General features: G+C 43.3%; 1 protein-coding gene across 1 annotated transcript; it reads left to right on the top strand.

Annotated features, from left to right (window-relative positions):
- The first annotated feature begins 26261 nt into the window (after positions 1-26261).
- Positions 26262-143329, top strand: mei1 (meiotic double-stranded break formation protein 1). The gene is made up of 19 exons (XM_080217361.1): positions 26262-26566; positions 34150-34327; positions 44009-44132; positions 44772-44822; positions 46426-46499; positions 50123-50228; positions 75253-75354; positions 78585-78616; positions 84189-84303; positions 86909-87025; positions 96771-96870; positions 99967-100101; positions 109148-109280; positions 111134-111225; positions 116303-116444; positions 127789-127900; positions 128092-128152; positions 128347-128441; positions 143271-143329. The coding sequence occupies exons 1-19, from the start codon at positions 26262-26264 to the stop codon at positions 143327-143329; spliced, it is 2133 nt and encodes a 710-aa protein (XP_080073487.1).
- Positions 143330-144179: the final 850 nt, after the last annotated feature.

Below are 144179 nucleotides of genomic sequence, written 5' to 3'. Positions count from 1 at the left end.
TTGACCAAAAACTGAACTGCACCTGTGGCAGATCAGATGTTGGGAATTCTTGAGTGAGAAACAACTCCCCAAAGCCTGTCCATTATCTATGAGGCACAAGTGTGATGGAATACATTCCTCTTACTTGGATGAATGCAGTTCCAACAACAATCAAGAACTTCACACCATTCAGAAAAAGCAGCCAACAAACACCAACCCAGTGCCCAGCACTAACACGAACCCAGCGCCCAGCACTAACACCAACCCAGCGCCCAGCACTAACACCAACCCAGCGCACATTTATTGATAACACATAACTATGCGCATATATATAGCCCAAGCTATCTCCATGCTTGTCTTTACACAGGCCTCTGTGGACTTCAGAACTCCCTCTCGTCTAAGGCCATGCATCATCACGCAGCTGTTTTCCAGTCCCACATTAACCCTTGCTGTGCCAGATATGCCACCCTTAGAAATATTAGCATACAGGAGGATCTAGGTGTGCAGATCCATTGTTCCCTGAAGGTGGCAACTCAGGTGGACGAGGTGGTCAAGAAGGCATATGGCATGCTGGCCTTCATCGTTCGGGGCGCTGAATATAGGAACTGGAAAATCATATTGCAGCTGTATAAGACTTTAGTTAGGCCGCATTTGGAGTATTGTGTACAATCCTGGTCTCCACACTACCAGGAAGATGTTGATGGATTGGAAAGGGTGCAGAAGAGATTTAGCAGGATGTTGTCTGGTTTGGAGGATATGGACTATGAAGAAAGATTGAACAAACTTGGATTGTTTCATGGGAGCGTCGGAGGATGAGAGGGGGAACCTGATAGAGGTTTACAAGATTATGACAGGGTTGGATAGAGTGGATAATCAGAGTCTTTTTCCCAGGGTTGAAGGGTCAATTGCTCGGGGCATAGGTTGAAAGTGAAAGTGGAAAGGTTTTAAAGAGATGTAAGGGGCAAAGTTTTTCACATAGAGGGTGGTGAATGCCTGGAACGCGCTGCCAGAGGAGGTGTGGAAGCAGATTCGATAGCAACATTCGAAAGGGATTTGGATAGATAACTGAATAGGCAGGGAACAGAGAGATATGCACGCCATTAAAGGAAGGACCCCAACTTCCCAAACTAGCATGATTCAGTTTGGAAGCTTGATAGTTTGGGTTGAAGTTGCAATGGTCAGCTGACCTACTTGGCAGCCATCTTAATAGTTAATCGGTGTCCATTTTTAAATAAATAAAGGCAGTTCCAGGAGCTTCTATGTGATCACAGTCCATGTTTAAAGCTATGATTATGTATTTCCTGGCATAACACAATGGTTGAGGTGAACAACATGTTCAAGGGGAAGCCAAATAAAAGTGTATGAGGGAGAAAAAAGTAGAAGGTTACGTTGAAAAGGCGAAGTCATGAAGAGGAGTGGGAGGATGTTTTCTTTGGCATTCACAGGATGTGGACTTAGCTGGCCAGCTTTCATTGCCCATCTCTAATTGTCCCTAAGGAAATGTTGAGTGCTAAGCTGCTTGGAGTGAATGCATCAAAGGTTATGGGGTAAAAAGCAGGATTAAGCTATTGAGTTGGATGATCAGCCATGATCGTAATGAATGGCGGAGCAGGCTCGAAGAGCCGAATGGCCTCCTCCTGCTCCTATCTTCTATGTTTTTATCCTGCTTTTAGGAGTTCGTTGTGTAGTGAAGGTTCAATGGTGAACTTGCCTGCCTATGTAAACATGCAGAGAGTGGTGTCTTTACCCCAAATACAAGATTAAAGCGCAAGTGATTAGGGGAAGCGTATTGAGATGCATAGAAAACTGGTCGGAAGAGAGGAAGCAAAGAGTGGGAATTAATAGTTGCTTTTCAAATTGGCAGGCAGTAACTAGTGGGGTGCCACAAGGATCGGCGCTGGGACCCCAGCTATTCACAATATATATTAATGATTTGGTTGAGGGAACAACATTTAATGTCTCGAAGTTTGCAGATGATACCAAGTTGGGTGGGAGGGTGAACTGTGATGAGGACGCAGAGATCCTTCAGCATGATCTGGACAGATTGGGTAAATGAGCTAATCAATGGCAGATTCAGTATAATTTGGGTAAATGTAAGGTTATTCACTTTGGAAGCAAAAACAAGGTGGCAGATTACTGCCTGGATGGCTGTAAATTGGGAGAGAGGAGTGTGCAGAGGGATCTGGGTGTCCTTGTGCATGCAGGTGCAGCAGGCGATAAAGAAGGTAAATGGTATGTTGGCCTTCGTTGCGAGAGGTTTCGAGTACAGGAACAGGAATACGTTGTTGCAATTAGACAGGGCCTTGGTGAGGCCATACCTAGAGTATTGTGTGCAGTTTTGGTCTCCTTTTCTGAGGAAGGATGTTCTTGCTCTCGAGGGAGTGCAGTGAAGGTTTACCAGCCTGATTCTGGGGACGGCGGGACTGATGGATGAGGAGAGATTGACTAAGTTAGGATTGTTTTTGCTGGAGTTCAGACAAATGAGGGGGGATCTCATAGAGACTTATAAAATTAGACAGGGTAGATGCAGGGAGGCTGTTCCCGATGATGGGGGGGTCACAGTCTGAGGATTCGGGGTAGACCATTTAGGACGGAGGTGAGGAGACGTTTCTTCACCCGGTGAGCCTGTGGAATTCATCACCACAGGAAGTAGTTGATGTCAAAACATTGAATGTATTCAAGAGGCGGCTGGATACGGCACTTGGGGTGAATGGGATCAAAGGTGATGGGAAAAAAGCACAATTAGACTATTGGGTTGGATGATCAGCCATGATTGTAATGAATGGTGGAGCAGGCTTGAAGGGCCAAATGGCCTCCTCCTGCTCCTATGTTTCTGTGTTTCTGTGCATGAATATTGGTTATAATTCCTTTTAATAAATTCATATTAGTTTCATTAGTTCCTTTTATGAATGTATTTAATGCATTCACATTAATTTAATTATTTTTTAATTCCAAAACTAATAACATTCTTTCAGCACAGAAACTATTTTGGTTCAAGAAAAAAACCTACCGCTATTTAAAAAATGTATTTATTAGTGTCACAAGTAGGCTACATTAACACTGCAGTGAAGTTACTGTGAAAATCCCCTAGTTGCCACACTCCGGTGCCTGTTTGGGTACACTGAGGGAGAATTTAGCATGGCCAATGCACCGACCCAACACGTCTTTTGGTCTGTGGGAGGAAACTGGAGCACCTAGAGGAAACCCACGTAGACACGGGGAGAATGTGCAGATTCTGCACAGACAGTGATCCGAGCCGGGAATCGAATCAGGGTCTCTGGCACTGTGAGGCAGCAGTGCTAACCACTGTGCCATCTATGTATCTTTCCTGAGGTATAATGTCTGGAACTGAACATAATGCTCCAGATGAGGTCTAAGATTCTAAGCAATTGAATCATAACTCCCCATCATTTGTATTCTTGCTGATTCAAGGTAAAGGCCAACATTCCATTTGCCTTTGTGGTTGCTTTTTGTATATGTCATTAGCTTTTAGTGATTTGTGCATCTCTGTAATATCTGGCCTCTCACCATTAAGAAAATATTCCAATCTGTGTCTCTTGCATCCAAACTGGTTTCATGCTTCCTCATAGACTGAACATGCAGATGCTACAATAAGGGATGAATGGACACACTCAACAATCGCCAGGCAGGAGTGTTCCCTTTCTGTCAGGGAACAATTCAGCAGTCACGGGCATTCAGTCTCTGACCTCCGGGTTCACCAAGGCGCCCTTCACGACACACGACAACACAGAATCACTGAGCAGAAACTGATAGCCAAGTTTCACATACATCAGGACGGCCTCAGCCGGGATCTTGGGTTTGTGTCACATGTAACCCCCACCATTTGGCCTGGGCTTGCAAAATCTCACTAACTGTCCTGGCTTGAGACAATTCACATCTCTTTAATCTGTGATTATCCCTCTCTCCACTCACATTGTCTACACCTGTAAAGACTTGATTACTTGTAAAGACTCACATTCCAACCAATATCTTGCAATTGTGTCTCTGTCTATATATGCCCTGTGTGTGAAACCCACCTCTCCACTCACCTGATGAAGGGGCAGTGCTCCAAAAGCTCAAGCTACCAAATAAACCTGTTGGACTTTAACCCGGTGGGTGAGACTTCTTACTGAACTCCACCCACCAACGTTTTGCCTACAAAGTTAGGCTGCCTACATTTCTTTGTCACTTCTTGTGCCCATCTTCTGTGCCTAGTGCATGAGGAAAATCATTCTGGTGTTTGATGCAAGGTAATTAGTAAGAAACTTAAAGTTTACTTCAAGTACTGGTAAGCCAATTTGCTGAAAACTGTTCTACACATCCACTTAGAAAAATGATCGATTCTCATCTCATTCGTGCCAGATATCTGATGAGATTATTTGAGAAAAATGTCTTGTTTACAGATAAGCAGGATGTTACATTTACTGCAAAAAATATTTCAGTAACCACGAGGCATTTCAGAGTTTCCACAGAATTGCAGTTATTTATAAAAATTCCTGCATTTAAAAATAAATCCCTTATGGGGATTCAGTTGAGCTCACCATATCTTTACAGACATCCTTGGATATAATCTTGAAGGCAGCAAAGTTCTGTCCCTTCATTGGCGCTGGCTTGGGACACAGGCAATTTTGAAACTTCGTCTTTATTAGCATGGTACATACTAATAATCCTGGCAGGAAGTGTTGTACAAGCCGGAGATAACATTTTAGCAGCACTCCTGCTCTTCCTGGATCCACCCAGAAGAAAACTAAATGTTTCCTGGAGTGTTTTTGAGTGTTGTTCAGTAGTCTCTGGTCAGGCCACTCACTGTCTGGTACAAATGGGTAGAAGAGTGCGTGTGGTGCATGATCTGCCTGTTGGTCTCTGTACACTGCAATCTGGCTTCTACATCTGAAGAAGGAGCCAGACTCTGAAAGCTTGTGCTACCAATTAAACCTGTTGGACTTCAACCTGCTGTTGTGAGACTTCTTACTGTGCTTATCCCAGTCCAATGCCGGCATCTCCACATCATTCTAACACAGGATCCTAATTTAGGGCTTTATACTGCCCCCTCATACCTGTTTTGAGCTGGTTTGCTGCATCAAGCCCACCTTGGATATCAGCATGAGTTCTGAGCTCTGCAAACTACCACCTCACCAACTCTGATTTCTAGTCTCTGCCCAATCATTCTACAGCTGAGAAGCAGTTGGCTGGCAGTTGAAACTCTCCCCCTATCCTTCGCTCCCAGTTCCTCTGATACAATGGTTTTTCTGCATCAACTGATGCCATAATACGACGCCACCCCACTCTTGTATCTCCCACTCAGATTTCGTTATCTGTGCAATGGGAGGCACCAATTATAACAAATTGTAATTAATAAGCCAAACCAATTGCAATGATGTTTGCAGGTAAAGTAAAATAAAATTTATTTATTAGTCACAAGTAGGCTTACATTAACACTGTAATGAAGTTACTGTGAAAATCCCCTAGTCGCCACACTCGGGTGCCTGTTTCGAGAATTTAGCATGGCTAGTGCACCTAAGCAGCATATTTTTCAGATATGGGAAGAAACCAGAGCCACTGGAGAAAACCCACACAGTCACAGGGAGAACGTGCAGACTCTGCACAGACAGTGACCCGAGCCAGGATTTGAACCCAGGTCCCTGGTGCTGTAGGCAGCAGTGCTAACCACTGTGCCACCGTGCCGTGTCCCATTCTGTATTTCATGTGGAAATGATGTGTGCCGTTCTGGATTTTGGGAGTTTGTTGCGTTATTTGGTAAAAATCACCAATAAAAACAGCAGCATCTTTCATGAAGGGCAGGTCAGGTTTAACTAATTTACTGGAATTCTTTGAGAACATTACACGCGCAGTGGACAATGGGGAACCTGTGGATGTGGTGTATTTGGCTTTCCAGAAGGCATTCCACAATGTGCTGCACAAAAGGCTGCTGCGTAAGATAAAGGTGCACAGTGTTAAGGATAATGTATTAGCATGGATAGAGAATTGGTTAACTAACAGAAAGCAAAGAGTTGGGGGGGGTAAATAAGTATTTTTCTGGTTGACGATCAGTGACTAATGGTGTGCCTTAGGGATCAGTGTTGAGACCACAATTGTTTACAATTTACATAGATGATTTAGAGTTGGGGACCAAGTGTAGTGTGTCAAAGTTTGCAGATGACACTAAGATGGGTGGTAGAGCAAAGTGTGCAGAGAATACTGAAAGTCTGTAAAGGGATATAGATAATCTAAGTGAGTGGGTGAGGATCTGGCAGATGGAAAACAATGTTGGTAAATGTGAGGTCATCCATTTTGATAGGAATAACAGCAAAATGGACCATTATTTAAATGGTAAAATATTGCAGCATGCTGCTGTGCAAAGGGACCTGGATGTCCTTGTGCATGAATCACAAGGAGTTGGTTTGCAGGTGCAGCAGGTAATTAAGAAGGCAAATAGAATTTTGTCCTTCATTGCTAGAGGGATGGAGTTTAAAAACAGTGAAATTATGTTGCAGCTGTGATTATGGTGCTGGTGAAGCCACATCTGGAAAACTGTGTACAGTTTTAGTCTCCTTAGTTGAGAAAGAATATACTGACACTGGAGGGGATGAAGAGGAGATTCACTAGGTTGATTTCAGAGTTGAGAGGGTTGGCTTATGAGAAGAAACTGAGTAGACTGGGGCCATACTCATTGGAATTCAGAAGAATGAGGGGAGATCATATAGAGAGAATCTTATAAAGGGAATAGACAAGACAGAAGTAGGGAAGTTGTTTCCACTGGCAGGTGAAACTGGAACTAGGGGGCATAGTCTTAAAATGAGGGGGAGCAGATTTAGGACTGAGTTGAGTAGAAACTTCTTCACACAAAGGGTTGTGAATCTGTGGAATTCCCTGCCCAGTGAAGGAGTTGAGGCTACCTCATTGAATATTTTTAAGGCAAGGATAGATAAATTAAGGGTTATGGTGAGCGGGCAGGCAAGTGGAGCAGAGTCCACAAAAAAACAGCCATGATCTTATTGAATGGCGGAGCAAGCTCGAGGGGCCAGATGGTCTACTCCTGCTCCTAGTTCTTATGTTCTTAAGTTATGTTCTTTTTCAAATTTTTTTAAAAAATGAAATGAGATACAAAGCTGCATAATGAGCTATTATCTCAGATAACCAAAAGCTTGGACAATGAACTAGGTTTTGAGAAGTGTGTTAGAGGAGGAAACTGAAGCAGTGAGCAGTAGAGGATGAATTCCAGAAGTTGGGGCCCAGGGAACTGAAGACTCAGCCATCCACAGTGGAATGATTAAACCTACAGAAGCACAAGAGGTCAGATTTAGATGAGTGCAGATATCACAGGGGTTTTCTGCCCAATAGCATGAGGAAAACCTCAGAGGGTTGTGGGGCTGGAGGGATGGAGGAAGGAATGAGCAGATACCTCAGAGGGATTTGAAATCAAAGATAAGAATTTTAGAACCAAGATGTTGCTTGAACCGGAAGCCACGTAGGTCAGCAAGGAGCTGAAGGAGGTTAAAGAGAGAGACAACCTCTTCAAACTATTCATAAGCAAATACAGGGTGCCTTTCTTTCCACTTGTTCTTTCCCCTTCCTTGTTATTCTTTCATTGAAGGCACTAACTCTTGGGGTTCCACAGCCGTTGGTGCTTTTCCCAAGCAGTTAGTCTTCATGAAGGAACATTGACAGTGAGTTTTGACACAAAAAGACCAGCACGTGAGCACTGAATGTGACGTCAGTGGAGTGTAAGAGTTTGGTAGGTTGAGGGAGGTTGTTGAGAAGAGAAGGGAAGTAATTTTTCCAACATTTTTGCTCTGTAGGGAATGGTTCTTTCTCTACTAAAGGGGAAGAAGGTGAGTATCCGGTGAGTAGCCAGTAAGTAGTTAAGTCTATCCTATTCCTAAGGTTTAAAATAGCACAGGAATTTGTGGTAAGCTTGTTAAACTACACAAAATAAAATAAATAATTGAATACTATATTACATAATTAACTAAAACACATAAATAAAGCAGGACAGATGATGTGTCGTGGCTGCAGCATGTGGGAGCTCCTGGATATCAGTGCAATCCAGGGTAAACACTCTCTGCTGCTTGAAGAGCTTTGGCTCAGACTCACTGAACTGGAAGCTGAGCTGCAGACACTATGACGCATTAGGAAGTGGGAGGGGTACCCGGATGCTTTATACCAGGAGGTGGTCACACCCCTTAGGATAGGGTCTTCTGATTTAAAAGCAGGTCACAGACGGAAGAGTTTGACTGCAGATGAAATAGGTAAAGGGATCCAGAGGATAGGCTTGCAGGAGTGACAGTCCCTGCAATTGTCCACCAGGTTTGAGCTTCTTTCAGTCTGTTTGGAATAGAATGAATGGCCATTGCTTTGTGGTACAGGAAGCCATTCAAACCGGGGGAGCAAATGAAATGTAGTGGCAGTAAATGAGATGTAGGAGACAGTACAGTGAGGGGGAATGACATTGTTCTCTGTACAAAGGGCAAGAATCCAGACAAACCATGTTGCTTTCCAGGCACCAGGGTTAAAGTTTATTTATTTGCCACAAGTAGGCTTACATTAACACTGCAATTAAGTTACTGTGAAAAACCCCACACCAGGGGCGGCACGGTAGCACAGTGGTTAGCACTGCTGCTTCACAGCTCCAGGGACCTGCGTTCGATTTCCAGCTTGAGTCACTATCTGTGTGGAGTGGGCACATTCTCCACGGTCTGCGTGGGTTTCCTCCGGGTGCTTCAGTTTCCTCCCACAGTCCAAAGATGTGCGGGCTATGTTGATTGGCCATGCTAAAAATTGCCCTTAGTGGCCTGAGATGTGTAGGTTAGAGGGATTAGTGGGTAAATGTGAAGGGATATGGGGGTAGGGCCTGGGTGGAATTGTGGTTGGTGCAGACTCGATGGGCCAAATGGCGTCTTTCTGTTTCTATGATTCCTATAACTCCGGTGCCTGTTCAGGTACACTGAGGGAGAATTTACCATGATCAATGCACCTAACCAGCATGTCTTTCAGACTGTGGGAGGAAACCAGAGCACCCAGAGGAAACCCATGCAGACACGGGGAGAACGTGCAGACTCTGCACAGTTAGTGACCCAAGCCAGGAATCGAACCTGAGCCCCTGGCGCTGTGAGGAAGCAATGCTAACCACTGTACCACCGTTCTGCCCATGCCTCCTGGGTTGGGAACACTTGCTCAGGATTGGTGAGAAACTCAGAATGGGAGGGGGAGGATCCAGTTCTTGTGGTCCACGTAGGTATCAACAACATAGAGAGGATGAGTCATAGAGTTGTACAGCACTGAAAAGCCCTTTTATCGGCCCATTCAGTCTGCACCGACAATGATTACCGCTGAAGTCACGCAAGAGGAAGGAGATTCTGTATAGTCAGTATAAACTGTTAGGCACCAAAGAGCAGAACCTGAAATGTTATAATCTCTGGGTTATTACCTGAACAGCATGCAATTTGGCATAGAGCAAATAAGCTTAGAGAAATTAATGTGTGCTGTGCTGAGAAACTGCTGTGCGAGATGAGTGTTCCAGTTGGTGGGACACCAATACTGGGAAAAGTGGCGGTTGTACCATTGGGACAGTCTACACCTAAATGGCGATGGAGCTGGTGTTCCACAACTATGGAAGTAGAAAGGATTTTAAACTAAATACTGAGGAAAAGGATCAAATTTGGCAAGGTGTGGTAGACTAAAGATTAGAGACAAGGCAAGTGAGAAAGATTCTAATGTGGGAAAGAATAAACAGACCGTAACAAGAAGGGACAGAGTACAAATCTAATAGTAAATCAGTAGATAAAGCTAGATGTTACAAAAATAATAAAAGAACAAAACTGAAGGCTCTGTATCTAAACACATGCAGCATTCAAAACAGATGAACTAATGGTACAAATGGAAATAAATACCATCTGATAGCTATAATAGAGACATGACTACAGGGGGACACAGACTGGGACCAGAATATTGAAGGGTACCTGACATTTAGGAAGGACAGCAAGTTAGGAAAAGGAAGAGGGGGTGGCTAGGTTAATTATTGATGGTATTGGCACATTATGGAGAGGTGATCTTAGTTCAGGAAACCATGAACTGAGTTTGGGTTGAGGTGAGAAATGTTGAAGGCAAAAAGACCCACTTGTGGGCAGATGGTACAGAGCCCCTAACTGTAACTACATGGTAGGACAGAGTATAAAGGAAGAGATAATGGAAGCTTGTTAGAAAGGTAGGGGAGATAATCTTGAGAGATTTTAATCTGCATAATGGCTGGAATGATCAAATGGGCAAAGGCAGCATAGGTAAAGAGTTTGTACAATGTTTTCAGGATAGTTTCTTAGAACAGCACATTCCGTAGCTAACCAGAGGCTGTACTAGACCTGACATTGTGCAACAAGATAGGATTAATATAATCTCATAGTGAAGGCACTTGTAGGTAGCAGCAATCATAAAATGATTGAATTTTATATTCAGTTTGAGGGAGAGAAGAGTGGGTCCAAAACTAGTATCTTAAACTTAAATATTGGGTCATGAAAGCAGAGCTCACTAACGTGAACTGGCAAATGAGATGAAGGATTAGGTCAATGTAGATGCAATGGCAGCCCCTAAAAGGGATATTTCACATTAAACTGAATAGATACATTCCAACGAGGAAGAAAAATTCCAAGGGGGGACCCACCATCTGTGGTTAACTAAAAGAATAAAAGACAGTATCCAACTTAATCACATATAACCTCGCAAAGGTGGATGGTAGATCAGAAGATTGAACAGAATATTAAGAACAGAAAAAAATGATTACGAGATTAATAAGGGTGAAACATTAGTGTACAAGAAAAAACTAGCTAGAAATATAAAGTCGGGTAGTAACAGTTTCTAAATATTTAAATATGAGAAGTTCTAACAAAGTGAATGTTACTCTGACAGAAAGTGAATCTGGGAAATTAATAAGGGAAAGTAAGAAGATAGTGAGTGAATTGAACAGTTATTTTGTATCACTCTTTACTGTCGGGGATAAAAATAACATCCCAGAATTAGCTGTCATCAAGAAATGGAAGGGAGGTAGGAACTCAGGAAAACTACAATCACCAGGAAAGTGGTATTGAGTAAATTGTAAGAACTGGGGGCTGACAAATCCCTCAGTCCTCAGAATGTTGAAAGAATGGCTAGTAATTTAATTGGTATTAATTTTCCAAAGTTCCCTTGATTTGGGGAAGGTTCCATTAGATTAGGAAATAGCAAATGTAACTGCTTTATTGAAAAAGGGAGGGAGACAGAAAGCAGCAAGTAAGCTTAACATCTATCATAGGGAAAATGTTTGGAGCTTTTATTAAATATGTTTTAGCAAGGCACTTGAACAAATTCAGGCACAGTCAACATGGTTTTGTGAAAGGGAAATTATGTCTAATCAATCTAATGGTGTTCTTTGAAGGACTCACTTTTGCTGTGGATAAAAAGGACCTGGTGAATGTACTTTACTTATATTTTCAGAAGGCATTTGATAAGGTGTCACATCAAAGGCTGTGGTAAAAAATAAAAGTTCAGAGTGTAGGGAGTAACATAGAAGCATGCATAGAAGATTTGCTAACTCACAGGAAACAGAGTTGGCACAAGTTTTTTTTCTAGTTGGGCCTCAACTTTTTACAATTTATAGAAATGATTTGGATGAAAAAACAGAGATATTGTTAAATGTGCTGACAACACAAAGGTAGGTAAGAAGGCAAATTATGAAGAGGACACATGGAGGCTACAAAAGGACACAGATAGGTTAAGTGAGTGGACAAAGAACTGGTAAATGGAATATCATGTGGGAAAGTGTGAGATTGTCCATTTTGGCAGGAAGAATCTAAAAAAAAGCTTATTACCTAAATGGTGAGAGATTAATGAGCTCTGAAGTACAGAGGAATCAGGGTGTCCGAACATATGAATCACGAAAGGCTAGTATATAAGTAATTAGGAAAGCTAATAGAATGTCACTATTTGTGAGGGGAATTGAATACAAAAGCAGGGATGTTATATTTCAGCTTTACAGTGTGTCTGGAGTATTGTGTACAGTATTGGTCTCCTCATTTAAGGAAATGCATTAGGAGCTGTTCAGAGAAGGTTACTAAACTAATACAAGCAATGACTGGAATGTATTCTGAGAAAAGGGTGGACAATTAAAAAGTAAAATAAAGTTTATGATTCACAAGTAGGCTTACGTTAACACTGCAATGAAGTTACTGTGAAAATCCCCTAGTCGCCACACTATGGCGCCTGTTCAGGTACACCCAGGGAGAACTTATCATGACCAATCCCCCTAACCAGCACATCTTTCAGACTGTGGGAGGAAACCCATGCAGATAGCGGAGAACGTGCAAACTCCACACAGACAGTGACCCAAGCCGGGAATTGAACCTGGGTCCCTGGCGCTGTGAGACAGAAGTGCTAACCACAGTGCCACCCCATTAAGACTTGTATTCACAAGAGTGTAGAAGAGTAAGAGGCAACTTGATCGAAACCTTTAAGATCCTAAGAGGCCTGGACAGGGTGGGTGAGAATGTTTCCTCTTGTGGAAGTGTCCAGAACTTGGAGTCACTGCTTAGAAATAAGGGATCACTCATTTAAGACAGAGATGAGGAGAAATATTTTCTCTCAAAGGGTTATGAGTCTTTGTAACGCTTCCCAAAAGGCAGCAGGAGCAGAGTCTTTGAATATTTTTAAGACAGAGCGAGATAGATTATTGATTAACAAGGTGGTGAAAGGTTATTGAGTATAGATAGGATAGGGTTGAGGTTACTATTATATCAGCTTATTGAATGGCAGAACTTGAGGGGCCAAATGGCCTAATCTTGGTCCTAATTTGTATCTATATATGATCCTACATTTATAAACTACATCAGAAGCTACAACTGGGGTTGATTTGTCCTTCCCTATCTTGAGAGTACTCCTCTTTCTTTTTGTTAATGTTCTAATTATTGGGGCACTTCTGCAGGGGTATATTTTTATTTATTCATTCGTGGGACATGGGCATCTCTAGCTGACCAGCATTTATTGCCCATTCCTAGTTGCCCTTGTTTAGAGGACAGTTGAAAACCAATCACATTGCTGCGGCCCTGGAGTCACAAGTAAACCAGACCAGATAAGGACATTAGGGAACCAGATAGGTTTTTTCAACAATCGACAATGGTTCCATGGTCACCAGTAGATTCTTAATTCTAATATTAATTCTAATATTTTTTATTGAATTCAAATTCCACCATCTGCTGTGACAGGATTCGAACCCGGGTCCCCAGAACACTAGCTGAGTTTCTGGATTAATTGTCTAATGATAATGCCATGAGGCCATCGCCTCTCTATTGTGTATCATTATGTGGTTCAGCATCTTACTTAATTACAATATTCCATTTCAGACTTGTGCATTGCTAGACCATTGCTTGATGGGCCAAATGTCCTCCTTCTTTGCCGCAATTTTTCTATATTCTTATGCAACTTAACATTTATCAAGGTGGAGCTGTTAAACAGGTGCCCTGCGAAAATTCACGCTCTGCATCTACTATCATTTACCAACTCTAGATGGTTTTGTCTATTTTAAAGTCAACTTTTAAAACAAACGTTACACAGCTCCTGTTCCGTATTAAACTCACTGACCTTGGCCAAGATAACATATTAGTGACACAGTTTCATGCAGGACACATGAGAAAGGGGATAGATGAACATCTTAGATTAATAGATAGCCTATATTACCTAGATGTGGCTTGAGGTGAGTTTTGGGCGCACACTGCAGCTCCCTTTCAGCCCGTTTTACACCCCAAATCGGGTAGCAATAAATGTCCGACTCTACGTGTGGATTAGATAAAAATATGGATTGCGCTTTCTTTGCAATCCAGTTGCCAAACTGTACAGTCAATCATTTTTGCTCACATTTATCAGGTGGTGCAAACACATACCTGTACCTTCAGGAATGAGATATAAAAAGAGAAATTTATAAATACCATAATTACAATTGTTGCATCTTGAGCTTTCTGCCTGTTCTTCTATCATGGTCCCGAACAATAAAGCAGTTTCCATCAGCAGACTAAGCCTCCGTTGAACTAAAACCTGTGCCCTTATAGGCACTGTGAATGGAACAATGCGCCACAGAACTAATAATTACCCTTTAATTACAGTATAACACTTTGGAGACCACTTAAGATGCCCATCTCACTCTCCCATATTGAAAGGCAGCAAATACCATGCTGTCAGAGTGTGCTGCTCAGATTAAAACTAATAATCAAGTTTATTTATAAGTAAGATAATTGCACAGCAGCAATAAAACACAGCAAGTTAATCATGATGCACATTCTTAGAAAATAGTAAAGATAAAACCAGTAATCACGAATACAACAAAACTGATGGTCTGCTGGGATATGCTACAGGCGTGTTGATAAGAGACACTCCATTGGAATCAGAGGATCAAAGAAGATCATTACAGAGGAGGAGGCCATTTGGCCCAATATGCCAGCCAAAAACGTCACTTCTTAAAGACTTATTTCTTACTAAAATTATTCTGTTTGATCTCACTTTCTAACTCTTGCTCTACACAGGGTAGCACAGTAGTTAGTACTGCTGCTTCATGGCGCCAGGGACCCAGATTCGATTTCCAACTTGAGTCACTGTCTGTGCGGAGTCTGCACGTTCTCCCCGAGTCTGCGTGGGTTTCCTCTGGGTGCTCCGGTATCCCCTCCCCAGTCTGAAAGACGTGCTGGTTAGGTGGATTGACCTGGGTTGTGACGACTAGGGGAATTTCACAGTAACATCATTGCAGTGTTAATGTAAGCCTACTTGTGACTAATAAACTTTAATTTACATCCATATAGGTTCTGGCACTTCAGGTGTATAGTCAAGAAATTTTTAAATGCGATAAAGGTTTCTGCCTCATCACCCTTTCAGGCAGTGAGCCCCTGCTGGGGCAGTATGGTGGCACAGTGGTTAGCTGCCTCACAGCTCCAGTGACCCAGGATTGATTTCCGGCTTGGGTCACTGTCTGTGTGGAGTCTGCACATTCTCCCCATGTCTGTTGGGGTATTCTCTCAGAGTCTGAAAGATGCGCTGGTTAGGATTGGCCGTGCTAAATTCTCCCTCAGTGTACCCGAACAGATGCCAGAGTGTGGCATCTCAGGGATCTTCACAGTAACTCTGTTGCAGTGCTAATGTAAGTCTATTTGTGACATTAATAAATAAACCTAAAAACAGATCCCCACCAGCCCTCGCATTTAGTTGATCTTTCGCTACACACTAGGTATGACTGTAACACTACATTCTGCACTCTCTCCTTTCCTTCTCTATATACGGTATGCTTTGTCTGTGAAGCGCACAAGAAACAATACTTTTCACTGTATGTTAATACATATGACAATAATAAATCAAAATCAAATTTACATCTTGCCTTAAATAAAATGACCAATACAGTGCACAGTACTCCTGATGTGGTCTCACCATGCCCTGTAGAACGGAAGCATCACTTCTGTACTTTTGTAATCAATTCCTCTCTGTACACAATAACATTCTATTAACTATTCTAATTATTTGCTGTTACTGCATATTAGCCTTTTGCGATTCATGTACTAGGACACCTAGATCCCTCCCCATCTAAGAGCTCATTAATCTCTCACCATTTAGCTTCTTTTTTGTTTTTCCTGTCAAAATGAACAATTTCACATTTACCCACATTCAGCTCCATTTTGCCAGAGTTTTGCCCATTCACTTAGGCTACCTTTGTCCCTTTGTGGTCTCCTTATGACCCCTTCACAATCTACTTTCCTATCTACATTTGTGTCATCAACAAATTTAGCAACCATACCTTCAGCCCCTTCACCCAAGTCATTTGTGTAATTGCTAAAAGGTTGAGGCCCCAGCATAGATCACTATGACACACCATGTCACCTCCTGCTAACTCGCAATAGACCCATTTATGCCTATTGTCTGTTTCCTGTTAACTAGCCAATCTTCTATGCGTGCTAATATGTTACCCCATACACCATGCGCTTTTATTTTCCTCAATAACTTTTGATGTGGCACCTTATCAAATGCCTCTGGAAATCCATGTACAGGACATCCACCAGTTCCCCTTTATCCAAACAATATGTGACTCATTCCAATAAATCCATTGTAAGGAGTCTCACAAAATCAGGTAAAAGTCCAACAGGTTTATTTGGTTGCACAAGGCTTCGGAGCACTGTTCCTTCCTCAGGTGAGTCAATAAATTCATTGAACATGATTTCCCTGACACAAGACCATGTTGACTTTGCCCGATGGCCTTGAATGTTTCCTGGTGCCCTCTATAACATCTTTCAACAATAGCATTTTCCCTAGGATCACATTTTTCCTAGGACAGGCATTAGGTTTACTGGCGTGTAGTTTCCCGCTTTCCGAGTCCCTCCTTTTTCGAAAAAAGGAATTACATTTGCTATCTTCGAATCTAATGGAAACTTCCCAGATCTAGGGAATTTGGGAAAATTAAACCAATGCATCAACTATCCCACCTATGAAGACTGATGCAAAATACCTGCTTAATTCATCTGTATTGTCCTACTTTCCATTGCCAATTCCCCAGACACACTTTCTATAGCACCAGCTATTAACTGTTTTCTTACTTAAATGTCTACAGAAACTTTTGCTATCCATCTTTATATTACTAGCTAGCTTTTCCTTTTTTTTTAATTTTTTTGACCAGTATGCCATGTGGGACCATAAGCTTTGCTAAAGTCGATGCAAGCTACATCAAAAGTGCTACATTCATTAACCCTCCTTGGGTTTATAAATTGATGAGGGGTACGGATAGGATGAACAGTGGAAGCTTTTTCCCAGGGCAGAAATGACAACTGCAAGGGGGCACAAGTTCAAGGCGAGGGGGGAAAGATTCAGTGGAAATGTTTCTAGTTCTAGAATCCCTACAGTACAGAAAGAGGCCATTCGGCCCATCAAGTCTGCACCAACCACAATCCCACCCTGGCCCTACTCCTATATCCCTACATATTTTCTCACTCATTCCTCATACCCTTCTCCCTTTTATACACAACAGACAATGTTCGCAGTAGCCAGGGAATTGAAAAATGATGGCCAGAGCCTCTAATATTCCCTTCCTTGCTTCTGTCAACAGGCTGGGGCCACAGGATCAGAGAATTACAGGAGGCCATTTGGCCCATCACGTCTGCACATGTTCTCCAAAGCAGCAACACCTAGTATCAGGGGAGGCGATGGCCTAGTGGTATTATCGCTAGACTATTAATCCAGAAACTCAGCTAATGTTCTGGGGACACGGCTTTGAATCCCACCACAACAGATGGTGGAATTTGAATTCAATAAAAAATATCTGGAATTAAAAATCTATTGATGATCATGAAGCCATTGTCGATTGTCGGAAAAACCCTTCTGGTTCACCAGTGTCCTTTAGGGAAGGAAATCTGCCGTCCTTACCCAGACTGGCGTACATGTGACCAGAGCCACAGCAATGCAGTTGACTCTCAACTGTCCTCTACAATGGCTGAGCAAGCCATTCAGTTGTATCAGTTGCTACAAAAACTCAAGAAATCAGCTCACCACTACCTTCTCAAGGACTGGGCAATAAATGCTGGCCAGCCAGCGACACCTACGTCCCATGAATAAATAACATAAAAGCCTTTTTGCCATAATCCTGCATAATCTTCTTGTCAGATAATAATCCAACTCCTTCTTAAATGATACAACTGAATCTGTCATCTAACCCACTCTTTGGGAAGTGCCTTCCAGATCCCAATCACTTGCTGCGTGAAAAAGTTTCTCATGTTGCTTTTGCCAACTATCTTAAATCAGTGCCTGCTTGTTCTCAATCTCTCTACCAATGGGAGTAACTTTTCCACATCTACTCTGTCTAGACTTATCGTGATTGTGAATACTTCTATCAAACCTCCTCTCAACCTTCTCTTCTCCAAGGAAAACATGCTAAATCTAGCTGTTTAACTCAAGTTCCTCATCCCTGGGACCATTCTCATTAATCCTTTTTACACTCTGTCTAATAACTTCACATATTTCCTGAAGTGTTGCACCCACTGGATATAATTCAGCTGGGCCTGACAGTTTAGCTACTTTCAAAGGTGCGAAGCCTGTTAATATTTCCTCCCTTTACTGTGTTTATCATATCCAATAATTTATTTTCCTCCTCCTAAACAGCAATGTTTACATTGTCCCCCTTTTTCTGTGAAGCAAGACACAAAGGATTCATTAAGGAACATGTGCTCGTTTGCAGTCTCCAGACATGGTTTATACTTTAATCAGTAATACGCCCCGCCTTTCTCTTAGCTATTCGCAAATACTTGTACATTTCTCCTTAATGTATACTGAGAGGGTGTTTTCGCTTTAAGGATAATCTAGAACTAGTTTTAAAAAAAAGAGATCTTCCCAACTTTTATATTCTATTCCATTAACAAGGAATGCCAAAATTCCATTTGCCTTCCTTAGGATCTGCTGCATTTGCATACTAACCTCTACGATTCATTCACGAGGACACCCAGATCCCTCTGCACCAAAGCAATTCAAAGTTTCTCTCTATTTAGATAACAAGTTGCCTTTTTATTCTTGCACTTACCCATGTTAAATTTCTTCTGCCAAATTTTGACCCACTCACCTAACCTGTCCATATCATAGAATCCCTACAGTACAGAAGGAAGCCATTCGACCCATTGAGTCTGTACTGACCACAATCCCACCCAGGCCCTATTCCCACAGCTTTCATTTATCTTAGCTAACTTTCCTGACACTAGGGTCAATTTAGCATGGCCAATCAACCCAACCCGCACATCTTTGGACTGTGGAAAGAAACCAGAGCACCTGGGGGAAACCCACACAGACATGGGGAGAAAGTGCCACTGTGCCATCATTTGTAAATTTCTTATTTCCTCATTGCAACTTGCTTTAACGTAAGAACATAAGAACTAGGAGCAGGAGTAGGCCATCTGGCCCCTCAAGCCTGCTCCACTATTCAATAATATCATGGCTGATCTTTTTGAGGACTCATCTCCACTTACCCATCACATCAATGTTGAAGATGAGGAGTAATTCCTTCTCTCAGAGTCCTTAGTACATAAGAACTAGGAGCAGGAGTAGGCAATACAACCCTTCATGTCTGCCCATCATTCAAAATGATCATGGCTAATCTCATTTCGGCCACATCTCCTCCTCCCTGTCCACTCCCCATCCTACATCCCACCACCGATTAAAAGCCTAACCATCTCCTCCTTAAATTTGTTTAGTGTTCCGACATTCAGTGAAGTAATTCCTCCTCATTTCTGTTTTAAATCTGTCACCCCCCCCCCACCTTACCTTTAACTATGGCATCTCTTTCTAGAAACACTAGCAAGCACTCTAGTTCTACCCTGTCAATCCCCCTTTAACATCTTATATACCTCAATTCAATCTCCTCTCATCCTTCTAAACTCCAGAGAATATAGGCCTAATCTACTCAATCTCTTTTCATAAGACAAATCCTTCATCCCTGGAATCAACCTAGTGAACCTTCGCTGAACCACCCCAAATGCATTTACATCCTTGCTTAAATAAGGGACCAAAACTATGCACAGTTCCCCAGATGCAGTCTCACCAATGCCCTATATAGTTGCCAACAGCACCACCCGAGTTTTATATTCTATTCCATTAAGAAGGAATGCCAAAATTCTGTTTGCCTTCCTTATGACCTGCTGCACTTGCATACTAACCTTTATGATTCATTCAGGAAGACACCCAGATCCCTCTGCACCAAAACAACTTGAAGTTTCCCTCTTCGTGTGTTGAACTTTCTCTCTATTTAGATAAAGTTGCCTTTTCATTCGTGCAACAAAAATGGATAAGCTTACACTTATCCATGTTAAATTCCATCCGCCAAATTTTGACCCACTCACCTAAACTATCCATTTCCATTTGTAAATGTCTTATTGCCTCATTGTAACTTGCTTTCCCATCTGTTTTAGTGTTGTCTACTAATTTGGCTGTTGTACATTCTATTCCTGCGTTAATATAGATTGTACATTGTTGGGGCCCTGTGGCACACCACAGTTTACCAACCAGAAAAAGACCCATTTATCCCGACTCTGTTTTCTGTTGATTAGCTAGTCTTCTTTCCAGGTTAATATATTGCCCCCAACATGTAGGAATTCTTTTCCACAGAGAGCAGTGGCGGCTAGGTCATTGCATATATATTGAAGGCTGAGTTGAACCGATTTTTGATCGACCAGAGAGCCAAGCAAGCAGGAAAGTGGAGTTAAGACCACAATCAGATCAGTCGTGATCTTATCAAACGGTGATGCATGCTCACGGGGCTTCTGCTGCTCCTATTTCTTATGTTTTTAAGATAACAACATAATAGGCAGAGAATAGTTTTAAAGAACCAGAACTTCTTGGGTTGTCACGGTGGAAGCAAGTCATCATTGATCCCTAAGGGACTGCTTCAATGGAAGCAGTGTTCAGCTTCATTCACAGTTCCTCAGATAGTAAGAGGTCTCAAGTACTAACAGCTGGACATCCTGGTTTGGGCTAAGAAGTGGAAAGTATCACTCGATACACACAAGATCCAGGCAATGAGCAGGACCCACAAGAGGGAGTCAAACCACCTCCCCTTGACATTCAGTTGCCTCACCATCCTGGGAGTTACCATTGACCAGAACCCCTCTGACTATGAAAACAGTTCGGAGGCTGGGCGTTCTGTGACAAATAGCTCATCTCCTCATCTCTAAAGGAATCCATCTACCGGGCACATGTCAGGAGGGTGATGACATATTCTCCTCTTGTATAGACGGAAATAACTGCAGTACCAGTCAAGAAGCTCAACACCACCCAAGGCAAAAGTAGTCCATTTGATCAGCAGCCTTTCCATCCCCTTAAATGAAAGGCAAACAGCAATGGTTGAGGCAGAGACACCTATATCCCAAAAATTAACGACATAACAACAAAATGTGGGATTATTGTCTGCAATTGTTGAATTCCACCTAGTCAGCTATATGTTTGGTATAATTATTCTAAAGACAGCTAGATATCATTATTCAGTGTGGGGGAGTAACAGTGCTGGTTCCCATATCATCACGTTGTGTGACATTTTCACTGGAGGATGGCAACATCTGCGGATTTAATAGGAAGCTCATTATATAAATCTATAAATTACATATTTGACAGATCAATGTAGGCTGTGCCAGTTCTGTAATTCTACAAAAATAAATCGGTGGGTAGGTCTCATAAAACTGTGTTGGATAAGGTAAGGGTTACATGTGTAGGAGGGTTACACAGTAACCCGTGTCTCTTTGCCAGTGAATAAGAAATGAGTCCCAGGCAATGCGCAGATGGCTCATAATGTGCCTGAATATATGAATAGAGGATAATGAAATAGTCTGCATTTAGAAGAGAAAACCATTGGACTCTTACCTGTGGAACAAATTAAAAGTTGGCGGTTATATATAAGTGGGAAAAAGCCCACCTTTGTGAAATTCCCATAGAGACTGAATTAGTTTTTGATGCATAAATTTGCATTCAATTTGTATGCGTTCATTTACCAACTTGGGCTTGTGGCCTGTTTTAAAATGGAGATAAGGTGAAATGTTTTCTCTCAGAGGGTTCTGATTTGTGGATCGATTCTTGGTAAGCAAGGGGAGGGTAGGCGAGATGCAGGTTTGAGGTTACTATCAGATCAGCCATGATCTTATTATATGGTGGAACAGGCATGAGAGGCCGAATGGCCTACCCCTGTTCCTTGTTTAAAGTTTTGTAATTTATTTATTAGTGTCACAAGTAGACTTACATTAACACTGCAATGAAGTTATGTAAAAATCCCCCTGGTTGCCACATTCTAGCTAGGTATGGCTCCTGCTCCGCCCAAGACCACAAGGAACGATAAAAGGTCATGCATCACGCAAACCAACCTCCCATCCATTGACTCTGACTCCACTTCCCGCTGCCTCGGAAAAGCAGCCAGCATAATTAAGGACCCCACACACCCCGGACATTCTCTCTTCCACCATCTTAATTCGGGAAAAGGATACAAAAGTCTGAGGTCACGTACCAATCGACTCAAGAAGAGCTTCTTCCCTGCTGCTGTCAGACTTTTGAATGGACCTACCTTGCATTAAGTTGATCTTTCTCTATACCCTAGCTATGACTGTACATTCTGCACTCTCTCATTTCCGAACAGTATGTTTTGTCTGTATAGCATGCAAGAAACAATACTTTTCACGATATGTTAATACACGTGACAATAATAAATCAAATCAAAGAATTTTAGAATGTCCAATGCACCTAATTGGCGCATCTTTGGACTGTGGGAGGAAATTGGACCAGCCAGTGGAAACCTACGCAGACAGGGGGAGAACATGCAAACTCCACACAGACAGCGATCCAAGCCAGGAATTGTACCCGGATCGCTGGTGCTATGAAGCAGCAGTGCTGACCACTGTGCCACCGTGTTCATTGCTTTGTATGTTTCTGCACTGTACAACCTGTAAAACAAGCTCCCAGTCTGCCAAGTTGGTTCATTAGCCCGTCTGCTTTACTATGGAGGTCTCTGTGACTCTTCTTGGACCTGTTAACATGTAGCACAATGTTTGAAGCCTGAATATAAATCACTACCAGTCTTGTCAGAGTGCTTAAAAAAAAATCAAATGACTGTGCATAGAAATGTGTAGGGGATATATTAGCATTGTGCATAGGCTACTGGACAAGTAATCCTGATCTCATATGACTTCATGACTCACGTGACATGGGGCGGCACGGTGGCACAGAGGTTAGTGCTGCTGCCTCACAGCGCCAGCGAGCTGTGTTTGATTCCTGGCTTGGGTCATGTCTGTGCGGAGTCTGCATGTTCTCACTGTGTCTGCATGGGTTTCCTCCGGGTACTCCAGTTTCCTCCCACAGTCCAAAAGACGTGCTGGTTAGGGTGCATTGGCCGCGCTAAATTTTCCCTGTGTACCCGAACAGGCGCTGGAGTGTGGCGACTAGAGGATTTTCACAGTGACTTCATTGCAGTAGGAATGCAAGCCTACTTGTGACACTAATAGATAAAACATAAAAAAACCTTTAACTTCAAATCCCATCATAGCTGCTGGGGAATTTAAATTTTGTTAATTAAGTAAATCTGGAATAAATCAAATCGTGAAACTAATGGATTCTTGTAATAAAAGCCCATCTGATTCATTTATATCCTTTCAGGAAGGAAAACTTGGTCTCTTTGTCTGGTCTATCTTTTTGGATGACTCCAGGATCGTATTAACGTGGTCGACTCTTAAATGTCCTCTGAAAAGGCTTAGCAAGCACTGTCTGTTACATTCAAGAATAAACAAAAGCTTAGTAGCTTAGTCATTTGAATACACGGGATCAAGGTAGAAGATCAGCTATGATCTAGCTCAACAGCATGGTGGACAATGGTTGGTACTGATGCCTCACAGCGCCAGGGATCTGCGTTCAATTCCAGCCTTAGGTGACTGTCTGTGTGGAGTTTGTATGTTCTCCCCATGTCTGCGTGGGTTTCCTCTGGATGCTCTGGGTACCTCCCAAGCTCCAAAGATGAGCAGGTTAGGTGAATTGGCTATGCTAAAGCACCCCATAGTGTCCAGAGATGTATAGATTAGGCAATTAGCTATGCTAAACGGGGATAGGGTGGAGGGGAAGCTGTGATGCTCTTTCTGAGGGTCAGTGCAGACTCGATGGGACAGATGGCTCTTTCTGCATGGTAGGGATGCAATGAATGGCAGAGCAGATTTGAGACGCCTGCTCCTATTTTCTACAATCTTGAGGTGACTCATCACCACCTTCTCAAGGGCAAATGGGGATATGCAGTGAATATTGGCTTCATCAATGATGCCCATATCCTGTGACTGAATTTGAGAAAAGTGTCTTGGGAAGGTGGGGTGGGGTGTGATTTCTAAATGCAGGCAGCTCAGGGATGAGGTAATCTGTGTAATTGGACTACAAGGTGGGGTGGAATGGCACACTGTGGTTGCCACCATTGCCTCACAGCACCAGGGTTTGATTCCTGACTTGATTCACTGTGTGGAGTTTGCACACTCTCCCCATGTCTTCGTGGGTTTCCGTTGGGTGCTCTGGTTTCCTCCCACAGTCCAAAAGACGTGCTGGTTAGGTGCATTGGCCATGCCAAATTCTCCCTCAGTGTACCCAAACAGGTGCTGGAGAGGCGACTAGGAGATTTTTACGGTAATTTCATTGCTGTATTAATGCAAGCCTACTTGTGACTAACAAATGATAAAACAATTTCTCAATTTCTCTAGTCAATATCTTTTTCCAGAGGCAGGGGAGTCTAAAGCTAGAGGGGACAGGTTTAAGGTGAGAGATACAAAAGGGTCCAGGGGGCAATTTTTTCCACACAGAAGGTGGTGAATATCTGGAACAAGCTGCCAGAGGCAGTAGTAGAGGTGGGTGCAATTTTGCCTTTTAAAAAGCATTTAGACAGTTACCTGGGTAAGGTGGATATAGAGGGACCTGGGCCAAACATGGGCAACTCTGATTAGCTTAAAAAATAGGGGTGGCGTGAACAGGTTGGGCTGAAGGGTCTGTTTCCAAGCTGTAAACCTCCATGACTTTAATTGTGATCAATGTTCACAGTTCTGGGTTATACTGATTCTTTTGCTAAGTTTCAATGTGCAATGAAAGCCCCTGGGAAAATGACTATTAAAAATTAAGATTAAGTCATTTATTCCAGGGTTTCTTCCTGAACATGTTCCTGGGAGCCTGAGGGTGACACTGCTTCCTCTCCCCCACAACCCCCTCCCCCTGCATCCCCACTTCACCCTCCCCACCAACCCCTCCCTCTTCCCCCACATCCCTCAAAACCCTCCCCCAACATACCCTCCCCCAACATCCCCACCTCCCCCTACAGTTCCCCTCCCCCTACCCCTACCCCTACACACACCCTCCCCATCTCCAAGACAAAAGGGACTTTCTGTTCAAACTGGGTTGTTTACCAGACAAAGCGGAGTTTTAACCCCATATTTGGGGGGGAAGGTAAGTGACCTATGTGCCTCCAGCACCTACAGGCATAGCCTTTGGGTACACACCCAGAGATCGGTGTGGCAGCATCTGATTGGAGTCTTATCGATCAGGGTGATCAAGCCCTGATCAATTGATTGACAAGAATCAGGAGATTGCCCAAAAAGACATGACACCAAGGAGAGATAAAAGGTGCTGCACTCCAGAAGAAGCTCTCTCTCTTTCTCTCTCTGACCCCACAAATGAGCTACAATAACAGTGACCGGAGGACTGGAGGGTGGGGGGGAGGGTTGGGAGTTTGGATGCGGTGGAGCGGGGGGGAAGGGCTGGGAGGTCAGGGAGATCGGTGGGGAAGGGGGGGGGTGAGGTCGGGGGGTGGTGGTGAGGGAAGGGTTGGGAAGTTGGGGGAGTGAGGGAAGGGATGGGAGGTTGGGGGAATGGGAGGTTGGGGGAATGGGAGGTTGGGGGAATGGGAGGTTGGGGGAATGGGAGGTTGGGGGAATGGGAGGTTGGGGGATGGGCTCTCTCTCTTTCTCTCTCTGATCCCACAAATGAGCTACAACAACAGTGACTGTTGTCAGCAACGACCAGCACAAGGGGAGCCACTGCACCCAAGAAAGAAGAGAGACCAGAGTCAGATGAGACCAAAGAGTCAGACTATGCAGAGGAGTACAGAGCGCACAGATAAAGGCCAATGTCTGCTTGGGTACTTGCCAGTCACGCAAAGTTAAGTCAAGGTTTCGTATTGGACGTGAACTTTCGTATTTTCTGTAAGATAACTTATCATTGGTGATTATTGAATGTGTGTTTTAAATAAATATTGGTTGTGCTAACAAGACGTCTACTCACAATTCTTTGTCCATCATATAAGGGTTAAAATTGACTGTGCGACAGCAGGCATGCAACTGTATGTAGATGGGAAATGGTTAGAGGGACATGGGCCAAATGCAGGCAAATGGGGCAAATTCAGTTCAGGAAACCTGGTTGGCATGGATGAGTTGGGCCGAAGGGCCTGTTTCCATGCTGTATACTTCTCTATCACCCTCCCTCTCTTTCCCCCAACATCCCCCACCCCCCATATTCCCCCCCACATGTTCCCCCTCTTCCCACATGTTCCCCCTTCCCCTGCACATTCCCCCCAAATTCTCCATTCCCCCCACATTCCTCCCTCCCTCCATATTCCTCCCTCCCTCAACATTCCTACACCCCCCACGTTTCCCATCCCCCCACATTCCCCCTCTCCCCACATTCCCCCTCTCCCCACATTCCCTCACCCCCCTTCCCCAAATTCCCTCTCCCCCCACCTACCTCACAGAGCGCCAGCCAACGTGCTAATGCCGGCCTGCCGGCGGAACAATCTCATTGGACAATCCCATCGAGCGGGAAGCCGGCTCCGGAGCTGCGCATGCGCCGACCTCGAAGGCCGCAAGGTCTGCCGGGAGCGGCTTGAAGAGGCGCGCTATGATTGGTCGGGTGGCTGGCTCGACATCACGTGTTCGGGTTGGGTGCGCTCGAGAGCTTCTCGTGGCGGCGGGAAGGAGGGAGAGTCCGTTGCAGGGGGTAGCCAACACCCTGTCACAACAATCGGTGTAGGTGGCTGGGATCCCTCACACTCCGAGAGTTTGGAGAACATGCCTGGGTGGGTTGTGGGTTGTGGGTTGTAGTGAGGGGAGGGTTGTGGAGGGGTGGGGGGGGGGGGGGGGGAGGTGGAGGGGTGGGGGGGGGAGGTGGGGGGGGGAGGTGGAGGGGGGTGGGGGGGGAGATGGAGGGGGGAGGTGGAGGGGGGTGGGGGGGGGAGGTGGAGGGGTGGGGGGGGGAGGTGGAGGGGGGTGGGGGGAGGGAGGGAGGGGGGAGGGAGGGAGGGAGGGAGGGGGAGGGAGGGAGGGAGGGGGGGGGTGGGGAGGGAGGGGGGGTGGGGAGGGAGGGGGGGGAGGGGGAGGTGGGGGGAGGGGGAGGTGGTGGGGGGGGGGGGAGGGGGAGGTGGTGGGGGGGGAGGGAGGGGGGAGGTGGTGGGGGGGAGGGAGGGGGAGGTGGTGGGGGGGGAGGGAGGGGAGGTGGTGGGGGGGGAGGGAGGGGGAGGTGGTGGGGGGGGAGGGAGGGGGAGGTGGTGGGGGGGGGAGGGAGGGGGAGGTGGTGGGGGGGGGAGGGAGGGGGAGGTGGTGGGGGGGGAGGGAGGGGGGAGGTGGTGGGGGGGGAGGGAGGGGGAGGTGGTGGGGGGGGGGAGGGAGGGGGAGGTGGTAGGGAGGGGGAGGTGGTGGGGAGGGGGAGGTGGTGGGGGGGGGAGGGAGGGGGAGGTGGTGGGGGGGGAGGGAGGGGGAGGTGGTGGGGGGGGGGGGAGAGGGGGAGGTGGTGGGGGGGGGGGAGAGGGGGAGGTGGTGGGGGGGGGGGAGAGGGGAGGTGGTGGGGGGAGGGAGGGGGGAGGTGGTGGGGGGGAGGGAGGGGGGGGGGTGGGGAGGTGGTGGGGGGGAGGGAGGGGGGGAGGTGGTGGGGGGAGGGAGGGGGGGAGGTGGTGGGGGGGAGGGAGGGGGGGGTGGGGGTGGTGGGGGGGAGGGAGGGGGGGGAGGTGGTGGGGGGGAGGAGGGGGGGGTGGAGGTGGTGGGGGGGGAGGGAGGGGGGGAGGTGGTGGGGGGGGGGGTGGGGGAGGTGGTGGGGGGGGAGGGAGGGGGGGGTGGGGGAGGGGGGGGGGTGGGGGGAGGGAGGGGGAGGTGGTGGTGGGGGGGGGGGGGGAGGGGGAGGGGTGGGGGGGGGAGGGAGGGGGAGGTGGTGGTGGGGGGGTGGGGGAGGGGTGGGGGGGGGGGAGGGAGGGGGAGGTGGTGGGGGGGGGAGGGGGGAGGTGGTGGGGGGGAGGGAGGGGGAGGTGGTGGGGGGGGAGGGGAGGGGGAGGTGGTGGTGAGGGGGGAGGGGGTGGTGGGGGGAGGGGGTGGTGGGAGGAGGGGGTGGTGGGGGGAGGGGGTGGTGGGAGGAGGGGGAGGTGGGGGGAGGGGGTGGTGGGGGGGGAGGGGGGGGAGGTGGGGAGGGAGGGGGAGGTGGTGGGGGGTGTGGGGAGGGAGGTGGGGAGGTGGTGGGGGGGTGGGGAGGGAGGGGGGGGTGGGGAGGTGTGGGGGGGGTGGGGAGGGAGGGGGGGGTGGGGAGGGAGGGGGAGGTGGTGGGGAGGGAGGGGGTGGGGGCGGTGGTGAGGGAGGGGGGTGGGGAGGGAGGGGGAGGTGGGGTGGGGTGGTGAGGGGTGGGGTGGTGGGGGGGGGGAGGGGGGGGTGGGGGTGGTGAGGTGGTGGGGGGGGAGGGGGGGGGTGGGGAGGGGGGGGTGGGGGTGGTGAGGGGGGGTGAGGGGGGGAGGGGTGGTGAGGGGAGGGGGGGGTGGGGGGGGTGGGGTGGTGAGGGGGGGGGTGAGGGGAGGGGGAGGGGTGGTGAGGGGAGGGGGGGAGGGGGTGGGGGGGGGTGGAGGGGGGTGGTGAGGGGGGGGGTGGTGAGGGGGGGGTGGTGTGAGGGGGTGGGGGGGGTGGTGAGGGGGGGGAGGGGTGGTGAGGGGAGGGGTGGGGGTGGTGAGGGGGGGTGGGGGGAGGGGGTGGGGGGGGGGGGGAGGGGGTGGTGAGGGGAGGGAGGGGGGTGGTGAGGGGAGGGGTGGGGGTGGTGAGGGGGGGGTGGGGGGTGGGGAGGGGGTGGGGGTGGGGAGGGGGGGTGGGGGTGGGGAGGGGGGGTGGGGGAGGGGGTGGTGAGGGGGGTGGGGGGAGGGGGGTGGTGAGTTGGGGGGGAGGGGGGTGGTGAGTGGGGTAAGGGGGGGTGGGGGGAGGGGGGGTGGGGGGAGGGGGGTGGAGAGGGGGGGTGGGGGAGGGGGGTGGAGAGGGGGGGGTGGAGAGGGGGGGGTGGGGTGAGGGGGGAGGGGGGTGGGGGGTGGGGAGGGGGGGGTGGGGTGAGGGGGTGGAGGGGGGGTGGGGGGGGTGGGGGGAGGGGGTGGGGGGGGTGGGGTGGGGAGGGGGGGGAGGGGGAGGGTGGTGGGGGTTGGTGGGGAGAGGTGGCGGGGGGGTGGGTGGTGGGGGTTGGTGGGGAGAGGTGGCGGGGGGGAGGGTGGTGGGGGTTGGTGGGGAGGGTTGGCGGGGGTGGGGGCTGGGGGGAGAGGTGGAGGGAGGTGGCGGGGGGGCGGAGGGTTGGAAGGTTGCGGGGGCGGAGGGGGTGGGAAGGTTGGGGGGGTGGCGGGGGGGCGGAGGGTTGGAAGGTTGCGGGGGCGGAGGGGGTGGGAAGGTTGGGGGGGTGGCGGTGGTGGAGGGTGGCAGGCGGGGGGGTGGTGGAGGGGAGTGGGGGGTGGGGTGGGGGCAGGAGGGGAGTGCAGGCGGGGAGTGCAGGGTTGGGGGGGGCGGAGTGGGTGGGGGGTGGAGGGTGGGGGAAGGGTTGGGAGGTCGGGGGGTGAAGGATTGGGAGGTCAGGAGGGTGGGGGGAGTTTTGGGGGGGTTGAAAGGTGGGGATGGAACGGGTGGCGGGGCAAGGTTAGGAGGTGGGGTGTTGGGGTTCGGGTTGGGAGGTGATGGTGGAGGGGGTTGTCCATTTTTACACTCTCCCATTCCCAGTAAGTCATTCCTCATTAACTTCTTGCTGAAATGTGTTGCAGCTTCATTAGCAAGTTGTTACCATTCTGAATGATTGGTAGCAAACTCCAAATCATTTGGGTAAGTTCCACTGCTTTGAGGAGGCTTAAGCGTACCTTTTTTTTGTCCTTGCTGGAACACTGGTCGTTTGCGAGCCGAGAAAGCAGGGCTTGGCCCGGAAGACTGTTTTTGATCATGTGCCCAGTGTCCAGTTCATTGAAGTTGATTTTTTTTTTAAGGTGTTTTTCCTGAATAATTGTGGGGTTGAGGTGTTTGTTTGAAGTCCCTCTCATTGAATCTGTAGGCTGCAGTGGAGACATTGCTAATGGAATGTTTTTAGTGTCTCTTGTATCTGATACACAGTCCAAGTCCCACTGTTGCTGACACCTGCTGTGTACACTAGGACTCCTGTTGATTTGCAATGGTCTTTGTTAGCAAACACTTGCTGACGTTCGTAGAAAGCTGAGTTGGCACAGCTGATCTGGTGTTGGATGTATGTCCTCGTTAGTGTGGGCCTTCAGTGAGGGGTGACTGCCAAGGCTTGGGAACTGCTTAACGTATTCCAGAGTCTTTCCTTCAATATTTGACCAGTTGTGGATTGATAAATGAAATTTGTTATTGGAGCATTCAAGGCAGGCTGTTTTTTATGCAAGCGTGAGTGGCTTTCAGATCTGGTGCAGAGCAGGAAACAATGCTGCAGTCATCTGCAAACTAGGTCATGTAGGTGGTCAGTTTGGTTTTGGCACAGATGTGGCAGATTAAAGTTTTTAGTCTAGATGGTATTTAAATACTGATACCAGAGGGCAGTTAATGTTTGAGATGAATAGCCAGTGTCAGGTATATTGTAGATATTTTTGATTTGATTGTTGTCATGTGTTAACATATAGTGAAAAGTATTGTTTCTTGCACGCTATACAGACAAAGCATACCGTTAATAGAGAAGGAAACAGGAGTGCAGAATGTAGTGTTACAGTCATAGCTAGGGTGTAGAGAAAGATCAACTTTAATGCAAAGTAGGTCCTTTCAAAAATCTGACAGCAGCAGGGAAGAAGCTTTTTTTGTTTTTACTTCCAATTCAATCAAATCAAGTCCAATTCAGACTCTCAACAAGTTGAGACATTCCCGATCCAAGCTGACAAGATGGGGCTCTCACCACCTGTCTTGGGCTTGATCTACATGATCCAAGCTGATTGGAGTAGGCATAGTTGTTTATCTATCATCATCAATGAGGGCCTCGACACCATTAGTCATTTTGAGGCTGGATATGGTGTGTCCAAAGATGACTGATCAGACCAATTTGGGCACGGAATGTCCTGGCACATGACAGACTTGTGTAGACACTGTAGTTGTTGCGCTGGTGGCTCTGGACTTGCGCAGTTCGTACTTAAGTTGGGCTTCCGCAATACACCTTACTTCGTAAGCTTGACGGCCTTTGTGGATGAGGCTGCGCCAGGTAGGGCAGTTTTGTGCCAGCATTTCCCAGGTGGTCGTGTCTATGTCAAGCGACTTCAGGGAGGCCTTGGATGTGTCTTTGAAACGTTTCTTCTGCCCTCCATGTGAACGCCTTCCAGCAGAGTTCCCCAAAAAGGAGCTGCTTGGGTATGCACTTGTCTGACATATGGATGAAATGACCTGCCCACTGGAGAGAACGTCAGTGTCTGGTACTTTGTCTTGCCATCTGATGTGAAGACAAGTCACATGGAAATGAGGAGTAGGCATAGCTCCTCCTCCAAGGCTTGATCTTATTTGCATCTTAGTCAAAAGGCCGAGATGCCGCTTTTAAAAATTGCTTCAAATGAAGCTAAAATGTAACCTAATGACTTCAACCAAGCGCAGCACGTCGATACTACACTTGATCTTGTTGGTTCGTGACCTCACTTTTGTAACCTCAGTTTTGAGACTTTTATATCTTTTTCCTGAAGAAGGTATCATTGTAACCATTGGTAGTATGTATAGATAGAATGGTTGGTGTCTCTCAGCTTGTCTTGACCCAGTCCAGATTTTGAAGGCACGTTTCAGACCTCTCGAGACAGTTTCAGTCATATCGTCCTGAAACATACAGGATTGTGATGAAGTTTCTTCGGCTTGCAAATTGTTATTGCACAATTCACAAAACCTCATGTTTTATTGGGTCAAATGCTTTGGCCAGTTTGAATGGTGTTGCTTTCAATATTTTTATCAAATTTGTCTGACAGCAAAGATCACTTTGGAGATTCCTGTGGAAGACCTAAAGTCACCCTCTGTCTCTGGGAGAATTCCATCAGCCACTGGAAGTAAACAATTCAGAAGAATATGTGACAGGATTTTCCCTGTTATGGGCAGGAGGGAAATACTGTGATAGTTTCCTCAGAATGGTTTGTCAGCCTTCTTGCAACTAGTTGCAATTGCTGCATTTCTGAAGTTGGTGGGAATTCTATTTCCTCCCAAATCTGCAGGGGAGTGCACAGAATCTTCACGTGAACAAAGGGCTAGCAGCTTTGAAGAGTTCAGCTGGAATACCATTGGAACTACAGTTTTGTTGTTTTTCATCAGTTTGATTGTTCACCTATGGATTCTACTACAGAGTACTGGGGGATAGCCTTGAGGGTGTAAGCTGGCACTTCGGATTCATGGTTGAGTTGTGCTAAATGGTCTTTCTAACATTGATGGATGGCATTATCGACCTTAAGCAGAGAAACAATATCATTGAAGGAAGGATATCTCATCCCTTTGACTTTGGTATTTAGATGGTGGCTTCAAAAAAGCTTCTGGTCATAATGGTCAGCGTATTATTGGATCTCTGAAGTGCCCCCTTCCCACCATTTGCTCATTATCTTTCTGATTTAGTTGGGATTAAAGTAAATTCAATTGGAATTAGACTGCTGTCTGAAAAGGAAGAATGTGCAGGATTATGGGAGAATGGCATTTAGTGGGTTCATGAGAGAGCCAGTGCAGGTGCATGGCCCTCTTTTTGCTCTTTGATTCTATGAAGTGTCTTTGGAAATTAGCCTTGAACAGTTTGAATACTGCCTTCTTGATTTGCAACCTTGAGTTGTTCTACCAGGTCATGAAGGCTATTTGTTTTTGTTCCAGGAGTTCCTTTATTTAAGCATCTTTCTTGTTAAACCAGTCCTCAAGGAGACGATGCTTGACCCCAATGGTCTGTCACAGGACTTTGGTATAGCTGACTTTCTTTGAACCCACTGTTGTAGAATTTAGTTGGATTTATAAGCATTCTTATCAGGAAAAAGATATAAAAGTCTGAGGTCACATACCAGCTGACTGAAGAATAGCTTCTTCCCTGCTGCTGTCAGACTTTTGAATGGACCAACCTTGCACTAAGTTGATATTTCTCTCTACCCTAGCTATGATTGTAACACCATGTTCTGCACTCTCTCCTTTTCTATGAACGGTATGCCTTGTCTATGCAGTGCTCAAGAAACAATACTTTTCACTGTATACTTATACATGCGACAATAAATCAAATCGGTCATGAGCTGGATTTCATTGGGCTGCTTCCTCTTGGTTTTTTGGGCCTTGTGATGTCTTAATACTAAATTGATCATCACCAGTTGAACAAGTTGATCTGTTTAGCAGGCATCAATGAACACCCCACCCCACCCCATGATGATTTGTTCAGCTGACCTCATTGCCATCCCTGGCATTGTTTGAGTCACCTGATGAAGGAGCAGCACTCTGAAAGCTAGTGGCTTTTGCTACCAAATAAACCTGTTGGACTTTAACCTGGTGTTGTGAGACTTTGTGTTTACCCCAGTCCAATGCTGGCATTTCCACATCATGGTTTGAGTGGCACAACCATCACTTTGATCTTTGACCCAGCAGTAACACCATCTAGGAAGTGTCAATACTCTGATCTAGGACGTCTCTCTGGTTTTGTGTTTGACCTTCTGGCAGAAGAAGGTGTTTGTCATAATGAGGCAATGCTGAACACTTTCAGTGGAAAGATACCATTTGCAATAGCTTTTCCCATGATTTTTTTCCTAATGGTTCCTCTGTAAAAACAGGAATCATGACTGTGCCTGGCATTAATGTCTTCCAGGAGGGTTTTTTTTGGGATGGTAGTGAGGACTTCAAGGTCAGAATAGAACTTTTCTTTCTCCTCATCAGAGTAAAGGTTGGGCTTCAAAAGCTGACGGCACTGGCATATTAGTTATGGCTGAACTTCAGATAAAGTGTCATGAGCCTTTTGTCTACACAAAGCAGGGCATGCAAGATCCTACTCTGGCAAGCAAAAACATGTCTGGGTACAAGCAGGGATGTGAGAACAGGATTATTGGAAATATGGGAGCACTGGATCAGGGATGTGAAAACAGGATCTTTGGGAACGGAAGGAGAGTAGGTCAGAGATGTGAGATTCAGTTTACTGAATTTGGGTCCTGGAGATTAGGAACATGAGGCTGGATTATTAGGAGTGTATTGGAGATAATACCAGAAGAGTTAAATTTGGATTTGTGGGCGCAGTTTATTGGAACTGAGAGCCCTTTAATCAGCAGTGAGAGACCCACGTGATCAGGAGTTTTCGGACAGGGCTATTAGGATTGTAAAACAGTCCTACAAAAATTTAAAAATTTTTTCAGTTAACATTGCGAGTTTAAGAGCCTTTCAAGTCACCTTTTTTGATTAAATCATTATTGGATTTATGAAGGAAACCATTGTGCCAAATGGAGGAATCCATATCTGACAACTGGAATGTGGTGTATGAGCGAATTCATTCTCGCCACGATGGGCATTGGACGCTGCGGTTCAGTGAGGACTTGCAGGATAGAGAGCAGCTGCTGTGTGTTGCTTGTGTAATAGAGATGGTGGAAGGAAGCCAGATATCGGTAAGAAAGAGTACATTACCTTAATCAGAGCATTGTAACTTTATGAATTAGAAGCAGTTGTAGATCATTCAGCACTTTGAACCTGCTTCACCATTCAGTTAGATCACGGCTTCAACTTCACATTCCATATAGCCCTGATAACCCTTGACTCCCTTGTTAGTCAAGAATCTATTTTACCTTTGCCTTAAAAATATTAATTAACTGAGTCCACCACTCTCTGGAAAAGAGATTTCCAAACATTAGTGATCCTCCAATTTCTGCTCATTTGTTTTAAATAAGAGATCCCTTATTTGTAACCTCATCAATCAACCACTCCCATAAGTGACTTCTAATCTTTACTGATTCTCATTCTACCCTAGAATTAGTGCTTTTGGCTTAAAGAAGGGGGGAAATAATCGGGGTTGTTAGTGAGAAAGGTCCATTGTGTGGATGTTGGGTAGGTAGAAAAACAGAATCAGGCACAGCTGTTGTGGTTGGATAGATCAAGTACATTCATGTCTAGTTCAAATGCAGTCTGAATGTATGATGCCAATTCTGGCAGAAATGTCTTCCTATTTTTGGATGGGTGCATTGTGAATGAGGCAGTATAGAACTGTAGTATCCCTTCAGTGCAGAAAGAGGTCAATCAGCCCCTCAATTCTGCACCAACTTCTTACGCTTCTCCCTGTAACCCTGTGCATTTACCATGTTTAATCCCACCTAACTCGCACATCTTTGTACTATGGGAGGAAACTGGATCATCTGGAGGAAACCCACGCAGACGCAGGAAAAACATGCAAAGTCCTCAGTCATACAATGTCAGAATTGAATCAGGTCCCTGGTGCTGTGAGGCAGCAGTGCTAACCATTATGCCACTGTGAATATGGGCAACTTAATGTCATGCACATAATTTCCTGTCATTTCTGTTCCTTGTTGACTAAGCATCCATTGCATCATTATAAAGCTGGTATCTGGAGTGCCTAGGGTTACTCTAAAGATGGAAATAAATTTAAATGGACAAGTTTTTTCAGTTGCTCTCTCTATTTATTACTTTATTGTTGCTGATTCCACCATCTGCTGTTGTCCCATTTGCCAAGGGAATGACATTTAAACTCTTTACAGATGAGGCACAATGAGATTCCCATCTGTCTTTGCTTGTTGGAAGAGCAAATGAGGAAGCCTGTATTGGTGAGGCTGCATTGCTGCCACATGGCACCAGTCACTGAATTGGAGCGGCAACATGCAGCTGGTCCCACTCTACACCAGCTAACAGAAACTTGGTAGGGTGAGCTGAAGTTGGGTGGGAGGAGGCTTTTGTTGAGCATAAACACTATCGCCAGTTGTTCTGAATGGCCAGCTTGTGCTGTAAATTCTATGAAATTCTCTCTAAGTCCTATGAGGTTGAATGCACAAAGAGCAGTCAACCATTGTCTGTGCACAATTAACAAATGTTTTAATGGTGCCAAAAATCAGAAGGTTGTTGATTTATTCTATTCTCTTGTATAGCTATGAATGTAATAAATACAACAGAAAGTCTTCTAATCGTATTGCATGAGTGCTGTCCCTGAAGACAATTCTTTGACTCATTTTGTGCTGGTGCTTCATCCTGAGCTGGTTTGTCAGGGTTGATTTGCTATTGCCTTCCAGTTCTGACAGGCAGCTCCCAAGTCTACTTAGCTGGAATGGGAATCCTATCCATGTGTTAGCATTACTCTGGTGTTATGATCCAGGTCAGAAACTCCAAGGTGTTTTGTAAAGTTAGCCTAGATCATAAGTTTTACGCTTTGAATTTGGCACAAGTGAGTGTAAGATGTTTCACTCCTGATATGATTGAAGTGACCCACAAGGGAGTTTTTCTCAAAGTTTATTTATGAGTACAATCAGGACTAGAGGGCACAGCCTCAAGATAAAGGGGGGGTAGTTTAGAACAGAGTTGAGGAGGAACTTCTTCACTCAAAGGGTGGTGAATCTCTGGAATTCTCTGCCTGTTGAAGTGGTGGAGGCTACCTCGCTAAATATATTTAAGACGCGGGTAGATAGGTTTTTGGTAGGCAAGAGGGTTATGGGGAGAAAGCGGGAAAGTGGAACTGAGCCACTTCAGATCAGCCATGATCTTATTGAATGGCGGGGCAGGCTCGAAGGGCTAGATGGCCTACTTCTGCTCCTATTTCTTATGTTCTTATGTTCAATTAGCATATAACAAAACAATTAGCAATAACTTTTACCAATTACAAACAAGAGAAAAAGCACCTTAGCTTAAAAATACCTTTCATAAAGGCACAGTAAATGCCACAGTAGTGATATGCCAGCCATCCGGTCAACTAGCTAATTGGGCCCCTGCATTTCTAAAGCACCTTTCATGAACTCTGATCAACCATTCTAAAGCACTTTACAGCTAGTAAAAAAACTTCTGAAACATCGTCACCGTGATAATATAGGGAAACACAGCCATCAGTTTATGCATTATAAGGTTCCATCAAGAGCAATTTTAAACATTTCTCAACCCAGACTCAAGAAGATTCGCTGGTTCCCCCACATTATCTTGACCTTAAAGGTCCACTTTCAGATTCTCCTCTTTCGCTCCCTTGATGGTTCTTTCACCAAATCCTGAACCTGAATTCCATTCTCCAAACAAGAGTTATGGAGAATGCATAAGTATAATAACTTCAGGAGCCAACTGTAAAGAAACAGTGCTTTACTTTGTGCAATAAAGTCGAGCAAAAACCACAAGTCTGTGGCAAACACAACGGGGGGAATTTTTGCCATCCTGCCTGCCACGGGAATCATGGTGAGCAGGGGTGTTGAACAGGAGAGACGTGCAAAGGGCTGTTGACAGGGGTGAGGGGGGGGTATTTTCTGGTTTTGGGTGAGCACAGCTTGAAAATTCCACCCAACAGGACTTTATAAAGGACTTGGTGTAAGAGCCCCATCTGGTGAGTTAATTATCAATCCCCAGTGGTCTCATATTCAATGAGTCCTTCAGGGATGTTAATCAGTGATTCCCCATGCAAGTCAAGGGGTTTATCACAATAAGTTATACTTCACAGGACACATACTGTATATTGAAGAGCAGAAACAGTCTTGTCCAGCCCCTGGAATCTAGGTTTAACATTCTAAAAGCACATTCCATTGTAGTCTAGCTCATCAGTGTTACTGTATTCTTCTCAGTTAAGTCATCTGCGTATCTTTATAAGAAGTGCTAAAATTGAGGATTGCCTTATGATGAAAGTATAGTGGCAATTGCTAGAAGACCAAACCAGTTGTACATCGAGTGGAATCACTTCATGTCAGACTGTGCAAATGGTGCCATCAGCTGGCATTATGATGACAATATGAGAGTAAATCCAACATGAATACTATTGTGACCTTCAGACTGTTATAGCATTCCTAGAGGCCAGCCTCATGTCACATTTGACTCTCAACAGAAGTTGCAAAATTAATCTTTGATGGAACAGGATTTTATCATGTGTTGTTGCTTTGATACATCCAGGAAAGAGCTTCTTCCTTTGAGTAATTCCTCAACATCCTCAGTTTCCTCTCATGCAACCTTTTCTGGCCCAGTCTCTTCTCTCTATCTACATCAAAGAATGCCAAATATAATGGCATGTTTACAAGGAATGTTCTGTGGCAGTTTGCATGGCCTCTCAACATCCCAAAGCACTTTCATAACCAAACATAGCCACTGCTATGAGTGAACAGGCTGCAGGATTTCATATATTGCAACAAAGTCATAAACAGCAATGTGATAATGACTTTGCACCCTCTGATACCTTGACCTCATCTACAACTCTGCCAGGTTTAGTTTATCTATCATCTCTGTGTATGCTCATCTACAATGGCTCTCAATCCAGCAACTCCCCTATTTTAAGCTTTTAAATCCTCGAAGACCTTGTCCCCTTCCCCTGTTTTCTGGAATCTCTTCCAGCCCTGCAACCATGAGAGATCACTGTTCTTGTCCAATCCTGACCTCCTGTGCATCTTTGGGTTTCGTGGCTTCATCTTTGATGACCTCTGCAGTTCTCTTCATAACCCTCTCTTCCTTTTATCTCTGTTTTGCTTTAATATTCTTTCACGTGGATCAGTGTCAGATTTTGTCTGTTAACACTCCTCAGAAATGCCTTTTAACTTCTGAATACAATAAATGTGTTTTATAACTACGACCTGTAATCTCATGTAAATTGCAGCACTCCCTCAGTATCAGTCTGGATTTTGTGGTCAAGTCTCTGATGTGGGACTTGAAGCATTACCTGAATCCAGGGAGAGTGCTACCCACTGAGCCATGGGTTGGCATGCAGGATTGGATTTCCATCTTGGAGGCAGGTAGCTGGAGCCCTTTAGCCTTCACCTATCACAACCTTGCACTTACCCCCAAATGCCCCTCAGACCATGCTGATCTATGCTCCCTGTCATTCCCATGGCCCTTGTAGCCCCATGTCTCCACCCACATCTATGGCCCCTTATAGACCAAATCATGATCCCCTCCAACCGCCACCCTTTGCACTTAAATCCTCCATGTCAGTTCATCCAACATCCACCATGAGCAGACTTCAGTAGCTGTGCTGAGATTAAATAAAACAAAATTCTGAGTATCTGTTGTAGATTTCATGATATAACAAAGTCCCATTCATAGAAGCCAATTCAATACACTCAAATCCCCCTGAGATTTGATTAAAAACAAAGATTTATGTTCATAACTCCATGGTAAAGACAGCTAATCCTTTAATAACTTTTTGGAGCTGATCAAATCAAATTTTTAGCGATCCATAGGACAGGTTATTGAAGTAGTTAAGCAGTAATAATACAATAATTTTAGCACTTGCAGGTATGTCATAGAATCATAGAAGCCCTACAGTGCAGAAGGAGGCCATTTGGCCCATTAAGTCTGCACCAACCACAATCCCACCCAGACCCTATTTCTGTAACCCCACATGTTTGCCCAATTAATCCTCTAACACTAGAGTCAATTTAAAATGGCCAATCAACCGAACGCACACATCTTTGGACTCTGGAAGGAAACCAGAGGAATCCCATGCAGACACAGGGAGAGTGTGCAAACTCCACACAAACTGTGACCTGAGGCTGGGAATTGGACCTGGGTCCCTGGCGCTATGAGGCAGCAGTGGGTAACCACTGTGCCAACATGCTCCTCCAACAAACATCTATTGAAACTGCCAGAAGACTTCATTCACTCCGACACAGGCTGGTGTTTTTTTTTAAACATAAAGGGCAGCGGATTTACTTGACAGCTCAGCCGTTCTACCCAGCTCACTTGTCATTCATGGGCATTTACGTCTGCACCGTAATGTGGAACAGCCCGCAGGCTGAGGCTGCTCTTGGAATGAAATTTGGATCTGCTTTTCCTGTGCACTGAGATTAAATGGCCCGGCTAATTCATGTGTGCTTCACACCTCTTCCCCTTTCCCCAACTGGCAAAAATGGAACCTGCCTGCCAGAAATGGGGGATGGGAGGGGGACTGTACTGAATCCAAGTCCCATCCTCCATTTTTAGATGTCCCCAGAGTCTCCCTGAATCAGCGCAAATCCAGCTCATAGTGTCATTTAGTCTGTTGTCACAACCTTCATAGTCTGCTTGCCAGTGTAAGGTGTGAAAGCTCATCTCAAAATGTGTATGTGAAAGTGTTGAAGAATGCGCATGCAGTTGAGGCCCCAACACACGTCTCAAGGAAACTACTAGCTACATTCTGTCAATTACAATATCCTCCCATTATTCCTACTCTCTCTGTCCTGCCAGTTTGCCATTTTCCTAACTTGCCTTCAAGTTCTGTGAATGTGGCTAACAGCCTTTTGTGAGTGTCATTATCAAAAGCCTTCTGGACACCTCATTAAATAACATACATAGAATCACAGAATCCCTACAATGCACAGGAGGCTATTTGGCCTATTGAGTCTGCACCGACTCTCCGAGAGAGCATCTTACCCAGGAACCCATCCCTGCGCATTTACCCCACTAATCCATCCAATCTACACACCTTTGGACATCAAATCCACCAAGTGGCCAATCCACCAATCCTTTGGCGTGGGAGAGGAAACCGGGGCACCCACAGGAAACCCACACAAACTCAACAGACAGTCACCAAGACTGAAATTGAACTCCGATCCTTGGTGCTGTGAGGCAGCACTGCTAACCATTGTGTCATGTGTATAGACATTTAAATAATTACCGCTTCAGAAATTCAATTAGGATCATCAGATGTGACCTGCCTTTATAATCCATGCTAATTCTTTCTGATAATCTGAAAATATTTAAGGTATTTTGTCACTTTATCCATAATTATAAACTAGTAATTTCCTGACAACAGACGTTAGGCTAACTGGTGTATAATTCTCTGGTTTTCTGATACCTCACTTATATAGAGTCATAGAGGTTTACAGCATGGAAACAGGCCCTTTAGCCCAACTTGTCCATGCCGCCCTTTTTTTTTTAAAACCCCTAAGCTAATCCCAATTGCCCACATTTGGCCCATATCCCTCTATACCCATAGTACCCATGTAACTATCTAAATGCTTTGTAAAAGATAAAATTGTACCCGCCTCTACTACTACCTCTGGCAGCTTGTTCCAGACACTCACCACACTTTGTGTGAAAAAATTGCCCCTGTGGACACTTGTATCTCTCCCCTCTCACCTTAAACCTATACCCTCTAGTTTTAGACTCCCCTACCTTTGGGAAAAGATATTGACTATTTATCTTGTCTATGCCCCTCATTATTTTATAGACCTCTATAAGGTCACCCCTCAGCCTCCTACGCTCCAGAGAAAAAAGTCCCAGTCTATCCAGCCTCTCCTTATAACTCAATCCATCAAGTCCCGGCAGCATCCTGGTAAATCTTTTCAGTACTCTTTCTAGTTTAATAATATCTTTTCTAAAACAGGTGACCAGAATTGCCCACAGTATTCCAAGTGTGGCCTTACCAATGACTTGTACAACTTCAACAAGGCGTCCCAACTTCTGTATTCAATATTCTGACAGATGAAACCAAGCACGCCAAATGCCGCCTTCACCACTCTGTCCACCTGTGACTCCACTTTCAAGGAGCTGTGAACGTGTACCTCTAGATCTCTTTGTTCTGTAATTCTGACCAATTTTTACAGATACACTATAGAAAGAATTCTTTCTGGTTGTATCACAGCTTGGTATGGCTCCTGCTCTGACCAAGACCACAAGAAACTACAAAGAGTTGTAAACATAGCTCAGTCCATCACACAAACCAACCTTCCATCCATCGACTCCTTTTACACTTCCTACTGCCTTGATAAGGCAGCCAACGTAATCAAGGATCCCACGCATCCCAAACATTCTCTCTTCCACCTTCTTTCGTTGCGAAAAGATACAAAAGTCTGAGATCACTTACCAGCCGACTCAAGAACAGCTTCTTCTCTGCTGCCATCAGACTTTTGAATGGATCTACAATATATTAAGCTCATCTTTCTCTTCGCCCTAGCTGCAACTGCAACATTATATTCTGCATCCTCTCCTTCCCTTCTCCCCTTAATTGATTTTCAGTGCCCTTTTTGTAGATATCTAACACTTGATAATGCTCCCCCATTTCTCTGCACTGTGTGTGTATGTGTGTGTGTGTGTGTGTGCGCGCGCGGTGTGACTGTGTGGGTATGTGGTACGTGTGTGGGCAATGGATGTGTTATATGTGTCTGTCGGGGGAATAGATAAGAAGCTGAATGCAGTTTCATGCAGAGAGATGGAGGATTTGGGGAAATGCAACACAAATAAATATTACATCATCAGGCAATTTTAGACAAGGAAGAGTTTCAGCAGAAATGTGTTTGGTATGGAATGATAGGTGTAATTTTCAAATCTAAAGGAACATTCCCTGATTCCCCCTGCAGGGCTACCTACCTGGCCAGCTGCTGTATAGAGATTGAATGGATTCCTACTGTTATGGTTGGTAGAAAATTCAATGCGTACCCAACTTTGGATGGGTTCTTCAGCTATTTCAGTCTTATTCACCCTCTCTGCCTCTCTGAAGTTATCAGGGCCAGAGATATACTTCTAAAACAAGTGGCTCAATCTAACCAAATCTGAGCACTAAACTGACATTCAGTTCAACTGTCAGTTTTACGTGGCACTCAATTTTACTTAAAACTATATTAATCACAAGTAGGCTTGCATTGTAATTAAGTTACTGTGAAAATCCACTAGCTGCTACACTCTGGTGCCTGTTCAGTACACTGAGGAAGAATTTAGCATGGTGAATCCATCCAACCACGTCTTTGGATTGCGGGAGGAAACTGGAGCAACCAGAGGAAACCCACGCAGACATGGGATGAATGTGCAAACTCCGCATAGACAGTGACCCAAGCTGGAATCGAACCCGGTTTGAATTGAATCAATTGAGGGTTGTGAATCTATGGAATTCCCTGTCCAGTGAAGCAGTTGAGGCTACCCCATTTTTGAACAGTAAAGGAATTAAAGGTTATGGTGAGCAGGCGGGTAAGTAGAGCTGAGTCCACGAAAAGATCAACCTTGATCTTGTTGAATGGCAGAGCAGGCTCGAGGGGCCAGATGGCCTACTCCTGCTCCTAGTTCTTATGTCCCTGCTGCTCTGAGGCAGCAGTGCTAACCACTGTGCCATGGTGTAAATCAGGATATCATCCTGACCCTGTCAGGTTTCTGCCGGGTGTGTTTGGCTAAAGTCACATCCAACCAAATCCTAGAGATTTTCAAACCAGACTTGCAGATCAGCTTTCGAGAGGTTGGCTCTATCCTCCCTCCACAGATGCTGTCGGATTTACTGAGATTTTCAACATTTTCTGTTTTTGTCTTGGATCTGCATTGCCTCCTGAAGCACAATAAGGCCCATGCCCTGCCCCCACTGTTAACAGCATCAGCCACCCAGAACCCTATACTCCACTTCTGTACTTCTGCCAAATCCAGGGTTCTTCCTCCATGATAACACCTGACCTGAGATAATGTTAGCAGCTCCACCACTGCAGCTAAACTTCACAATCACCATCTAGGTTCTGTCAAACTCAGACGCATGCCCCAGGGCTACCAATGCCTAAGAACATGTCCAGTGTAGCAAGCCTCATTCTCCTGCCAATCACTGTTAATTATCAGATATCTAACTCCCGCTGTTATATCTTGGCCACCATTTTGTTGTGTATTCGCGTTCATAAAACTAATACTGGTTAAAAAGTATGTATGTCAAATACAAAGCACATTTGTGTTTTTTGTGGAATGATGGATAGGTGTGAAATTTAATCCTGAAGCACCAGAGAGCTCCCTGTACTATTGAGTTAAAACGGAATTTTACTTTCCTAGCCTGGTGCAGACATCATGGGCTGAATGACCACCTCCTGTGCTGTAATAATTCTGTGAATCTGATCAATGCAAATCTGTGCCTGTGATAAATGCCACTGTTTCTACAAAACAAAGTATCTTCTGACTCACTGAACAACATTGGTAAACAAAGCTATAATTTATTTCAAGAGCAAAATACTGTGGAAGATTGAAATTTGAAATAAAAACAATGCAGCATTTATGTTGCAGGTCAGGCTGTCTCTGTTGAGAATAAAATAGTTGCTGGCATTGTTGAAGGATCAAAAGCCTAATTAAACATTTGGGTTGCCATGAGAAATTTTGAGAGCACCCCAATGGTGACAAGGCCAGCAAATTTTCTCAGTGTTTTTTAATACAGGATCTAACTGTTGCTTACTTTCCAGATTGTTCGCAAAAAGTTTACACTGGCCTGCTTCCGGAATATTTTGGTAAGATTCCCGCAAGCTGTACTCGAAGTGCTATCAGTGGATGCTCGAGTGTGCATTCACTTCATAGTTACTCTGTTGGGTAAGGCTCAAGTGTTTTCGGGATCATAATATCAACTCGTAATTTTTATATGCTCGTATTTTCACATTGAGTTGTTGCTAGCAGGGAACAGAACTCTTCAGTCATGTGTCACCCATTCGCATGTAGCATGGTTTGATACAGATTAGTACCCCTTCTCTTCTGTCCAGTAATATTTATTAGTCTCGCAAGTAGGCTTACATTAACACCAATGAAGTTACTGTCAAAATCCTTTAGTCTCTACACTTGGGTTAAATTAGGGAAATTTAGGATGGCCAGTGCACCTAACCAGCACGTCTTTCGGACTGTGGGAGGAAACCAGAGCACTTGGAGGAAACCCACACAGACATGGGGAGAATGTGCAGACTCCACACAGACAGTAACCCAACCCGGGTCCTTGGCACTGAGGCAGCAGTGCTAACCAATGGCCATCGTACTCCCAGCCTCAAAAGAACATCCTTGAACCACACTGAGATTTCTTTCAGTATAATTTTGAACATTTTTTTAGAATGGGATAACAATTTAACTGATTCCACAGTCTAATATTTTTAAGTGATTTGCTGTTCTAATTTATTCAGATTTTTTGTGGTCATTTTGTATTTAAATTTTTATCAGCTATTCTTAGTTTTGTCTGAATTATAGATCTGCTACGGAATGTTGAAGACAGTACCACATTGGACTTGGTGATTGAAGGTAATGCTGATTGTTATACTCTGATTCATGCTGCAGTATTTTGTGCCATATGATTCATGTTGCAGTGCTAGAAATTTTGTTTCGTTGGCTTTTCACAGCGAGTAATATGTATGCCAGTTCTGAGATTTTACAGATAGAATTTCATCCATTGCCATCTCTTTTTGCATAGTACCATCTTTCATCTTAACCTTTCCTGTTTCCCATCCTGTTAGATCTTTCTTTTTGCTCTTTTCTCCCCTTACTCCTTTCCTTTGATGCTTAAAACCTGTTAAATCTCTAGAACTTTCCAGTTCTGGTGAAAGATCAACGCTGAAATATAACTGTTTCTCTCTCCATAGGTGCTGCTTGACCAGCTGAGTACTTCCAGCATTTTCTGTTTTTATTTGCTTATTTAGAAATGCTTTAAAGATGTATAGTTATGTAAGCACAAGTAAAAATACTTCCTAATTTAGGCTCAACTACAAATCAGAGTATTTGTCCAGATTTTCCCTGGGAGTTGCATTGTGGTGCTTCCCATGGAGTTGTGGGGAGTAAGCGCTCTCGATACTCCCCCTCAAACCCCCTCACCCCCACGACTTCCCAGTGTGCAGTCTTTCCTTTCAATCCAGGGCCTGAGTGCCTTTGATTGAGGGGCCCTTCCTGCCAGAGGTGACGAGTTGGTTACAAGCTAGCAGCTGTCGTGTGCACTACATGGCCAGGAATCTTTGGCATTGTGGTATTGTCACTAAGCTGGTAACCCAGAGACCCAGGGAAATGCTCTGGGGATCTGGGTTCAAATCCCACTATGGTAGTTGGTGAAATTTGAATTCAATAAAAATCTGAAATTAAAAGTCTAATAGTGACTATGAAACTATTGTCGATTGTTGTAAAAATCCATCTGTTCACTTATGTCCTTTAGGAAAGGAAATTTGCCTTGCTTACCTGGCGTACATGCGACTCCAGACCCGCAACAATGTGTCTAACTCTTAGCTGTCCTGTCAAATGGACTGCGAGTCATTGGTTCAAGAGGATGGACACTAATTTCTGGCCCAGCCAGTGAAATCCACTTCACTTCAATGAATAAAATAAATTGAGAAAGGCGAGCCTGCAGCTAAGTTAACACAGTGGAAGTGGGATGAGGCCCTTAACTGGTCCTAAATTTGGCAACATAAAGGCCTCAATTTGCAGTGGGACGTTTGAACCACTCAGAACTCAGAGGCGGGATAGCAGTGGGGTTCAGGTATGCCACCATCCCGCCCAATTATGCCCTTTGTGCCTCCAAGCTCACCACCAGCAAGAGCAGAAAATTCTGCCCATGTTTGTTTTCTTACAGAACCCATTTACCAATGGGAACTATCTGCACACTGCTATATAAAATAATGCATTGTACAATATGCAATTATATGTAGTTTGGATTTTGTTTTCAGTCAGTGCAGGTGGATTTCTTGTGCAAGTGTCGAATATGGAACACTATGATGAAGTACATTTTAAGTACTTCTTATACTAGGAAGTAATTCTTATATAGCCTCACAATCATGCATTGATACAGGGGAATAGTAGTGATTCATTGAGCATGCCTTTTACAGTTTAACTAATATGGCTAATGCATTTGCATTTCTTTTAGTTCTTGCACTTCTTACTGCTGAATTGAAGTCAGAGCAGTTTGTGTGCTGTGTGCTGGATGAATGCCAAAAACAGGTCAGCAACTGCATAGATGAAAGATATGTCACAATATTTTCACAGTGATAGTTAGCTGAAATAGTATGCAGCACATTCTTTGTTAAAAAGTTTACCATTATAGAATTAAGTTTAAACACTTATTGCGTATTGCTCATAACTGTACTGTTCTCATAATGAAACCCTATTTTTTTCAAATCTTTAAATACTTCCTTTGATGAGGAGCCCAAAACTGTACAGAGTAGTCTCATAATTACCATTTGCTTTTATATTGTACATCTTTTGTGATGTTAGCCTCCTTTTCACAGCCTTACCAACCAGAGTTACTGCCTTTAATATCAAATGAACTTCTAATCCAAATTACTCTGCTCTCCTACCAAGCCTGCTTCCATTCAGAGTATAATTGCTGCTCAAAATGTATCCTTTCCTATCATTCAACACAACCTCCACTGTTTAGTCCATTTCCCCAGTTTAGCAATCATTCTGTTGCAGCTTCCTTTTGTTTTCCAGCCATTTAACTTTAACTCCTGTCTTGGTAGTATGCAATTTTCCAAACTATTCCCTCTAGGCACATGTCCAACTCAGTTGTAGAGCTGAGCCCAGTGAAAGAACACTACCTTAATTTCTACTCTTTGGATTTAAAAAATGGAGAAGAAATTTGCTATTAATTCTGGAATTCCATAATCTTTTGTAGACTTTCTGAAATTCCACGTACACTACCTTTACTTTCTCCAGCTGCCATATCTGTATCTCTTTAAAGAATTCTAAGATTTGTCAAGTACAACTTTCCCTTCGAAAACCATGCTGGCATCTAGATTTGTGATAATTTCATCCTTATTTAAGGATAATTTCATCTTTATTTAAAGACTTAAAATTCTGTCTTCCTTTGCAGATGTTAAACTAACTGGTCTGTAATTTCACATGTTTCTCTACCTTCTGAAAATGAGACTGCTCTGGCCGGTTTTCAGTCTTCACACTGAATAAAACCCTAAAGTATAATTTCTAGAGCTTCAGTAAGTTCCTTCTGCATCTCCCTTGAAATCCTAGGCTGTATCTTGTTGAACCCTGGTGTTTAATGTTATGACATAGAGGTTAATCCCCTTTTACCTTGCGTTGTAATCTGCTACAATTATTTGGGAAGGTGTTATCTGTTCTTAATTAATGGTTAGAGATTCATTAATATAAAGACCTCACACTTGCTTTAAGTGAAAAATTAACAAAGTATTTTAGAATCATAGAACCCTACTGTGCAGAAAGAGGCCCTTCAGCCCATCAAGGCTGCACTGACCACAATCCCACCCCCACATCCTTACATATTTTACCCACTAATCCCTCTAACCTCAGCATCTCAGGACACTAAGGGGCAATTTTAGCATGGCCAATCAAACAGGAACTTTAACTAAACAAATAACACATTAATTAAGGCACATTTTGGCTGAAATGCTGTTCAAAATAAAGACAAGGGCCATTCAGTATTAAAACATTAATGACAGAATCTTAGTCACTCTCAAAGAAATGATACAATCAGAATTGATTGAATTCAGAAGCTTCAGGGAGTTCTTCTGTAGTTGTCCACTGCCTGTAATTTCTGACTCAGTATCCTTTGGTTAGATAGCTGGATAATTCTCTTGAGATATTTAAACTGGCAGAGTGGAGTGATGCTCGAGAGAGGAATGTTGGCTGTTTCACTGGGTGCTCTGCCTTCTGGAAATGTTCCTCCAAGATGTTCTCTCTCAAAATAGCTGTTGCTTTTGCCTTTCATACCTCTGATGGCCTTGCAGTTTTCTTACACCACAATTGGTTTGATATTGTCAGCACTACCAAATTCAAATCTGATAGGCTGTTAGTAGTGGAGTGTTTTCTTTAAACTCAAGATGTTAGCTGAGTGTCTTCTTTAAACCCATAGGCTAACACAAATGTAAAAATCCGCAGAGTTGGTTACCAAGGCAACCCTGATGCTTTTGGGTCTGAAACAAATGTTGCAATTTGTGTACTCTGTATACCTGCATTTTAAACATTCCAGCATTGAACCCAAACGGCTTTTTAAAGGGATCACACGTTGTTTTTCCCCTCTAACAGTTTTTACAATTCTTTTACATCTTTATAAACATTCTTTATACCTTTACAAATGCAACTTCACAGCATTAGATTTCCTTCGGCATTACTAACTTAAATTAAAATTTTCCTGTTGTCCACAGTAGTATTGCACATGCCAGCCTTGAACACTTCAGGTGTCATTTCCTCTCTGATGTATTTCTCTAGAAGCCCAAGATGAATCATGTGTAAAGTACCTCTGTCTACTGGTTTCTGATCATCATTTATAAATTGAAAATCCATTCCTGGGATCCTCCATTATTTCAAAAATGTGGCAAATTGATTTAAGTGTAGGCATATGTGAGGCTATCCATGTTGGACTTAAAAAGAAAATAATAGGGTACTTTGCAAATGGTAAAAACCTAAAAACAATGGAGGTCCAAAAGAGACTTGGTGGTGCATGCACATAGGTCACCGACAGATACAGAAAATAATCAAAGAGGAATGCTGGAATAATGGAATTCTGGTTCTCATATAAAGAACTAGAAAACAAGGGGATAGAAAATATGCTTCAACTATTCAAAGCCTCAGTTGTACCACATCTGCAGTACTGAGAGCAGTTCTGGGCACAGAATGATCTTGACAGGAGTGTATTTACCAGTAGGCACTGGTACAAGTGTGTAAAGATTGGCTCGAGTTCCATCCTCCATCAAATGGCTTTCTGGAATTGATGATGTAGGGCTTTAGAGCATGGTCTAAGTATCAGAGCTGGTGTTTTCAGAAATGAAGTCAGGAACATTTCTACCCACAAAGGATAGTAGAAGTTTGGAACTGTTTTTCACAAGGGCCATAGAAACATAGAAGATAGGAGAAGACCATTTGGTCCTTCGAGCCTGCTCTGCCATTCATTACGATCGTGGCTGGTCATCCAACTCAATAGCCTAATCGTGCTTTTTCCCCATAACCTTTGATGCCATTCGCCCCAAGTGCTATATCCCGCCGCCTCTTGAATACATTCAATGTTTTGGCATCAACAGTTTCCTGTGGTAATAAATGCCACAGGCTCACCACTCCTTGGGTGAAGAAATGTCTCCTCACTTCTGGCCTAAATGGTCTACCCTGAATCCTCAGACTGTGACCCCCTGGTTCTGGACTCCCCCCTACCATCGGGAACATCCTCCCTGCATCTACCCTGTCTAGTCCTGTTAGAATTTTATAGGTCTCCATGAGATTCCCCCCTTCATTTGTCTGAACTCCAGCGAAAGCAATCTTAACCTAATCAATCTCTCCTCATACATCAACAATAGATGCTAAGTCAGTTGTTAACTTTAAATCTGAGATTGCTAAATTTTTTGTTAACCAAAGGAACATGGAGCAGAGGAGTTAGGTTGCAGATCAGTCAGGATTTCACTGAATGTTGGAACAGCTCTGACAGGTTAAATAACCTTGTTCCTGTGTCCTACAGGAAAAGTGGAAAGGCTGATCTTGAGCTGTTAGTGCAGACAAATGTGTCATAAATTAGCTCAATTATCTTTGTAGTTGGAGTTGAAAAATTGGACTCAGACTTAGCTTTTAAAAATTGTTGATATTCTGTTTATTCTTTTATCCAGTTGTCAGAAAAAAACAGCATGAGGAAGAGTTTACCAGTGTTTAAACTGTTGGCTAAACTGTTATTCACCATCCCGTTCCTCGCAGAGAAGTTGATCCAGGAGTATAGTGAGTATTCAGAGAAAGATGTAATGCCATGTAAGAAAAATCACAATGAGGTGGCAGGTTGGAGTAAAGGAACAGTCTTCCAAACTATGATGCACTGACATATTTCCCATATCAATTAGACCACTGGATTGTTTCACTGCTGCCTTCTGCTATACGAAAAACTCACTACAACAGTGAGACATTTTTTAGACTTTAGTCTTTTAGTCAGACAGCGAATCAATACTAAATTATGAAAACTGTTGACTCTGATGCCTATTGGGAACTGGGTTACCATAGAAACCATAAAATCCCTGCAACACAGGACCATCCAGCCAATCGAGTATACAGCGATTCCCCGAAAACAGCATCTTATTCAGGCCCACTCCTGTTACCCCATGCACTTACCATGGCTAATCTACCTTACCTACACATCTTTGGATAATAAGAGGCAATTTAGGATTGCTAATCCCCCTAACCCACTCATCCTTGGACACTTGGGGGCAATTTAGAATGGTTAATCCCCCTCTCCTGATACTTTTGGATGGTGGGAGGAAATCGGAGCACCCGGAGGAAACCCACGCAGTCATGGGGAGAGCTCCACACTGACAGTCACCCATGACAGGAATCAAACCCAGGTGCCTGGTGCTGTGAGGCAGCAATTCTAACCACTCTGCCACCCTACTGCTCGTAAAAACTGAACAAACTTCATTTTAACTTTGACTGCAGGTAAGTGGATGAAGACACTTCAGGCAAAATTAAATTCGTTTGCTATCCTTGATGAGCTTCTGCTGGGAGCTAGGAGTTACTAGTTTGCAGCATAGTAGTTAGCACTGCTGCTTCACAGCTCCAGGGTTCTGGGTTTGATTCCTGTCTTGGGTCAGTGTCTGTGTGGAGTTTGCACATTCTCCTTGTGTCTACGTGGGTTTCCTCCAGGTACTCTGCTTTCCTCCCACAGTCTAAAGATGTGCAGGTTAGGTTGATTGGCCATGCTAAAATTGCCCCTGCTAAAATTGCCCCTTAGTGTCCAGGGATGCGTAGTATAGAGGGATTAGTGAGTATAATATGTAGGGATATGGAGGTAGGGCCTGGGTGGGATTGTGTTTGTTGCAGACTCGATGGGCTGAAGGGCCTCTTTCTGCACTGAAGGGTTCTATGATTCCACCTTTAATATAGCTCATACAGTGGAGTTCTATGGTTCTTACCCAATTGCCATTTTAGCAATCAAGCGCTTCACTCCCCTATGTCTGTAATCATTCTCTGCCCTCCCTTCTCCTTTCTGGTCCTGCCATTTTGCCAGCTGGTCAACCTCTGCACCATTTAATATTGGCTGATCGGCATCCACATTTTGCTAGCAGTATGTTAGTAACTGATGACTTTCAGAATGGTCTGACAGATGAAATAGCCAGCCAGCATACTTCTCCAGAGCAGCCACCCCATAAGTAAAACCCATCCCATGTGGATTCAGATGCAGGCTCCAATTGTGGAAGGACATTCATGATTGTTGTTTATCTGTTGCATTTTAAAATTTTATATTCACAATCACGTTTTAACATTTTATTTTCCAAAGTGATTTTAATCTCCACTCATTACCCTTTCCGGGTGGAGTTCCCTATTTAGAGTGATCCCTATTTGGTGTGACATTGAATGCATGAATTGGATATTGAAGACCACTGTGAAAGGTTTTGCAAATATATTAAGAGAATGGATGATTGAGAGTAACATGGCCCGTTAGTGACAAGTGCTGGATGTATTGTCATTGGATTCAGAAAATGGACTTACTAATTAACTACTTTGTGTTGGCCTTCACAGCAGAGGATGAGGATAAAATACTAGGGGTACAAAGAAAAATAATGACTAATCCAGTGGCAAATTAAGTAGATTCAATAGAAGTCATACTAAAAGAGTGCTGGAGAGGCTAATGAGATTAAAGATAGACAAATCAGGACCAAAAGTCTCTACCCCAGGACATTAAAAGCTGAGGAAATTGTTGATGTGTTAGTCATGATATTCCAAAAACCCCTTGATTTGGGGAATGTTCCCTTAGGTTGAAAATATTCATTGTGTTGTTGCTATTTAAGAAAGGCAACTAAAGAAATCAAAACTCTTATTCGTCTGTCATCAAGAAGATACTAGAATCTTAATTTGGCAGGCAGGAAATGGGGTACACGTTTCATAGAAACACAGAAACTAGAAGCAGAAGTAGGCCATTTGATCCTTGAGCCTGTCCCGCCATTGATTATGATCGTGGCTGATCATCAAATGCAATATCCTGATCTCAACTTCCCCCCTCATCCCTTGATCCCTTTAGCCCCAAGAGCTATGTCTGATTTCTTCTTGAAATCACATGTTTTGACCGCAACTACTTTCTGCGGGAGTGAATTCCACACATTCACCACCCTCTGGGTGAAGAAATTTTTCCTCACCTCAGTTCTAAAAGGTTTACCCCTTATCCTCAAATTTATAACCTGTAGTTCTGGATTCTCCCACCATTGGGAACATACTTTTTGAATATACCCTTGTTAAGTTCATTTTTCGCGAGACTCTTCCATCCTTGATACAAAGGCAAAGACCAAGCATTGTCAGAATCGAAGTTCTTTATTTGTCCTACATGTATAGGCTGGAGAACCTTTACTACTTAATCTCCACTCAGTGCTGGAAGTCAGCTAGTAAAAAGCACCCGAAGCAACAAGGCTGATCTCTTTTATACAGTTTACAATCCCACCAGGTAGATGGGATTTCAAACAAGACTTAAATACACATCATTCGATTCAATCAAAAACGAGTAATTACAGGAATTGCTGCATAAGAAAGAACATCCCATTAAAGTATGCAGTTACTACTTACAACCTCACCCATCAGAACATAAGCATAATGTCTTTAGGAGACGCCATTTGTTAGCGCAAAAGAGAACATTATCACGTATTCGGCTAGACTCGCACCCCAGCCGGGCTCAGCAAGCTGATATGTGAGCCTGTTTTGTCAGTTTGCTCCCATAAGCTGTTTCTCTGCCGTCCTTGCAAGCCCGCTAGTTCACCTTGTCCTCTACAATGGACATTAACTCTTTAATATCTCACCCAGTCTAACCATGTTACAATTTTATAATTTTTGATAAGATCCCCTCTCACTCTCTTCTAAACTCCAGTGAACATAATCCTAACTATTTTAGTCTCTCCTCATATGACAGTCCTGCCATCCCAGGAATCAGCCTGATTAACCTGTGCTGCGCTCCCTCTATAGCAAGGACATCCTTCTTCAGTTAAGGACACCAAACTGCACGCAATACTCCATGTGTGCCCTCACCAACACCTTATACAATTGCAACAAAACATCTCTATTTCTTACACAAATCCACTTGCCAAGAAAGCCGCCTTTACTGCCTGCTGTACCTACACACTTACTTTCAGCAACTTATGCACAAGGACACCAAAGTCATGCTGAGTATCCATCTCTCTCAATTTATACCTGTTCAAGTAATAACCTACCTTCCTATTATTGCTACCAAAGTGGATAACCTCACACTTACCCACATTATACTGCACCTGCCATTCATAGGCCCACTCACTGACCTGCAAACATGGAGACAACGTGCAAATTCCATACAGACAGTGACCTGAGGTTGGAATTGAACCCGGAACCCTGGCGCTGTGAGGTAGCTGTGCTAATCCTCTCTGTCTAACCTATCAAACCCTTTCACAGCCTGAAAGGTTATCCTTAGCATTTTCTTGTACAAAGAGCCTTTTCAATTTTTCCTGATATGTTTAACACCTAAGTTCTGACATCTTTCTTGTCAATCACTTTCTCCAGTCTCTGTATTCTGTTTGTAATATGGAGACAAGAAACAATTCGTAGGAGTCCAATTATAGCCTAACCAAGCTTCTATACAAGTATAACAACTTCCCTGCATTTTAATTCTGTCCCTCTGGAAATAAATCCCAGTGCTTTGTTTGTCTTTTTATGGTCTTAGGAACCTGCATCGCTACTTTCGATGTCTGCTCCTTAATCCCATTTAAAATTTGGTTGCATAATGTGCCAGCAGTCATCTTGGGGAGGGTGTTAGCGTGGGCTTAGAGTGTGCACTTGAAGTAAATGAATTGTTACATCATTCAGCATGTAACATTGATCTGAAGCCATTTTGAAACTTAGTGCTGCAGCATTGCTTTATTGTAACTTTGCATAACTGAACAGGAGCTCAGCAGCAGGACTGACCCTCCACCAGCACTACTTAATTGATCAGCAGGCAGCTTTATTTAGGTTAGTTGCTGAGTGAATTCTGGCTGTCATTGAGCTTGTGAAAGTGTTTAGTGGTTTGTGCCATTGTTTAAAGTTGTTGAGGTCTATGAGAAGTGACGTGGTAGGTGCTAAAGTCATGACTTCAAGGACTTTGTCCAAAAATCGTTTGCTTCCAGATGAGTGGTTTGTATCTCTCTTGGCTTGTAGCAAGATGAGGAGAATGAGCAAAGATGACATAGAGGAGGGCAATCTGCTGGAAGGTGGTGGAGGAGGAAGGGGATAATGGCTTTCAGCAGGAGACTATGTTCATCCAAGGTCTGTAGGAAGCAATTTTGTTTAGAACTCAGCACAGGTTAATGTATCAGGTGAATATACATCTACCAAATTAGACAGTAGAAGATATTCTAATGGTTCCCAACTGCTTTAATATGTCACTTATAGTTCAGTACAAACACTGGGTTCCGTCCTACCCTTCTGGATCCTCTCCCTGTCCAGAAACAGCCTCTGGCCTAAAACCACAGCTTTTGAGTACAAGCTTCAATGAGAATCACCTGCTCTCAATTCACTCTGAAGCTCGTCCTGAAAGGAATCTGCATTTCTAACATTGTCATCAAAAGTCTCTGCTTCATTAAGGCCATGATGTGGAGATGCTGGCGTTGGACTGGGGTAAACACAGTACGAAGTCTGACAACACCAGGTTTAAGTCCAGCAGGTTTAGTTGATAGTAAACTTGCAAGGTTTTGAGGTTAAACTCTTTGTCAGGTTCACTAGTATAAAAGTAATAGTTCAGTTTAGTAAGTACTATTGAAGTGCTTTTTTGGAAAATGGCTTTTCGTGATGGCTTTTATTTCTGATTTTGATCAAGTGAATATTACAGTTCAGTAACAGAGGGGTGGAATGGGGGGAATTATGTCACATGTTAAACAGTTGTATACTACAAATATCACCTGTTTGAGCCTGGCATATAAAAGTTCATGACCACTAAAATAGCCAATGGAAATGCTGTCCTCATCCTGCTCTCAGACTGCACTGAATGCAACAGGTGGCACCTCCTTAATGACAGAACGAAGTCTGACAACACCAGGTTTAAGTCCAACAGGTTTATTTGATAGTGAACTCACAAGCTTTCGAGGTTAAACTCTTCGTCAGGTAACCTAACACTTCAATAGTACTTAGTAAACTGAATTATTACTTTTATCAAGTGGCATGGTTGGTGAAATGCTGCTGATGCTTTAAAGCAGCTCTGGGCCTTGAGGGATAGCACCACCTCAAAATCGGCAGCACAGTGGTTAACACTGTTGCCTCTCAGCGCCAGGGTCCCAGGTTCAGTTCTTAGCTTGGGTCACTGTCTGTGTGGAGTTTGTAAGTTCTCGCGGTTGCGTGGGTTTATTCCGGGTGCTCCAATTCCCTCCTACAGTCCAAAGATGCACAGGCTAGGGTGATTGGCCATGGTAAATTGATCCTAGTATCAGTGAGATTAGCAGATTAAACGCGTGGGGTTGCAGGAATAGGGCCTGGGTGAGATTATGGTTGATACAGATTAAATGGACCGAATGACCACCTCCTGTACTGTTGGGAGTCTATGGTGACACCACACACAGCTGGCTGAAGGGGCAACATAGTGGCACAGTGGTTCGATTCCAGGCTTGGACCACTGTGTGGAATTTGCACATTCTGGATTCTGTGAGGTGGATTAGCCATAATAAATTGCACCTTAGCATCGGGGACAAATGAGGGTAAATGCATGGGGCTATGGTGATAGGGCCTGGGTGCAATTGGTCAGTGCAGTCTCAGTGGGCTCTTCTGCGCTGTAGTGTTCTGAAAGAACTGAGAGAGGACAACAAGTTCATGCTTCATGGGCAGCAGGTCAGCTGCTTGAGAAGCTTCGACTCATTCATTGAGCAAGAAGGTGAGCTGCAGACACAGTGACATACAAGAAAGAGAGAAAGTTACCTGGTTGCTTTGCACCAGGACGCAGTCATATCACTTAGGATAGAGTCTTCTGTTTTGGTTTGCGATCAGGGACAGGAGGCTGTGATTGTGAATGAGATTGGTAAGGGGACCCTGAGTGCAGGGGTATAAGCCACTGCAATTGGCCAATCAGTTTGAGGTTCTGTCTGTGGATAAGAGTGGATGAGCAAAGTGACCATGGCTCTCTGGTGTAGGAAGCCATTCGGGTGGGGGAAGTAAAAAGCAATATAACGATAGTTGAAGACAGTATAGTGAGGAGGATTGATAACATTCTCTGCAGCAAAGACTGAGAGTCCAGATGGTGGTTGTCAGTGTTTGGGACATCTGTCCAAGGCTTGAGAGGAACATACTGTGGGAGAGGGAGGATCAAACTGTGGCGGTCCATATAGATACCAGTGACATAGGAAAACTAAGGAGGAGCTTCTACACAGCCAATATGAGGAGCTATAGGCACTAAACCAAAAAGCAGAACCTCAAAGGTTATAATCTCTGGATTTATTGCACCATATACAAATTGGCATAGGCTACATAAAATTAGAGAATGAATACATGGCTCAAAGGCTGGTGTGCAAGAAGTGGGCACTGGTTAATGGGGCACAGGAACTAATCCTAGGATAAGTGAGGGCTATACCGTTGGGATGGTCTACACCTGAACCGTGCTGGGACCAGAGTCCTTGCGAACTGCATAATTAGGGACGTAGAGAGGGTTTGAAACTAAATAGTAGGGGCAAGGAATCAAATGTGTGAAGCTGTGGTAAATTGGAGTAGAGACATGGAAACGTAATAATATGGAAAAGGATAAACAAACTGATATGAAGAGCCAGAGTACAAGTCTGAGTAAATCAACAGATAAAGCTGGAGGTTACAAAAGGACAAAACTTAAGGCTGTTAACTGAATGCACATTGCATTTGAAGGCAATAATGCAGAGATTAATAGGTATGATCTAATAGCCATTAGAAAGACAGGCTGCAGAATGGCATATATTGGAACGTGAATATTGAAAGTTATATGACTTTTAGGAAATTAGGAAAAACTAATAAGGTTGGGATTCTGTTAATTAGAGACAACATGAGCACACTAAGTTCAGGACATAGAAACAGTTTGGATAGAGATTGGAATGGTAAAGGCATGAAGTTGCTTGGAGTGGTGTACAAACTCCCTAATAATATTCACACAGTAGGACAGATTATTAAATGAGACATAGTGGGAATTTGTCAAGAAAGGTACGGTGAGGAGATTTTCGTTTTTTTGATGGGCATCGCTGGCGAGGCCAGCATTTATTGTCCATCTCTTGTTGCCTTTGAGAAGGTGGTGGTGTGCTGCCTTCTTGAGTGGTTAATACAACTGAGTGGCTTATGAGGCCATTCCAGAGGGCATTTAAGAATCAACCACATTGCTATGGCCCTGGAGTCAGACCAGGTCAGGACAGCAGATTTCCTTCCCTAAAGGACATTAGTGGATGAGATTTGTTTTTCCTACGATCCATAATGGTTTCACGGTCATCAGTAGATTTTTAATACCAGATTTTTTTTTATTAAATTCAAATTCCACCATATGCCATGGCAGGATTTGAACCCAGGTCCCCAGAGCACTAGCTGAGTTTTTGGATTAATAGTCTAGCAATAATGCCACTAGGCCATGGCCTCCTCTACACAACATAAACTGGAATATTCAGATAGGAAAAGATAGCGTTGCTTTTAATTTTCCAAAATTCACTAGGTTTGGGGAAGGTTCCATTAAGTTGGAAAATAATAAATACAACCCTTTTAATCAAAAATGGAGGCAGATAGAAAGCAAGAAACTACAGGCCAGTTTGCTTAATATCTGTCTTAGGGAACATCTTAGACACTATTATGAAAGACTTTAACAAGGACTTAAAGAAGTTCAAGGCAATCAGGCAGAGTCAACATGGTTTGTGAAAAGAAAACCATGGCTGACCAGTTAATTGAAGTTCTTTGAAGGAGTCACTTGGGCTGTGGATAAAGTGGAACTGGTGGATGAACTGTACGTAGGTTGCCAGAAGGCAGTTGATAAAGGACCTTATTGAAGCTAATTGTGGAAAATAAAACCTTATTGTTTAGGTAGTAATATACTGGCATGGATATAAGATTGGCTAGCTAACAGGAAACACAGGCATAAATGGGTGAATTTTCTGATCGGCAGGATGTGACAAGTGGTATGCTATAGGGATTAGTGCTCTTAGGATGAGATTTAATGGCCTTGCTCGTCCCAAAACTAAAGTCCTGCCCGAGGTCAACAGATTTTTCCTGTGGCAGGTGGGATGGTAAAACTCCAGCCTTACAATTTATACGAATGATTTGGATGAAGGGACTGATAGTATGTCTGCTAAATTTTCTGATGATGCAAACGTAGGAAACTGAATTGTGAAGAGGACGTAACGTTACAAAAGTATATAGATAAGTTAGGTGAGTAGACAAAGATCTGGCAAATGGAGAATAATGTGGGAAAATGTGAGGTTACCTATTTTGTCAGGACAAATAAAAAAGAAGCATGTTATCTAAATGGTGAGAGATTGCAGATTTCGGAGATGCAGAGGGATCTGCCAACTTGATTTTCAAGTTTGCTGATGACACCACCATAGTGGGTCGGATCTCAAACAATGACAAAATGAAGTACAGGAATGAGATAGAGAGCCTGGTGAATGGGTGCAACAACAATAATCTCTCCCTCAGTGTTAACAAATGGAAGGAGATAGTCATTGACCTCAAGAAGTGTAGTGAAGAACGTGCCCTGTCTACACTAGTGGGGACCCACCAATGCCTTCACTTTCTCAGAAGACTAAGAAAATTTGGCATGTTAGCAATGATTCTCACCAGCTTTTACAGATGCACCATAGAAAGCATTCTTTCTGGTTGTATCACACTTGATATGGCTCCTGCTCTGGCCAAGACAGCAAGAAACTACAAAGGGTTGTGAATGAAGCCCAGTCCATCTCTCAAACCAGCCTCCCATCCATTGACTCCGTCTACGCTTCCCGCTGCCTCAGAAAAGCAGTCAGCATAATTAAGGACCCCTCACACACCGGGCATACTCTCTTCCACCTTCCGTTGGGAAAAAGATAAAAAGTGTGAGGTCACGTACTAACCGACACAAGAACAGCTTCTTCCCTGCTGCTATCAGACGTTTGAATGGATCTACCTTGCATTAGTTAATCTTTCTCTGCACTCGAGCTATGACTATAACACTACATTCTGCACTCTCCCCTTTCCTTTTCTATAAATGGTACGCTTTAACTGTGTAGCGTGCAAGAAACAATACTTTTTGTCGCATGTATTAGCATGTATGCTAATACATGCGACAATTAATCAAATGAAAATAGTGCAAGAGTAGCTTGTAGCAGCAGTGATTTGCTATGGTAATAGAATGTTAGTTTTTATTGCAAGGGAAATTGAATACAAAAGTATGCATCAGTTATATAGAGCATTAGTGAAACTATACTGTATACGGTATTGATCTTATTTAAGGAAAGACGTGAATGTGTTGGAAGCAGTTCAGAGAAAGTTTACTAGGTTAATACAAGGAGTGGGTGGGTTGTCTTAATGAAGAAAGGCTGGAGAGGCTAGGCTTGTTTTTAGCTCCTTCCACACAATTTTTTTTATTGAAGCCATCTACCTGATTTGATTTGATTTATTATTGTCACCTGTATTAACACACAGTGAAAAGCATTGTTTCTTGCGCTCTATACAGCCAAAGCTTATCGTTCATAGAGAAGGAAATGAGACAGTGCAGAATGTAGTGTTACAATCATAGAACGAGAGTAAAAGATAGTATTAGAAGGTATGCTGGGCACAGCTTGCAAGATCTGCCTCGCTCTGGCACCATCTTGGAAAAAAAACTCCCGGGGTGGAATTTGAGCCAGGGAACCGGTTTATGGTTTACAGATTCATTGACCACTAGGCCACAGGGGTAACCCCTCTGCTGGAGTTGAGAAAAGTAAGAGGTGATTTAATTGCAACATATAAAATTTGAGGGGACTTAACAAGGTGGATGTGGAGAGGAAGTTTAATAATAAAGGTTTGTCCAATTAAGACAGACGTGGAAAACAAACTGAGGGTAGAGACTTGGGAATTCTCTTCCTCAAAAGATGGTTGAAGTACAGTCTTTTGATTTCTTTGAGGCAGATGTAGATTGAATCTTGATAAGCATGGGGGTCAAAGATTGTCAGGAATAGGCAGAAACATGAATTTGTGACTGTGATGCTTATTGGAAATAAATGCTGGTTTTGCCAACGTTGCCCACTTCCCATGAAGACCAGCTGCTGCGGCCTGAGTGTACCTCCCTTTAAGAGAGCAGGCTGTTTAAAAGGTGAAGGCTTGCTGTACATTGTGCCAACCATGCATGCATCTAGGTCACTGCTGATCATGCAGCCAATCAGCAGCATGTTTTGTCCTGGGATGCCTGCTGGGATCATTTTTCTAAGCATTCAGCATGCAATTTGTGTGCTGCCAGGCTCAGCCTGACCAGGTGCATGTGAACCATGGTCTAACAGGTCTTATCAGGTTCTTGACGCACAATGTATTTGTAATACAACTTTGATTAAGGATTCCATTATCTTTTCTACCATTCAAGTTAAACTAATTGGTCTGTGGTTCCCTGGACTTGTTCTTTCTCCCTCCTTAAATATACCAATCACATTAGTTGCCTGCCAGCCCTCTGGCCCTATTTTCATTTCTAATGAGCTTTCATATACAAGTAGTTTGTTGCTGCTCTCTCTTCCCTAACTTATTTTAATATGCAAGGTTGCAATGCTGTTCAGTTTGATTTGTTTATCAATTATCTCTCCCCTTTCTATGTCTTTATATCATCTTTGATCTTCCTCTAATGTCATGCTCACCATCTTAGTCTCCCTATTGAATACCAAGACATAATTTAAAGCTGTTTATCTGTGAATTTATTGTTTACAATACTTAGTGATTCTAATCCCTGGCCTGACTTTTCTTATGTTATTAATGTATCTGCAAAATATTTTACTAACTTTCTTTTTATTCCTTGATACTTTAATTTCATAATCCTAGTTGTCGTCTTAATTTTTATGGACTTCTTTCCTAAACTTTGTGCTTCCCCTTTTGTCCTCTTCCCTTTTGTTATTTATGTATGCATTTTCTTTAATTTCAATATTATCCGCATTTCTTTATTCATCATGGTATGCTATTACTGCTTAATTTGTTTTTGCCTTTTGCTGGGTGGTATTTCTTCTGAACTCTGATCATAGTTTTAAAATTTTCCACAGTTGTTCTATTTTATTGATAAATTGGTAAACTTCTTCAGCTTGTGTTTCCTAGTTCCACTCTCATCATCCTTAATCAGCTTTTTTCAGTTCATCACTTTGTCTTACTTATGTCCTTCTCAATCTTTATCTTATACTTTATAATGTTGTGATTGCTAAGGCCTAGATGATTCCCTATGGTTAGATCTGCTGGGCAGGATTCGTGTTATCTTCTGGGTACTGTTATTTTCATCAAATCCCACCCCCTCTCCTTGCTTGTTTAAAGTCCTATCAATGACCCTATTAATCGTTTCCAGTAGGAAACGGTGACACAGTGGTTAGCGCTGCTGCCTGACAGCACCAGAGACCCAGGTTCAGTTCTAGCCTCGGGTGATTATCTGTGTGGAGTCTGCATATTCTCCCCGTGTCTGCATGGGTTTCCTCCAGGTGCTCCTGTTTTCTCCCACAGTCCACCGATGTGTAGGTTAGGTTGATTGGCCATGCTAAATTGCCCCTTAGTGTCAGGGGGATTAGCAAGGTAAATATGTAGGGTTATGGGGTAGAGCCCAGGTAGTCAGTGTAGGACCCAGATGGTCTGTAGTCAGTGCAGGCTCAATGGGCTGAATGACCTCCTGCACTGTAGAGATTCTATGAAACTGGTCCCACTCCAGTGTAGATAGACTCTGTCCTAGCAGTACAGATCCTTCCTGTCCCAGTCCTGGTGCCCATGTCCTGTGAGACAGAACCTTCTTTTCCGCTCCAATCTTTCAGCCACACAGCTCGGATAATAATCATGAAGCCCTGCTATTTAATTTGATCCCTAACTTTTGATATTCTGTGTGCAGGACCTTCTGCCTTTTATCCCCTAAGTCATTGATCCTAATGCGAATCACAGTAACTGGCTCTACTCCTTCCTTAGCACATTCCTCCCCTGTTGCATTGAGATATCATTTACCTATGTACCTGGTAGGTAACTTTTTAGAACCCCCCTGGTGTCGGATGCAACAGTATCCCAAAACCCAGAATGGTAACTTGGAATGCCGATTCTTAAGTGTTTATTTAGCAATTTTGTATAATGTAGGAAAGATATGTAACCCAGTGAGGAAAGACTGAGTCTTGTAATCATTCAATAAAAAGTATAGTTATTAAACTGAGACACAGAACAAGAAACTACATGCACATATTGTAAACCTGAATTAATCCCGTCCCATATCCATCTATGTTCTCAAACTCTGAGAATGCTCCTTTTCTCAAAACAACACCTCATAAGGTTTAACTTTATGAGCCAAATCCAGCTGGTAGTTATCACACACGATTTGTACCTTTATTTTAGGAAACTTCTTGTGGTTCAGCACAGAAGCTGAGATTTTTGAAGCTGCAGATTCTCAGCCTAGAAGCCTGCTTTTGAGAGAGCTTCTGTTTCCAGCTGGACGTGGCTATGATCTTAGTTGCTCATCAACTGTGCTTTTCTCTCCAGTACAGAACTATCAAGCTGTTGATAAATGTTGATCTTAACTAATTAAATAACTCCTTTCAGAAATGATACTTTTCGCATGTAAGTGTGGCATGCATTCTTATATCTCCACTTTGAACTCCCACCTTCTGTAGTTTTAATACCTATCATTCTATACTCTTATTGTTCTTCACAATATTTACATAAGAACATAAGAAATAGGAGCAGGAGTAGGCCATCTAGCCCTTCGAGCCTGCCCCGCCATTCAATAAGATCATGGCTGATCTGTCGTGGCTCAGTTCCACTTTCCCGCCCTCTCCCCATAACCCTTAATCCCCTCTCTTATCAAGAACCCATCAACCCGCTTCTTAAAAATATTTAGCGAGGCAGCCTCCACCACTTCAACGGGCAGAGAATTCCAGAGATTCACCACCCTTTGAGTGAAGAAGTTCCTCCTCAACTTTGTTCTAAACCGTCTCCCCTTTATCTTGAGGCTGTGCCCCCTAGTCCTACTGTCTTTTTTGAGCGGGAAGAGTCTCTCCACCTCTATCCTATCCATCCCATTCATCATCTTATACGTCTCAATGAGATCTCCCCTCATTCTTCTAAACTCTAACGAGTACAAGCCTAGTTTATTCAGCCTCTCCTCATAGCTCAATCCCTTCAACTCCGGCATCAGCCTAGTAAACCTCCTCTGCACTCCCTCCAAGGCCAAAATATCCTTGCGCAGGTGCGGCACCCAAAACTGCACACAGTACTCCAGCTGCGGCCTCACCAATGCCCTATACAGCTGCAGCAAGACCTCCCTACTTTTATATTCAATCCCCCTCGCTATGAAGGCCAGCATCCCATTCGCCTTCCTGACCACCTGCTGCACCTGCAAGCTGGGTTTTTGCGACTCATGCACAAGGACCCCGAGGTCCCTCTGCACCGTCGCCTGCTGCAGTTTTTCGCCACGTAAGTAATAGTCCTTCCTACCATTCTTCCTACCAAAGTGGACCACCTCACACTTGCCAACATTAAATTCCATTTGCCATTTCCTGGCCCATTCGCCCAGCCTATCTAGATCCTTCTGCAGACTCTCCACACCCTCCGCACAATTTGCCTTTCCCCCAATCTTGGTATTTACTGTTGTTCAGCTAATCTGCACATCAGAACTCCTCAGAGCAACTGAACCCTTATCAATTTCCTTTTATCCCATTTTTAAAATCTTTATTTTATCCTAGCTTCTTGACAGCGACACATACTTCTGAACTCTTGATTTTGATATGATTTGATTTATTTTCACATGTATTAACATTCAGTGAAAAGTATTGTTTCTTGCACACTCTGCAGACAAAGCATACCGTTCATAGAGAAGGAAACGAGAGAGTGCAGAATGTAGTGTTACAGTCATAGCTTGGGTGTCAGAAAGATCAACTTGCTTCAAGGTAGGTCCATTCAAAAGTCTGATGGCAGCAGGGAAGAAACTGTTCTTGAATTGGTTGGTCTGTGACCTCAGACTTTTGTATATTTCTGCCATCGGAAGAGAGAATGTCTAGGGTGAGTGAGGTCCTTGATTGTGCTGGCTGCTTTGCCAAGACAACGGGAAGTGTAGACAGAGTCAGTGGATGGGAGGCTGGTTTATGTGATGGATTGGGCTACATTCACAATCTTTTGTAGTTTCTTGCAGTCTTGGGCAGAGCAGGAGCCGTACCAAGCTGTGATACAACCAGAAAGAATGCTTTCTGTGGTGCATCTGTAACAGTTGGTGAGAGTCGTCATTAACATGCCAAATTTTCTTAGTCTTCTGAGAAGAGCAGAATTAGAGAGGAAACGAGAAATGTTTTCACCCAGAGGTTGATAGTGGTCTGGAACTCATTCTCTGACGGGGTGGGAGATGCAGAAATCTTTATTGCATTTAAAAAGTACATGGCAATGTGCTGAAGTGTTGTAACCTATAAGGCTATGAACCAAGACCTGGAAAATGGTATTAAGCTAGACAGCTGTTTTTCAGAAGTGATTGGTTGAATGGCCTCCTTCTATATTGTAGATTTTTACGATTATATGGCCCCTTCCATCCCCTCTCAGGGCAGTTGTAGATTTCTTGTGTCAGGTTGCTGATGAATTTGTGGATCATTTTTTGTCTACAGAAGATATTCATTTTGTCTAAGCAGAGCAATGATTTGTTGGATTTGCACATATTTTGGTTTTGACACAATTAGTTTGGCTGCATCCATGGCTGGTAGGACTTCAGTAATGGAAAGTAAGCTGGCACCATCTGCCTGACAACATGCTCAGTCCACATTGTTCTAAGGGCTAGTTGGCCTACTCCTCCTATTTCTTATGTTCTTATGTTCTAACCCTTCTTTCCCACTGCTGCTATATCTTCTCAATTGAATTTAAACATCTTCTTTCCTCACCCAAGACTGGATCTCTCAGAATTTTTTCTTTTAGCTCAATTGCATCACAACCATAAAGGAGGGGGATTGAAGAGTGAAGGTTTGACATGATGGGGCTGAAGAGGCTGGTGGAGTGACATTTGACATGCTCCTGAAGCAAGAACGAGAGAGGTAGAGATATGCCCGTAGCCAGTTTTGGATGTTGTGTTTGCAAGAGTCCAGTCGTGTGAAGCTGCATCACAAGGATTGTTAAAGGTGAGCCAAGGTGACAGTATTGTCAGTTACTGTCACCTTGACTCTCCTTTGCACATGTGAAAAATTCAAGAGTGTTGAAAACTGGAGTAATTCACGCTGTTTATGTTTTCAGTGGGAGCTCACGCTAGAATCTCCACACTCTGCACTGCATCGGTGTGACAATCGTTAGATTTCAGGGGGTGGGGCCTATTCCTGCAGAGGAGGCTGAAACCAGTGGGCCTCTGCGCGTATGTAAGTAGCTCTGAACTGGCAGCTTCCCGTTTCCCGACCAGCTCGTTCGCTGGCCAGCCCTCTGACCATTCCCAGGCTCAGCCCCAAACCTCCACCTCTTTCCCACTGATCAATGACCTCTTTCCTGCCCCTATCGATCCTCATGCAGAGTAGCAGTGGGATCCCCCCATTCCCACTGGTTGCTTCGCCTGCCATATGTCTGGTGGGCAGTGCCAAGATGCTGCCTGGGAATGGGGACTTCTCCCTTGGGCATTGCAGGGGCACAGACTGGTACTGCCGGGGGCACCACTCCTGTGCCATCTGACCTCCTGGCAGTACCAGTCTGTGCCCCTGCAATGCCCAGTTCCCTGAAAGTGGGGATCTATTGTAATTCCCACTGGAGTGAAACACTCTGGTGGGGTGGAAAAGGCTTGTAGAATTCAGCCTCAGATCAGCTAATCACATTAAAATGACATTAAACTTAGAAAGAAATAACTTACCTGTGCTGCTGCCAGTTTCCAGCGTGGATCTGACAGCGCTGGAAATCCAGCACTGGGAGATGAGCGTGTGGCAGGAATGTATGTGTGAATCCCGTGCATACCCGGATATGAGATTCTCCCACCATGCTGCGCTAGAAAACTATTGCCTGCACTAGGTGTTCCCAGGCATAATCTGAGAACCTTGGTGTGTTCTCCGTACTTATTTCAGCTATACATCTCCTTCCAAAGATGGCTCCCTGGTACCTACAACCAGAATTCTTCCCCCTCCCCTGCCCCCTTAATGAAGCTGGCTGCTTTTAAATGGTATCATAGATGCCCTATATTCAGTTTCCTTGCAGCTGATGAGTAGCATGGTATGCTAGTTGCATATCTGATATAATAAGGCAGCATGGATATTACGAATTGAATCGGTTATCTGAGTCAATGTGTACAGTGCCTCACCCTTTCATGTCTGATTTGAATGCAATTGGATTTCTATAAGCACATGTAAAATTCCAGAAGTTTGGTGCCCAAAGGTAAAACTATTTTGAGTGATATCTTTTTTAAAAAATTCTGCTGGGGTACCCAGAACGAATAAGCTAAAAATATGCATGCTTCATTTTTGCTAGTGTTAAGAATTAGGGAAAATTAAGATTAAAAACAAAGTGGATAAAACTTTGTTTTATCCAGACAGTGGATAAAAGTACAAAAAACTGGGAGTTGATTAGAGGCAGACGTCTGGAGAAGTGATGAAATGTCAATCCATTGCTGGAAACACGAGTGTTTACGTGTATGACTAGAGAAAACGATGAGGCTATACAAGGAATAACTTCAAAGTGGACATATGAGGAAACTAACACATAGTTGCCAAAAGCCAACTCCACAGGGTGGAAAACATCAAAGACGAAGAAATGGTATAACTATAGAAAACTAAGGGAACACTGCTAACAGCAGTTGCAGGCCAGAATCTTACAGCTGTTCATGCCAGCTGCAGTGAACAGGGATTTGGCTAGGTGCAAGGCTCTGTAACCTTGTGGTGTGGTATGAATGGTCGGTAAGATCACACCCGTGGTCTCCCAAAACAAGGAGCCATTTTCAGCCTTCGCTGAACCAGAAGACTGTTTGCTAGATGTGAGCACCTTGCATACGCGCGTGTCTGTCTGTGCGTGTGCACGTGAATGATTCTGCTGGATTTAGCTCATAGTGTTACTTGGGAAAGGGGGTATCTCAGAGTTTAGATAATGTAAAGCTTTACAACGAACCTTTGTTGTTAGCTGACTTGACGTTAGAGGTTACCTTGGGCGGCCTGTGAGATGTGAAACCTGCTTGTTTGCTTCTGCAGCAGTTGACAATTATACCCCTGCTCTCTTTGGTTCTGCTCACTGTACATTGGGCCATCTGTCCCCCTCACATTCCTGGCTCTCAAAAATTATCTGTCATCTTAGTGAACTGCTTCCTGATGATAGGGCCATTTACATCTGATCTTATCTAGCTATCTGTTAATCTTGTTATTGGGGAAAAGGATGCATTTTATCAGTCCCTTTGAATGCAGACAGCTGCTGTCGTCAGGCAGATTCTCCTTGTTGCTAGGTAGATTACATCCCATCATTCCCTTTTGTTAATTCTGGGTCTGGCACATCCGTGATAGTAGTTGGGATCACGGGTTAGTTTCTTGAAAAATTATGCATGTATAGTCTTCAGTGTACTTCCTCTTTTTGTAGGTTTTATTTTTCTTTCAAGTTAATATTCTTTATTTGCAAAAGTTTATTTATTGTCACAAGTAGGCTTTAAGTGGATGGCTCAGTGGCAGTGGTTAGCATTGCTGTCTCACAGCACCAGAGACCCAGGTTCAATTCCGGTCTCAGGTCATTATCTGTGTGGAGTCTGCATATTTGTGTGGTGTCTGCATGTCTGTGTGGGTTTCCTCCGGGTGCTCCGGTTTCCTCCCACAGTCTAAGGTGTGTGGGTTAGGTTGATTGGCCATGCTAAATTGCCCCTTGTGTCATAGGGATTGACAGGGTAAATATGTGGGGTTACAGGAATAGGGCCTGAGGGATTGTGGTTGGTGCAGACTCAGTGGTCCAAGTGGCCTCCTCCTGTGCTATTGAAATTCTATGATGAGCAACACTGCAATGAAGTTACTGTGAAAATCCCCTAGTTGCAATACTGTGGTGCCTGTTCGTGGAATTTAGCACATCTTTCAGATTGTGGGAGGAAACTGGAGGAAACCCACGCAGACATGGAGAGAACATGTAGACTCCGTACAGACAGTGACCCAAGCCGGGAGTCAAACCTGGGTCCCTGGCACTAAGGAAGCAGTGCCTACCACTGTGCCACAGTGTTGCCCACCTGGACGATGACTCTTTTTCTTGTACATCATTCCTCACATAGCAAAAAAAAGGCTGATGTTCCAAGTTACCCTTTTAAGTTTTGGGGGCACCCTCATATGCAAGATGGACGAGGTTCTTAACAGTGAGTTTGCAGTAATCCAGTTACCATTCTAAGTTAAGCATTTAGTAAACTGTAACCTACCATTGATACATTTTAGGGGAAGCTCAATAATAACATGACAGATAGCAGGATATGATGGTAAAGTTAGATCAAGTAACTTGAAGGAGGCTTGTGTAGTGCAGTAAAACCAGCATTGACCAATTAGACAATGTTTTGTGTCTGTGTTATACATTCTATGAAAACAGGAAAATTTACCTTAAGTTAGTTCCAAATGAAAAGTTGGTTTTGGTCTGAAGCATTTATTATCAATACATGATTGTAATTTATTTTATTTAAGCGATGCTCCTGGAACATATGCGAGTAGGACTGGCCTACCCTGATGAAACAGTAAAGGCGACAGTATGCTATATTTTCTGTACGCTCTACAATTACCCATCTGTTGCTGAAAAGCTATCCATGCACTTCAATGAGAGACTATGCAAACTTTTCGTATCAATCATGGAGGCAGCACAGACAAAAGAACTGCAAGTAAACTCCCTTGGTAAGTGTGCAATGTTTTGCAGCGTATAACATTCCCTGTGTCACAGTTTAGTTTTGGTTATTTGTTTGCTTGCCATGTTTGTTTATTTGGGAAATGGTTTTGTTTTTAGTTAAATGATTTTTCTTGTTCACATTTTTATGCAGATAATTATGGATTATGAACCTCTAATGTAATATAGTGAGATGATGGCATAGTGATAATATCACTGGAGTAAACCAAAGACCTAGCCTAAGGATGTGGGGAAGTGGGTTCAAATCCCATCATGGCAGCTGGTAGAATTAACCAATTAATAAATGTGAAATTGAAAGGTAGTCTCAGTGGAAGAAGCCAGAGAATGGTTGTGGAGGATTGCTTCTCTGAGTGGAGGCCTGTGACTAGTGGTGTGCACAGTAAAAAGTCTGACTTTACGCCAGTCCAACGCCGGCATACCCACATCATGACTAGTGGTGTGCCACAGGGATCGGTGTTGGGTCCATTGTTGTTTGTCATCCAGATCATTGATATACATGACAATGTGGTAAACTGGATCAGCAAATTTGCTGATACAAATATTGGAGGTGTAGTGGACAGTGAAGAAGGTTTTCTAAGCTTGCAGAGGGATTTGGACCAACTAGAAAAATGGGCTGAAAAATGGCAAATGGAATTTAACGCAGACAAGTGTGAGGTATTGCACTTTGGAAGGACAAACCAAATTAGAACATACAGGGTAAATGGCAGGACTCTGAAGAGTGCAGTTGAACAGAGGGATCTGGGAATACAGGTACAGAATTTCTTAAAAGTGATGTCACAGGTGGATAGGGTTGTAAAGTGTGTTTTTGGTACATTGGCCTTTATAAATCGGAGTATCAAGTATAAAAGTTGGAGTGTTATGGTACGATTATATAAGGCATTGGTGAGGCCGAATTTAGAGTATTGTGTATAATTTTGGTCTAGTTACCGGAAGGATGTAAATAAGGTTGAAAGAGTGCCGAGAAGGTTCACAAGGATGTTGCCAGGACTTAAGCTGAGTTACAGAGAGAGATTGAATAGGTTAGTACTTTATACCCTGGAGCATAGAAGAATGAGGGGAGATTTGATAGAGGTGTATAAGATTTTGATGGGTGTAGATAGAGTGAATGTAAGCATGCTTTTTCCACTGAGGCTAGGGGAGAAAAAAACCAGAGGGCATGGGTTAAGGGTGAAAGGAGAAAAGTTTAAAGGGAATATTAGGGAGGGCTTCTTCACGCAGAGAGTGATGGGAGTGTGGAATGAGCTGCAGGATAAAGTGGTAAATGCGGGATCACTTTTAGCATTTAAGAAAAACTTGGACAGGTTCATGGATGAGAGGGGTGTGGAGGGATATGCTCCAAGTGCAGGTCAGTTGGAATAGGCAAAAAATGGTTTGGCACAGACAAGAAGGGCCAAAAGGCCTGTTTCTGAGCTGTAATTTTCTGTGGTTCTAATGGTGACCATGACAACTATCTTCAATTGCTGTAAAGACCATTTATTTCACTAAGGTGGTCTGCTCCAGCCTAAAAGTGGCGCCAGACCCAGAGTGGTGGTGATGACCCTTATCTGCTCTGTTCTCTGACATGAAAAAAAAGTTTAAAGTTTATTTATTAGTCCCAAGTAGGCTTACATCAATAATGAAGGTACTGTGAAAATCCCCTAGTCGCCACACTCCGCCGCCTATTCGGGTACACAGAGGAGGAATTTAGCATGGCCAATGCAACTAACCAGCACGTCTTCTGGAGTGTGGGAGGAAACCGGAGCACCTGGAGGAAACCTATGCAGACATGGGGAGAAATGCAGTTTCCACACCTTGCCAGTGACACCCACATCCCATGAAAGAATAAAGTAAAATATATGATGGTAACCTCTGACATTTTGTTTTGTCATCAGTTTTCTTTTTACTTTATGGTTAGCACTGCTGCCTCACAACGCCAGGGACCCGGGTTCGATTCCAGCTTGAGTCACTGTCTGTGTGGAGTCCGCACGTTCTCCCTGTGTCTGTGTGGGTTTCCTCTGGTTCCCCCTAAATTCTCCCTCAGTGTACCCGAAAAAGCGCTGGAGCATGGCAACTAGGGGATTTTCACAGTAATTTCATTGCACTGTTAATGTAAGCCTGCTTGTGACTAATAAATAAACTTTAAGATGAGTAAGATGAATCCAAAAGGTTATTGCTTTTACAACATTGTGTTTGGGCCAGGAGAAGCAGGATTTATGAATGCCCAACAAGAAAATCTCTACAGATCCTCTAATTAGCTGACACTACATCCCCATCTCCACCACAATTCCCATGTTTCCTCTTTTCTGACCTCCATGATCATAGAATCCCTACAATGCAGAAGGAGGCCATTTGGACCATCAAGCTTGCACCAACAACAATTCCATCCATGCTTATCCCCCTGACACTAAGGGGCAATTTAGCATGGCCAATTAACCGCACATCTTTGGAGTGTGGGAGGAAACTGGAGCACCCAGAGGAAACCACGCAGTCGCGGGTTGAACTCCACACAGTCACCCAAGGTCAGAATTGATCCCAGGTCCCTGGTGCTATGAGACAGCAGTGCCAACCACTGTGCCACCGTGTGGCCCTCTCTACCCTAGACCTCCACGTACTCGCAGAATGGTTACAACATAGTGGAGACCATTTGGCCCGTTATGTCCCTGTTATCTGTCTGCAAGATCAAGTCACCTACTCTCACTTCCCCACCCTTCTTTCCCCATGGTTCTGCAATTTGTTATCTTTTCAGTTAATTATTTAATTCTCTCTTGAAGGCATTGTTTGTACCTGTCTCTATCACATTCTCGGGTAGTGCATTCCAGATCCTAGTCAGTTGATGCGTAAAAGTTTTTCCTCGTGTCGCCATTGGTTCTTTTGCCAATTATCTTAAATCAGTGTCATCTGGTTTGCGACCCTTCCTCAATGAGAGCAGTTTCTGCATATATACTCTGTCCAGACAGCTCATGATTTTAAATACCTCTATCAAATCTTTTAATCATCTATTCTCCAAGGAGAAAAACCCCTGCTTTTCCAGTCTATCCTAGACATTTGTAATTTAAGCTACATGGAACCGATTTCATAAGAATTGTGAGAATTAGAAGCAGAAGCACGCAATTTGGTCCCGCACGCTTGCTCTACCATTTAATACGATCATGGCTGATCTCATGCCCATTCACCAGAACTCTTCAAACCCTTACTAATTAAAAATCTGTCCACCTCTTCTGTAAATTTACTCAAAGTCCCATCACCCACCACGCTCTGGGTTAGTGAATTCCACAGACTCGTGACCCTTTGAGAGAAGTAGTTTCTCCTCATCTATTTTAAATCTGCTACCCCTTATCCTAAAATTATGACCACTTATTCTAGATTGCCCTACACAAGGAAACATACTTTCCATGTCTATTTTGTCAATCCCACTTATCATTAATACCTTGTGAATATTTTCTGCACTCTCCCCAAGGCCTTCACATCCTTAGTGTGGCGCCCAGAACTGGATATACCACTCCAGTTGAAACTAAAAGTTTTATCATAGCTTCCTTGCTTATGTACCCATATTTATAAAGTCCAGGATCCTCTTTATTAACTGCATTGTAAACTGCCCTGACACTTTTAATGGTTTGTGCACATCTACCCCCAAGGTTTCTGTGCTCCTGCACCTCCCTTTAGAATTGTACACTTTTTTACTGGCTGTTCTCCTTTGTTCGACCAAATGAATCACTTTGATTTTTGGCCCCTAAACTCCATGATCATGATGCTTCTGATCTCTGTGAACTCTGTGATTTCCCCCTCTCCCTGTACCTACTTTCTGCACTCCAACTGCAGCCTTTTGCTACATGCTTTCCTGATCGTTAGGTCATTTGTCAATCAGGCTGGCTGATAAGCAAGAAATCTAGTGAAATTACAAAACGTCTTGTTATTAACATCAGCTAGACATCCAGGAAACCCATGTGGCTTTCCCCTCTAGATAACCACCCACCTTCCTCTAACCACCTCCACTTGTAAAGTAGGGACTTTGATATGTCTACAGATTACTGAAATGAATCCAGTCATAAAGATTGAGAATTCTTTCCTTCTCTACTTCTGCTACACAAACAAATGTAACATGGCTAGAAAATGTCAGCTGATTCATCAGGCCAATTGCCTATTCAATTGGAAAGGATGGGAAGTTGGCAACTTTCTTGCAGCTAAATTACCCAGGGCAGTTTAACTACCCATCTGTCTGGCAGATAGGATTAAATCCCCTCCATGATCTCAGCAGGTGTCAGCACCAAGATGAAGTTTCTACTTCTGTTTCACAGTGTTACTGCAGACCTCCCAATGGCTGACTCAGAACTTGCATTGAAACCTTAGAATATATTTACTCTTCAGCTTGGCCACTTACATAAAGAATGGTGTAAAAGACAGATGGATGGGAAGGGTTAAGAGCAGTGAAACACTGTTTTTAAAATAGTGAGAGAAAAGTAAGTAAAACAGCTTAGAATGTTTAGGTGACAAAATAGTGATTAAAAAAAATGTAGCTTAAATAAATGTTGGTCCCTTAGAGGCAGACGTTATGAGAAATGGTCATATTTTTGTGCTTGTCTTCTCAGTGGAAGGAATAAATTACATAGCAGAAATAGAGGGGGCAATGAAAGGAACATAAGGTCATTAATATTGGCTGAGAAAAACTATTGGAGAAACTTAAACCTAATGGCCTTCATCCTAATGGGGTCCTAGAACAAGTAGCCACAGAGACTTCTGAAATCTGTAGATGCTAATGCAGTCCTTCAAGGGGAGGTGATGGTGTAGTGGTATTGTCAGTGGAATTAATCCAGAACTCAAGGTAACTGGGGCGTTTTTAAGTTGGCAGGTCAGTACTACTGAAATGCAGTAAGAACCAGTGCTGAGCTTTCAGCTATTTACAACCTGGCTGGAGAGACAGAAAGTAATGCAGAAAATAAGTTTGCTAAAGATGCAGAGGTAGGTGGGAGGAGGACACATTGGCTGGAAAAAGGTAGGTTAAATGAGTGGGCAACAAGGTGACAGAGTATAAGCGTGGCAGTGTGAAGTTATTCATATTGATTGCAAAAATAGAAAAACAATATTTTTAAAAGGCTTAATTTTAGCTTAGTTTAGAGGGACTTGGGTGTACTTAAAGAAGGAACACAGAAAATTTGCATTCAGATTAGGCCAGCAGTTAGGAAGACAAACTGCACCTTAGCCTTTATTGTGAAGGGATTGAAGTATAAGAATAAGATTGAATTACTACAATTATACAATTTGGTGAGACCATACATGGAGTAGTGTGTGCAGTTTCAGTCTCCAGGTAAGGATGTACTTTGGAGATGGCCCAGTGAAAGTTAATTGATTGGACCATGTGATGAGAGGGTTGTCTTATGAGGAGAGGGTTAAACTGAGCTTTTGCTCTCTGGAGTTTGGAAGAACAAGAGGTGATTTTACTGAAGCACACAAGATTCTGAAAGGGCTTAACAAAGAGTTTGATTTGTTCTGGTGGTTGAATCTAGAACATGGGAACACAATCTCAGGATCTGGGGTTGATCATTTAGGACTGAGATGAGGAAAATTTTTCTTGTTCAGAGGACTGCGAATCTCTGCAATTCTCCAGCCCAGAAGAATGCTGATACCCCATTGTTGAGTATATCTAAGGCTGACACAGACAAATGTTTGGTGTCTTGGAATCGAGGCATACGTGAAAATCATAGAAAAATGAAATTGAAGCAGAAGATCAGGAATGATTGAATTGAATGGCGGAGCAGGCTCAAGGAGTTGGAAGCCTTCTCTTCCTATTTGTTATTATGTTCTTACTAAAAACAAACAAATATCTTTTAACATATAACTTTGTTCTTTCATGTGAATGTAGGGTTTCTGAAACATCTCCTGCAGTTTAGACAGCTTGTGACTGTTATGATGGGTTCATATGAGACTGAAGAAGTATCGCCTGAGGATGAAGTAATTTCTCAAGGTATGGTGCCACAAAGCCTTTACATGGTGACGGGGGGAAATAAAATGAATAATGATGGACAAAAAAAAACTTCTGTTCTTTTTTAGCCTGTCCTATAGAAGTATGGTGTCTTCTGCATCACTCCCATAAGATCATATGGTTTTCAAGCAAGGTGGGAAGTGGCAAAATCTGAGGCCAATTTATAGACTCTTTGTAGTTGCCTTAGTTGATAGAAACTAGCCCGATAGGTCACACTGATTTCATGTCATGCTGTACTGACCTTTTTAAAAAAGTGAAATGCACCCCATTCAGAAACAGGCCCAGCTCTCTGTGTTTGCTGCAGGAGCCAGCAGCTTGTTCCATATTCTATGGGAAAAGCACCTCCTGAAATGCAGCCTAGCTGTGGCCTTTTATAACTTGAAATTATAACACCTATGGTGATCCTCAACTTTTAAGTGACAAAAGATGTCTATGCGAATAAAGTATATTCCCTTATCATCCAGTAAATTTGGTCAAATCATCTCTTAAGTCTATGCTTCTCTAAAGTGTAGGCTCCCATTTTGAGCCAACTTGATAAATGAGCTACTTTAAACTGGAAATTAATCTAGTGGCTGTATTTAGCACTTTTTTCCAAGATTCAATGTCACCCACCATGAAGGACACAGTCATCAAACTTAATTATTGCCTTTTACAAGTACAATATAGCATTCCTATTGAAATTCTTATGGCGGAGTGGGCAAACAGATCTAGTTTCCCCAAGAGTGTAATCCAGTTGCACAAGCTGTTCGGGTATAATCTATGGTGATCTTTGTGTGAAGAAAGATCACAGAAGTAGCTTAAGACGAGGATTTTAAGTTCTAATAAATTCGAGGACAGTGAGTGAGATGATAAATCTGCAAGGACAGGAGTGATTGTAGGGATCAGTGAGAGATTAGCGATAGGTGTGGAACCAAAAGAAAACACTGGAAAATCTCAGCAGGTCTGGCAGCATCTGTAAGGAGTGAAAAGAGCTGATGTTTTGAGTTCAGATGACCTGTCATCTGGATTCGAAACATCAAAACCCCTCAACTCTCCCCTCCACTAATAAAATAAGACGCCTTGTTAATGGCACTATTCCTGTCACTTGGCTGCCAGCTATAGGCTAATTGATGTCCTTCAGTGGTCAATTAAAGGCTACTTAAGGACTTGGTCCTACCCGCACAAATGTTTTTCTATAACTGGGGAGCATCATGCCAAATATCCAGGCTGTTAGGTGAAACCTGGTGGCCTTGAGACTAGGCCAGTGGTGGTGGGAGTGGTGGGTGACTCCTGTTCGGGCCCCAAGGTATTCTTCCCCACTTCACTACATTTTTTCCTATCCCCTCCTATGTGTAACTTTGCCCAGGATTTTTGTTTCTCCATAGGGGTCATGTTTACAGTGCATTTTGTGAGCCACAGTGGAGTGCATGAGGAGTGTGTGTGCAGAGATAGGCCAAGTTAGAGGGCCTGCCTTGGTTCTCCAGCACATCCAATTTGCAAGGTAAATGCCCCCTAACCTCACACCCTCTCCCCTCCACCCCCCACCCATCTGTTATGCTACCCCATGCCCTTTCACATCTTCTGTGCTACTTTCTGCCACCTCAGATCACCCATATCACTTTCATGCCCCCCTCACCCCATCGACCCCATGCCCTCTCACATTGCCATGTCAGCTTCATATCCCCTCACTCACCATCATACCCCAATCAGATCCTCATGCCTTTTAATACCCTGCCACCCCATGGGGCCAGTTTTCCCGTTCTGCCCACCACGGGAATCATAGCGGGTGAGGGGTGGACCATTGGAAAGGTCCATTGACCTAAGGTAGGATTTTCTGGAGTTGGGGCATGCACAGATGGAAAATCCAGCCTTGATCTCTCATGTATCTTCCATAGGCTCTTACCCAGTATGAGCCTGTACAGTTCACAGGAGCCACGAGATTAACCATGGGAATTTTAAAATTAAAGAAGAAATTAAACTTATAATAATCCAATAAAACTTTGATTTGAAACACTATTATAGATACTGGAATAAACTACTCAAATGCAAAACATTTGTAATCCTTTAATTACCTATTCTGCTTGTCAACATATAAAAAATACACATCAAAGGCATATTCTGTTACTACAGCCTTTTAAAGGTTTAAATTGTTCTTGGGTTAACAGGTTACGGTGCTGATCTGAAACCTTGATAAGCTTTGGATACCCAATCAAGCATCCATAATGGCTACAGTTGTCATAACAAGAGCATACCGTTACATTGCCTGAAACTCTTGGAACAGAATGATGTCCCACTTCCATTTTGAAGCATTTTGTGCCTAATAATCAATGGAGGGGAGCAGGTGCTGGGATTTTTTTCAACTTGCAAATGTGTGTTTTTTTAACATGGCCTGAGCTGTCTGTTGATTTAAATCACAGCACAAGACATGACAGCAGAGTTTGATGGGCCATATTTTATACTTTTTAATGCATTATGGCACTTCTGACAATTGGAACACTACTGTAACACATGATAGCAATTACGCATTATTGGTCAATGTAAGAGTTGATTTAACTATGATGAATCACTGTATTAAAACGCATCCACATTATAGTACAGCACCTAATAGCAACATTTAAATGTTTGCAAACTCATTACGCACTTTTCAGAATGTTCTTGATTCTTCAGCATGCTCCTCCAGTGGTTAGAGTTTACAAAACTCACTCAGTGCAGGAAAATAGTGTGTGGGTGGAAATACAATTTTTCTCTGGCCCCTTCAGTGGGAACCCAACCTTGGAAGGTGTGTGTGTGTGCGCACGTGCATGCGCCTTGCACCCAAAACCTTCCTGACCTGTCAAAAGGCCGCACAAAATTGGCATGGGGAAGGCACAGGAAAATTGTTTCTCAAGCAGCCAACTTGAGTGTTTCGCGGTTTACACCCCCACTAGAAGACTAGTATTAACTCATAAAGTAGATTAACACATTTCATGTAGGAGATTTTTGAATAGTTAGAAGGTGATTTTATGTGGTTTAATCTGGTTTAGACTTTAAATCTCAGAAGTTAAAGGACAGGTCACCACCGAGTTTGTTGCTTAATGCCTAAATATAAAATTAGAGCAGCAACGCTCTAGTCATCACAATTGTAGTAAAGTATTTAAAGTCACAATCTCATTAGATCTGAGTGAGTAAGCCTTTGGTATAAACAAAACCAATTTATTGAGGAAGTCATCATTAAAGATGTGTCTGTTTTATAGGTGGAAATTCACTACTGTTACTGTTGAAAAAGGTAAGAGTGGTGAATAGTGTGATCCACATTTTCCATATGTACGTATATATATTTCTGTATTCCAGATCTGGGTTTTGCCTGAACAATTCTTCGATGAGATGCAAATGACTTGCTTCCAAACAAAAATAGTGAGGTCAAAGTTGTTCGTCCTTTTGTGTGAACCTAATTACAGAGGTGTGAAGTGAACTAAAATCTGGACTACGGCCCCCCTAGAGTACAAGATTTGACTGGAAACAAATAGCCCGTGCCCCTCACCCTCAAAGACAAAAATAAATCCATGAGTTGCATAGTTTCCTTGGATTTAATTTTATAATTACTTCCATTTATCCAGTACGTCATGTGAATTGTTTGAAGTTCTCGATTAACATATGATCTCATGGATCAATGTAATTCTATATTTAAATGCATTTTTAAATATAATTTTATATTAAATGTATTTTTCCAGGAGATCTGAGGGGTGGGTTTGGTTGAATAATTTAAATGCTAATATGTTTCCATGGTGATCAAGATGAGGTCTTTAGCTGCAATGTCAATTTTAGTCTGTGTTTAGTGTCAGACGCCATCTTGGTAAATGAGTTGAAGCATGTGACTGGAACAGCCATCTGGCAGATCTTTAAGGGGTCAATTCAAAATTAAATTGTCTGATAGTCTTCATCAGGTGCACAACACTTTAACAACCTCCTAATAGTTACCAGCTGTTGGGATTTAGAAGGCATTGCAAAGTTAAAACTATATTCAGTTGGCAGCGTTCACTTTTTGATTGAGATTGACCGTTCTGGATTTGAAGAGGACTTTTGTGTCCCCACTTTCTTCAACACTTTTGTCAGTTGGGCTTCACCAGCATTCTATCAGCATTTTTCCATGGATGATCCTCAGAGTTTCACCAGAAAATGAATGCTGTGCTACTTTACCTCATTTCCCATCTTGAAAGTCACCAGGAGAAAGAGTGCTTGGTTTTGTTCATCTTGCTAGCCATCCTCATGCTTTGCATATGGAAGTGGAGATGGGGCCAATTAGAGCAGCCTTAAGGTACTGTAGAAAATTGTGAGAAGAGTTTTCAGTAGGAAGCACTGTCCACCCAGGTGGTGTAACTGCCACCCTTCTGTTTACAATCTTAAAGCTGTCTTTGGCCAAGATTTTTGTCTCCAGCTTGGCTGCACAGAGACAGAAGAATTCTTAGCTCTGAGACCAACCTTTAAAAATGGCCGTCCAAAGTTCTGAGTGGTGGGTGGTTTAACCAAAATGTAGTGAGGTGTCTAGGCAGGCCTGGCACCAGTTAGGATATTCTGGCAGAGATAGAAAGTGGCTCTTCAAAAAGATCCATTTGAGAAGTAGGGTCAATAATAGTGAAATCCCTGTGCCTGATGGGAGATATCATTGCCTTCACAGATGATTGTTAGAGCTGTAAATGTTGTGCAACTGTTAGCTGACCCTGAAACAGATGGCTCATCATGGGCTTTCCCTCTGGGCAAATTGTCATTGTTGCTATCTAAGTATTCTCTGCTCACCCACTGAAAGGATGGAATGGATTCTCATGACACAGTCATGGAGATGGCATTGCATTGCCTTGCCACCGCTACCTTGTATAGATATTATGCAGTCACGGGTTAACTGCCAAGACTCCAGTTGGACGAATGATGAACTTACCCCCTTGCTACCCATCTTGCACCCACACCATGCATAAGTGTGCCTAAGAGGAAAGAAACCACTAGGACTGTAGTTGCGGAGCACAGCATGTTACCTTGGACTCAGCTATGGCATTAAATCATTTTCTCCACTAAACCTTTTTTGTGGTAAAAATGTAAGGAAACAAAAGTGAATCAGAACATTGTAATCTGAATGGCTCACAATTCTTTTTGTTTTAGATTTTTATTCGTAGAACGTTACACAGAGGAGACACATGGAGCGGGATGGGTCCAGTGCCCCATCCCTTTCTGACCAAGACTTTCAAGTTTTGATTAAAGAGATCCAGAAACAAGGACCAGTCTTTTACTGGTCACCAGATAATGTCCCTGCAGCAACCAGGACACCCTGAATTCAAATTATAGCTGCAATGAGTGCATTAGTTACAGCCCCTAATCCAGCTGTGTATTGCTGACTAGTTTGAGTTGCTGCTGGACCATGCAGCATATGATGTCACCAGTTAATGCTTAGCCTTTGGTACTGGTTTTCCATCATATTGAGGTAGGATGCCCGAGGGTGTTACCTGGTTGTCTGGTCTCTCCTCTTCCTCCTTCCTGGTGCATCTCCTGAGCTTCTACCTCCCTCTGGTATGAGTGGCTTTTATGGACTCCAATGTGTGAGGATGCTTTGTCCATCTTATATGTTCCTTCGCACAAAGTGCTATGTGTCCCTATCCAGCGTTAAAATTCTTCCTCTCATCTGGGTGCCTGAGTCAGAAGAGGGCAAAAATAATTGCCCTGTGATACCAGGGGTCCCAGCCTTTTCTTGTCATGGTTAAGTTAAGATTGTTGGAATTTGCTTTGTGCCACTTCTGGGGCTGAGAACTAAGTTCAGCAAGGGTACTCTCCCTCTCCAAAGGACTATCCAACAAAATATGTCAAGTTCACACCTGTTTTTACCAGGTGTACATAGCCAGATTCCGCACTCCTGGCCTACCAAAATGTGACCAGAAGGAAGTAGCTGATGATTTAAATGGCTAGCTGCTTTCATAAAGGACACAAGCCTGTAAAGGAGTTTGAGTGGGCAAGGGTCTGGCAGATGGAGTATAATGTTGATAAATGTGAGGTCATCCATTTTGGTAGGAATAACAGCAAAATGGACTATTATTTAAATGGTAAAAAATTGCAGCATGCTGCTGCGCAGAGGGACCTGGGTGTCCTTGTACATGGATCACAAGGAGTTGGTTTGCAGATGCAGCAGGTAATTAAGAATGCAAATGGAATTTTATCCTTCATTGCTAGAGGGATGGAGTTTAAAAACAGGGAGGTTATGTTGCAGCTGTATAAGGTGCTGGTGAGGCCACACCTGGAGAACTGTATACAGTTTTGGTCCCTTTACTTGAGAAAAGATATACTGGCACTGGAGGGGAGATTCACTAGGTTGATCCTGGAGTTGAGAGAGTTGGCTTATGAGGAGAGACTGAGTAGACTGGGGCTATACTCATTGGAATTCAGAAGAATGAGGGGAGATCTTAAAGAAACAAATAAGATTACGAAGGGAATAGATAAGGTGGAAGCAGGGAGGTTGTTTCCATTGGCGGGTGAAACTAGAACTAAGGGGCATGACCTCAAAATAAGGGGGAGCAGATTTAGGGCTGAGTTGAGGAGGAACTTCTTAACCCAAGGGCTGTGAATTTCTGGAATTCCCTGCCCAGTGAAGCAGTTGAGGCTACCTCATTGAATGTTTTTAAGGCAAGGATAGATGCATTTTTGAACAATAAAGAATTAAGGGCTATGGTGAGGGGATGGGTGAGTGGAGCTGAGTCCACGAAAAGATCAGCTGTGATCTTATTGAATGGCGGAGCAGGCTCGAGGGGCCAGGTGGCCTACTCCTGCTCCGAGTTCTTACATTCTTACGTACAATGTGCCCCCACCTCCATTCATGCCCCTGTGAAAGTGGGAAGTGCTGAATTTCGCTAATTTAATCATCATGATGAGGTGTTCTGTTGTGAAAATTTGGATCTTTATCTGCCATGAATGGGTAAGACTAAATGATAAAACCCAAAAGCAATAAAAATATGTTGGATCCTGGATTAATAGGACACTGGACCCCAACCTATTTTGCCATAAAGACAGCTCCCCAGATAATTATAGTTTAATCTCACCTCAGAGAAAATTTTTAAAAACTGGAATAAATCAACATCGATATGATTTGTCAGTGCACATTGCTGGTAGCAAGCCAAAAAACTTAAAATATAACCAAGATCCATGGAACGTGAGGAAAATTCACACAATGTAACCTGCATTTTATTTATATGCATTGCTTTTCGGACAGTGCAGAATATCAATATTATATTGAGAGATGAAGAACACATCCTGCAATTCTGAATTTACAGGTTAGGGTACCTACACATTTAAAATCCTCCAACTATGTGCTTGTTGTCAGTGTTTATCATTAAAAATTCTTACATCCATGTATGTGGAAGTGAGGTTTGAGTAAGGTCCAAAACTAAGTCATTAATAATGAGATACTAATAAACCCAATATAGAATTCAGAAGAAACTTCTTTACCCAGAAAGTGGTTTGAATTGTAGGTCTTAATACCACAGGAAGTAGTTAAGGTGAATAGCATAGATGCGTTTAGAGAAAAGCTAGATTTCAGAGAAAGGAATAGGAGGTATATTGATGGGATAATATGAAGTAGGATGGGAAAGAGGGTCTTGTGGAACGTAAACACCAGCAAACCTGTTGGGTGGTGAGGCCTGTTTCTGTGTGTAATTTCTCCCTAATTCTATAAATGCAGTTTAAATTGCCCATGAAAACTTGTCACTGTTGGTATTACACCATTGGTGGTAATGTAGCCCCAGTTAGGGGTCTCACAGTTCACCAGCCTGTGCTGGAGAAATCAGTAGACTCCAAATTTTTCTTCCATCCAAATTGTCAAATGTTTTGTGATCTGACTATAAACAATACGAAAACAATATATAAATATGATTTTAGATTAACAAGTTAACGATGCCTGTGCACCCAGTTTGATAAATCTCACTCATTAATCCCACTTTAGCTGAAGACCATAATTGATTTTGAAGCTTGACAAAAAAAAATCTCCCCATTAACTATCCTTATGCTCAAATGAGTAAAGCATTTTCTATCTTTCAGAATTGTTGGTATATTTTATAAATAGTACTTCCAATCATGTCTTATAAAAGCCTTATTTCAAAAGTGAAGATTACTGGCAGAACCATATTTTTGAAAAATAGACAGCACCCTTTTCACAATCCATGTCACCAAGTTTTAATACCTTTGAATCAACATTTATCACTTGTATGGATTGATGGGGCTTCTGTCAGATTTCTATTAAGGCCTAAGAAGGAAAGTTACTTCAACTGTGCTTTTGCTGCACATAGAACATTGGTAACCAGTCCATCATTCCTGAATAATCTTCACCACTGCATGCTAATTTCAGACTCCAGCTTGAGACCTGGCCATATCACTGAAACCTATCTGTTCAGGGTTTTTAGTAGCATCACATAGCTGCAGTTTTAGTTATTTAAGCAAACTTGATTAGCATTGTTCCCAAAAGATACAACTTTGCTAATTGTCTTTCTGTCTAATGATTGGAGATGGTTGCAAGGCACCAGTTCTGAAGTACAAATACTTTGGAGTCTCTTAAATATGTTCAAATGTTATATTCACAGATGACTGTGAGGAAATGTACAACATTTCCTGCTGTTGGCTGATTTGACTGTATCACACTTTGCTATTTTCTTCTTTGGTCTTCATTTTCTCCTAGCCTGTCTGTCTCTGTAGCATGTCCAAAGCCAATCCTGCAGCAACTGCAATACAAAGTATCATGAACTATATATCATTGGTAATTCAGCATAACAAGGATAGCAACATTGGCAAGTTAAGCAGCAGTTAAAATCAGATTTTACTCTGTTTTCTTTCAGTTGCTTCTCAGCAGAGATGAAATACTACAGATTGCAAGTGTGCAATGTATGACTTCCATACTCGTCCACTCTCCAGTGCAATACGCTCCTGCATTTGTCTATGCAGATATTCCAGGTTACTTTTGTTTTGCTCAGATATATTTCTTGTCTCTTTCCATGTGAAAAAAGTTAAAATTTAAGAACTTTAACTCATTCAAAATCCATTCATTTAGACAAAGTTACAGTTGGAGTCCTTGTCCTTACCTTTGATTTGCTGCATTAAACCCGCCTCCCACTGTACTCCCATAATAAATTCCTTTGTCTGTTATGAAAATAGAGAAATTAATCTATTTTTCAGTCCTAAATAGCACAAAAAGGAAAATTTCAGATATAGCTGATTTTAACCCTTCCTGTTCTATTGAGACTGGGTGTTGTGGGACATGGATAGTTAAAATCGGCCAGTTCACTTAGCTGTCCTGAAGTTGCTGAGAACTAACCTGCCAGACTTTTCACTTGCTCAAAGACAATCAATAAAAGTTGTCAGGAGCCTTTCTAAATATATGCAAGTGGGGTTTCATTTTTTTATTCTCCTTGTGGGCCCTGGAATGCTCCTGTAAGTAAAATCTAGGCTTCCCCTGTTGGGATGTCACTAGGTTTCCTGGGCACATGTTTGTTCGAAGGATGCAAAGAGGTTACAAGGATATTTAGAAAGGATAAATGAGTGAGCAAGGACACAGCAGATGACATATAATGTGGAAAATGTGAAGTTATCCACTTGGGTAGGGAAAATAGAAATGCAAAGTATTTCTTAAATAGTGAGAGATTGGGTGGTGTTGATATCCAAAGAGACCTGAAACTTCTATTGCAAGAGGATTTGAGAACAGGAATAAAGAAATCTTTCTGCAAATGTATTGAGCCTTAGTGTTGTGTAGAGTTTTGGTCTACTTACCAAAGGAAGGACTTATTTGCCAGAGAGGGAGTGCAGCAAAAGTCCACCTGATTGATCTCTGGGATGTCAGCAGTGTCTTATGTGGAGAAATCGAAGAGACTGAGCCTGTATAGTCTAGAGTTTAGAAGAATAAGAAGTGATCTCATTGAAATATACAAAATTCTTACAGGGCTTGACAAGCTAGATACAGAAAGGATGTTTCCACTAGCTGGGGTGTCTAGAACCAGGGGACACAGTCTCAGAATAAAAGTAAACAATTTAAGGCTGAGATGGGGAGGGATTTGTTCACTCAGAGGAAAGTATATCTTTGAAATTTTCTACCCCAGAGGGCTCTGGAGACTCAGTCACTGAATATGTTCAAGTTAGAGATCAATGGATTTCTAGATATTAAAATATATCAAGGGATATTGGGAATAGTGCACGAAAATGACTTTGAGGTAGATCAACCATAATCTAGTTGAATGGCAGAACAGGCTCAAGGAGACAACTGGCCTACTCCATTTTTATACATTCCAACCCAACTGTGACCCTGTACTGCTGATTTTGGTGGGAACCTTGCTTGAAAGTTTTAAAAGGCATCTTGCTTCTAATTTCTACGTGACATCGTGGAAACCCTTGTATCCCAGCTTTTAAGTTCAGAAATCTAATCCACCCTTTTAGGATGGCACAGTGGTAAGCACTTGCTGCCTCACAGCACCAGGAACCTGGCTTTTTAAAAGTTTATTCATGTCACAAATCGGCTTACATCAACAACGAAGTTACTGTGAAAATCCCCTAGTCGCCACATTCCGGCACCTGTTTGGGTACACCTGAGGGAGAATTTAGCATGGTCAATGCACCTAACCAGCACATCTTTTGGACTGTGGGAGGAAACCGGAGCACCCGGAGGAGATCCACGCTACATGGGAGAACGCGCAAACTCCACACAGACAGTGACCCAAGCCAAGAATCAAACCCAGGGCATGGTGGCACAGTGGTTAGCACTGCTGCCTCACAGTGCCAGGGACCTGGGTTTGATTCCCGTCTTGGATCACTGTCTGTGCAGAGTCTGCATGTTTTCTCCATGTCTGCGTGGGTTTCCTCCCACAATCCGAAAGACCTGCTGGTTAGGTGAATTGTCAATGCTACGTTCTTTGTGTACCTGAACAGGTGCCAGAGTGCAGCGTCTAGGGGATTTTCACAGTAACTTCGTTGCAATTTCAACATAAGCCTATTTGTGACTAATAAACTTAATGCCCTGGATAATTATGGGGACGGAAAACTTATTGCTGAAAACTGGTTCTCCATTAAAATAGCTAGGGACCATTTTTCACTAATGTTTGAAATGTCCACTGGTTAATATTAATTGGTGTATAATAGTAAAACATGTTCAGTGACAGCGTAACCGAGAACTACAAAAGCTGAAGTTAGTGGATTCAGGTGACAGGGCACTAACTGAAATGTCTGAATGCCTAAATGTGGGTCGTTAATAGAATTTTTGGTTCTTTGCAATGAAGTTTTGAACTGCCCAAAACTGTTCAAAACACTTTGCCTAACGCTAGGATATTGAAGCTCATCATTAGCCTCAAATTAACTTTCCTCTGGATTGAAGATCAGACCTTGCAGTAAGCTTAAATACAGGCCAGCTAGTGGACTGAGAAAGGAAACTGATTTTTTGTTTCTCTCTTCAGAAATGATGTCTGATCTACTGAGTACTTAACGAATTTTCTGCTTTTAATTGCAGATTTCCAGCATCTGCAGCATGTTGTACTTTGTTGAAAGATTTGTTTTCTGATTCTGCTGTCTCCTCTAGAATTCCTGTTTGAGCGACTCTCCAGTACGGATGAAATCTTGGTATGGTCGGTGTACAGTTGTCTTCTACTGCTGACTGAGGAAGAACTTTTCTTTTCAAAGTGCCACACCATTTATGGTAAGTTTAAAGACTGCTTGTGGAGATACCTCTGAGCCAAGTAAATGCAAGTATGCTTATACAAAATGGAGAAATTTAAATAATGCTATGTCAAACAGGATCTTTTTGCTATTTCAACTCAGTAACTCTGTCCATTAAAAGATGGACAATTAAGGGAGAGAAATTCTTAGAATCATAGAATCCCTACAGCACAGAAGGAAGCCATTCAGCCCATCGAGCCTACACCAACAACAGTCCCACCCAGGCTCTATCTCTGTAACCCTACATATTGACCCTAGCTAGTCCTTCTGACACGGCGGTAGTTTACTATCACGTTGCACCCGTTTTTGGGCACGCAAATTTGGTAAAGTCAGGCATGACGTGAGTAGCGTGATTTGCGTCTGTTTTGGCGCCAGTTCACACTTTACAGGTCAAAAATATCGACGTGATTGGGAACCCGCCCAAATTTGGTGTGACGTCAATTTAAATAATTCTGCATGTAATCCAATTAGAGAGCTGCGTACCCCACTTTACCAGCACGTCTGCCTTCACTACTGCATTTGCTCAATCCAGAATCATTCTGGAATAGACATGCTCGATAAAAGTCTGATTCTGGTGCTCCATCAGTGAGGGTTATTGAGGAGATCAGTGCTTACTGTCAGATGGGTCTGTGCTACTCACAGCGGGGTGTCCTTTTGAGACAGCCATGTTGTGTTTTGGGTCAGAATGTGCGTGTGTGTATGTGTGCGCCCGCACGTGTGTGTGTGGTGTGCGCGCATGTATGTGTGTGTATGCGCGCGCTTGGCTATGGTCAAGCAGTGTTCTTTAATCTCTTCATGTGTCTCTTTCATCTCCTAATGTCCCCCTAATGTGCAATGCAACCGATCGCCTTTGCTGTTCTTTTGGTTGCTGCTGGAGCTGAGGAGGAGAAGCTGGGGGATGAATTGCGGGCAGAGGAGGCCCAGGCTTACCAGGGGGCACAGGAGAAGGAGGGAGTGGAGACATGGCAGTCCTGCATACGAGTGTCATTTAAACAAATGTTTGATGTTGCATGTTGCCGACGGCTTTGGCTCCGAAAGGAGACAGTGCAGCACCTGACTTGGCACTTCAGGAGAGGGGGGGGAGGGGAGGAGGGAGGGATGGGGGGAGGGGGGACATTCACTCTGGCCACTGACATTCCCTCCTATCAGATGTGTCGTGCTCATCGGTGAGTGACCCAGAAGCCCCACCACTAACTGGACCCACCGATGTGAGCGTATCTGAGATGGTGAGTTGTGAAGTGGAAGCTGGCGCAAAAAGGTGTCACCCTCTGAGGTTCCTTCACCCACTCCCTCCGAGGAGTCTTTGGAGCTGTCTGCCTCAGTGTGGGCAGGAGCTGCAGTAGGTGCCTCGATTCCGCGTGGCCCTGTTGCGTTCGTATCTGCTCCTGCAATACAGGACACAAGGTTAAGTGCAAGGGAGGAAGAGGAATCCGAGATACCAGAAAGTTGGTTGGCATTTCTCCATTGAACATAGAACCAAATACAAAGAAAATTACACCACAGGAACAGACCTTTCGGCCCATCAAGCCTGCAGTGACCAGGCTGCCCGTCTGATTTGTAGTCTTCTACCCTTCTGGGCATCATGTTCCATCCCATCCCATCTTGTAATTGTCAAGAAGCTCCTGAAAGGTCTCTATCGTATCTGCTTCCACGACCTCCCTTGGCAGCGGGTTCCAGGCGCCCACCACTATCTGTGTAAATAAACATGCCTCATACATCACCTTTAAACCTTGCCCCTCACACTTTAAACCTATGTCCCTAATAATTGAGTCATTGAGTGGAAGATTGACAGGTGCTCACTTCTTGACTCCAGCCCAACCATGCTGCTGCTGGTAGCTTGGATGTCCTCCACTTTGGACAGCTCCAACCTCCACTCCTCAAAGGGGGTGAGGACCCGGATGTCTGGGTCATCACCCTCTGTCTTGGCCCAGACGTTCTTCTGTGGGGACAGAAGGACTCATGATGTGGGTATGTCGGCGTTGGACTGGCGTAAACACAGTAAAAAGTCTGACAACACCAGGTTTTAGTCCAATCGATTTATTTGATAATAGACTCTCAAGCTTTCGGGTTAGTCCCTTCGTCAGGTGATTCACCTGACGAAGGGACTAACCTGAAAGCTTGTGAGTCTATTATCAAATAAATCGGTTGGACCAAAACCTGGTGTCAGACTTTTTACTGGGACAGAAGGAGCCATGAAAGAAATGATGGTGTGACTCCAGAGTGTTGGGGGTGCCCTCAGAGGCCAAGCGCAGTGATACTCTTGGGAGACTGGGGGGGTGAGAAGGAGGTGCTTGGGCGTTAGAAGCTGGAAGCATGCAGGGAGGACCTGGGGTGATTTGGGGGAAGATGCTAAATGGGGTTAAGCACCCTTGCTGCCCGGATGAGGTCATTGACTTTTTAGCTCCCTGTTCTGGGGGCCAGTGCCATGGCACTAACTGAGGTGGCAACTACTTCCCAGGCTGTTTTGCTGTCACCTTGATCTGCGTCCCTGTGCCTTGCCTCTGCAGGAACCTGCTGAGGTCACCCTCCATGTATTTGGCACTGACTAATTTGTCATTTTTTTCCTGTATTGCCTGCCTGCAATCCATCCTTAGGGTTTTTGCGGAGCTGCTCCTTGTTAGGGCATTTCAGCTACAGGCAGTTTGGAAGAGTGTTCCAGCAAGTTCAATGCAGTTTGCCTGTTAGCGTTGCGGGGAAGGCAAGTGAGCACTTGCAGGTGTGCTGATGGGGGTGGGGGCGGCGGGATGGAAGGGGTTTGAATCTGTTCCTCTATAATGGTTAGGGGCAGAGGAGAGAGGGAGGTATCATACATCTATCGGAGTCAGGGAAAAATGGCACTCTGTCTGCGATCATTGGGGTGCTGCTGCCACTCTACCTGTAGTTGGATGTTGAGGGGGAGCGGCAGTGGGTGCCGCAGGGTCAGTAATGTTGTGGGGGGGTGGTCTAATGTATGTGGGCACCAGCGGGGTGGCATTATCCGGCCTGGGAGGGATCTGGCAGGGGAGCAGCATTTTTTTGCGCACGCGCAGTTGGAGGCTCTGATTGGAGATGCAGGGTTTTGGGCATGTTAAGCCCTGCCCAGCGGGCTTCTGCAGCGAGAAATGGACGTGCTCAAAATTTTGCAGGTAGTGCGTAAGGGGCATCCTAAAAATTGCAAAAAAGCTATCTGAAACTCTCCCAGTTTCAAGTCCACCCAGCAGTTTGACAAAAAATGGTGAAATACCGCCATAAAGGGTAATTTAGGATCTTAAAAAAAACTAGGGTTAATTTAGCATGGTCAATCAACCTAATCCCACATCTTTGGAGTGTAGGAAGAAACCAGAACACACAGAGGAAACCCATGCGGACACGGGGAGAACGTGCAGACTGTACAGTTAGTCACCCAAGGCCAGAGTTGAACCCAGGTCCCTGGTGCTGTGAGGCAGCAGTGCTAACCACTGTGCCCTCATGCTGCCTCTTGATTTAAAAAAAAGTGAGTCAAATGAATAACTTGATAAGAACATGATTTAATGTTACATGAATAAGTGTGAAAATAAAAGCAATAAATTATGCAATGTTTTCTATCCTGTATGATTATGGAAATTCAGTTGTGAAATTGAATAGCACAACCAGTTATACTGAATTAATATCTGAAGGCTTTCTGTTTAATTCGTTTTGGAGCAGGAACTAAACATGTTAACCTTACTTGCATATTTATCAGTGATGCTTTACCTTCATCAAATTAAATAGATTTAGAACCTCTGCCTCTCCTAAATTGCCCCTTAGTGTCAGGGGGACATATTAGGGTAAATATGTAGGGTTCTGGGGATAGGGCATGGGTGGAATTGTGATCGGTGCAGACTCGATGGGCCGAATGACCTCCTTTGTCACTGTAGGGATTCTATGATTATGCAAGGTCTCGGTAAATTAACGTTGTTTGCCAACTCTCTTAGCTCTGTTGCTCTCAGTGCCATGTAAGAAGTCTCACAACACCAGGTTAAAGTCCAACAGGTTTATTTGGAGTCACAAGCTTTTGGAGCACATCTCCTTCCTCAGGTGACTGGGAGGAGAAGGAAGAACCTGATGAAGGAGCAGCACTCAAAAAGCTTGTGAATCCAAATAAACCTTTTGGACTTTAACCTGGTGTTGTGAGTCTTCCTGCTCTGCCTATCGGCATCTCCATATCATGTCCCCCAGTATTCTATACTATGGGGAGGAGAGTTGAGATGCCACCTACATTATAATGCAACCTGTGTTATAAGATGAGGTGATAGAAGAATGCTCTTCAGCCCAATTAATTTCATCTTTTTAAAGTATATACTGGCTTGGTTTTTCAGAGTCGAGGTGACTCAGGAACCCTTTAAAATTGGTGGGTGTGTCCCTATTCCAAGATTCATAATCCCATTCCCGGGCTGGCTGATTATCGGGGTGCCTTTAAAGAGTGCAGCCTGGTTCGTGTCAAAAGTCAGCATCTGGCCAGCTCTGTAGTGGAGGTAGGCATGTTGTAGAGGTAAACTCTCCCTCCCTTTCTCTGACCACCTATGACTGTAGTTTTTTAGGTTACAGAATTTCAGATGCAGATCAAGGTATGTTTTAAATGAGTTGAATGTTTTGGTCTCAACTATCGACTTAGGTGGTGATTTCTAGATACCCACCACCCTCTGGGGTGTTTTTCTTCATGTTCCCTCTAATCATTCTGCTAATCGCCTTAAAGCTATGCCCCTGGAATTGACCCTCAGCTGAAGAAACAAGTCTTTCCTGCCCCTTTGTCTAAGCCCTTCATAATTTTGTACATCTCAGTTAGGTCATCCCTTAGCCTCTTCTGTTCTAAGGAAAACAATCCTAGTCTATCCAATCTTTCCTCACAGCTGCAACTTTCAAACTCTGGCAATATTTTTGTAAATCTCTTCTGCACTCTCTCCAGAGTAATTATGTCCTTCCTGTAATGTGGTGACCAGAACAGGGTACACAGTTCCAGCTGTGGCCTAACCAGTGATTTTTACAGTTCCATGACTGCATTCCTGCTTTTGTATTCAGTACCTTGCCCAAGAAAGGAAAATATTCCATATGCTTTCTTGACCACAATGTCCACTTGTCCTGCCACTTGGTGACACAATGGTTAGCATTGTTACCTCACAGCAGCCAGGGACCCAGGTTCAATTCTCAGCTTGGGTCACTGTCTGTATGGAGTCTGCATTTTCTCTCCAAGTCTGCATGGGTTTCCTCCGGGTGCTCCCACGGTCTGAAAGAAGTGCAGATTAGGTTCATTGGCTGTGCAAAATTCTCCCTCAGTGTACCCAAACGGGTGCCAGAGTGTGGCGACAAGGGGATTTTCACAATAACTTCATTGCAGTGTTAATGTACTTGTGGTACTAATAATCTGGAGCTGACAGCTACCCTCTCCACTATTGACTACATGGCCAAACTGACAGCAAAGAGCCAGAGCTTTCAGTCAAACAGTGTTTTATCTGGGCTGCTGATGTTTCAACAAGCGTAATGGATGTGTGAGTTCTCTCCTTAAGTGGTTTTGAGGGTTTGTGCTTTTTGTTATTGATACTTTCAAGGGACTGGATGATTGACACTTTTATTGGCTTATACAGAAATTACTTTTTCTCAGTATAGAGAGTTATGAACAAACTGTATTTTTAAACGTTTTTCCTTTTACTATTTACTATTTTACTGCTCTCAATCCTATTGATTTTTCTTGCTAATTTGTATGCTTCTTCCTTGAATCTGATACTGTCTCTAATTTCTCTCGTAAACCAGGGTTTGGCCACAATTCCCTTGCTGCTCTGAAGCCAAACAGGAATAAACATCTTCCCCGACCTTTCTATTTACCAATTAGCTCTTTCCCTTGTGTCCTCTACTACTGCAACAGGGCAAAACCACACCTTGCTTTTATCTTGTCTCTGGAGGGATTCTTCCTGTACCACTGTACAGTCAGGGTTACTGTGGTGACGTCTCCCAGAATATTCCTCTCTCAAATCTCTCTGCCACTTATGCTGGATTTTACATTTACAATTTTACAAGTGACATCAGTGACTTATGTGAGGGGAGCAATGGTATGGTTGTTAAAATTGCAGATGACACACAAACATAGGTTGGGAAGTATGTTGTGAAGGAAGTATGCAGAGTTTGGAGATGGATATGGATCGTTGATAACTAGATGGGAACCTTTGCTCCAAAAGACATAATTTTTAATTCCTTTTATAAAAGGTGGAGGAACAGAATCACAAGACCACTAATCAGTTTTAGCAACAAGAAAAAGCATTGATTAAACATGAATAAATTGGATTATGTTACAATACTCCTTTTATACCCCCTTTAGCTTTACAATTGCACTCAGGTTTTAGGATTAACCTGATTACAAAGCACATCTTAAACAGCCATGGTCTCATTAACACACAAAGTCCCCTTTAAGAAGACAAGATGACTATGGTAAGACACACTCCTCTCTCAACATAGTGAATATCTGTGGATTTCTCTTCTCAAAATCACTCCAGATGATTCTTATACCAAGAGCCACCTCATGGAGTCGGACACTTTAGGAACTTCCAAGCGGTTATTGGATAGGCACACGGAGCACACCAGAATGATAGGGAGTGGATTAGCTTGATCTTGGGTTCGGACGTAGCTCAGCACAACATTGAGGGCCGAAAGGCCTGTACTGTGCTGAACTGTTCTATGTTCACCTTGCCTCATTGAGCTCTGGCTTTCATACAAGTGGTTTCAAATTCTGCTTTCAAAAGTCATACTTTCAGATCTTCTTTTAAATAATGCTTTCCCTCTGCTGCTTCCACCAAGCTTTTGCTTTCAAGTTTTACAGCTCTCCCTTCAGGTTTCCATTGTCTTTTACACATGGCTTTTATACACACTCCAAGCTCCAGCTATTAATTGCCTCAACTTTTCAAATAATATCTCCCAAGCTGAAGTAATTTCTCAGAAAGCTTAGCACTACTGCAGATATCTTTCTGGCCTCTTATAATCCAATGCTTAGTCAACTCATTGTGACATTCCTGAACAGTAATTTGTTCTGGTTCCCAGTTTTCTCTTCCGTTAACTGCAGACTTCTTGGAAACTTCTCATAATTTCTCTACTTTCCTTAACTAGCTGGACATTTTGAACATTCGTTTTCTTAACCATTTCTCCATCTTTTAACTTTTCTTCTCGCAAGGCTGAGAGAGATATTCCCCCTTAGCCTTCTAAAACCAATTGCTTCTAACCGAGCTGTGAGAGCTGCCCTTTGTCTCACTATCTCCAGCTGCAATCAAATTTAACTAAACTGAATCTTAACAGCTTCCCTACCTTACAAGGCCCCAGTTGCTAAGCAACCTGTGCTGGTTTATTACTGCTAACACCATTGCCCTCTCTAAGAACAATGGAATCATAGTTTGAATTGTAACTAGCCCTCCACACACACACACACACCCCTTTGCCCAGCATGAATCTATCTATAAGTTTTATTCTTTCAAGCACAGAAACATCGAACACACTTAAAACTACCATATTTCTAATGTTTACCAATACAAATATAAATCCTTTAAGACAACATTTGTTTTCCTAACATTAGGTTGAGTGAATGGGCAAAAATCTGGCACATGGAGTAAGGTGCAGATTCTAATGCAAGAGCCACAAAAGTTAAGGTGCAGGTACAGTGAGTAATTAAGATTAATAGAATGGTATCTTTATTATGAGAGGAATTAAACATAAGGATGTTATGTTTATACGGGTTTTTGGTGAGATCAGGAAGGATGTGAATGCTTTGAAGGCATTTCAGAGGGGGTTTACAGATTGATACCTGGAATTAATGGGTTGTCTTATGAGGATAGGTTGGACAGACATGGCTGATTTTCACTAGAGTTTAGGAGAGCGAGGAATGATTTGATTGAAGTATGTAAAATCCTGAATGATATTGACATGATGGACATGAAAAGCGTGTTTCCTTTTGTGGGAGAGTCCAGAACTAGACAGCGCTGTTTTAAACTAGGTGTTGCCCTTATTGGACAGATGTTGGGAGAATCTTTCTTTCAGAAGATTGTGCAACTTTGGAACTTAGTGGACACATAATTACTGAATATTTTTAAAGCAGAGGTGGATAGATTCATGTTATGGAGGTAGATGGAGAATGTGGAACTTCACACGAACAGATCAGTCATGATCATTGAATGGTGGAGCAGGCTTAAGGAGCCGAGTGACCTACTCCTGTTTTGTACGTTGTTTTGTAAGAGTGATTCATAAATGCATACTGTGATTGGTTCTTAACTATGATTCTTAGTGACTCACTTCAGCTCCATCTGTGTGAAAAAAAATCCTGTTGTATATCTTAAAGTTGCCATATACAACCCTGCTCTGATGCATCATTTTATGCTGGATTTTCTTCCTCTATTCCATTATGTATCTTGTATAACTTTGTAACAAGGGTATCAAAGCATCAGAGTACATGAAGTGGACCACATTCAACGCAAGTTATTTGGTCACATGAGATAGAAACTGGTATGCACAGAGTGTACAGTTTTCTAGATAAGGACTTGCACATAATGTTTATACAGGGTGGCACAGTGGTTAGAAGTGCTGTCTCACAACATCAGGGATCCGGGTTCAATTCCAGCCTTGGATCACTGTCTATGTGGAGTTTGCACATTCTCCCCATGTCTGCATGGGTTTCTTCTGGGTGCTCTGGTTTCCTCCCACAGTCCAAAAATGTGCAGGTTAGGCAGATTGGCCATGTTAAATTGACCCTAGTATCAAAGGGATTAGCAGGGTAAATGTGTGTGGTTATGGGAATGAGTCCTGGATAGGATTGTGATTAGTACAGACTTCTTGGGCCGAGTAACCTCCTTCTGCAATGTAAGGATTCTATGAATTCTGTAATCTCTGCTGATAACATATATGTCATCATGTTGGTTCTTCCCATTTACATGTGTGTGTCAACTGCCTGAAATCAGCATTGGATCAATGTAATGCTCCGTGTCTATTTAGAACCCCTCTGCATTAAGCGTAAAAAAAAAACTAGGTGCAAAGCCAGTTGCAGTTCTACATTAGCTAGACAATATCCCTTAAAAGATCTGCTGAAGGCTACTGACAAAATTTTTATAAAAAATGTCCACTTCAGTGAATGAGTACAGAAGCAAAGTTATCGCATTGGAAGACTCTGGGTTGCTGCCAACCCATACCTAGCCCTCTTTTGTCTCATTCTTTCGTGTATTATACTTTGTGATGTGAAATTACGGGATGTAGCTCTTCGCAAGCAGTGAAAATCCTGAGCCCTTCCCCCTTGTTCTCTTTCAGTCACTCAGCATTGGAAATGGTCTTTTGTTAGGACCACCAGGAGATTCGACGCAGCATATTATAGACCAGATAAAGCTGTTTGATAGCCTGTACATTATGAACCTTAGTTTCATCATATTTAGCTCATACGTGAAACACCAAGGACACGAGTCTCTGGCCTCCCAGCCATTCTTGTGTTCCGCCAGCGGGAGGCGACGCGTTGTTTGCTAGCAGCGGGATTCTCTGATCCCGCTGCTGTCAATGGAAATTCCTATGGATGTCACCCTACACTGGTGGGAAACCGCGGATGGGGGCGTGTTACCAGCAAGGCGAAGAATTCCACCAGCATGAATGGCCGGAGAATTCAGGCCAAATTCCTGATTGGTTGTCTTGGAGTTGCTAGGAGATGTTTTGATATTTCAATATTAAATAAATATGTTTAATAAATATTCAATATTAAATTAAATGTATCAATACAGGTATTGAATCCCTAGTTCGTAGCTTGAAGGAGACAATGAGAATGAATAACGTTGAGGTCCAGAAGCAAGGTCTACTATTGTTTGGAGAGATTTTAAAACGGTAAGCACCAACTGAAATTCTTGAACAAGAAGCAGGGTCCCAATTTTAAGTTTGCAACTCGCTAGAAATGGAGAGATGGGGTGGGAATGTAGGGAGAGCCGGTAGTAAGTTCAGAACATCTGTCAGTAACATTTTAACTCAATTTACTCTGGATTTCCTGTCTACACTGGAAGTGGTGTGAACCCACATGATGTGATCTCCACTCTAGTAATCAAAGACAACCCAAACATGCAAGTTTCAGAAGTTTAGTCTTGGAAGAAGAGTTATAGTGAAATCCTGAGCCCCACTTTACCAACACCTTTGAACATGTGTAGCCTTCAGTATTCAACAGAGATAAGATTAGCCATTTGCTCCAACAGCAAATTCTAATTAGCATTCAAGTTGGCAAATGGGTGGGTAATAATAGTAGCCTGAAGCTTGATTGCACCTCCTTGCAGGCAAGCTGCAATACTGAGGGATGGAGTGGAAGATCATACTTTTCGCCAGTACTGCAGGCAAACTGAAGTGTGAAGCAGTGTTGAGGTGGGCTTATCTGCAGATTCATTGGGTGAAATATTCTTTTATTTCTCTCCATATTGTCCAGCACTTAGTTAAAAAAAACTGGATGTGTTTCTCACGTCATCATGTGAATAATGGCCGACAGAGCCAGCAATGTCGGCTCTCCAGCAATCTGGGGGCAGTTTCTCAAGGGCACCTGACGAAGACATTTCCCACCCCCCACCCCCCTTTCCCCAAACCACCCGGGAACCTCCCCAACTGAGGCTCCCAACCTGCCAAGGAATACTGTCCAGCCATGTCCCTTTTTCCCCAGGGCTATACTTGCCTGTGCACTGCCAGCCTTTGCCTCATTGCCATTTTCAGAAACCTATTGTGAACCTTGCCAATTTGACATCATGTCAGCAAGGAGCAAAAATCCTAATGTGGGAGACAAGAAAGTGAGAAAACCTTCTAATGATATGTAAATGTATTGAAATAAGGTCCCTGACCTTCCGAGGTAGGAACCTCATTACATCATTAGCGATGAAAATCTGAAAATGAGATCTCACTGATGAGATTCTTGTTCTGATGTGGATGTGCCGGCGTTGGACTGGGGTAAACATAGTAAAAAGTCTGACAACACCAGGTTTTAGTCCAACCGATTTATTTGATAGTAAACGCACAAGCTTTTGAGGTTTCCCTCACCTGACGAAGAGGGAAACCTCGAAAGCTTGTGCGTTTACTATCAAATAAATTGGTTGGACTAAAACCTGGTGTTGTCAGACTTTTTACTGAGATTCTTGTTCTCCAGCCCTTGTGGTATTTTGCATCCACATCGCCATTTGCAATCATGAACGTGGGTGCAACTTCCCCCCAGTCGTATATTTATGGGTTTCCTGTTCCTTCATTTATGTCTCTTTCATTTTGGCAAAACCTGCTGATGACTTTAGATGCCCTTTATGGCTGTCTTCATCTTTCAAAATTTTTATTCCTTTCTTGTTTGTTCCTTTTCTTTCTTTCCTCCTTGGGAGTGGCATGGTGGCACAGTGGTTAGCACAGCTGCCGCTCAGCGCCAGGGATCCGGGTTCGGTTCCTAGCTTGACTCACTATGTGCAGACTCTGCACGTTCATCCCGTGTCCGTGCGAGTTTCCTCCCACAAACCAAATGACGTGCTGGTTAGATGCATTGGCCGTGCTAAATTCTCCCTCAGTGTATCTGAGCAGATGCTGAACCGTGGCGACTAGGGGATTTTCACAGTAACTTCATTGCAGTGTTAATGTAAGCCTACTTGTGACAACAGTAAATAAACTTAAACTTTGTAATGCTTCTCTTTAATTGTCCCTATCTCGTTAAATGTAATGAAACCAGGATTCTTTGCTCCCATCACTAATGTGCTTCCTTCAGCCATCCAAATCTGCACCTGGAGCAATGCTAATGACATTAGAAAGTAGGATGTAACTGGCAGACTTCCACTTCAATCCATCTGTAACGCATCAATAGCCATTTCGACATATGTAGCAACAGCACTGGAAAAAATTATACTTGAGTATGTCCCAACTGGCTGCTGAAATTTGTTCTGTAGTTAATTCTGCAGGCCAAACTGGTAGCAAAAAACCTAGAAACAGTACACTGGCTACATATGCAGACAAACCCTTCATTAGTATTTTGCTTGGGTTGGGCATCTTTGGGTTGCCACCCAGGTCGGTATGAGGTTGTGCATTCATATTATGTTTTGTAGGATTTAATTGAACAACCTGTGTCACTAACATTTCCTGGTAAAAATGGAGAACTGAAATGGTAGAGCTGGAATTTATGCCCCTGAATTGCTTACACCCTGGGTGCAAACATATCCATTTTCCTAACCTGTCCAGTGACATTACCGGAGAAGGTGAGTCAGTAATGTTATTAAACTGGCAGAAAGTGAGTGGACCCTTTTCTTTTTCTAACCTTGTAAAGACCTGTAATTTTTGCTTTTAAATAGAACACAGAAGGCCCAGCAGCCATTACCACTGCTCCAGGTTCAAATGATTTGAATTCCAGAATTGCAATGGGTTCGTTCCATATCGGGCAGAGTTTGCTTTCATGTGCTCTATCTGATGTGCCCATGGAAGAAGATTGGGGTCCAGAGATCTCCATGAGGAAAAGTTAATTGGAAGTTTAAATTATTTTCTATAAGCTTTTTAAAAATTATATTGATGAGACCATATATGTTGCACTATTCACTTAATGATCATAGAATCAATACAGTGCAGAAAGAGGCCATTTGGCCCATTGAGCCTGCACTGACAACAACTCCACCCAGGCCCCATCCCTGTAACCCCTGCTAGTCCTCCTGACACTAAGGGGCAATTTAGCATGGCCAGTCCACCAAACCTGCATATCTTTGGACTGTAGGAGGAACCCGGAGCATCCAGAGGACACATGGGGAGAAAGCATAAACGCTGCACAGACTGTGACCCAACCCAGGAATTAACCCGGGTCCCTGTGAGGCAGCAGTGATAACCACCATGCCGCCCTTGTATGAGATATTGTACTCTTTCTCAAAGTATTCATAACAATTTGCACTAAACGTGTAAGTGAAATCGTGAAATTAAGCGATATAAATGTATCATTTACAGGCAGCCTACAGGAATAAAGCTGTTTATGAATTTCACGATTTGGCATGAAGCGATTGTTGTATTACAGGAAGCAATGACCAGCTGCAGCCTTGAAGTCACGACTGAGGCAACCAATGCTTTGGCAGCCTTCCTGCGGTAAATATTCCTAACTTTCTTGTTATAAATAACAAGAGGGTTTTTTTTCCCCAGCGTTTGAAGAAAGAAAAGGTTCCGTGGATTAATTACACAAATGCAATTTTTATGTTTCTCTTTCATAGAACATTCTCTTCAGCTTCCCAAACCTATTCTTCATTCTGCTAGATAATCTGTCATATGTATCTCAATTCCATTTATCCACCTTTTGTTTCATATCCTGTCACTCTAACAAAATTACATCAGTCTTGGTTTGAAAGATTTCAATTGACCCAACGTGTGCAGTCTTTTAGAAAACAGAGCTCCAGATCGCCACTACCTTGTGCGTAAAAATGTGATCCTTAATTTTGCTGATAAATGGCCCAGCTCTTTTTGAAGGAAATAAGCTGGAGATTTTTTTGGCTCCAGAGTTGGGAGTACAGCGATGGGGCGTTTCCCAGCTCCATGGATCCGACTTGTTTGGAAGGTCAGATTTTGTTCTGGAGATGTGGGCTGCATTAGATGTTGGGCTTACTGCTGCTGGAACGAGTGTGGATGGGCTGCCCGGTGTGGAGGTGGGTTGGCAGGAATTGCTGCCTCTGTGCACCAGCATTTTGTTCGTTGTTTAAAAAAATGAACAAATCATAAAACATCCCACAAACCTTCACCTCCCACTCCTAACACCCCCATCCTGCAAGTTCCTCAAGCCCCATCGATGCCATCTCTTGCGCACTCCCCATGCCCCTCATACCCCAGTGCCACCATATTTTTGATTTGATTTATTATTGTCACATGTATTAGTATACAGTGAAAAGAATTGTTTCTTGCACACACTTGCAGGCAAAACATACCGTTCATATAGAAGGAAAGGAGTGCAGAATATAATGTTATAGTCGTAGCTCAGGTGTAGGTAAAAATCAACTTGGTGCAAAGCAGCTCCATTCAAAAGTCTGACAGCAGCAGGGAAGAAGCTGTCCTTGATTCAATTGGTACATGACCTCAGACTTTTGTACCGCTTTCCCAGTGGAAGAGAGAATATCCAGGTTGTGTGGGGTCCTTAATTATGCTGGCTGCTTTGCCAAGGCAACAGGAAGTGTAGACAGTCAATAGATGGGAGGCTGGTTTGTGTGATGGGTTGGGTTACATTCACAACCTTTTGTAGTTCAAATCTTTTGCTCCTCTACCCATCCTCCATATGGCCTTTCTTAGCTCCCAGTGGCATTCTACAAACTCCAAGTGGTTATTGTTAGTTACGTAGTTGGGGTTATGCCCCTTTGAGAGTTGGTCAGGTGACCTGGGGTACAAGCTCCACAAGTAGAGGTTGGGAAAGTTAGCCTTGGCTGATTGTGTTAGTGTTAAGGCATTCAATAAACCGTTCCAACTCCATGGATCTCAGCCAATCCAGGCCCCCAACATTCCCATGGTTCTTCGTAGCCCCTAGATAATTTAGTGCAAACAAGTGCTTCCCCACCCAACATCCTTTGCCCTCACTCCTTCCATACCAACTCACCTTGTATCCACAATGGGCAAACTTCAACAGCCGTGCTAAAATAGAGAAGTTATACTTGTCACCATTTTTAAATAAAGCCATTCTTAAATTGAAATTCTCCAATCTTAGGAAAACAAACATTTTTATTCTGTAACTATTATGTCTGGGTCTCATTATGGGCTATAAAAAGACCATGAGGTAGGTTTATATAATTTAAAGAAGGAATGGATTATTGAATGTCTTAACACTGACTCTCCCAAGCTCTACCCTGGGTGGAGCTCGTATCCCAGCTCACCTGACCCACCCTTAAGGGACATATGTCCCAACTACCTACACAACAATGACCACTTGGTGTTGTCAATCAAACTGCTCGCTTAGCACCCCAATGTGCTAATATTAGGTTGAAAAATCCACAGATCCTATAATGGCAGCCCTCAGTCTTATGTCAGCAGACAGAGTGAAATATAAAGTACTTCTTTTAACTCAAAGAACAAAGTGAATTACAGCACAGGAACAGGCCTGTTTCCCCTCCGAGCCTGCAATGACCATACTGCCTGTGTGAACAAACCCCCCTCCCCGCCTCCACCCCACTGGGTACCATATCCCTCTATTCCCATCCTATTCATGTATTTGTTATAACGCCCCTTAAAAGTCACTATCGTTTTTGCTTCCATTACCTTCCCTGGCAGCAAGTTCCAGACAGCCACCACCCTCTGTTTAAAAAAAACCTACCTCGCACATCTCCTTTAAACCTTGCCCTTCGCGCCTTAAACCAATGTCGCCCAATAATTGACTCTTCCACCCTGGGAAAATGCTTCTGACTATCCACTCTGTCCACGCCTCTCATAATCTTGTAGACTTCTATCAGGTCGCCCCTCAACTTCTTTGTCATTCCAGTGAGAACAAACCAAGATTCTCCAACATCTTTGTTTATAAAGGACTGCAGGGGAAAACCTAGGAGCTACAGGCTTTGTTCTATAACTCTTCCCAACACCTTACTATTAACTGACTAAGTCCTGCCCTGGTTCAAAGCCCAAAGATGTGTGGATTAGGTTGATTGGCCATACTAAATTGACCCTAGTGTCAGGGGTATTAGTAGGGTAAATGTGTGGGTTTGTGGAAATAGGGCCTGGGTGGAATTGGGGTTGGTACAGATTCGATGAGCCAAATGGCAGCCTCCTGTACTGTGTGGATTTTATGATTCTCTACAGGCCAGTGAGCCTAACATCTGTAGTGGATAATCTTTGGGAGGTATTCTGAGAGACAGGATCTACAGGCATTTAGAGGCAAGGACTGATTAGGGACAGTCAGCATGGCTTTGTGAGTGCAAAATTATGTCTCAAATTTGATTTGAGTTTTTTGAAGGGGTAACCAAGAAGATAGATGAGGGCAGCGCAGTTGATGTCTGCGTGGAATCTAGCAAGGCCTTTGGCAAGGTACTGCATGGTAGGTTGTTGCATAAAGTTAAATCTCATGGGATCCAGGGTGAGGTAGCCAAATGGGTACAAAATTGGCTTGATGACAGAAGACAGAGGGTGATTGTAAAGAGTTGTTTTTCAAGCTGGAGGCTTGTGACCAACGATGTGCCTCAGCGGTCAGTGCTGGGTCCACTGTTATTTGTTATTTATATTAATAAGTTGGATGAGAATTTAGGAGGCATGGTTAATAATTTTGCAGATGACATCGAGATTGGTGGCATAGTGGACAGTGAAGAAGATTATCTGAGATTGCAACGGGATCTTGATCAGTTGGGCCAGTGGGCTGATGAATGGCAGGTGGAGTTTAATTTAGATAAATGTGAGGTGATGCATTTTGGTAGATCGACCCCGGACAGGACTTGCTCAGTTAATGGTAGGGTGTTGGTAGACTTATAGAAGAAAAATATATAGGGGTTCAGGTTCATAGCTCCTTGAAAGTGGAGTCACAGGTGGACAGGATGGTGAAGAAGTCATTCGACATGCTTAGTTCCATTGGTCAGAACATTGAATACGGGAGTTGGGACATCTTGTTGAAGTTGTACAAGATGTTGGTATGGTCACACTTGGAATACGTGTACAGTTCTGGTCACCCTATTATAGAAGAGATATTAATAAACTAGGAAAAGTTCAGAAAAGACTTACTAGGATGCTGCTGGGACTTGATGGTTTGAATTATAAGGAGAGGCTGGATAGATTGGGACTTCTTTCTCTTGAACTTAGTCTTAGAGATGATCTTATAGAGGTCTATAAAATAATGAGAGGCATAGATCAGCTAGATAGTCAACATCTTTTCCCAAAGGTAGGGGAGTCTAAAACTAGAGGGCATAGGTTTAAGGTGAGAGGAGAGAGAAACAAGAGGATCCAAAGGGGCAATTTTTTCAGAGGGTGGTGAGTGTCTGGAACAAGCTGCCAGAGGTGGTAGTAAAGGTGGGTACAATTTTGTTTTTAAAAATGCATTTAGGCATTTACATAGCTAAGATGGATATAGAGGGACATGGGCCAAACGCAGGCAATTGGGACAAGCTTCATGGAGAAGTTGGGATGAAGAGCTGTTTCCATTATATAAACCTCTATGATTCTCTGACCATGGCTCTACTCATAGCTAATGCCCTCCATACCAGACAACATACTGGTAAATCTTTTCTGTACCCTCTCCAAAAACTCCACATTCTTCTGGTAATGCGGTGACTAGAATTGAAGACTATATTCCAAGTGCAGCTTAACTAAGGTTTTATAAAGTTGCAACATGACTCACCAATTTTTATACTCAGTGCCCCAGCTGGACAAGGCAAGCATGCTGTATGCCTTCTTGATTACTTTCTCCATCTGTGTTGCCATTTTCAGTGACCTGTGTACCTGTACATCCGGATCCTTCTGCCTATCAACACTTTTAAGGGTTCTGCCATTTACTGTATATTACACATGTCTGTTAGACCTTCCAAATGCATTACCTCACATTTGTCCGATTAAACACTATCTGTCATCTCTGCACAAGTCTCCAACTGATCTATATCCTGCTGTATCCTCTGACGGTCCTCATTGCTATCCGCAATTTCACCAACCTTTGTGTCCATAACAGGTAACCAAACCAGTTATTTTTTCCTCTAAACCATATCAGCAAAGGTCCCAGCACTGAACCCCGAGGAACACCAGTAGTCACAGCCCTTCATTCAGAAATGTACTCTTACATTGCTACTCTCTGCCTTCTATGACCCAGCCAGTTCTGTATCCATCTTGCCAGCTCACCTCTCAGCCTGTGTGACTTCACCTTTTGTACCAGTCTGCCATGAGGGACCTAGTCAAAGGCCTTACTAAAGTCCATGTAGACAACATGTACTACTCCTCCATCATCAGTCATCTTCGTCACTTCCTCAAAAAGCTCCATCAAGATAGTGAGACACGATCTCTCCTTCACAAAACCTTGTTGCCTCTCACTAATATGTCCGCTTATTCCCAAGTGGGAGTGAATCCTGTCTTGAAGAGTCCTCTCCAATAATTCCTCTACCACTGATGTAAGGCTCGCCGGCCTGTAAAGATAGATTATCCTTGCAACCTTGCATAAACAAAGGAACAACATTGGCTATTCTTCAGTCCTCTGGGACCTCCCCTGTAGCCAGTGAGGATACAAAGATTTCTCGCAAGATCTCAGCAATTTCCATCCTTGCCTCTCTTAGTATTCTGAGATATATCCCATTCGGCCCTAGAGACTTGTCTCCTTAATGTTTCTCAAAAACCCCAATACCACCACCTTTTTGATCTCAACATGATCCAAATTATCTACACGCCCTTCCCCAGACTCGCCATCCACCAAGTCCTTCTCTTTGGTGTATACTAACACAAAATACTCATTTAATACCTCACCCATTTCCTTTGGCTCCATAAATAGACTCCCTCTGCTATCCTTGACTGGGCCAGCCCTCTCCCTGGCTGCCCTCTTGCTCTTTATATATGTATAAAAAGCCTTGAGATTTTCCTTAATCCTGCTGGCCAATGACTTTTCATACCCCCTTTTAGCCCTCCTGATTCCTTGCTTAAGTTTCTTTCTACTTTCATTGTATTTCACACTCGCTTTGTGTGTTCCCAGCCTCCTAGCCTTGACAAATGCTTCAATTTTCTTTTAACTAGGCTTACAATTTCTCTCGTTATCCAAGGTTCCCGAAACTTGTCATACTTGTCCTGCATCCTTACAGGAACGTGCCAGTCCTGAATTCCTATTATAGAACCTCTACAGTGCAGAAGGAGGCCATTTGGCAATCGGGTGCACTTCTTGCAGATGTAGTCATCTAAGATGCTAGGAGCGTCACGGACCTCCAACATCTCACAGCTCAGCACTTTTTAATATAAGGCTTAGCAGAGTTAAATTCTTTGACAGGTCCAATGAGCTTTGACAGTTCCAATAAATTTTGCAGTTCTTTGACAGCTTTATAGAAATAGAGAAATAGATGTAGATCATTTGATCCCTTGAGCTTGCATCACCAATTAGATCATGGATGATATTCACTAAAATGCCATTTTTCTGCACTATTTTCATGTCCCTTGATGTACTTACTATCAAAAGGCCTATCTGTCTCTGTTCTAGACATTCTCAATGATTGAGCCTCTGAATTTCAAAGATTCACCACCAATGATTGAAGAAATTCCTCCTCATTTTATTCCTAAACAGCCTACACATATTCTGAGATTGTATCCCCTGGTTCGAGATATGTTCAATGAGACAGGAGTAAAGGGTTGTCATTTGAGGAGTCTAGGTCTCTACTTGAATGAGTTTAGAAAGATGAGAGGATCTAATTTAAACTTGCAGAATGCTGAGAGGCCTAGATAGAGTGGACATGGAGAGGATGTTTCCACTAGTGAGAGAGACTAGAACATGAGGGCACAACCTCAGAGTGAAGGGACGCTCCCTTAAAACTGAGATGAAGAGGAATTTCTTCAGCCAGAGGGTGGTGAATCTGTGGAACTCATTGCCAAAGAGGGCTGTGGAGGCCAGATCACTGAGTGTCTTTAAGACGACAATAGATAGGTCCTTGATCAGTAAGGGGTTTGGGGGTTCCAGGGAGAAGGCAGGAGAATGGGGATGAGAATCTTGTTAGCCATGATTGAGCGGTGGGGCAGACTCGATGGGCCGAAGGGCCTATATCTGCTCCTATATCTCTGTAGTCTTATAGATCACCTCTCATTCTTAGGGTAGAAAATATAGGTCCATTCTCTCAATCTCTCCTTGTAGGAAAATCCCACCATCCCAGGAATCAGTCTGGTAATCTTTCGTTGTACTCTGGTAAGTATGTACTTCCTGAGTTAAGAGACCAAAAAGAATGCCATACCTCTCCAAAAGGACATCTGACCTATTCCAATGGTATCCAAAGGAGTACCTAATATCTCCAAAATCACAGCCTGGCTATCCAAACAAATCTCCAAACTTCAGACCACCTCTTACCTGGTCTAATCTGCACAGTTCAAGTTTCAGACACCTCCCTCAGCACAATACTCCAGGTGCGGTCTTACCAAGGCTCTGTACAATTGCAACAAGACATCTTTACACCTGGACACTCATCCTCTTGCAGTAAAAATCAACACGTCAGTTTGTTGACAGTTTGGGCAGTTCCAATGAGCTTATGCACATTTTACACTCGAACGTTTATATTCTTGACAATTTCAAAGGATGCTTTACTTCTCCCAAAAGGCATGTGACTTGTCCCGAAAGTGTCCAAAGGGGTACTCTACCTCTCCGAAAACATATTTGGCTATCCAAGTGAATCTGCAAGATTCAGACCTACCTGGTCTAATGGTTTCATGTACCTACCTTGCCAGAGTCTCACATGAGTAGAGGCAGTTGCTGATTTACATGGACATCTGCCTTTGTGAACCAGGAATATGCTGTTTAGGACCTGCACCCATTTCAGAATTCCAGTGACAAAGAAAGGCTTATAAGGGAAGAACACACCCTCCGTTGCTAACTAAAGAAATTAAAGATAGAATCAGGTTGAAAGGAAAAGGGCATAATTTCATAAAGCTGAGTCACAGGTCGGAAGATTGACAGAATATAAAGAACAGCAGAATGACTAGAAGATTAATAAAGAGGAGGGAATTAGAGTAAAGAGAAATCTAGAGATATAAAAACAGTAACAGTTTTTACAGGTATTTAAGAAGGAAAAGAGTAAGTAATGTGAAGTTAGTTCTCAGTGAGAATGGGAAATTAATAGAAAATAAGGAAATGGCAGATGAATTGAACAAATTTTAGCATCTGTTTTCACTGCAAAGGATGCAGATAACATTACAGAAATAATTGCGATTAGTGTTTGGGCCTCAGCTTCCCACAATTTACATAAATGACTTAGATGAGGGAGAGAGCAAAAGCATGGTTGCTAAATTTGCTGATGACGCAAGGATGGGCAGGAAAGTAAGTTATGAAGAGGACATAAGGATATTATTAAAACATATAAGATCCTGAGGAGTCTTGATAGGGCGGATGCTGAAAGGATGTTCCCCTTGTGGAGGAGACTAAAACGAGCAAACACATATTAAAAAAAAGGATCTGCCATTTAAGACGGAAACGAGAAGAAATATTTTCTCTGAGGGCAATGAATCTTTGGAACGTGCTTCCCCAGAGGCAGAGATAGATAGATTTTTGACTAACAAGGGAGTCTCAGATCACCGGGGAAGGTGGGAAGTGGAATTGAGGCTACAATCAGATCAGATTAAGTAAAGACTTTCAAAGGGAATTGGAGCTGTACTTAAACAAGGAAACATTTGAAGGACCATGAGGAAAGAACAAGGGAAATAAGACTACTCAGTAAGCTGTGTTAGGACACATGCACTGTAAGCCAAATGTGAAAATGGCAGAGGCTAGGTTTGGCAGGAAGGATTTGGACCTCAGCTGGCATTTTTGTACAGCAGAGAGCCTCTCCATCTCTGCAAAAATGCAGGCCCGAAGGAAAAAAGGACAGAGGGAGGCCAATTGTAGGCTCAACGTGGCTGTGAATTTGGGGTGATGACTTGCTCTTCTTAGATCAATGTCACTGATCTCTGTTTAGCTGCATCCATACCTGGGAAACGTGAGTGGTGCACGTCAGGTGACCACTCAGCTCAGGTTAGCCCAAACCTTGAGGTGTACTTCTCATTAGCATAGATAAAGGGGTTGGGGTCTTCAGCATAGATCCAGCTCTTTTCAGTGGACAGTGGGAGAATACAGTGAACTTACAGATGGTATGCTAGTCTTAGATCCTCTGAAATATTTAATCAAGACATTTAAGAGAAACATATGCATGAGGTTACCTCCTTTTGGAGACTGAAGGAAGCAGGAAAAATAAATATAATGTGATAAATGGTTATTGGTAGGGGGAAAAAAATCACCTCTATTTGGAATTCCTCCATGTGCATATAATTTATAATAATTCTATAACCTCACAGATGATGGCTGAGTTATTTCAGCTATAATATTTCAGTTTAAAGTTGTGAACTATTTATACAGTTAGACAGATGGGAAAATTTGATGCTTGTTAACAGAGATGAGCAACTGCATGGAACTAATTATATCCAAGTAGCATGAGGTGGGTGGACAGAATAACTAATATGTACACTTAATATTGTTTAAAAAATTATTCAGGAAGGATCACCTTTCCATACCTGCACAGTATCAGGAACTGCAAAGACTCATTCAAGTTATGTTAATGCGCTGTGCAGATCTTCCTGTGCCTTCCATGATCAGAAGCAATGCCAGCACTGTCAGGAGTAAAGAGGTAATGTGACATTTTAAAAATCTGTATTGAAATTATATTGCACTTATAATATTGTGTATTTCATATGATAGACACGTATGGTTCAATATTAATTTGCTATAATGATAGGGGTTCAATCTTGAAAAGCCTAACCCCCAATCTGTTGTGTAGGCAGCCAGCACCATTTTATACTGGTGGCTCATGTGCATGCAGTGCTAAGAAAAGTGAGACACTAACGCAACACGTGAAGTGGGGTGGCAGTGATGCGCGTATGGGGTGGGTTCGGTCCCGGGTAGGAGGGGTTTCCAGGATATTAACTTCACTGCTTGCCCCAGTTTGAGATCATGTAGGCACTCTGGGCTTACAGCAGCCACCTTGTTCTGAGAAGGTTGCCTGTTTAGCAAATTCCAGAATCCAGGCAGTCCCTTCCAATGAATGTGGTAGCCCATTAACTGGAAAATTAACTGAAATCATACCTCTCCAGCAAAGGTTCGGAATTAGGGCCAGTCCTAGGTGAGGGAGCAATGCAGAAGAAACACCACAGTCCAATCACAGAATATTTGGCTTATTCAGTTCACAGAATATATGATCATTTTGTAAGTAAGCACACGTACAAATAAAGGACGCTTGATGCAAATTCCTTACTAATTTACAGGTTTTGTAGTTGATCTGCTGTAGTATTACACATAGAGGTGATGTTTAATGAAGGTGAAGGGGGTCTTTCCCGTAATTTGAGAATCAGTGAGAGCCCTGAGTCACCTCTTCTGTCAAAGACCCACTGGCTCCAAATTAAGTGTCAACTAGTGGTAGGCATTGTCTGACATCAAGGACCCCAGAGACTGGCAGTGCTATTGAATATCTTTGACATCGGAGGAGTGGTGGCTACTGCCATTTCAACAAACACCCAAGGCACTGAATCAAAGAGGACTTGGGCAATGGTTGAGTGAAGACGGGAGGGAGTTCAGGGGGTGGGGGCTGCAGGGGAGTTGTGTCAGGGTAGCAAGGGTAGGAGGTGGCTCTCAGCGGATACCCCAAAACTGGGTTGCTCGATCAGGTACTTAGTGGCACTGAACGAGGGACTCCTCCACACCCCTGAAGCCCGCAAGCAAACTTGTCTGGGCTTGCTTGTTCTTCCCATGTGGCGAGTCCCCCACCTGCTTCTGGGTTAGTACCAGCAGTGGTGGGATGAGACCCTTAGGTCAGCATTAACTGGCCACTTAAGGGTTTCAATTGGCCACGACCTGCCAAAGACTTAACTGGGGTGGAGGCATGAAGGCATGATAGTCTCCACCCGCAACCCCCACCCCCCCCCCCAATCAAATGTCATCTCTGCCTCCAAACCACCACATGGGAGGGCATTAAATTCTGCCCAGGAAATAGTGGATTCTTAGATGAAGTAACAACCTACTGTACTCTTAAGGTGAAGTTGTTTCAGAGGGCTGGGTAATTAGACCAGGATGTGAAGGCATAATTGAGTTGCAACTTTGAGCTTTATTTTATAATTCCATTCTAAATTCCTACATTCATGTTCATAATGTTTAGTAAACATGGCTCACTGTAATTGCACCCTCCCTCCTGACTACACTGTGACAAATCACATAACAATTATAATCAAAAAAAGTTGAGACAAATTATAAATGTCCAATATCCTCTCAATTATCTCAGCCACTCAGGACCAAATCCATTTGGGTGTGCAAAAATTGGAATATTGCAGGTTATTGTAATTAGTAATATTCTCTTCCCCCTTGGCCAGCACTTTTCTGCTGGTTTGCTTTTTCAAGCAATGATAACAAATGAGAATTTGTTTCAATATTGATTATTAATGCAACTCTAGATTTCACTTTTGACCATTACCTATTGTGTTCTTATTCCAGAGTCAATCTGTGATGAGAGAACAAAACAAAAAGTTTTCAAGACAAGGACAGTTGTTACTTACTGCTTTAAAAGCTTTTCTTAATGCTTGCAGGTACTTTATGTACATCTGTCTAATCATTTCACGGGTGTAGGTGTTATGAATAAGGAAATTTCTGTATTAGATTTTGTGCAGTCAAATTATTTGTTATCTTTGTTATGACCACATAAGTTTGCTCCCTCTATTCAACCTCCATGGTTGGTCACAACAGAAGTTTTAAGTTCTTTTTACGTAAGGACATGCCGTTTCCAAATCAGAAAATATTTAACTATTTAAGCAGGGCACAATTTGCAGAAAATCAGACGAGGTTTTCTTGAGTCAAAGGGCAAGTTTGTTAACCTGTAAACTTGAGAAATAATCTAACAGTGCAATCTGAAGCATTTAGCTCTGCTGCGATCCGTATCACACCCACCCACCACCACCACCACCACACACACATGCATGTGCGTATCAGAATTAAGGAAAATTGGAATCCAATAAAACAGTTAAAAGAATATACAGTTAAGTTTCCATCGAAAGTCCTTGATTTAGACATTTCAAATGGCAGCTAATTTGGGTTAGCCTTTTTGGATGTGATCAGATGTGGCAGATATTGCAATCAGTATGAGAGGAGGGAGGTTTAATGGATATATGCGGGGGAAGTTTTTCATGCAAAGAGTGGTGGGTGCCTGGAACGTGCCACCAGAGGACGTGGTGGAAGCAGGCAAATTAGCAACATTTCAGGGGCATCTGGATGGGTAGATGAATAGGGAGAGAATGGAGGGAAACAGCTTGAGTAAGGGCAGAAGGTTTTTTAGGGCATCATGATTGCCTAGGCTGAGAGGCTGAAGGGTCTGTTCTTATGCTGTACTTTTCTTTGTTCTTTCTCAATTCACTGCTGGGTTTCTGGTTGTGTTGGCTTCTTGAATGAGGCAACACTTAATCCAGAAGAGAGGGGAAGAGAGAGCAGCTTCTAGCCTATTTCCTTTGCTGAAGACTTTCTTGATATTGCATGTGTCACATGGAATCTCTCAAATGGCTAGGCAGCTGTACCTGGAAATACTTCACCCATTGTGTATTTCCAAGAGATTTGCGGTGTCTGTCTGTGATAACCATTGTTCCAATATCCAGTGCTATACATTTTTAATGTCCATAGCTTCGGCAGTTACTGTTTTGATGGGCTTCTGGGTTATAGGAAATATCTCTGTTCACACTGGAGATGATTTGCTTGCTTCTCACCCTTGCCTTAGAATGTGGCCTTGTATTTTAAAGCAGTTTGCTCTATCTCAGTTTAAATTTCAAAATTTCCAGTACATTGAAAACTGAACAGTCAAATTTTTAAAAAAATAATGGGCATTGTCTCTTGACATCTTATCCGAGATCAGTTGATGAATATTATTTTTATATACATGATGTGAAAGAGTGAAAGACTTCAGAAAGCTTTTCGGCAGAATTGCTTGATTTCCAGAACATCCAACAACAAAAGTTTGTATTTATGCAGCATTATTAGTAATAAAGCAGTCCTGGTTTTTGAAAAAAAGCTATGCATGTGATCAGGTCAAACTTCCATTGCGCGCTAAACATCCAGACGTTAAACTTTCTTCTTAAAACTTCAACCTCCTCTACTGCCTGTCTATCTTCTCGCTCTCGCTCACTCACTCTCTCTCTCCCAAACACCAGCTTACCTTCTGCACTTATCAAACATTTGGTTCATGTTTGGATGGCATGATCTTGAAGAGGATGCAGAGGGGATTAATGGAATGATATTAACGATGTGAGGTTTCAGCTATCTTGGAGAAACGAGGAGTCTTCTCAGGGCAGAGGAACATAATAAGAACATAAGAAATAGGAGCAGGAGTAGGCCATCTAGCCCCTCGAGCCTGCCCCGCCATTCAATAAGATCATGGCTGATCTGAAGTGGCTCAGTTCCACTTTCCTGCTAAAAAAGGGAACTAAACTTAATAGAAGTGCTCAAAACTATGAGCAACTTTTCTGAGCAAATAATGAGAAACTATTTCCACTGTCAGGAGAGGCAGTTCCTGGGACCCATAGATTTAAAAGGATTTGCAGCAGTGAGGATGATGGGGAGAAATATTTCTGCTCAAGTTATGATTAGAATACACTGCCTGAAAGGACCATGGGAAGCAGATTAAGTAAAGACTTTCAGAAGGGAATTGGAGCTTCACTTAAACAAGGAAACATTGGCAGGACTATGAGGAAAGAACAAGGAAAATAGGACTACTCGGTAAGCTTGGAAGCCTACACTAGCACAATAAGCCAAATGCTACCCTCCTGCGCTGGGTATAAGGCAAATCAGAACTGCTAGTATTAAAGGGTGGCGCAGTGGTTAGTATTGCTGCCTCAGTGCCAGAGACCTGAGTTTGAATCTGGCCTTGGTTCACTCTGTGTGGAGTTTGCACATTTTCCCCATGACTGCGTGGGTTTCCTCCCACAGTCCAAAATGTGCAGGTGCAGTGGATTGGCTATGATAAATGCTTGGGATTACGGGGATAGGGTGGAGATTTGTTGCAGACTCAGTGGGCGGGATGCCACTTTCTGGACTGTAGGGATTCTATGATAAACAACAAAAGGAAATAGGTCATTGTGAGCAGTCACCCTGCTACTTAACATAGGTCAGGAATTGTTACTGCAGGTTCTAAGCTGGGTGTCACTGACCATCTTATCTTGACCACTGGTTTCATTTGGGAGTCCTTTCTCATAAATGGTAATGTGGCCTAGGTAACTTGGGCCTCATGCTGACACTTCATGAGGGTTTCCCACTCAGCTTGGTCTCCATGTTAACATTGTGCATTGGGAGTGCTTGAAAGGGCTTTTGTCAATACTGATACCTGCACACAAATTGCAACATGGATAAATTTATATATTTATCCTGCATGTGAGAAAGTGCCCTAGCCTCATTTTCCTCCATCCCTTTTTCATCTGCATATCCAATTTAATCTTGAATATTGACAATTGTTTCTGTCTCAACCACTCACTCTGGAAGTGAATTGCATTTCCCAACAACTCTCTAAGTAAGTTTCTCTTGCTCGCTGTTCCAAAGCACAATATCATTCCTGTATGAGGATTCCAGTGCCTAGGACAGTGTTCTAATAAAGATTCTATTAAAAGTTTTACTAAGACATTGGTTAATTCTTGGTTATAATATTCTGTACCTCCTGTGGTAAAACGTTGAGTTTCATTAGCTCTTTTTACAGCCTGAAAAACTTGAAATGCTGCCTTTGACATCCTGTTAATGTATCCTCCCAAATTCTTCTGCTTATCTGCAATGCTAAGGCTACTTTGATTGAAAGTTTATTTACTGCAATTTTGTCTTATCAACATGTATCCTGGGCAAGTTTGTCCAAGTATTTTGTCCAGTTTATATTGAAAGTACAGGCCTGGCAATAACCAACTGGTTCACAAAACTTGTATTAGTGTTGTGGATAAATGTTACAAAGAAGGCTTAAGAAGGTCTTAATTCAAGGGGAAAATGTTTCAAGGGAATTCCTGTCAAACCTCAGAAGGTAATCAAAATGAATTCTAGGTGAATTATTTCACCTAACATCCACCAAACTAATTTATGCAGTGATGTTGATCTCAGAGAAGTACTAATAGAATCCCAACAGTGCAGAAGAGCCATTCGGCCCATCGAGTCTGCAACAACTCTGATAGAATATCTTACTCAGGCATCCTCCCCCACACTATCCCTGTAACCTCACGTATTTATCAGGGCCAATCTATCTAATCTGCACATCTTGGTCACTATGAGACAATTTAACATGGCCAATCCACCTAACTTGCAGATCTTTGGACTGTAGGAGGAAACCTGGGCTCCCAGAGGACACTTAAGGGAACAGCGTGCAAACTCTACACTGCCGTCCAAGACTGAAATTGAACCTGGGTGTCTGGACTTGTGAGGCAGCAGTGCTAACCACTGTGCCGCCCATTCCACATAAGACCTTTGCATTGATTCTGTCCTAATTACACAAGTGGGATCTTGTTTTGGAGCTTGCTTTTCCCTTTTGAAATCCATGCTCACTATTCACTGTTACGTTCTAGGGCCTGAATCTTGCGCTCAGGCACACACGATCAGTGACCTGGAAGCGGACCTGAAATGTGCTTCCAGCCAGGATCGCCTCCCCCCAGAACGTGATTTCATGCTGGCCTGTTAACCAGCACGAGATGCCCTGAGGCTGGAGGGAGGGGGAAAGAGGGTAAATAGAAAAGTGAGGATGCAGGCTTCTACTGAGCTCCCTGAAGACAGACAACTGCTGTGGAGCTGCCTGAAGGAGCAGTTGAGACAAAATTAATGCAACAAACTGCATTTGTGCAGCTCAGCAAAACTCCAAAAAAAACGTCAGGACCAGACATCTTTTTAAAATTATATTTCGCCCTCTCCTCAACAAGGTTGTAGTGAAAACATGAAGGATGTCTAGCTGATTGGCCCGTCTGTCAACCGTGTGGACTACATGAAATTGCTTTCAGTTGACTCCTTAAGGGGTTTAATTGTTGGTGTGCACACTTCCTACTGCTGTCTGTGCCCACCAAGTGAAATATTGTATGAGTGCACAATGACATTGGGACATGCATCCAATGTTGCCTTGTGTGATTTTGTGTGCTGTTGGGTTGGGTGCATGCCCATTCAAATTCAGGAAAATTCTGGCCTAGATGTTCTTCTATTTTCTTCAGTAGCAATTCCGTTATTTTTCCTTCCACTGACGTTAAGTTGACTGATCTATAATTCCCTGGACAAGTTCAATTTTTCCACTAAAATGTGCAATTACATTAGCTATCCGTCAGAACTCCAGCACTACACCTTTCTTCAACATGTTATTAAATGTGTAGTAATGCTGCTGCTACCTCTTAGCCAATTTTTTAAAAAATGTATGACTGCAATGCATCTGGGCCATGGTTTTTATCCTACTTGAGTTTAACTAGTTTATTTAATTCATCTGGCTTGTTATTTTAAATGCACATAAATGCACTTATCTCAAAGCTCATCTTATCATTGAATGTCAATTCCACCTGTTCTATCTCGCTCGTAAATACTGAAGCAAAGTAATTAATATTTCTATCTTAATTTCTTTTAATTGCGTGGTACACTGCCATTATGTTTAAAGCCAGTTTTATTCTCAAACCAATTTTTTTGTAGATTAGCCGTTGATTGTCAGAAAGATCCCTCTGTGCAAGAAAATGCTTTCACAGCTCCTAGTATTGCAAGTGAGAACATGTTGGAGAAGTACTCAGAGTTCCTCATGAAAGCTTGCGACACATTATGTATCCCGATTACGATGGTAAGAAGCATTAAAATTGTAATTCGAAAGAATTAAATTAGTGTCAAATAACCAGGGATGAAGATCTCAATGATGTAGAGACTGTAGTAGTTGGGGATATTGTCCATGGTGCAGATTTGACAGAGCTGATTAAAATTATCCATGTTTTTAATAGAATAAATAAGGAGCAACCCTTCCCAGTGGCAGAAAGGACAGTCCCCAGACCAGATTTAAAGTGATTGGCAAAAGAGCCAGAGGGGAGATGAGGGAAAATAATTTAACATCTGGAATGCACTGCCTGAAAAGGTGGAAAAGCAGACTGAGTAGCAATTTTCGAAAGGGAAGGTGTGTAAATATGTAAAGGAAAATGATTTACAGGGCTTTAGGGGAGTGGCAAAAAGAAATAACTGGATAACTATACCATAAGCACATTGATGTGGAGATGCCAGCGTTGGACTGGGTGGGCACAATAAGAAGATTGTAAGAGGTGTAACTGGTGTCATCAGCCAGTTTGCGGATGACACGAAGATGGCTGGACTTGCTGATAGTGATGAACAGCATCGGTCAATACAGCATGAGATAGATAGGCTGGTAAATTGGGCGGTGAAATGGCAGATGGAATTTAATCCGGATAAATGCGAGGTGATGCATTTTGGAAGAAATAATGTAGGGGGGAGTTATACAATAAATGGTAGGAGCATTAAGAGTATAGAAACACAGCGGGACCTAGGTGTGCAAGTTCACAAGTCCTTGAAGGTGGCAGCACAGGTGGAGAAGGTGGTGAAGAAGGCATATGATATGCTTGCCTTTATAGGAAGGGGTATAGAGTATAAAAGCTGGCGTCTAATGTTGCAGTTGTATAGAACGTTGGTTAGACTATGTTTAGAGTACTGCATCCAGTTCTAGTCGCTGCACTACTGGAAGGACGTGGAGGCCTTGGAGAGAATGCAGAGGAGGTTTACCAGGATGCTGCCTGATATGAAGGGTCTTAGCTATGAAGAGAGATTGGGCAAATTGAGGTTGTTCTCCCTGGAAAGACGGAGAATGAGGGGAGACCTAATAGAGGTGTATAAGATTATGAAGGGCATAGGTAGAGTGAGCAGTGGGAAGCTTTTTCCCAGGTTGGATGCGAAATTCACGCGGGGTCACGTGCTCAAGGTGAGAGGAACGAGGTATAATTCACATGTTAGAGGGATGTTTTTTACACAGAGGGTTGTGGGGGCCTGGAATGCACTGCCAATAGGGTAGTGGAGGCAGACACGCTAGGGTTGTTTAAGACTTACCTTGATAGGCACATGAGCAGACTGGAGATGGAGGGATACAAAAGAATGTTCTAGTTGAAAATCAAGAGCCTCAGAACGTTCCTGGGAATTAATAGATTCCTATCGGCCATCCAACGAATCTTAAGACTCACCTGTCTCTTACGTTGGAGCTATTGGGGATCTTCCATTAATGTCTCTATAGTCTGTTGAATGTTTATTGATGTCTCATTTTTACATCCACAGGCAAGTCGGTCCGCCTTGTTGGCCAATAAGGGGCATACACGCGGTGGGTTGTGTGAGGACTGCACTTGGATGTTGCTTCGAGAGTTGCCTGGTGCTTCATGTCTGTTAGTGCGCACTTAAACTGGACCATCTGATGGGCAACACGACAGCTCAGTGACTATCACTGTTTGCTGTGCAGTTACAGGGACCCAGATTGGATCTCCGGCTTGGGTCGGTGTCTGTGGGAGTTTGCACATTCTACCCGTGCTTGCATGGGTTTTCTCCGGGTGCTCCAGTTTCCTCCCACACCTCAAAAATGTGCTTTTAGGCTGATTGGTGTCAATAAATTGTCCCTAAATTGGATCTCCCTTAATCTGGCGACATGTAATTCCCTGAATTTGCACCCCTTTATTGTGGAGTCCACTAGAGGTAGACAAAAGTCATAGGTAGAAGAAAGACTTGAATGAGGCACTCACTGAGTGTTAAAATGGGCGGCACGGGCTTGTAGGGCCGAAGGGCCTGTTTCCTGTGCTGTGCTGTTCTTTGCTCTTTGTATTCATAATATCAGGTTGAAGCCCAATAGGTTTATTTGGTATCACGAGCTTTCGGAGTGCTGCTCCTCCATCAGATGAATGCTGACCCAATCACTCACCTGATGAGGGAGCAGCGCTCTGAAAGCTCGTGAAACCAAATTAACCTGTTGGCCTTTAAGCTGGTGTTGTGAGACTTCTTACTGTACAGGTACATAGGGTAGAATGGCCTTCTTCGTATTGATCTACAATTCTATGTTTTGTATAGGGTGATGTCCTTTGAAAGACCATTTCTGGAGCTTTACCATAGACCTTCAGTCTCGCCTACTGAAGGCAACTTGTAACTCACCTCCTCAGGTGGAACTCAGGTGTTGCATTTTATGTACAGCACATACTGGCTGATATTTTGATTTACTCAAAACTCATTCACTTATCCAGAGATCAAGCCCAGTAATTGTGAAGTTGATTTCTTATTTTGGTGAATAACATGAATCTGCTTCTTGTGTCTGTTGATTCACATAGGGAGTTTGATACATTTAGCTTGAGTCAGCAACTCTTAAAGTATTCATATTAGGGGGGGTGGGATAGAGTATGGGTGTGGAGGCCCAGATGCACAAAATGGGATATAATACAGTCTGGAGTGATGGAGTGCCTTACTGCTTGGCTGACAGCTGGTGAACTACATGTACAGGTTCATGAAGTGGACAAAAGTATAATGGCATTCTAGGGCAATTTCTTCACTGGCAGCAATGTCTGACGGGAGCTTGTTGCAAATTCAGTGAACTGTACAATGCCACAGAACTCAGGAACAGATTCAGTGTTTAAGAAACATGACAAAATAACCAAAAGGAGGGGGGCAGGAAGCTGCAGATTCTGGAAAGCCTGAAGGACAGTAGAAAATGTTGGACATAAACATAGGTCTGGCAGCAACTGGCGAGAGATAAATAAAGTCAGTGTTTCAGGTCAACAACATCGCGTTGAAGTTGGAAAGAGTCAGAGATGTATCAAGTGCAGAGACACACAGTGGAGGGGAGGTCACTGATAGGATAGAAGGCAGGAGAGACTAAACGGTAAAAGAGATGTTGGTGCAAGATAAAAGGCGGTGAGAGTGTATAGGCTGTTTCTCTGAAAACTGCAGACACGGACGCTTGAACGTTACCTTTTATTTCTCAGCAGGCAAGGAATGATTTTCTGGATGCCTTGGCTTGAACCCCCTGTGGCACAGAGAAATCCAGCTCTCACTTGCTGTTCATAGTTGGTTAGCCGAGAGCCGTGAGCTGCAACTGACTTTCCAAGGTTCTCTGGGTTCTGAATGCACAAAGCATTTACAGCAAGATAGATAAGTTGAAAGTATAGATTGCAACATCTGAGTGTGATGTTTAGCTATTTACAGAAATGTGGTTGGCCAAAGGGAAAAGGAGGTGGGGTAGCGCTGTTAATCAAGGAAGTTTCAGAGTATTGCTATTTCTGGATAGAAAGGCAATGGATAGTGATGTAGGATCGTTTTGGGTTGAAATCATAAATAGCAGGGAAAGGAAGACGAGGGTGGGAGAAGTCTGTAGACCCCCAAAATATGACCCCTCAAGAAGTCAGAGCATAAATGGATAAATTTCAAGGGTGCGTTTGAAGAGAACTGCAACTATTGCGGGAGATTTTAACCTGCATGTTGATTGGACAAACCAGACCATTAAGGATAGAAGAAGAATTTGTGCACGCCACAAATACTTCTACACTACTCTTGATGGGGATTGCTTTTTAAATCAGTACATTGTGAAACCTACCCAGGAATGGACTATTTTAGATTTGGTTTTGTGTAAAGAAGAAGGGCTAACAAGGGACCTTGTGGTTAAGGATCTCGCGGGGGGGGGGTAGAGACTGCAATATGATAGAATTCCAGATCTAGTTTGATGGTGAACGCCATAAGTCCACAACCAGTGTCTTCAACTTAAATAAGGCTAATTATAATGGTATGGCGGGGGGGTGAGGGTGGAGAGAGCTGTCTCAGGTGAGCTGGGTAAACAAGCTAAGGTACAGGTTACTAGATGAGCAGCAGCAGATATTCAAACAGTTGGTCCAAAATGTTCAGCAGGAGTTTATCTCAATCAAAAATAGGGATTCCATGAGACAGGCAAAATCTATGATTAACACAGGACCTCAAGGGTAATGTTAAATTGAAAAGCAGGATATACAAAGTGGTAAAGGGTAGTGGTAGACAAGAGATGTTTTTAGGATCTGGCAGCAAAAAACCACAAAGCTCATGAGGCAGAAAATGAATTTTGAGAGCGAACTTGCATGCAACATAAAAACAGTTAGTGTCTATGGATATAGAAATAGAAAGCGGGCAGCTAAGTTAAATGTGGGACCTTTACTGAACGAGGTGGGTGAATTGATAACAGCAAACAAGGAAATGGCAGATACGCTAAATTAATTTTAGGTTGCACAGTAGCACAATGGTTAACACTGATGCTTCACAGCTCCAGGGACCTGGGTTCGATTCCTGTCTCAGGTCTGTATGGAGTTTGCACATTCTCCTCGTGTGTGGGAGTTTCCTCCGGGTCCTCCAGTTTCCTCCCATAGTCCAAAGATGTGTGGGTTAGGTTGATTGGCCATGCTAAATTGCCCCCTACTGTCCTGAGATATGTAGGTTTGAGAGATTAGAGGGTAAAATGTGTAGGAATATGGGGGTAGGGCTTGGGTGGGATTGTGGTTGGTGCAGACTTGATGGGCTGAATGGCCTCTTCCAGCACTGTTGGGTTTCTATGATTTCTATGAATTTTTTTGCAAATTAGCAAATGGAAGACGTTTGAAATATCCCCAAGATACTCGTAAATACACGGGATACTGTAGATAGAGTGCATTTAGATTTCCAAGCAACATTTGATCAGGTGCTGCATAAGAGGCTGGTGCTTAAAAGTAAAAGCATGGATTGAAAACTAGCTGTCAGGTAGGAAAGAGAGTTGGAATAAATAGGTCATTTTCAGAGTGGAAAGATGTAACTAGTGGAGTACTGCAGGGATCAGTTCTTGGCTTGCAGTTGTTCACTCTTTACATGAGCAACATAGAGGAAGGAACAGAATGTAAGTTTTCCAAATCTGCGGACAATACGAACATAGGTGGAAGGGCATGTTGTGATGAGGATATTCTGATTCTGCAGGGGATATAGATAGATTGCGTGACTGAACAAAAACCTGCCAAATGGAGTTTAATCTGAGGAAGTGTGAGGTCATGCACTTTGGTAGCATGAATCAAAAGGCGGATTATTATTTAAACGGAAAGAGATTGCAGGTGAGTGAAGTACAGAGGAATTTAGGCGTTCTAGTTCAAAAAGCTAACAGGCAGGTCAATCAAATAGTCAAGAAGGCAAATGACATTTTGGGCTTTATTTGTAACTTTATTGGAGTTTAAAAATAAGGAGGCTTTGTTGCAACTGTACAGCATGTTGATGAGGCTGCAACTGGAATATGACATACAGTTTTGATTCACTGACCTAAAAATGGAAATAGTAACATTGGAGGCACTCCAGAGGACATTCACTGGGCTAATTCCTGTTGTCCTATGAAGAGAGATTAAATAGTCTGGGTCAATATTTCGTGGAGTTTAGAAGAGTGAGGGGTTACCTCAGTCAAACACACGAGATCCTGAAGGGCATTAACAGGGTAGATATGTTTTCATTAGTGGGAGAGTCTCGAACAAGGTGACAAAACAAAAAGATAAAGCTCTGGTAATTAAAACTGAGGTGTGTAGAAATTTCTTCTCGCAGAGAGTGGTGAATCTCTGGAGTCCTCTGCCCCAAAAGGTGGTGGAGGTTGGATCATTTATTTGTTTAAAGTATTTAAAGTGGAGGTGGATAATTATTTGATAAATCGACGAATAGAGGCTTATGACGAAACGGCACAGAAAAGGAGTCGAGGCCGGCATAGATCAGCCAATAGATCAACGGCATAGATAATTGTATTGACTGGTGGGGCAGGCTTGAAGAGCCTGGTGGCCTACTGCTTCTATTTCTTGTGCGTTCTCTGCACATTGCTTCACAAAATAGCTTCTTACAGCCTCCTTTACACAGTTCAAAACACAAAATGGCTGCTATGTTAATGTTCAATCAGTCATTGTTTCAAACAAGCAAAGATTTAATTATGTTGAGGTCCTATTCAGTCTCTTTATATCTTCTTTTCCCTTAGAAGCCTTTCAAATCTTTGAGAAGATTCATTGGACGTTCCTGGAGGACTCTTTGCAGACAGCTCTAGAGGTTTGAACAAACACAGAAAGGTGTCAGGTTTTGTCCATTCTTTCATTATGAAAAAAAATGGGGGTAATTTTGTGCGCACACTTCATCTGTGGGAAAGGACAAGTGTGCTCAAAATCCTGAGAGCACAATTTGCACCGGTGAGATCCGAATTCCAATTGGGTTAGCCTGAAACAATGCAGGACTGCAGAACGCTTATTTTAATGTGTTAACATGTCATTAGTGAGCGCACTCTCCAGAGCTTCCCCCACTTGCCTGATATTCAGCGGGCACTGGTGTGATATCATGCCATTTACAACATGTCTACAGAAGCATGAACCTGGCACTTCACCCCTGCTGGTGGGATTTCAGAGGTGAGCATTCAGGCAGCTAACACCCTCCGTGATGCGTACTGCTCAGAGGACGAGGGCCCTGGCCTGTACTTCCCTTCAGGCTCCCGGGGGCCCCTGTGTTCCTCCATAGGGTGGAGATGCTGGACTTGCTCACCTGATGAAAGAGCACTGCTTCTGAAAGCTTGTGCTACCGAGTAAACCTGTTGGACTTCAACCTAATGTTGTGAGATTTCTTGTTGTTCCTCCATGGGATGGAGGGGCAGTTGGAATGAAATCCAGAGAAGTGCTGTCATCTTTCGGCGCTGACACTTGTGGATTCTCACCAGTTCTCCATGCAGGCGAAGCTCAGGATCATGGGGTGTACGTGCTGCACCACAGTCTCCACTGCAGATGCCAGTCATAGTGTTGGCCTCGGTCGCTGCAGTGATGGCACTATCTCCTCTGATTGAAGGTGATGGGACTCCTCCATTTGGCCTTGCAGTCTGAGGAGGAGTGAATCCCTTCTTAATACTCGCAACTCTGCCTTTGTGGCTCCAGTAGCTCTGGGACTAGTTCCAGGGGCCTAGGGCTCAGCAAGGTCCTAGGCTCTGGCATTCCTCTGAGTGTCGGTTCCCTGAGACATCCCTGCTTTTACCTGCTGTGGATTATCAACTGTGAGGTGTTCAGCGATGAGTGGTCCAGAAGCCTGCCTACTTATTTGGCCCACTGAGGTGTGACTATCTGTGCTGGTGCTGGGTGTGGGTGATAGCTTCCATGGTGAGGTCAGAAGTCCTCTTCAAAACTGCTGGAGTCTGGTGGTTCCAGGAGGCACGAGGATGGTCCAACCTGTGGCGGTGGTCAGCCTGTAAGGGAAGTTACATAGTAATAATTCAGTACGTGAGACACAGAGGGAACATTCTTACTCACTTGAGACTTGAGCAATGACAGGATTTGTACTGAGGATTGTCATTTGTTTTGCTGTCCTCACTTCACTAACAACACAGGCACGCTCTTCCTCCTACTTGGATAGCTGGAGGGCCCACTCCTCAAGGTGTGTGAGGGTTTACAGCGCAGGCATGCCCCCAGCTGACTGCACCCACACACGCTTATTGTGCTGTAGTTTGCCCTGCAGTGACACAGATAAGAAGAGCCTAGGCTGGAGTGTAGACATTTAAGATGGCGGGAAAGTGGAACTAAGCAGCGACAGATCAGCCATGATCTTATTGAATGGCGGGGCAGGCTCGAAGGGCTAGATGGCCTACTCCTGCTCCTATTTCTTATGTTCTTATGTTCTTATTATGAGGGTGGCAGACATGGGGCTTGGATGGGAGCAAGAGTATGAGGAACATAACAGCTACAGGGAGAACATGGTAATTGGGGGAGGGTGAGGGGGAATCTGGTGCCTGGTATTGGCAAAGGCCAAGTTGGCTGGGTGACAGAAAGGGTTAGGTGTGAGGGAATGCAGTTAGAGACTGGGGGTGGTTCACTTACCCTGGCTGAGCGAAGAACATCATTCATCATCTTCCGGTACTGCTGCACCATCATCTTCTGCAGTGCATTAGCACTGACCAGAGCTGCCACTCCATGTTTCCCGCTGGGACTGACACTCTATCTGTTGATAAGATTTCACCCAATGCATTTAACCTCAAAAGATTTAAAAACAAATGGACCTTTAAAGCAGTTACTCATAAAAATCTGTAATATTATAATTAGATCTTTGTGACATAACCAATTATTCCAGAGAAAAGGCAGGCAGTGATTATGACCTGAAATTGTTGAACTCGTTGGATGAGTCATAGACATTGAGTCATACATTACAGAAGAGCCCATTGAGTCTGTACCAACAAAACTATACTAAATTTACACTAATCCCACTTGCCAGCACTTGGACCATAGCTGTTAATATTATTTCACATTTGCATATTTCAAGTGTTCATTCACGTGCTTTTTAAAGGCTGTGACTCTTAAGTGTCTAATGGAAAGAAGAGGTGTCCCTTCCTTGGGTTCACATTGAGCTTCACTGGAATAATTTAGAGTGCTGAGCACTTAAGAGTCAGAGTCAAATTGGAAGAGATAATTAAATTCGAGAGTGACTTGGCATTCTGGGCTATGCTTGCAAACTAAAATAAAATGATACCGCATAGGAGGCCATTTGGCCCATCATGCCTATGTGACTCTTTGGTGGGGCTATCTAATGAGACCCAACTCATTGCTTTCCCCAAATCCCTGAAAATGTTATACCTTCAAATATTTATCCAGTTCTCCTTTTGAAAGTTATCATTGAATTTGATTTCATCACCATTCCGGCAATGCATTCCTGATTACATCAACTTTGTGTAAATAAATACTTCCTCTTGTCACCTCTGATTCTTTTGCCAATTTTGTTAGATCTGTATCCTCTGGTTACCTGACCCTGCTGCCATTAGAAACGATAAGAACATACCCAACTGCATTTGGCTCCCCAGTGTAGAGCAGACTACCTTGTGAGTGAATACTGATGACTTGGAGTTGGGGACCAAGGATAGTGTATCAAAATTCGCTGATGATACTAAGATGAGGGCACAGCGAAGTGCAAAGGACACTGAAAGTCTGTAAAGAGATATAGACAGTCTGAGTGTGCAAGGGTCTGGCAGATGGGGTGCAATGTTGGTAAATGTGAGGTCAACTATTTTGATAGGAATAATAACAAAATGGATTATCATTTAAATGATAAAAAATTTACAGTATGCTGCTTTGCAGAGGGGTCTGGGTATCCTTGTGCATGAATCACAGTGTTGGTTTGCAGGTGCAGCAGGTAATTAAGAAAGCAAATGGAATTTTGTCCTTCATTGCTAGAGGGATGGAGTTTAAAAACAGGCAGTTTATGTTGCCGCTGTATAAGGTGCTGGTGAGGCCATACCTGGAGTACTGTGTACAGTTTTTTGTCTCCTTCCTTGAGAAAGAATATACTGGCACTGGAGAGGATGCAGAGATTGATTCAGGAGTTGAAAGGGTTGGTTTATGGGGAGAGACTGAGTAGACTGGGACTATACTCAGTGGAATTCAGAAGAATGAGAGACCTTATAGAAGCATATAAGATTATGGATAAGCTAGAAGCAGAGAAGTTGTTTCCACTGGCGGGTGAAACTAGAACTAGGGGGCATAGCCTCAAAATAGGGGGAAGCAGATTTAGGACTGAGTTGAGGAGGAATTTCTTCACCCAAAGGGTTGTGAGTCTGTGGAATTCCCGAGTGAAACAGTTGAGGCTACCTCATTGAATGTTTTTAAGGCAAGGATAGATAAATTTTTGAACAATAAAGGAATTGAGGGTTATGGTGAGCAGGCGGGTAAGTGGAGCTGAGTCCACGAAAAGATCAGCTTGCAGATATTATGGGCTGAACTCTTATCTACACCAACTGGGTGATGACTTTTTACTGTGTTTACCCCAGTCCAACGCCAGCACATCCACATCATGACTACTATCAACACCGCAAACTGCCAGATCCAAGTAGAGAGGATTGCGCATATCGACACAGACATCAAGTTTTTCAGACTTTTTACTGTGTTTACCCCAGTCCAACGCCGGCACATCCACATGATAACGTAACAGCAGAGCCAAGTGCTCTTTATTGACTCTATCCAGTTTTTATGGTCCTTTTTCAAATTTGATTGCTTTATTAATATGGAATTATCTGCAGAAGATTGTACCATGAGGTAGGTTTTCACCTGCATCACTTGGGCAGAGCAGATTGCCTGCCCTTTATCCACTCAGGCTGGTTTTCATTACATTGTAACCAATGGAATAAAACTTGAGCAAGCCCAACAATCAGTGAATGGTTCCGCTCTGCCACATTACTATCCAGATGTTGAAAATCTATCTCCACATTCTTTCTTTTCTGAAATGTCTTGGGAAGTACTAAAATCGCACAAAGCCCCAAACATGCATAGGCACTCACAATTTAGATGTAGCTCCACCTTTTGGTGAATCTCAGTATTTCCAAGAATCTTAAGCAATTGGAACAAAATTGTATGGTATTGCAGGTTTCATTTGCAAGATGTACCTGCTCTAGGGGTGCATAGCAATAATGGGAAGTGTTTAATAATGGTTATGTTTCTGAGCAATTTGTTTATTTTAACGGGTCTATTTTGTGCGCCTGTGTCTTATTTCTTCTGACCAGGCAGAGTGTGGATCAAGTGTGTGAAATAGTGAAAGGTACATTTTTACCTCTTCCCCCTTCTCTGTTTTGTTCCCATTTATTTTAATTGGAGTAATTTCTGAACTTTCCACTGGGCATAACATCAGATTAATCACTAGATTGGAAAAACCATCTCATCTCCCTTTCAATTGATTTTTATTCTCACCAAGCGGCTGGATATGACCTGATCTGATCGATTTACCTGCATTTTTGTAAAGTTTGCTTGAAAATCTCCAAGAGAATTACTGTGACTACGTGCTTAATATTGCAGAGCAAAAGCGTTTGATCCAGCGCTGTGTGGTGCATGCTTTTCCAATGAGTGTCAACTAAATTTATATGTCTTGAAGCCTTCATTCAACTTCTGTTATGTTTTGGACATATGAGCATAAGGATTTCACTGATATCAATGTTGGGAAGCAGAGGCAGCCCAATGTTTCCTGGTCTGCGTCATCTCTTATTACTCCTGTTTCATTGACTGACTGATGAAATAAATGACAGAGCTCCATGAAAGAATCCTGCAGTAAAGCTGTACATTTGTTAAAAGTCTGGAGATGAAATTCCTTTACTCCTACTTGTAGCCTGATTTTATGTTTAATGTTACTTCCATATTTCTTTCTAACAGAAACATTATGAAAAGACTCCCAGTGTCACAGTTATGGAGGTATTCTTTTCCATACTCAGTGTTCAGTACAGTATCTTGCCCAACACAGCCAACCTGTTTTCAATTAAACTAGGTAAGAATCTTTCAGTTCTGCCATCCTTTGCCCTTTAAGAATCTGTGCCATTGGTTAGCTATACTTTCAGCATATTTTCAGCGTCCTTTTAAATGAATTGACATGAATATACAACACCCATTCCCCATGTTTAATGTGCAGCTTTACAGAAAAACAGCCACTCTCTAAATTACTGCGTTATCTGCCTACAGCTTCCTCATCATTTATAAGGTTTACAGTTGAATTGAAGGCCAAATTCTGTTCAGGAGGCAGGTAATACAATCTTTTCTTCAAGCTGTTAGTGCTGAATTTACCTACTAAAGTTGATTACTTGTCTGCCACTGTTTAAGTTTATTTATAAGTGTCACAAGTAGGCTTATATTAAAACTGTGAAAATCCATTGTTCTTTATGCCTGGTGAGAATTTTAAAATGGAAGACATAATTTTTTAGATTTCTGTTTCATTAGAAACCCAGAATTGAATCAGGCCTGCTCAGGCTTCCTTTGTCGTATGTGTCGACTCCTGTTTTCATCGATTGAGAATGTACTGAATTATCAACATGGTGGGTTTCCTTTTCATTATCCTTTTGTTTTATTTCCTTCTCCTGCCTCACACATACTCCTATTAAGCTACGTAGACTTACCATCTTCTCATGTGTGTTCGCAATAAGGTCACATTAAGAGATTCTAAGCTTTGTATAGTTAAACATTACGTGCTCATTTTTACCCTGTATGAACATAGTTTGGGACATAACACATAACTATGAGCCAATCCTATGCTTGCTTCCACACAGGTCTCTGCCCAGTCCATGAGCTAGCCTCAGGTCATGCCTCTCTTTATAATCACACTGTGGGCAGAACTGTTTCCAAGCATTAAATCTTATTGTGCCATTAATCCAAAATGCAGAATTGTCCCAGAAATTGGCAAAGTATGATATCAGGTAGGAAAATCTGCAGTAGTGTCCTTTTCCACCATATTATACACCACTTTGTTTAAATAATTGAGAGGCATGGACTTTACATTGGATTGCTACTATCCTCCATCCCTGCTCTGGGCGAAGAGCCTAATCAATGGTGACAAATTCAGCAAAGCTAGTCAGTGCCAATGCCCTTTGAAAAGAGGAGTCACCTAGTGCCAAAAATGGGTGAGTGACCTCTTCCCCCAAGGTAAGTCACTCTTCTCATCACTCTCAACCCATACTCTCAAACCCATCATACATCCAGAAGGATCTTACTCATTGCCAGCTGAAGGAGCCGTTCACGTTCTCTCACACACACCTTCATCCACCCCATGGATCATATTGTCATCCTGTTCATGGCACCATGCAGCATCCACATGTGCCAGGAGGATCATCCTTCTCATCTGGCCTGGTGAGAATCCTGTTTGCGCTCACCCTATCTGTGTTCATGCAGGTCAAGCTGGCACAAAACTGAGAGGTCACAGACTGAAGCAATGCCGGACATCAATGTCCTCACAGACTTTAGAAATAGAGCGATGGCAGCGGCCAGCTGCTAATATGTGCCGTTCCTGGGCTGATGGTGTGATCAGTGGCATTCAACCAAGTAAGGATCTGGCAGTGCAACATCCATCAGCCAACTATGCTGAGAATGAAATCCCCTGTTCCACAGTCCTCTGCCATCACTTATCTCTCCTTGCTTTTGCAGGCACACTTGGGAAGCAGCTGGGTCTTTGACACCAGCCCCGAGGACACCGTGGAAGAGGAATCCATTCTTTGAAATTGAGGACCTTTCACTGCGCTCACCCACACCTTGCACCAGTGCAGAGACATGTGCCTTAGTGGGAGCTAGTTCTAGATTCACTTCGTGGTGAGCAGTCTGGTGAGTACATCGCACTGTCTGAACCACGACAGATGGATGCAAGGACATCCCAGATTGCCAGCACTTGGAGGACTGTTGAAGTCCAGAAACCTGCTGAAGCCAAGTTCGATGAACAAAGAAGATTACAGCACAAGAACAGGACCTTTGGTCCTCCAAGCCTGCACTGACCATGCTACCTGACTTAATTAAAACCCTCTACCCTTCCAGGGACCATATCCCTCTGTTCCCATCCTATTCATGTGTTTGTCAAGACGCCCTTAAAAGTCACTACCGTATCTCTCCCAGCAACGAGTTCCAGGCACCCACCATCCTCTGTGTAAAAAAAAATCTGCCTCCTTTAAACCTTGCCCCTCACATCTTAAACCTGTGCCCCCTAGTAATTGACCCTTCCACCCTGGGAAAAAGCTTCTGACTATCCACTCTGTCCATGCCTCTTGTAATCTTGACTTTATCAGGTCGCCCCTCAACCTATGTCATTCCAGTGAGAACAAACCTAGTTTCTCCAACCTCTCCTCACAGCTAATACCCTCCATACCAAGCAACATCCTTTTCTGTATCCTCTCCAAAGCCTCCATGTCCTTCTGGTAGTGTGGCAACCAGAATTGAACACTATATTCCAAGTGCGGCCTAACTAAGGTTCTATAAAGCTACAACATGACTTGCCAATTTTTAAACTCAATGCCTCAGCCAATGAAGGCAAGCATGCCGTATGTCTTCTTGACTACCTTCTCCACCTGCATTGCCGCTCTCAATGACTTGTGTACCTGTAACTCAGATTCCTCTGCCTATCAATACTTTTAAGGGTTCTGCCATTTACTGTATATTTTCTATCTGTATTAGACCTTCCAAAATGCATTACCTCACATTTGTCTGGATTAAACTCCATCTGCCATCTCTCCACACAAGTCTCCAACCGATCTATATCCTGCTGTATCCTCTGGTCCTCATCACTATCCGCAAATCCTCCAACCTTTGTGTTGTCCGCAAACTTACTAATCAAACCAGTTACGTTTTCCTCCAAATCGTTTATATATATATTACAAACAGCAACTGATCCCTGAGGAACGCCACTTGTCACAGCTCTCCATTCAGAAACACGCCCTTCCACTGCTACCCTGTCTTCTTTGACCAAGCCAGTTTTGTATCCACCTTGCCAGCTCACCGCTGATCCCAAGCGACTTCACCTTCTGCACCAGTCCGCCATGAGGGACTTTGTCAAAAGCCTTACTGAAGTCCTTGTAGCCAACATCTGCTACCCTACCCAGGATGAGGAGTATTTGGACTCAGCTCAACCTCATTTGATGGAGCTGTACTGACATGCTTGGGAACATCAAAAAGGGATATCCGCAGCACTCCTCAGATTACAAGGAACGATGGAGGGGTCTGTCCGCCTGAGATAATAGTGCCAGTATGCCAGCGCACCAAGGTCAACACTCATAGAATGATCCAAGATATCAGAACTTCACTGCCACAGGAGCTGCACTCCATTGCTGAGGCACTTAACAAGCATCCATCACTCAGTGCGAAAGGGGGAGGGAGCATCGCAAGCTCATGCCAGCTGCCACTTCCTCTCAACGAGTTAGCCAGGGGCCCTTAGGCACCCAAGGGGAGGAGGATCAACAGGTGCACACCCTAGGCCCATTCACCCAGGTGATTACTTTTCCTATGATCCCCAGCACCTGCAGCTTGTCAGGCTGAGGAGGGCGTCATTCCACACCGCAGGTTCCTGAAAAGAGGCCAGAGGCCTCCAGTTCTCAGTCATCCAAAAGACACTGCCAAAGTCATCGTAGTCAGCAGGCCACCTCCACTGTAGATGTCAGGGGAGCATCAAGACAGAGCATCAAGGTTAGAGTGATTGAGTTACATAATGTGGCCATAGGTGTTAATCACTTGGACTGAATGTTGGCCATAGAACATAGAACACTACAGCACAAACAGGCCCTTCAGCCCACGAGTTGCGCCGATCACATCAACACCTATCTTTAACCCCCAATCCCATAAAACCCCATATACTCATCCAGAAGTCTTTTAAAAGACCCCAGTGAGTTCGCCTCCACCACCACTGACGGCAGCTGATTCCATTCACGCACCACCCTCTGAGTGAAAAACTTACCCCAACATCACTTCTGTACTTTCCTCCCCGCACCTTAAACCTGTGTCCTCTCGTAGCGACCATTTCAACCCGGGGAAATAGCCTCTGAGAATCCACCCTATCTATTCCTCTCAACATTTTATAAACCTCTATCAGGTCGCCTCTCAACCTACGTCTCTCCAGGGAAAAGAGACCCAGTTCCCTCAACCTAACTTCATAAGGCATGCCTCCCAGTCCAGGCAACATCCTTGTAAATCTCCTCTGTACCCTTTCAATAGCTTCTACGTCTTTCCTATAGTGAGGCGACCAGAACTGCGCACAGTACTCCAAATGAGGCCTGACAAGGGTCTTATAAAGTTGCAGCATTACCTCCCGACTCCTAAACTCGATCCCTCGATTAATGTAAATGTCCCACCAACCTCCGTCCACATCATGACCGAGTGGTGACCACTCAACTGCATCCTGTACTCTCATCTCAGCTGCCGTCATTGTCCTAATCTATATTCCAAGGCTTCACAGTTTGCTTGGATCATGAAAAGTTTATTTATTAGTCACAAGTTAGGCTTACATTAACTCGGCAATGAAGTTACTATGAAATTCTTCTAGTCGTCACACGTCAGCGCCTGTTCGGGTCAGTGCACTTAACCAGCACATCTTTCAGAATGTGGGGGGAGACCAGAATACCCAGAGGAAACCCACGCAGACGAGGGGAGAAAGTACAAACTCCACGCAAGCAGTGACCCAAGCCAGGAATCAAACCTGGGTCCCTGGCACTGTGAAGTAGCAGTGCTAACCGTGAGGGTGACATTTCAAAGAACAAAGAAAATTACAGCATAGGAACGGGCACTTCAGCCCTCCAAGCCTTCTCCGACCATGCTGCCTGACTTAACTAAAATCCCCTACCCTTCTGGGGACCATATCCTTCCATTCCCTTCCTATTCATGATAGGATTTCAGTGTTAAATAATTTAAGGGACAAGGAATGCACCCCTCCTTCAGTGTTTCACGGCCACCTTTTCCAAGAGGATCCTCAAGCTAGCCAAATGATTCTGCAACACCGTAGCGCTTATACAAGTTTGAGGTATGCATGGCGGTTAACAGTGGAGGAGCAATTATTTCTATTTTGAGTAACTCAATAATCAGCTAAACTAAATCAAATAAATTGGGGACAAATCAAAGGGGCAGTCCCTTAAAAGGATACTGCCTGAAACAAAAATCAAATCACAAATGAAACTTTAAAATGTTAAGTCAAAGAGGAACAATCATAGACACATTTAAAGCTGAGACCTGCTGAGATTTTCCAGTATTTTCTATTTTTGTTTCAGATTCCAGCATCCACAATATTTTGCTTTTATCATATATGTGAAGGCTATCTGTCTGTTTAGCAGTTCCCATTGTCTCGATAGAATCGCTGTTCCTTAAAGTCCAAACAGTTCAAATTTTTCATGATTTCCTTTCAAGAGAATCCCTGTTTGAAGTGAACCTTCACATTCCCAGGTTGAAATTCCATACAACCAGTCTGCAGTGCAATTCATATGGAAACTTTTCAGAAAAGTGATCAACTTGTGGTATCAGATATTGGGTGTCATGTGGTAGCTATTTTTGATCAGTGTCTTTTTTAATAGGTGTTTAGTTTAGACGGCTGTGGTGAAGGCAAAAGGCGGGGAATTATAGGCCAGTTAGTTTAACGTCTGTGGTAGGTAAAATGTTAGAATCCGTCATTAAGGAGGAAATTGCGAGGCATCTTGAAGGGAATTGCTTGATAGGGCAGACGCAACACGGTTTCATTAAAGGGAAGTCGTGTCTGACAAATTTACTGGAGTTCTATGAGAATGTGTCTAGGGCAGTGGATAGAGGAGAGCCGGTGGATGTGGTCTTTCTGGATTTTCAGAAGGCGTTTGACAAGGTACCTCACAAGAGGTTATTGCAGAAGGTCAGGGGACATGGAGTTGGGGGTAGGGTGTTAGCGTGGATAGAGGATTGGTTGTCAAATAGGAGGCAGAGAGTGGGGGTCAGTGGGTGCTATTCGGATTGGCGGTTGGTGACTAGTGGGGTGCCCCAGGGGTCGGTGCTGGGGCCTCAGCTATTTACCATTTATATAGATGATCTGGAGGAGGGAACCGAGTGTAGGGTGTCGAAATTTGCTGATGACACCAAGATTTGGGGAAAGGCAAATTGTGCGGAGGGTGTGGAGAGTCTGCAGAAGGATCAAGATAGGCTGGGCGAATGGGCCAGGAAATGGCAAATGGAATTTAATGTTGGCAAGTGTGAGGTGGTCCACTTTGGTAGGAAGAATGGTAGGAAGGACTATTACGTGGCGAAAAACTGCAGCAGGCGACGGTGCAGAGGGACCTCGGGGTCCTTGTGCTTGAGTCGCAAAAACCCAGCTTGCAGGTGCAGCAGGTGGTCAGGAAGGCAAATGGGATGCTGGCCTTCATAGCGAGGGGGATTGAATATAAAAGTAGGGAGGTCTTGCTGCAGCTGTATAGGGCATTGTTGAGGCCGCAGCTGGAGTACTGTGTGCAGTTTTGGGCGCCGCACCTGCGCAAGGATATTTTGGCCTTGGATGGAGTGCAGAGGAGGTTTACTAGGCTGATACTGGAGTTGAGGGGGTTGAGCTATGAGGAGAGGCTGAATAAACTAGGCTTGTACTCGTTAGAGTTTAGAAGAATGAGGGGAGATCTCATTGAGACGTATAAGATGATGAATGGGATGGATAGGATAGAGGTGGAGAGACTCTTCCCGCTCAAAAAAGACAGTAGGACTAGGGGGCACAGCCTCAAGATAAAGAGGAGGCGGTTTAGAACGGAGTTGAGGAGGAACTTCTTCACTCAAAGGGTGGTGAATCTCTGGAATTGATGGGTTCTTGATAAGAGAGGGGATTAAGGGTTATGGGGAGAGGGCGGGAAAGTGGAACTGAGCCACGACAGATCAGCCATGATCTTATTGAATGGTGGGGCAGGCTCGAAGGGCTAGATGGCCTACTCCTGCTCCTATTTCTTATGTTCTTATGAAGTTGTAGGTAGTTTTTTTCTCAGTCACAGTTTCCTATCATGACAGTTTTTACAGCGCGTAAGATTTTGTCCATCATGTTTGAGTTTGCTGTCTGCCTTTTCCCTTTATACCAGAGTTTTTCCCTTTCATCAATGGATTAGTTGTGGTGGAAGTAATGTGTGTCCTCATCTCTCTCCACCCCACAGATTTCGATTGTCAGCTGGCTTCTCCACAGAATCACCTGTTGTTTCCCACTCTCAATGCATTTGGAAAGCTGTCTTAACTAGAGCACCAATTTTGAATGCAGAGTTGAAGAGTGATATGCAAATTGTCTCTGGACCAAAAAATAGCTTAGATCTTATGATATTGGCCACAGGCAGGGACACACCAACCAGAAAATTCCCACTGTGCATGTAAAGATAAGATAGACAGTTTATGAGGGAACATTCTGTGATGAAATAACCCTTCGTCAAATTTTCGATCCAGTTCCTGAAGTTTTAAAACTCTTCATCTTTTAGTTCTGCCAGGACTTCGCCTTTTCCCCTTCCTCTGCTTTCAATAGCAATTCAGACTGTTTTGCTTCTTTTTCCTGTTCAAACTGTTTTAATCCTGAGCTCTTTGTTCCACTGTGATTACTTCTCTCCCTCTCTTTCTCTCGCCTCTTGTCACCCTCTGTCTTTTGCTTCTAATCCAAGTTGCTCCATTTGTATCTGAATTCTAGCCAATTACAGTGCTTCTGACTGTGATCCTGACAATTATAAATGCTGAACTATCACTGTAGTTATCTAAGTCTTCCTTGCCCCTTCAGGTGTAGGCAACTGCAGTTGGAATACCAATTCCAAAAGCTTCGCATTAGTTACCTTTTGTAAACAACCGTGACTCCACACCCAGGAAATCTTTAGCCACTGTAAGAGCTATTTTCCACAAGGTACTCCCTATTTAGACTAACTGAATGCAACACCTGAAAAGAAAAACAACACCAGTACTCAACGCAGATTGAATTTGAATTCAATAATCCTAAACCAAATGAAGAATTTAGTTTTTAAGCCTGCAGGAATCCCCCCAGTTTTTTTAGGAACCAGACCAGAAACACCAAGATATGTTATGAAGTTAGACTAGACCCTTTTTAAAAATATTTTGGCATTAGTGTGAGGATATGGTGTTTCACTCCACGTTAAGTTTTTATAAAAACATTTTAGTTTTAACAATGCAGTATAACCACAATGAATAATTAGCTTAATTTTTAATATACTCAAACATGACAAGATACACTTCTTAACTGCTAACCTATCTCTATTAGTTCCAATTTAAGCAATATTCCTCTTATAGACTCAAATTCCTCTTCAAAACCAGTTAGTAGGCAACACAGATTTGGGTGTTCTTAGTTGTTAACCATTTAAACACCTCTCGAGAAACAGAAACTCCTTTCAGGACAATGCAGATATTGCTTGTTTTCCGTATAAGCTTAGCTCTTCCCATTAGTACATGACTCGTTCTTGTCAATCAACCTAATCAAAACTCTACTTTGAAACAGCAGGGGCAAAGCCAGAAATAAACAAAAAATGTATTAACTCAGATTAAAACAAATACATCCCTAGCCAAAATCAGTTATTAACCTGCATTCTCAGCATGTGAGCTGCCTGGTGCAGACAAATTGGAACCATGTAAACAGAGCTGAATTTTAAACATACCCTTTATAACAAACATGATTTTTAAAATTTCTTAAAGGGACAGTATCGTCACACAGATCAACACTTCTAATTCTGCTGTTGACTATCTGCTATGTCTTGTCCCATTCTTGCTTGATGTCTGTTAATCCTCCTAATGCTTTGAAATATTTTAATACTATGTAGGCTGCCATGGGCAGAACCTGCATTTATATAGTGTTTTTAATGAAATGAAAGGTTTCAAGGCAATTAAAAATATATTTGATAGTTTAGAATGACATGGGGAAAAATATGTGGAAAGAGAAGTGAGATTTATTTTTTTCCTCAGTTGTACAGTTTATTTGCTGTGCTGTTTTTGCTTCCAGTTTCCTTCCCTAATCTTTAGCCTTCATGCTGAACTGTGGCCCCACAGTTAGTGGCAGCCCCTGAATAGTTTGCCAAGTGAGTATGATTTGTCTGATCCAATTGTGTATTGACACACAGTTGAACCAAGCCAAACAGCACAGCCAAGCTCCGTGCTTTTGTCTACGGTCCACAAATGCAAGAACAACTACATAACAATTGAGCAGCAATCCTGACTGATTCTGTCCTGTTCTTCTCTGAGCATCTTGGTGTGAATTGTAGCTGCTGAACTGTCGTTCTTGTTTGTTTAACTAACTTGCAAACAGTTTTCTTTCTTTACAATTGTCTGGTTAAGTAGGATTAAGATTAAAAAGCATGGTTGTTTTCAAAAAAAGTGGCATGAACAAGCTGGGCTGAAGGGCCTGCTTCCATGCTGTAAACCTCTATGACTCTTAAAGCAATGAAGTTTTTCATTTTTTTTATTTGTTCCTGTTTTAGATCTGGATAGTATATCTGCGCTTTTTGCAAAGTGTATTCCACACCTGAACTACACGTTTTTAGATGCTATATCCGTGCTTTCAGAAAGCTTGGACATAATTGGAATAGATGAAGACCTTCTAAACCATCATCATTGTCTTTTAGTAATATTGTACCTGGCTCATATGTATGAAGACAGGTGAGAGGTTTTAGGAAAAGATTCTACAGCTTTTACTAAAGAAATGATACACTGCCAGAGTAGATGTGATTAAACCAAGCGGTTACCTGATTTTGTCATAGGTGTTAGCGTCTAATAGATGATCTTGAAGTTTCCACCTGGTAACCAATTCCATTATTTTTCATGTAATTGAAGTATTTTTCTGATTGGTTTAGTTTTATTTGAAATAGCACCATATTGGTCTGTCTCCAATGTAGTGAGACCAGTATTTGTTTATTCTTTCATATAACCATTGCACCACAACTCTTTTCTCCTAGTCACCCTGCTAAATATGAAGAGGTAATTTTTTTCTCTATTTCACTTTTTTGAGTATTTGTTAATCTATCATTTGAATTTGTTAATTGTAGGAATGTAATTATCCTGCAGCTTCAGCATTACAGCTGCATTTATTTGCTGCAGGACGTTATTGAAAAACTTTTCATCTTTTTCTTTGTGCACTGATGTACAGTGTGCCTCAGGGCTACAATCCTTGTTATATTGTGTTCTGTATATGTTAGCGGTAGAGGTCTTGTGGCACAATGAACAGCGTCCCTTCATCTGAGATTTGGGTTCAAGTCACGCTCCAGGACTTGTTAACCAAGGGAAGTGCGTTCATAAAGCAGCCGAACAATTTGAGTGTCAGCCTGCAAAAACTTTCTAATATGCCAGTGGCAGATTATGAGAGTTGGAGAGACCCCCCCTGCCCAGGAGCACCAGTATTATTTTCTCTACCTGTCTGGCTCAGCACCCATCTGTGCCGCCTGACCATATGTCAGATGCTGCCCCTGCAGTGACGCATGTGCAGCAGCCCACATTAGCAAGTCCATGCCAAAGACAGAAGCAGGTGAGTGCATATACAATGAAGCAGGCTGCTTCCACCTCATACTCAAGCACAGCAGCACCATATCAGAGTTTGTGTGAACACAAGGCTGGACATGGTGGGTCACTTAGGTTAAGTTGTCTCTTTTATGCCCCAGATATTTTTTGCAATAGTGATAACTTCAGTCAGATTTGTGTTTTCAAAGCTTATTGGGAAAAGTGAAATTAAGGATGGATGCAGGACTTGATGCAGAAGCATGTTTAGTGATGAGGAGTAGTGATTGCTGCAGAGATCCCATTCTCAATGCCTTTGCATGGCAGTTGAATTTTTCAGATGAGTGCTTGCTGGAGAACCCCTGTTTCTAGTGGAAGGTGACTTCCAGAATCATCTATTCAAATGAAACATTGTTGAATTAACCTGGTCCTGTGGCTTTGCTAGCCTGCCTATCACTGTGAGCCCTGGGGTGGCATGCTGGTCATCTTTCAATGCCTGTACACTAGGATCCTCTGCAACTCCACCTTCATCCTCCTCTTCTTTCTATTTCCTTTCCTCTTCCTAAGAAGAATGGCACAAGTCCTCCTCTCCTTTCAGCTGCAAGACTTTGTTGTAATGTGTAGCTTGCAGGAGACACTCTGTTAGCTTTTACTGGAGGGCACCACGCAAATGGTTAAAACAACATGGCAGTCCTTCAATTATAGAACCCTACAGTGCAGAAGGAGGCCCTTCGCATCTGCACCGAACACAATCCCATCCAGGCCCTACTCCCATATCTCTACATATTGTACCCACTAATCCCTCTAACCTACACATCCCTGGACATGAAGGGGCAATTTTTTAGCATGGCCAATCAACCTAACCCGCACATGTTTGGACTGTGGGAGGAAACCGGAGCACCCGGAGGAAACACACGCAGACACGAGGAGAATGTGCAAACTCCACACAGACAGTGACCCGAGCCAGGAATCGAACTCAGGACTCTGGAGCTGTGAAGCAGCAGTGCTAACCACTGTGCTAACCACTGTGCTACTGTGCTGCCCATGATGCCAATGATCTGTTTAGTGCAGGTTCATGTAAATGGCTGGTTACAGTACCTGGGTGTCAGGAGCCATCTTTCAGATGTTAACATTTATCCCTCAGCAGACACGGGGCTTGGATTTTGTCCCAAAGTCTACGGCAGCTGGGACCCTGGCAGGCTGAAAGAATTATGAAAGTTGCCTAGTGACCAAGCTCAGATCTACAAGGCATGTTTTCTGTTATCACAGACTAGTTGGATGTCTGATTAGTGGAAGCCTTTTTTATACAGGAATTTGGCTGGTTGGTTCCATGGGTACCATTATTGACTCCCTAGACCTATGGAAATCCATCATTAGCCACAAAACCTGCGCTGGACCATCAGATTGGATGTATTGTTCTGGGCTTCAAAATCTAGTATCCATGACATCCTTGTGTGGTGAACTGCTGACTGAGAGATCCCATCCAGGTCCAAGCTGATGCCCAGATTAATTGGTAATACCTCAAAATAACATTGACTTTGACAGCTGCAACTAGGGGACTGCCACAGGGCTGATGAGGTATCAGCTCGTTGTAGTGCAGAGCATAAACTGGATCATCTGCCTAGAGAGGTGCAATTTCTGAAGGCTCTGGTTTTTGGATTTGATGATAAATAACTCCTGAGCACTGCACCCAGTGCCTTGGATAACATCATCTTCCCTTTGCAGCCTCTGCCTGTACTGCTTCTATTCTTCTGCCCGGCAGGATAGTTTTGTTGAAGCTCTTTCTAGCTACTCTGTCTGCTATCAGTACAGGATTGGAGTACAGAAATAAATAAGTTTTGCTACAATTGTACAGGGCTTTAGTAATCCCACATCGAGAATACTATGTGCAGTTTTAGTCTCCATGTTTAAGGAAGGACATAGTTGTATTGGAGATGGTATGGAGAGGCTTATGAAATTGGCCCCTGGTGTCAGAGATTTGTCCTAATTTGTAGGATATCTGTCTAATTTGGCCGCTCAACTGTTAGTCTACTTGTAATCCTTACAAATGCAAACTGACTAGTTCGGTTTGATGACAGGAACAATGGGAATGGCCGGCCCACAGTGCAAACTGCACTGGGCTTATGATGCCCAGACCTTAAAGGTGTTAAGTTCTGCTTCTATCTTTTCCAGCATGGAATAAGAGAGATCTTTGATTTGATTTGATTTATTATTGTCATGTGTATTACATAGAATAAGAAGTATTGTTTCTTGCATGCTATACGGACAAAGCATACTGTTCATAGAGAAGGAAAGGAGAGAGTGCAGAATGTTGTGTTACAGTCATAGCTAGGGTGTACAGAAAGGCCGGTAATACTTTAGCGTGGATTCGGGGTCTTCACATGTCTCAGCCTGGAACCTCTTTATTTTTCCTTGTATTTCTTGGAAAACCTTGGATGACTTTGTACAGTCCTCCCTCACTCAGTTTGAAACTCTATCCAGTTCAACTTAATATGTTGGAACAAGCCACTCCCATCTGGACATCACCCTTGTCCAAATATGACAAGCAGGACTGATTGCTGTTCATAAGCTACTGGAGTCATTGTCGTCCCTTGATTTTAAGCACCTCTTCCTTTCCTAACCTAGCTATGGTATTTTCCAACCTCAGTGATTGAATCCTGTCCAGTAGTTAATGATACATTTATTCCCCAATGAAAGTTGCTGAAGCCCCAGTATCGACTTCCATTTTCAAAGGATGTGCATTCACTCACAGTACCATGGTTACTGGGGCCACTTTGCCCATGTCAATGTGGTCCAGTGTTAATATGTTAATATGACTAGCACTCACCCACACTGGCATTTTCTCCCTTCCCGAGCTGGGCAAGCTCTGCTTGCTCCTACATTCATGCCTCAGGTGGCCTCTTCAACAGCACCTGAAACACTCCACATCCTGAAACCTGTACTTCTCTAAGCATGTTTGATTGAAATGGTGGGTTTACCCCAGTTTCACACTTCAATCTTCTGTTCTCTGTTTGAATAGGCACTCTCAACTCTGATGCTGCTGCTGCCATTTGTGGCCCCTCTTCCTAATCAGTGGATCACGCCTTCGGGGATGTTTTACTATTTTTGAGCGCCATTTTCTGCAATTTCTACGGGCAAATTTCTTTCCATAGCCTTTCTTAAGTCAAACTCAGACTCTGCTAGATATTCTAATCAGTATTCTGTAAACTGTGTGTGCTGTTATATGCTCTGTCTGAGACCAGAACTTTCCACTCACCTGACGAAGGGGCAAACCCCAAAAGCCTGTGGGTTTACTATCAAATAAACTGGTTTGGACTTTAACCTGGTGTTGTGAGACTTCTTACTGTGCACACAACATATTTGACAGATTCTCCAGGGGCCCTCCCTGTCAAATTAAATTTACATCTCTGAACAATGATAGAGGGTTTCAGATAATGATGATTCCTGCCCAACTCCATGGTGAATGATTTTGAATCAGGAGCTTCTGGATTCTATGGAAAAGGAGCACATAGCCAATTTTTATTCAACTATGCCTGGGTGTTGCAAGCTGTGAGTGAGCAAGATAGTCCATTGTGATTTTTCGCCTTGGTTTGCTCTAAAGTAATAATGCATTCATTCTATGTATTGAAGGCGACCTTCTTTGTTCTCGTTAAGTGGTTCGAACTTTTCAAAAAATTAAATCAAAGTGGGAAAATGTTTCTTTTCTTGTTTGGTACAATGGAGTGTCAGATTTTTCTCTCGTCACCAATGTAGCAACAAAAACTCCAGGCGATCAACAGCAGGTGGAGTAATAGCTATTTATTTAAAGGGGAAAAAATCTATTTGCAAGGAATTATTTACAAGCTAAGTAACAGCAAATGCAGAACTAAACACAACTGCACAGTGCTGCCTCACAGTGCTAGGAACCTGGGTTCAATTCCAGCCTCGGATGCCTGTCTGCGTGGAGTTTGCATATTCTTCCTTTGTCTACATGTGTTTCCTCCTGCTGCTACGGTTTCTTCCCAAATCTGAAAGGTGAGCAGATTAGGTGGATTGCCAATCCTAAATTGTCCAGTAAATGTGTGAAGTTATGGGGATAGGGCTTGGGTGGGATTGTTGTCGGTGCGGGCTGGATGGGCTGAAAGGCCTCTCTGCGCTGTTGGGATTCTATGGACCCATTGCCCATGCTACAGATGCAGGTTTCAGAATCTGCCCTCAGTTCCAATTCACACAGACTTAAATCCTATTGGTCAGGAGGTCACATGGTCCTCGAGATTTGCCGAAACAAGATCACATGATTTCCGAGATCATCGTGACAAAAAGATACCTGAAAATTGAAAACAAGCTAAATGGCTGACAGACCCAGGAGGAGTAAACTCAATTATGGCAGGAGCCTAAAACTATCGTGACAGCCAACTGTTTACACGCAGCATTTCTATTCAAAAATATTTACATATGGATTTGCAAAATGACTGTTTACATAGCAGCTTCAGTGATAAATTCGACATAAGCATGAAAACACTTGCAGAAATACTGTGTTGAAAAGGAAGTATGCAGCATGTGCAGTTTAATTTTTATACATCCATGTTTATGTGAAATGTTGATGGATATTGGCTGAAGGGCTGCACATGGCCTACAGTTTACTGCTCTGTGGTTTAACCAGTAATACATCAACTCCAAGAAACAATTTATTTGCCTTTTAATGTTTAGGCCCTGAAATATGTGTAAATATTAGTGTATAAATATTTAATGCATTGGTACCTAATTTTCTTAACTGCTATTTTAGCAGAGATAGTTTGTTTAGATATATAGGCTAAACCTCTCAACATAATTTCAAAGTCTTAGACATTGAGGCTTGAATTAAATCAATATGATATGGCTACCTGGCAGTTCAAGATCAGGTACATGTATTTGAAGTACTTGAATATGTATATTTTGGAATGTTTCATGTTTTGTTTCTTTGTTTCCTTTAGGTATTTTTCAGAAGGCCATTTATTCACAGCTGTCAGTAGCTTCTTACATACGGCCTTAGATCGAGGGCATTCACTTCCACCCTATGTTCTCAGAGCGGCAATCTACCTGTTGTCTGCATGTCAAGAAAAGTGCAGCAGACTAGACTGGGTAGATGGATGTTTTTGTTGTTTACTGTGACTGTAATTGATTCTTATGTGACCTTGCTATATATAATTCTTTTGCACAGGTCCAAACTGAGTAATTTGCTAAAAGAAAAATGCTCAAGATTTATGGTCAGATAACAATGGAGGAAGTACTACCAGGGCCAGGGACTGATTTTTTTTTCAAACGTAGAATCCAAAATTTTAGAGCATAATGATTTTTGTGAATGGCTCTGACCTCCTCTTCTCCTATCCCACACGTGCTGTCTCGCTTACGTGCTCTCTCTCTCCCCCTCCCTCTCTCTCTTTCTCTAACACCACATTTTACCACCCTATTTTACCATTTTGATTCTATGTGCTGGGTGGACTTGAAACAGATCCGACTTTTAGACCTATTCCCAGACACTCCCAAAGGACCCTCTTTTCCCTCCATCGATCTCAAACAGAGTGGCAGTGCACACCCCCATTGATCTCAGGCAGCGAGATCCACCCTACAGATATCAGGCAGAGTGACCCCCTCACCCACACCCCAGACCCTCCCGCACAAGGTCCCCGTCTCCTCTGGACTCTGGCTGTGTGATACCTCCCTCCCTCTCCACTGTCCCCAATCGTTGATGTGGAGATGCTGGCATTGGACTAGGGTAGGCACAGTAAGAAGTCTCATAACACCAGGTTAAAGTCCAACAGGTTTATTTAGTAGCTCAAGTTTTTGGATGACTCACCTGATGAAGGAGCAGTGCTCTGAAAGCTTGTGCTACCAAATAAACC

Source organism: Carcharhinus amblyrhynchos, chromosome 35 (assembly GCF_965287045.1).
Source record: "Carcharhinus amblyrhynchos chromosome 35, sCarAmb.v2.hapA, whole genome shotgun sequence".
NCBI lineage: Eukaryota > Metazoa > Chordata > Chondrichthyes > Carcharhiniformes > Carcharhinidae > Carcharhinus > Carcharhinus amblyrhynchos.
The sequence above is the reverse complement of the archived record's forward strand: the minus strand, read 5'-3'. Positions and strand labels throughout refer to the sequence as shown.

Bases quoted from the DNA above. Each gene is read 5' to 3' on its own strand.
- mei1 (XM_080217361.1), top strand. From the start codon at position 26,262: ATGCCGGCCTGCCGGCGGAACAATCTCATTGGACAATCCCATCGAGCG. The intron at 44,823-46,425 runs GTAATGCTGATT...CATTTCTTTTAG, and splicing joins ATTGGACTTGGTGATTGAAG to TTCTTGCACTTCTTACTGCT. The intron at 87,026-96,770 runs GTAAGTTTAAAG...GTATCAATACAG, and splicing joins AAAGTGCCACACCATTTATG to GTATTGAATCCCTAGTTCGT.